The sequence below is a fragment of the Rattus norvegicus genome, chromosome 8 (assembly GCF_021556685.1).
Source record: "Rattus norvegicus strain SHRSP/BbbUtx chromosome 8, alternate assembly SHRSP_T2T, whole genome shotgun sequence".
NCBI classification, from domain to species: Eukaryota; Metazoa; Chordata; class Mammalia; order Rodentia; family Muridae; genus Rattus; species Rattus norvegicus.
This window is the reverse complement of record NC_141541.1, coordinates 25,741,321-25,879,420: the sequence shown is the minus strand read 5'-3', so window position 1 is coordinate 25,879,420 and position 138,100 is coordinate 25,741,321. Positions and strand designations below refer to the sequence as shown.

The following is a 138,100-nucleotide window of genomic DNA, read 5'->3' as shown; positions in this document are numbered from 1 at the left end:
TGGCAGGGGTCTTCCACGGGCCTGGGGCATGCTCGGGCCACAGAGCTACTCTCCTTGCCATCTGAAAGCTTGCCAATTCTTGGCTCCACTGGTTTCTTTTTTTTCCATTGTGACATATTTGTTGCTGAAACCAGGGTGTGTAGCCAACTTTACTACAGGCCAGCTCTGTGTCAGAGTTAAACTGCATTCTTCCGTCCACCAACCATGACCGAACATTCCCTGCCTGATTCACTTATTTCTAGATGGTTCTTTCCACAGGAAGCACCCAAGATTTGTTTGGTTTTCCTTTACAAAGCCTTTAAAGTTTTATTTATTTTTGTGCATGAGTGTTTTGCCTGCATACCGGTGTCCCACACATGTACCCTGCGCCTGAGAGAAACTGAGTTAGAGACAGCCGTGACCTGCCGTCCATTCTTGCAGGTGCTGGCCCTTTAACTTCATCCTTGAGGAGAACAGTCTGTGCTGTCGACTGCAGAGCCAGCTTTCCAGTCCACTGTATGTGTATGTGTGTGTGCTGCCCGTGTTTCTATGATGGTGTTGGGGGTCCTAACTGTGGCTTGTTGAAGGTAGGGCAGAGTTTCTTTTCTTTATGATAAGGTCCCTCTGTGTAGCTCTGATTATCTTGGAACTCACATGTGTTATGCAGACCAGGCTGTCCCGAACTCAAAGAGATGCAGCTGCCGCTGCTTCCCCAGCACTGGGAGTAAAAATGTGTGTTATCCCACCTGGCCTAAGATGGCGGCTCTTGCTCAGTGCTGTGTTCTCAGAGCCCACTAGCCGGCTAGGGGCTATCTCCTGCCTCCCTGCTTTCAGTTCTCTTTTTTCTTTTTGTTTTTCTCTTTTGAAGCAGGTTGTATCTTTGTAGCCAGGGCTACCCTAGAACTTACAATCCCAGCCCTCCTAACTCTGCCTTCCAAATTCTGGGATTGCATATATGTATCACTACACCTGCCTCATGGTTTTTATTAGTGATGTAGGCAGTTGTCCAGATCTGACACCAAGTACAGTCCCTTGTTGTGCAGTGCCTTACAGGACAGGTAAGGACCATGCTACCAAGCTGCCTCTGCAGCCTCCAAGGACTCCAGGGTTTCTCTTTGCTTTTGTCTTCCACAAAGGGTCTCATGTAGCCCAGGCTACATTTGTGTCTAGTGACCTTAATTTTTTTAAAGTACTATTGAGACGGGCCCAACTGGGTTTTATAGTACAGTGTTTACTAGGTCTGCTTACACAGAAGCTCCGTGGTCTGAGCCAGTGGACACAGCAGTGACTAAGAGGCGCTATCTTTCTGGGCATGGTGGTGCACACCTTTAGTCCTAGTGCTTGTGGTACTATGGGTTGAACTCAGGTTCCCAGGCTGGCTGACAGTTAGATCGCCCAGCACCCGTAAGCCATGTATGGTGGTATGCACTCATGCTGCCAGAACCGGGGAGTTGAGAGCAGGACGATCAGAAATTCAAAATCTGTTTCTGATTACATAATGATTTTGAGGTCAGCATGGGTTACTTGAATTTAAAAAAAAAAAGCGACAAGAAAGAACCCACGCATAGTGATACCAGCCTAAATCCAGCACCCAGGAAACAGAGGCAGAAAGATGGCTCCAAGTTTGAGACCAGCCTTTTCTACATTGTAGGTTCAAAACTAAAAGAAAAAAAGTATGGACCCTGTGCACTGAGGTCTATGCACTGCTGAAGTCTTCTTGTTAACTTCCTGTCTGGACCATTAGTACCTAAGCTGAGCTGGAAAATGTATAACACACACACACACACACACACACACACACACACACACACATGCACACTCTAGAGAATGCAGGCTCCTTCCCACCTCCAAGCTGTCTCAATACTAACAACCAAGTTATCTGCCTATTCTGTCAGGATTTCGGGTGGGCACATTTGAGACACAGCTGTACAGCGAGACTCCTCTCCAGCTTCTGGATCTCGGTATCCCTGGTCCTAATCCTAAGGCCTCCTATCAACCCTGGACCTGTGAAATATGAACCACATGCTTCTGTCTCCTGCCTCCTTGCTGTCCCTGCTGCCAACCTTCCTCCCACAGCGTAGCTACCATGACATCCCTCCTTGCTGGTCTGCTGTCTGTTGTCAGGTAAGATTGCTCTCCTTGGGGGTTGGGGATTTCGCTCAGCGGTAGAGCACCTGCCTAGCAAGCGCAAGGCCCTGGGTTCGGTCCCCAGCTCCGAAAAAAGAAAACAAAAGAAGATTGCTCTCCTTGGGCAGGACTGGGGCTCTGGGGTTGGAGATGGCAGAGCCTCCCACATCCTGCACTCTGGCCACGCACCGAAGAAGTCTTCAGTTCAGATCTGACCGAGGCTCTGCAGGAGAAAGTTCGAGCTCCTTAGCCCCGCCCTCTTTGTGGCATCTGTAACTCACCTTCCTCCTAATGCCTCTGTACTCCCAATATCTACTGTGCATCTTCCCTCAGCCAGAATCATACTTCTGCTCACTCGGCTATCTCCTGCTTAGTCTTCAAAACCTGCCCTCCGTGCTTCCCCTCCTCTTCCAGAACTCCTCCCGGTCAAGTCTTCCCCACCTCACTCCCTCTCATGTTATTTTTGAAACATGGTCTTACTCTACAGCCCTGGCTCTGTGTGGACCACACAGGCCTCAGACGCACAGAGAACTTGCCCCCCAAGTGCTAAGATTAAAGGTACAGGACACAGAGGCAGCTGACTTACCTTTTCTCAGAGGCTGCGTCTGTGTCTGCCTCCTGAGCTGCCCCCAGCCCCTTACAGATCTCTCCCACTGAGCCGAGTCCACTATACAGAGCAGGAACCCTTAAATCCTATACTAGGGGCTGGAGAGATGGCTCAGGTCCTGAGTTCAATTTCCAGCAACCACGTGGTGGCTCACAACCATCTGTAATGGGATCTGAGGGACAGTGTACTCACATACATAAAATAAATTAAAAAAAAAAAAGTCCTATTACTAGGTAAGGCCTCCTGTGGTTGGGTCCTGGGCACCAGAACACCACAGAACTTCTTTTTCTCCAAAAGGGGCAGAAGGCTCTGGTCGCAGCGTCAGCATCCTGTGGTTCCTGTGGTAGGGTCACTCTCGGTGAACAGCAGTGTGGACTGTCAGACACTCAGCCCCTCACCTTGGGCACAACACATCCCTATCATAGAAGCCCATTAGCCCTGGGTTGGGCAGCTTTCTACCTGCACCCTGTGACGAGCAACAGTCAATCCTGTGCTCTGGTGCTCCGGGGCCTCCCAGATGGCCAATAGCGTCACCATTTACAGTGAATGGAGGCAGCTCAACATTGTATGAGGGTCTAGCCTGTGCTGCCAGGATGTGGCCAAGGGTTTCAGGGTGGAGAGATCCTGAATTTATAGGGATGGACGGCTAGAGCACTGACCCACAGCTCAAACCTGGCCTGTGTGAGAGACAGACTGACAGACAAACAGCATTGCAACAGAATTCTTGGGCAGCAGCTGCAATATTAGTTTTCCAGGGGGTAATAAGTTATTTCTCCCCTGGTGAAATGGGCCATTTCAAGCTCATTTCAAGATTAAATATATTAAATGCAGGTTTATTGGGAAGCTGCTGTAGGGCAGGTGAGGAAGTCACCCAGGGAAGAGAAATGGAGGAGGGGAAAAAGAAAGCAAGCTCATGCAGAGAGAGGACAGAGAAAGAAAGAGAAAAGGAGCGGGCTGGAAGAGCACAAAGTCTGGATTATATAGGAGAGACCCTCTGGGGGAAGGGCAGCCCAATCCCTGGGCTGAAAAGTTCAAGATTGGGGGCAGGGTATGCCAGGTAGGGACTGAGGGATGCTGGGAGAACCTGGAGGCCAGCTCTGCTTTGGTGTGTAAAATATGCACCTCAGTCCCTTGTCTGAGACCAAACATCCTAGTCTTTTGTTGATAATGAATGAATGAGTCGTCTTATCATCGATGGCTGCTTCCTGTTACCACGGCGGTATCATTATGGGGGAGGGCAAAAGGCTGGAATGTTGGCCAAGTCGAGGAAGAGCTGGTTGTTTCCCTGCTGTCCACGTTGTGTGAGCATCTGTGGGTAGGAGTGTGCAGGCCCAGTTTGCAGACCCAGTTGAAGCAGTACATGAGGCTGGCCAGGAGCTCCTGTGGGTAACTGTTTTGCCGAGTTTCGTGAGAAAAAATTTTTTTCTTTTCTCTTTTAAAGATTTATTATTTATTATATATAAGTACGCTGTCACTGTCTTCAGACACAAGAGGGCATTGGATCTCATTACAGATGGTTGTGAGTCATGATGTGCTTGCTGGGACTTAAACTCAGGACCTTTTGAAGAGTAGCCAATGTTCTTAACTGCTAAGCCATCTCTTCAGCCCAAAGAACTTTTTTTTAGGAGTATATTTGAAGCTTTTAAGGCCATAGTCTTGTTAGTTGGAGGAGGGGTGGGAGGCTCTCAGGACAGGAAATAGATCCCTCCCTCCGGATTAGGCTAGTGCGGAGGGAAACAGGCCGCTGTTGATTGACAGTACTCATCTGGAGTCCATTTGACCTGTGGGAAGTGGATTTGAGTGGATTCCCTGAAGCTTACCAGAATCTTTTTAGGTTTACAAAAAAGATAAAGCCTTCATAATTTGCATTTACCAACCTCGAAACACCTTCCTAGACCCTCGAAACACTTTCTGAGAAGCTTCCTATCCTCAGACGTTGCAGGGGCCACACAGGCCTGTGTGAGTTTTACATGGACTCTGGGAACTTGGATGGCAAGTGCTTAATAGACTGAGCCATCCCCGCTTGAGGAGTGGTTCTGTTTTCAGGACTGGGAATGGACCCCCTACTCTATCACTGAACTCCACGCCCAGTCCCCAAATGTCTGGTTTTAACAGCTGAAGTCTTCCTCTGCCCCTCATGTTGGTGTCTTGCTTTAGCGACTTCATTTGTTGTTTGGGGGCACAGAGGTCCCTGTGCTCACACACAGCACTGGGAAAACCAGGAAGGCTAAACACAAGCTTTGTATTTTCAAAGAAAAAGATGTATACCCTGTTTTCTGCCCAGCCCTGGGAATGGAGATGGCTAACAACCCGGTGGTCCTTGTGCCATCTGTAGGGCCAGGCCACACAGAGTCCTCCTAAGCTCCCACAGCCAGGACCACAGGAGGCTAATAGCTCAGACTCAGAGGACCTTTTCAATATCGGTGTGTCAGGGATCACAGCCCCCAGGCCCTTGTCATAACACATGCATAGAACATAGGTTCTATCCTTAGAACCTATCTTCACGAAGACGTGACAAGTACTTCGATAAGAATTTCAATGTCATTATATCTCCTTGTCCCCACAGGATTTTGTTATACCAGATAACATTTCCATATTGTACTGTACTTAAATATGCCTAAAATAAACTGCCTGCTGTCAGACTCTGGAAGTTTGAACCAAGACCAGCTCCTGAGTCACGCTGAACTGGGTTTCCGTCTTGCCTCGTGCAGATCATGGCTCGTTACTCTGCCAGCCCTGTTGTTTGCAGAGACCTCTACAGTTTGTGGGTCACCAAGATGACTCAGCAGGTGAAGGTGCTTGCAGCCACACCTGACAACCTAAGTTTGATCTCCAGGATAGATCCCCACAGTGGAAGGAGAGAACTAAATTCTGCAAATTTGCCTCTGGTGTTCATACACACTCCACCCCCACCCACGCATACACAAGGATTAAGTAAATGGACTTATAAAAATTAAAGCTGGTGAGATGGCTCAGCTGTTAAGAGCACTGACTGCTCTTCCAGAGGTCCTGAGTTCAATTCCCAGCAACCACATGGTGGCTCACAACCATCTGTAGTGGGATCCGATGCCTTCTTCTGGTGTGTCTGAATAAAGTGAAAATAAATCTTTAAAAAAAAAATTAAAGCTGTGGGTAGTGGTGCGTCTCCTTAATCTCAGTACTCAGGAGGCAGAGGCAAGTGGATCTCTGTAAATTCAAGGCCAGCCTTATAATTACAGTGGGTCCCAGGCAAGTCAGGGGTAAACAATGAGACCATGCCCCAAAAATAAGATGAGAAAGCCAGGCACGGCTGTACACACCTTAATCTTAACACTCGGGAGGCAGAGGCAGGCGATCTCTGAGTTCAAGGCCAGCCTGGTCTACAGAGTGAGTTCCAGGACTACACAGAGAAAACCTGTCTCAACCCTCCCCCACCCCCAAGAATAATGATATAAATAGGTAAGAGAATAGGGATGGAGAAATGGCTCAGCCATTAAAGATTAGGCTCACAACAAAAAGGCAAGAATAGAAAGATATGGTAGCATTGCCTGTAGATGCTTCTACTGGGGAAGCTGAGGCAGGAGGATTGTTTGAGTCCTGTTATTAAAAGCCAAGCAAGGGGTTGGGGATTTAGCTCAGTGGTAGAGTGCTTGCCTAGGAAGCTCAAGGCCCTGGGTTCGGTCCCCAGCTCCGAAAAAAAGAACCAAAAAAAAAAAAAAAAAAAAAAAAGCCAAGCAAGATCTTATCCCAAGAAATTTGAAGGAAAAGAGGAAAGAACAGCAAACAGCAAGGCACGCTGCTCTGCACAGTGACCAGATGCTCTTGTGAACAATGCAGTACAAAGTGCAACTGCACACCCTCCACGTGTGCATGTCTCATGTCTATGTGCATCTGCGTATGGTCATGTAAATGGTTATGTGGGAGTCTCTATGTTCCAGTGCATGTGTGTTTATGTATCTGTATTTATGAGTGTTCCTGTCAGGATATTTATGTCTGTGAGTTTTCTCTCTGTCTATTCTGCACCCCTCACTCCATTTGTGAGACAGGGTCTTAGGTAGCCCAGGCTGCCGTTGAATTCACTGTATGGAAGGAAGGATGACCTTAGACTGACCTTGGATTACTATCCTCCTACATCCCCATCTCCCCTCCCTCCCACTTTAAATTGCATTGACTTGTGAGATGGTGACATGGCCAGAGGACGGACGCAGTGGGAATCGGCTGTCTCCTTCCTCATGGGGTGTAAGCCTTCCCCGCAGGCAGGCTCAGCAGTGAGCGGCTTTACTTACCAAGCATGCTGTGGGTGCCTCATCCACTCTTTTCAGTTTAGGTGTCTTGCCTGCATGCATGTCTGTGCACCACAGAGGCCATAGAGGGCATCGGTTTCCCCAGAACTGGAGTTACAGACGATTGTGTGCAGCCACAGAAATGTTGGGAGTCATTCCCATGCCCTCTGAAGAGGCCCCCATGCTCTTAGCCATGTCTGTGGCCATGCCTGCCTCTACTTCTTGAGTGCTGGCATGATGATACATCCCATGCCTGGTTTAATAGTTACCTGGATGAAATCCAGCTCTTCATGAGTCCTAAGGAAGCAGTCTACCAAGGGAGCCATATTCTGGGTCTCCTTTTTCGGTTGTTTGAAACAAGAGTAGCCTAGAATGGATGACCCTCTTGCCTCAGCCTCTGATGTGCAAGAAACAACACTAACTCGGGCTCTGTCAGTTCTGCCTGTGGGTCTTCGGGTAAATCACCTCACTTTACTGATCTGTTTTCCTATCTATAAAAGGGAAAAATAATGAGGTTTCATTAGCTGCCTGAAGTTGGTTGATACCTGCACAGTGTATGGAGGGGTGCACAGCAAAGCAAATGTAGTCAAATGTAGTGATGTTTGCTTTTCTCTCTCTCCCTCTTCCTCTCCCTCTCCACACACCCACCCACCCCCATCCCCACCCCCCACTCCAAGGTAGCCCTGGCTCTGTAGAACTCACTTTGTAGACCAGGCTGGCGCTGAACTCATAGAGATCCACCTGCTTCTGCCTGCTGAGTGCTGGGATTAAAGGGCGTGCACCACTTTTGGCCTCTGTTTTGTTTCTTATAGCCATGGATGTTAATACTATAAATGGTCGTCTTTCCTCACTGTGATGTCCTTGAAAACTGATTATCTTTAATCTTAGTGGCTAGCACAGGAACAAAAGGAAATTTCTCCTTTGTCCTCAGAATGTTCCGGGGAATAAGTGGAAAGGGGCTGAGGTTCCAGCTGAGCAGCAGGAGCCCCTGCCTAGAACCCCCCATGAGAGAGGACCTGGGAGCTAGGTCCGTCCCTGCCTAGACTCTCCCAGTGAGAGGCTCGGCCATGGTGTGGGGCTATGCCTGTGACCGCATGTTTTTAAAAAAGGCCCAGTTCACAGTTCTGCAGTTGGCACACCCTGTCTCCTCCTAGTTCTTGTGGTATGGAATCTGGACTTTGTGTTTGCCCTTTGCTGCAGGGTTTCTTCAGGGTATTGAGCTGCCCCACTCCATTCCCCTGGCAGCCCATGGGCAGGAACCTTACACTGCATTACCAGGTTGTGGGATGAGAGCCTTAGAACCACCTCAGCATGGTCCTACTCCCTGGAGAGGAAGAGCTGAACTGACAGCTCACAGAACATGATTCTAGGGACTTCGTAGAGGTCATAGCCATAGTGTTTGTGAAGAGAAAGAACCAACCATTGGGCCAATTTCTCTTTCCATGCACAACTGAACAGAAGTGGGACTGTACCAGAATACCTCAGCCCACTGACATCTTGGAGACTTTTGGTAAAAGAAGGGGCTTGCTTATAGAGGGTGGGTTTGAGCTGAGCCAGGGCAGTAGATATCCAAGATCTCAAGGGCTTTGGGGAAGTCATTGGGCATGGTGGCTCTAGAAGCAAGTGCAGAATGAGTATGATAGTGGAACTGGGGTGGTTTTGTTAGAAGGTCCTTGCCAAGACCCGGCAGGTGTGATATGGATGTGCAGGATGCGGGACAAAAGAACCTGCCCAGAGGAGGAGCCTAGTGGTGGTGGGGGCTCTGGGTAGGAGGGCAATGGTGTTAGGAGGGCCCTGGGTAGGAGGATCTTAGAAAAATTCAATTCTGATTGGGAGGACCCTGTTGGGACTCCCTGCTTCTGTGACTTCTTATCCTCCACATCTCCTAAGCCCCCCACTGTCTTGGAGGTAGGGACATGGAGGCCTTTAAGACTGCTTCCTGGATGGTCTGTTCCTGGCTTCCAAAGCGACTCCAAATGATGCTCAACTATAGTCTAAAGTCACAGGGACTTCCTCAGTACAAAGCCACTGCCGCAGTCAGAGAGAACCAGGAGGATGTTAAACCTGTAACCTGAGCCTCAGATGCGGAAGTAAGGAGGCCTAGGAGAGCCTGAGCGTAAGGAAGACACAGAGCTTCAGAAGCCACAGGTGGGGCCCACGAGGACAGAGACTAGGCTGCACCAAGGGTAGGTGGGCCAGGCCATAATGAAGGTGTGGCTTGAGCCATGGGGGGTCACTGGGTCAACAGTTCCTGAGTTATGTCTTCTCCTTTAGCTTTCCCAGGGCCTGTCCTAAGACTGAGCAGGGCCAACATCACAAAGCTGGCCATGGTCCATGGGTTCCAAGCCTTGGTCATGCTGGACAGTGATCCTGCCCCTTCTCTTAAAAGCTGGTCTGGGTTGGAGTTGGGGATTTAGCTCAGTGGTAGAGCGCTTGCCTAGGAAGCCCAAGGCCCTGGGTTCGGTCCCCAGCTCCGAAAAAAAGAACCAAAAAAAAAAAAAAAAAAAGCTGGTCTGGCTTCAGTTCCATCACAAAAGAGGGACAGTGGGCCTGTCGTGTGCAGCGCCACTCTGGAGGTGGATGGCTGACTGCACAGGAGCACCACTCTCCACCTGCATGTCCTGTGGAGGTGGTGGGTCAGACCTAAAGATCTCATCCCTCTGTCCTGGTCGGGCAGTCTCGACTTTTCCTTGTCTCGATCTCCTTCTGGGGAGTTTGTGAGTGTCCAATCACGTGGTGGCTTTAGAGACTGTTCCAAGACTGATCATGACAAATGTCCCCAGCACTCTGTGTTGCAAAGATAGGACTCCCACTCCAAGTGTCACAGCTCCGAGGCAAAAGTCACCTTGGCTGGCCAAGGAACAGCACAGAATCACACCGTACAACAAACCCCACACAAGAGATTTATTGGAAAATTACAGGAGGGTGGCTGCCTCTGCTCAGGAGAGAAGCAGCAAAGAGCTGAACAGGAGACAGGTTTATAGAAGGCTTCCTGGGAAAGGGGCTTTCGAGGATGTTCTGGGAATCGGTGGGATTTTGTGGCCTCATCTTAGGGCAAGCTCAGCGATTGGTGGGATTCTATGGCCTAATCTTGGACTTTATTTTTTCTCTGTGGGCCAGGGCTTGGTTGACTGGGAAGAAGGTCTGGCTATTCAAATACCAGGGGTTAGGCCCCACCATTTGAGTAGCCAGGGGGCAGGGCCTGGCTACTTGCACCTCGAGAGTTTTACAGTACATCTTGCAGAGCCAGGTCCAGAGCAATGAGCTCTGAAGGCCCAGGATGAGGGCACCAGGCATGGGGTAACTCATTACTTGTCAACCTAAACTACCATGGCACCTATCACTGCCAGGAAACTGGTCCAAGGCAAGGCACAAGAACACCTTGCTACAGTGAGTGACATTCACGGTAAAAGAGGAACCTGCAAGGTCTATAGGGGCAAGTTTAGCAGGAGCCCAGGGCACATATATGCACTTGGGTCTCTCTGTGCCCATCAAGGCCGGGATGGCCAGAATCATCACAGGGCTGTTCATGTCCCTAGGGATGTTGACAACTGCAGTGGCTTCAGTATACATTCTCAGAACGCAGAAAAAGAGTGGCAGCTAGCACCTGTGTCCTCGGGGCATTGTGTTATAATGATACAGTTCAGGGAGAGTTGTCCTGAGATTGGGGAAGATCAAGGTCCAGATTGAGTTGGGGATTGGGCCATATCAAGTTCCAGATCAATAAAACCTTCGAATTCCACCAGGCGTGATAGCTTACACCTTTATTACCAGCACTCTGGAGGCAGAGGCAGGTGGATCTCTGTGAGTTCAAGGCCAGCCTGGTCTACAGAGTAAATTCCAGGACAGACACAGAGAAACCCTGTCTCGGAAAACAAATGTGTGTGTGTGTGTGTGTGTGTGTGTGTGTGTGTGTGTGTGTGTGTGTGTAAAAATGAGCTAGCACTTGCCCATATATTTCTGAAAGTAGCTTTCTGTTGCTAGAGAGATCCATATCTGTCACTATAAACTGCTGATCTTCTTTCCTGATTGTGTCTTTTGCCAGTTCCTTCTCCAGCTCCTGTTTAACCTTTTGCTTCCTGGGCAGTCTATAGTACCCCACCAAGTCTACGGGGAATGAAACTCTGGGGTTGCCATGTTTAGTAGTAGGCCCCTAGTTTGTGTTTTGAAACCGTGTCTTACTATGTAGACTAGACTGCCTAGGCCTTCAGAGCACTGGAAATAACACCAGGTGTTTTTGGTTTGTTTGTTCGGATTTTTGTTTTTCCTTTCTGAATCAGGTTTATCTCAAAGTGAAGTAGGGCATGACTTTGAACTTCTGATCCTGCAGCTTCCATTTCTCAAGTGCTGGAATTGCATGTGTACACCAGCACAGCTAATTTTGTCTGTCGTTTTATTTTTCCTTTTGAGACAGGATCCCTATGAATTTGGCTTACGTAGCTGAAGACGACGTCATAAGATCTGCCTTCACCTCTCAAGGGCTTAGATTAAAGGTGTGTGCGCCTGACAGCTCTTTAGGCGGTGTTAGGAATAGAACGCCTATTCTCATTCCTACCTTGCAAGGCGGTTCCTTGCTGCAACTCCGCCCTTTTACTCAATGGCTCAGAGTCAGAGGAAGGGGGCAACGCTCGCGGCGCTGGGTCCAGCCAATAGGCTGAAGGGGGCCGGGAGAGAGGCGGGGCCTCTACCAACCAATCACTAAGCGCGCCCTCCTTGCCGCTCTATGTCGCTCCGCCCTGAGCTCGCTGGTCCCAGAAGGCGCCGGGTTTCCCAAGATGGCGGCCGACGTGTCCGTTACTCACCGGCCGCCGCTCAGCCCGGAGGCGGAGGCCGAAGCGGAAACTCCCGAGACCGTCGATCGCCGGACACCCGAACAAGAGTTGCCGCCGCTCGATCCGGAAGAGATCCGGAAACGCCTGGAACACACTGAGCGCCAGTTCCGTAACCGCCGCAAGATACTGATCCGAGGCCTCCCGGGGGACGTGACCAACCAGGTATGGGGGGTGGGGGTGAGAGCGTGGCGGGAAATGCCACGGTGCGCGTGCGCGGGGGGGAACAGGGCGGTACCAACGCTCTTGTGCGTGGGGGCTCTCCCCAGTGTCGTATCCTCTCCCAGGGTCATGAGACATTAAGAACGAAGTGGAAAGGGCATGGTCAAGAGGAGGAAAAAAACCCACTTTGAAGTGCGGGCCGACGTTGCTAGGGGCGACCATCCGGCTTGGGAGAGGCCAAATGGTTGAGGGGTGCAGGTAGTTGGAAGAGGCAGGCAGCTGTGGCGCCCCGTGGAAATATGTGTGGGGGGATGTGAATGGATTGATTGAAATAGATTCCAAGCTACCCATGCATATTCAGAAGGTGCTTTCCCTCCTCCGCCTTAGGGAGCTCAAATTTGGAAGTTTCAGAATTAAGAGCATGGCCTTTCTTACCAAACATACATCCACACCTTTTAGAGGTAGACCCGGAAGTTGGAGATGCACCCCTCAAATGCCTACTAAAATTGATTTTGGAAAATGGAGTCTCCTTTGACGTGTGGTTATGTATTCTATGGCACTTCCCTATGGCTAATCTTGTTTCCCGGGAGTGCCCTTCTATTGGGAACCTACATAGAGCAGGGTGTGCAATGCTCTTTGGACCCAAGAAAGTGGTATCCATGTTGCCCTGCCCGATGGTGGTGGGATAGGCCCTTTCTGATTGCTGCTAAGAATCTCTTCTCTCTGGCTCACCCTAGTACCCACTACTATGTAGGCACATGGCTAATGAAGCCCCAGAGGTGTTGGGAGTATGATAAGGGAACGGACCTGGAGTAGACACCTGTATGCACCATCTCCTGCATATCTGGAATTGCCTGCCCAGTCTCCTTCAGATCATACACAGGTCATTTGGTGCAAGGAAGCCAGGCAACTTGCCCTGGAAACCAGCATTCAAAACAGCAGCCCTGTCAACTTGAGGGAGTTTGGGTGGCTGGTGCACCCACATAGTGTAGGATCAATTAAATGAGTGGAGCCCCTGATCAGGCATCCCTGGGTAGCATGCCCTGTGTTGTCCTGACAGTTTCTGTGGTTCACTTCTTACAGCCTCGGTTTGTTTCCTTTTGGAGAAAATGGCTTAGTAATTAGCTGTGAACATGTTTCAACCTCGCATGGGGGAAATCAGACAAGTTAGGCAACCTCCTTGAAGGTATGCAGTTTGAGATGTCGGTGTTCCTATCATGTAATCTACAGTCTCGACACAGGATAGGTTGTAGAAGGGGAGAAGATAGCTGTTACAGAAAAATGGAGCCATTCATTTATGTACCTGTATGGAGGGTCCACCTGTGGGCAGGCTTGTCCAGTCACTCCCTGGCCTCTGATTGTGTCTCTGCAGGAAGTACATGACCTCCTGAGCGACTACGAACTCAAGTACTGTTTCGTGGACAAATACAAAGGGACAGGTTTGTGGGCTGTGGGAGGACAGGGCAGTTATGACAAAGGGACAGGTTTGTGGGCTGTGGGAGGACAGGGCAGTTATGACAAAGGGACAGGTTTGTGGGCTGTGGGAGGACAGGGCAGTTATGACAAAGGGACAGGTTTGTGGGCTGTGGGAGGACAGGGCAGTTATGACAAAGGGACAGGTTTGTGGGCTGTGGGTGGACAGGGCAGTTATGACAATCCCCAATGGTGGCAGGGCCTGGCTCAGCCTCTGTTCTAATTGTGGATCCCGTATTGTCTTAGAGGAAACAGATTCTTTCCTGTCTGTCCATTTATTTTATTTTTTATTTTTATTTTTTTGAGGCAGAGACTCACGTGAAGCTCAGGCTGGCCTTGAATTGCTAGAGATCCCCCTTCCCGCCTTTGCTTCTTGAGTGCTGGGATTAAAGGTGCACACCACCCTTGTCGGTTTATTTCTTCTCTATTTTGTGTGTGTGCATGTAAGCATAGGCAATAAGTGTGGAAGTTAGATTAGAGGACAACGTTCTAAAGTCAGCTTTCCCCTTGTTGAGGCAGGCCCTCTCGTGTTTCTGTCTTACTGTATATTCTAGGCAGTTCTCCCTCTTAGACTATGAGGACTGTGATGACAGCTGAGACAAGGCTGGGGTTGGAACTCAGGTTGTTAGGTATGGTAGAAGATTCCTTTTTCCTTTCTTTGAGACATGGATTGTCACTGTAGCCCAGATTGTCCATGGTATAGCCCAGCTCTTCTAACGCGTGCCAGTCCTTTAGCTGGCATCACTCCTTTCTCTTGTTCTATCTTTATTTGATGTGTATGGGTGTTTTGCCTGAGCACTATTTGCATGTCTGGTGCCCATGGAGGCGCACAGAGGGAACCAGATTTCATGGAACCAGAGTTAAAGAGGTTATAAGCTGCCATGTGGGTGCTGGGAACCAAACCCCATCCTTGCAAAAGCAGCAAGTACTCTTAAGTGCTGAGCTATCGCTCCAGTCCCATTTTTGGTTTTGGACTTTAGGTTTTATTTAAATCAGGTCTCATATAACCCAGACTAGAGTTAAATTTATTGTATAGGTGAGGATGGCCTTTAACATCAAGATATCCTCCTGCTTCCACTTCCAAAGTAGGCTTACAAGACATGTGTCACTGTGCTCAGCTTCCCTACTGTTCTTACCTGTCCCTTTCTAACCCAGGCCCACTGGGCACCCTATTCTGTGGTTATAGGCCGAGGCTGGCACATCTGCCCCTGTATGGCATGGCCAGCCCAATGCCCTTGGGGTAACATTTGGCATCATTGGCTTCCTTCGTGGAGCCATCAGTGAATGTATTTTGGTATGGTGACAGATGTTTAGACCATCTAGAACCTTCTGACAATTAATGTAGAGAGGAGTGTGCCCCTTTAAAGACCTCCCTGGCAGGTTAGGCAGTCATTACAATCCTGACCATTGGAGGCAGAAGGACCACAGGTTGAGGTTGCGGTCTGTGCTTACTCTGTGTGACTGTATAGGAGTGACAATCTTGGATGAAGACTGAGTGTGCCTAACATAGACTGCCTAGAGCACAGCTGCCGAAGGCTGGGAGATGTCTCAGCACTTATCCCAGCAGCTACATGAATGCTGGGCGGACCTGGTAACTCACTTGTAATAGAAGTGTGGGGGAGGGGAAGACAGTCTCCTGAACAAGCTGGGTAGGTAGATTAGCCAAATTAGCAAGCCCTGGTGTTAAATAAGAGACTACCCCTCCTGTACCTGTATGCATACTCACATGTAAACATACATGTATACCTGGTTACCATACTCATACACATGTAAGAAAAAGATAAGAGTCAGGTATCAAAGGCAGACTGAGTACCCAGTGTAGTCATCCCTCTATAGGGCTTGGAGCATACCAAAATCCAAGGATGTTTAAGTCCCTTTTAGACAATAACATGGCAGGGTGCGGTGGCACACAACTTTAATCTCAGCACTTGGGAGGCAGAGACAGCTGGAACTCTGAATCCGAGGCCAGCCTGGTCTCTAAGTCTAGTCCAGGTCAGCCAGAGCTCCACAGAGAAACCCTGTCTGAAAAAACCAAAACCAGCCAAACAAAAACAAAACAAAGCAGGAGGAGGAGAAGTAGAAGACGAAGAAAGATAGGAAGCAAATATCACCCTGGGGCAAGTGAGATAACGGTTCAGTTGGTGAAGCTGTTTTGAAAGTTGTGCTCTGGGGTTGGGGATTTAGCTCAGCGGTAGAGCGCTTGCCTAGGAAGCGCAAGGCCCTGGGTTCGGTCCCCAGCTCCGAGGAAAAAAAAAAAAAAAAGAAAGTTGTGCTCTGACCTTGGAGGTAGAGCATCAGATGAGTGATCCTTGGCTACATAAGGCATTCGAGGACAGTCTGCCTACATGAGACCTTCAAAAAAGGAAGATGGGGGCACTGTGGGGTACAGAACCAGGTCTAAAACAGGAACTGGCTTAGATTGGGTAGGGTAGTCAGGTAAACGGACAGAGCTCAGGCAGGCCATGCCCGGCAGGGGCCAGAAAGCAGTACTGAGTGTTGTGAGGGGAGCTGGGCCACCTGAGGAAGCTCTGAACATGGTTTCCTGGGGCTGTAAGCTGGAATGAGTGACGAGGCTAGAGGGACAGAACGTGGCTCTGGAGACGAGCTACCTGAGTGTTTTGTTGTATTTTTTTAGTGTTTTTGTGTGCACATACATGCATGATGTGCCGTGCATGAATGTAAGTCTGAGGACAACATGAAGGAGTCATTTCTCACATCCCACCATGTCTCTGGAGATTGAACTTAGGTTTTCTCACTTGATTTTGTGACAGGTTGTGTGTGTGTGTGTGTGTGTGTGTGTGTGTGTGTGTGTGTTACTAGAGATTGCATTTAGGGCTTCATGCATGCTAAGAAAGTATTTCTACTGCTGAAATACATCCTTAGTCCTGATTTTTTTTTTTTTTTTTTTAGTTTTGTGGTGCTAAAGATGAACACTTTTTTTTTTGGAGCTGGGGACCAGACCCAGGGCCTTGTGCTTGCTAGGCAAGGGCTCTACCACTGAGCTAAATCCCCAACCCCAAGACGAACACTTTTAACTCCATCCTTGGGCCTCGGTTTGTGTTTTTTTTTTTTTTTTTTCGGAGCTGGGGACCGAACCCAGGGCCTTGCGCTTCCTAGGCAAGCGCTCTACCACTGAGCTAAATCCCCAACCCGTGTTTTTTTTTTTTAGACAGTGTAAGCCACTGTGTACCTAAAGATGGCCTTCAGTTTCTGATACCCCTGATTTAGTCTTGTGTTGAGGTGACAGGCATGTGCCACTGTGCCTGGTATGTCTATAGACAGAACCCAAGGCCTCAGGCATGCTGGGCAAACGCTTTTCCAACTGAGCTCTTCCCAGTCCCAACTCTTGGGTTTTTAGACAGAATTTGACTAGATAACCAGGCTGGCTTTGAACTCTGACCTCCTGCCCCAGACTTGCAAATGTAGGTGCCTATCTGGTCCTGTTGCTTTTCCACCGAAAATGGTGGGTGTGAGGGCTAACCTATTCCCAGTTAAAAGAGTCTAGGGTTTGGGCACTGGAGAAATGGTTGTGAGCACTGACTGTTCTTCCAGCAGTCCTGAGTTCACTTCCCAGCAACCACATGGCAGCTCATGCCTGTCTGCTGCTGTCTTCTGGTGTATAGATACTCATGCAGATAAAGTACTCATACTTTAAAAGATATATCTTTTAGGGGCTGGGGATTTAGCTCAGTGGTAGAGCGCTTACCTAGGAAGCGCAAGGCCCTGGGTTCGGTCCCCAGCTCCGAAAAAAAGAACCAAAAAAAAAAAAAAAGATATATCTTTTAAAAACTAAGAGAGTTTGGGGTTGGAGCTTGAGTGATGGTTCAGAGATTGAGAGCACTGGCTGATCTTGGCAGAGGACTTAGGTTCGATGCCCAGCACCCACACCATGATTGACAACCATCCATAATTCCAGCTCCTGGGCATCTAAATCTGGTCTCCCCAGGCACCAGGCACATGAGTGGTGTGGAGAGAGGTCAGAGGGGGACTGATGGAAATCCAAGACTGCAGCTAACTCACTGGATTGTGCTTCCTAGGAGTAGTTGATGTTCTGCTCCCATACCTGGTTTAGAGGGCCCAGGGTAGGGAGACAAAAGGTCACTCTGACCCCAGGTTCTCTTGTACCCTGCAGCTTTTGTGACCCTGCTGAATGGGGAGCAGGCTGAAGCTGCCATCAACACCTTCCACCAGAGCCGCCTTCGAGAGCGGGAGCTGTCAGTTCAGTTGCAGCCTACTGATGCTCTGCTGTGTGTGGCCAACCTGCCACCTAGTCTGACACAGGCGCAATTTGAAGAGCTGGTGCGGCCCTTTGGCAGCCTGGAGCGCTGCTTCCTAGTGTACAGTGAGCGCACTGGCCACTCTAAAGGCTATGGCTTTGCAGAGTACATGAAGAAAGACTCGGCTGCCAGGGCCAAGTCTGACTTGCTAGGCAAGCCACTGGGCCCACGCACACTGTACGTGCACTGGACAGATGCTGGGCAGCTGACCCCTGCATTGTTGCACTCTCGGTGCCTCTGTGTGGACCACCTGCCACCTGGCTTCAACGATGTGGATGCTCTGCGCCAGGCTCTGTCGGCGGTCTATACCCCCACCTTCTGTCAGGTAGGTCTTGGGTCCTTTAGTGAAGCAGCTGTCAGAGAGCTTTGAACAGGGCTCTTAGGGGAGGCTCTGGGATATGGTGGTTAAGAGCCTAGATGTATTCCAAAGTCCAGAATGCAAATCCTCCTGGCTCATCTGTTGTAGGTAGGGTGGGAATCCTGCTCACACCCTTATCACTCACATACTCATTACATATGCCATGTAGTCCAGGCTAGCCTAGAAACACCATCCTCTTGTCAGGTTGACTGGTAGGTGGCACTCTGCCTGACTCATGTTTGTTATTTTGTCTTTTGAACTTGGCCAGTAACTGAGGACGAGCTTGAATCCTAGATCCTAAGGGCTCTACCTCTCAAGTATTGGGTCATGCTTCGCCATGCTACATTTATGTGGCTTGGGGGTTGGAATTCCCTAGGGCTTCCTGCATTTAGGCAATATACCTCTACCTGCTCAACCCCAGCCCCAGCCCAGTGTCTTGAGCATCTGTGGCCAAATGCAGCATGGAAGAGGCCAGAGTCAGGATGACAGACACTTGGGCCTGGATGGGTGTCAGCCCTCCTTGGTGTCATGGGCAAGTCCCTTTGCCTGCACCTTTCTCTCATCTCCTGTCTTCCACCTCTGTTCTAGACAGGGGCTCCTGTGTAATCATGGCTAGCCAGGAACTCAGAGATCTGCCTGCCTTTACCTCTTGAATGCTAGGATTAAAGATACCACATTACTTAGTCTACATAGGCTAAGTATTAAAGTGTCTTAAAAGAATAACTTTTGTACATGTATTTATTTGTATGCTTCTGTGTGTGTGCATACATACAAGTGTTCACACAATGGTACCTGTATGGTGTTCAGAGGACAACTCTCAGGAGTCATTTCTTCTATAACCATGTGGGTACTGGGGATCAAATTGACTTTGTGAGGCTTAACAGTGTCTTTCCTCCTGAGCCATCTTGCTGCCTTATGAATGATTATTATAAAAGCTTACCCTTCATTCTGTGTTTCAGTGTGTGTATTTTGCTAATGCTGGGAATGCTTCCATTGCCTAGCAAGTGCTTTTCCACAGAGCTACATCCCACCCCTCATTGGGTACTTACTGAGTATGTGTGAGTCCAGCGCTGCAGCATGGAGTGGTGTTCTGGTGCTCTGAACAGATCATGGGCTTGAGAGTCAACAGGTCAAAGTTTGGGGTCTCCAGCTTTCAGTTCAGAGTTCATGTGGTCCCAATCACATTGTGATCCCCTTGCATCTGACGCTGTGGGTTCGTGAGATGGTCACAGCGTGGGGTTCATGGTAGAGTGCCTTCATAGACTGCCAGAGAGGAGCTGGAGTGCCTGAGCTATGGAACACCTGCCTAGCATGTGCACGGCCCTCGGCCATCTTAGCTCCGTTGATAAGGTCAAGCCTGAGGATACAAGTTTGATTCCTGGGCCCTACATGGTAGAAAAAAGAGAACCAACTCTCTCAAGTTGCCCATGGCACATAAACTCACATAAAATAAATAAAATGCAATTTAATTTTCTTAAGTAATAAAGCACTGGGCATATACACACTTTTTTTTTAAGGTTTATTAATTTTATGTATGTGAGTACACTGTTGCTGTCTTCAGACACCAGAAGAGGGTACCAGAACCCATTATAGATGGTTGTGAGCCACCATGTAGTTCCTGGGAATTGAATTCAGGGCCTCTGGAAGAGCAGTCAGTGCTCTTAACTGCTGAGCCATCTCTACAAGCCCCCTCCCCCTTTTTTTCTTTTTTCTTATTATATATTTGGACTGTTTTTGTTTTTGTTTTAAAGACAGGGTCTATCTATATAGCCCTTACTGTCCAAGAATACACACTATAGACCAGGCAGACCCTGAACTCACATGGCTCTGCCTTCTGAGTGCTGGAGTTAAAAGTGAATGTGCCTGCGTGTGTGTGCGCACGTGTGTGCATGTAGCACTACTGACTGTCTGAGACAGGTTAGGCTCCCTACCCCCTGCTTATTGACCTAATTTTTAAAGCTCAAAGCCTCAATTCTTTTTTTTTTTTTAAAGATTTATTTATTATATATAAGTACACTGTAGCTGTCTTCAGAAACACCAGAAGAGGGCATCCGATCTTATTACAGATGGTTGTGAACCACCATGTGGTTGCTGGGATTTGAACTCAGGACCTCTGGGAGAGCAGTCAGTGCTCTTAACCACTGAGCCATCTCAGCAGCCCGCCTCAATTCTTTATATATCTATGCATATATAAATCCTCCCTTCTGTGGAGATTCAGATCTTAGTAGGTATTTATCTTCCCTTTTTTTTTTATATAATTATCAATGCCTCAGTTATTACTGTCTGAGATAGGTTAGGCTGCCTGTCTCCTGTTTATGACCTGTAATTTAAGACCAAAAGCCTAGAAGTACTTATTTATCTATGAATTTAACTTTAAATAAATTGCCTTCTACTTACTGAATAAGCCAATTTCTCAGCTCTAGATTTGTCATGCCAGACAGCGCAATCCCAGAAATCCCATGTAGACCATGTTTGAAGATCCTGAGTGGGGCCTGGAGAGATGACTCAGTGGTTAAGAGCACTGACTGCTCTTCCAGAGGTCCTGAGTTCAAATCCCAGCAACCACATGGTGGCTCACAGCCATCTGTAATGAGATCTGATGCCCTCTTCTGGTGTGTCTGAAGCTACAGTGTACTTATATATAATAAATAAAATTTAAAAAAAGAAGATCCTGAGTATTTGCCCTGGCAAGACTCTTTAAAAGTTTTTATTTTTATTTATTTTTTTTTTTTTTAAGATTTATTTATTTATTATATATAAGTACACTGTAGCTGTCTTCAGATACACCAGAAGAGGGCATCAGATCTCTTTACAGATGGTTGTGAGCCACCATGTGGTTGCTGGGAATTGAACTCATGACCTCTGGAAGAGCAGTCGGGTGCTCTTAACCGCTGAGCCATCTCTCCAGCCCAAAAGTTTTTATTTTTTATTTTTTAATTTAATCTTCTTAAATTCTCCCTTCTTGCCTTTATTTTCTACATTTGAGATCAAAGGCTTGGATTTTTCATTTTATGCATATTTAAGAACATTTAAGAATTACCATTCTGCCTTCTAGCCTTAAGAACAATTACATTAAATGTTATTTTCCCTGTCCTTTGATTATTTGCTTGTAGGAAGTGAAGTAGCTGCATCTACCATCTGACTGACTTTCTGCCTCAAGCAGCCAGCCTGTCTTTGTATAGTAGGGTTCCCAGCATGTCTGAGTGAAGACAGCTAGGATCCTTTTAGAAGAGCCCAGGGTAGTTTTGCAGCTTGTGTGGGAACCTCATGACTTGGCTTGACTTGCTGAGAAACCAATTCTCCCCTCCTCTTAGACTTATATCATTTTGTGTGTGTGTATTCTATGCAAGAATCTTTAAATAATTTTTTTCTATTTTTTAAATTTATTTTTTGTATATGAGTACACTGTAGCTGTCTTCAGACACACCAGAAGAGACCATCAGATCCCATTACAGATGGTTGTGAGCACCATGTGGGTGCTGGGATTTGAACTCAGGACCTTTGGAAGAGCAGTCAGTGCTCTTAACCACTGAGCCATCTCTCCAGCCCAATAATTTTTAATAATGAGATCTTGCCCCACGTGTGGTGCCATCTATAGCAGTGAATTAGTTAAACTGCTTTGGCTCCCAGCAGGTTGCTCCTTTAACCACCCACCAGAACCCTCTGGATTCTCAAATGAAAGACAAAGACAGGCGCGCGCGCGCGCGCGCGCACACACACACACACACACACACACACACACACACACACACACACACACACAGAGTTAATTTGATAAGCCTTGACTAGCTCAAAGGCTAGAATCTTCTCATCCTTCCTGTGGCTAGCAAACACTCCCTGCTGGTATTCCCAGAGTTAACATCCTTTAAAATCTATATTTCATTTCTGCTGCCCCAGACTCAATTGGGGAAGTGGCCATTGGAGCCACTTACTCAAATTCTTACATGGCTGGTTGTTCTTCACCCCTCTCATTCATGGCGATTCTGCCTCTTCCTTTCTTCCCACCTCTCCCACGCCTGGGAATCCTAAAAGTCCTGCCTCTGTCTGTCCTGTCCAGCCATTGGCTGCTGGCATCTTAACTTACCAATCAGAACAAACTGGGGGCATGGTCCCTCAGTGTCTTATGTGTAGTCACTCATGTAAGCAGTTTTGGGGACCAAAATTAACATTATAGTACAAGCAGCATTTGGCCAAACCCACTTCCCGTGTGCCATTGTGCATGGCTGAGATGCTTGCCTTTAAATTCCAGCACAGCAGAAGCAGAGGCAGAAAGTTCTCTTAGTTCCAGCTCAGCTTGTGCTGCATAGTGATCCATGTCTTTAAAAAGGAAGAAAACTGCCTGAGGGCTCCACTTGCCTAGGCTCTTATGCAGGGAAGTTGCTATGGAAACAGATTTAGTTGCTGTCTTCCTGGGCCTAGAGTGGAGCTTGGGGGACGTGCCAGATATTTATGTCAGCTGTTTCTATGCCTGGGTTCTCCCTGGTACTGGGAAAAAAACTTGGGTCCCTCCCCCACTCACTCCCTCCCTTCCTTCCTCCCTCCCTCCCTCCCTCCCTCCCTTCCTTCCTTCCTTCCTTCCTTTCTTCCTCTCTTTTAGAGACATCTCTCTCTCTCTCCATATATATATATAAACCTAGCACTGAAGGTGAAGGTGGGGCGGGAAGCCCTTGGCTTTTTTCCAGCCTCATCCACAAAAATGTTAGCCCGATGTTTCGGGAGAGAGCCTGCCTCAAAGGAATGGAGACTGAACAGAGAACACATCCTCTCTTTCAAATATACCAATTTTTTTTCTTTGAGGCCTAGGTGTGATGGCATATCCCTTTAATCCAGCACCCAGAAGGAAGAGGCTGACAGATTTCTTTGAGTTCAAAACCATGCTGGAGGTCTATGCGTTCTAGGTCAGCTGTCTTCAGACACACCAGAAGAGGGCATCAGATTCCATTACAGATGGTTGTGAGCCACCATGTGGTTGCTGGGATTTGAACTCAGGACCTCTGGAAGAACAGTCAGTGCTCTTAACCACTGAGCCATCTCTCCCCCCCGAGATCCTGTCTTTATAAAGCATTTTAGATACAGTATGGGTAGCATTGGACTAATGTAACTTCCATTCAGTTTCACCCCTGGAACACATCCGCTCTGAGCTTCTAGATGAGGGGTATGGACGCAACAGACCACTGGGCTGCTGTGGAGGAGGCTGTGACTTTAGTATCTCTTTACTACATAAATGTGGAAGTCATGGTGCCAGTAACAGCAGCCTTGAATAGCCAGCCTGTGGGTCCTGGACACCAGGCAAGCCTGGGTGCACCCTTCCAAATCAGCCCCTTGCCACAGTATCTGTGGCCCAAGAGGTGTTCAGGGCAGCTCTGCAGCCACCTCTTTCCTCCTGATGGTTCTGGTAGTCCCTGTCAGAGTTTGTTCCCAGTGTGTCAGCACAAATAATCATATAATAGCTACAGGTGAGATGTGTCCTTTCTCAGCCCCCTGGCTAGCCATGTGGCCTTGTGCAAACTGACCTAGGGCCTCCTATAGTCACTGCACAGATTTAGTGACCAGTTAATGGTCACAAGCCTGGGGACAGTGAGTGGCAAGGAGTGACTGTTGGTGTTTGGGGTCAGTGTCTGTTTTCTGTGGTTACTTCCCTGGTGCTCATGAGTGAATCTCCCACAGCTGGCAAGTGGCCAGGATGGGCAGCTAAAGGGCTTCGCGGTACTGGAGTACGAGACAGCAGAGATGGCAGAGGCAGCACAACAGCGGGCAGATGGCCTGGCCCTGGGTGGCAGCCACCTACGTGTGTCTTTCTGTGCTCCAGGTCCCCCAGGCCGCAGCATGTTGGCGGCACTCATTGCTGCCCAGGCCACGGTGAGTAGGGGCACCCCTTGAACACCAATGTCTCCCCTTTGTGGCCTTTGCTCTGAGTCACCCTCTGGCCTCTTCCTCAGGCTCTCAATCGAGGCAAGGGACTCCTGCCTGAGCCAAATATCCTGCAGCTATTGAACAACCTGGGCCCATCTGCCTCCCTCCAGCTGCTCCTCAACCCCCTGCTGCATGGAGGTGCCAGTGGCAAGCAGGGTAAGACAGACGTGCATGGGTATCATGCAGAAGCCTCTCCTCCTATGTTTGGTGGCTGTGGTATGAGGATGGAAGTCCCAAAAAGGAGCAGAGCTTCCAACAGGCAGCACCCACCCTTCCCTGCCTGGACCCTTGAGGACCATCTATCATGTTGAGAACTTGGGGTTGTGCTGGGTGCTGGTTATCACCAAGCATCCATGTCTCGTTCCAGGCCTCCTGGGTGCGCCCCCTGCCATGCCGCTGCTCAGTGGGCCTGCCCTGTCTACTGCACTGCTGCAGCTAGCCCTGCAGAGCCAGAACCAGAGCCAGAGCCAGAGCCAGAAGGTAACAGCCTCAAGTTGGGGGCAACCCCACCAGGCTCCTTTTCTAGCCTACCCCTTAAGTCAGAAGTCACATTCCCCTCTGCTCTGGAGAGATGCCTGGCCCTGGCGGTCAGGGCATGCATATTCCATTCCTGAAGTGAATATGACTAAGAAAACCCAACCAACCTTGCACAGCTGGGTGTAGTTACCCTTGGTCAGCGTTGTTGTCTGCTGAGCAAGGGTGCTAAGGACTATCTTTGGGTATGGGTGGTAGAAATTGTGGAGTGACAACTCTGACATGCTCAGTATTTCCTGTATGTCCCCAGTGGGTAGGACACAACGGCCTGGCATGCTGGAGCCCATGGGCCACATGAGTATCTAATGGGCGGGGGTGGGGTCAAGCACTGGAGGGCTCGGCTCCCTGTGTGTGTCTGCCTGTGATTAAGTTTTGAGTCGGTGATGCTGGGCATTGTGACTGCCAGAACTCTGGGTGTCCCGTGTCTACTTCCCAGGTCATATTGTCCCTGCCCCCAGCTGACTGTGCTCTGTTCTAGAAGCCTGGGATCCTGGGAGACTCACCTCTGGGTACCCTCCAGGCCGGGGCCCAACCTTCCAACTCTCTCCTAGGAGAGCTGTCTGCAGGTAAAGTCAGACCCCGCCACTCCACTCTCTAGAGAATACTGTCCCTTTCCCCTGCCCCAGTGAATACTAACATGTGACCTTAGCCAGGTAACCTACTCTGCCTGGGTTGTCCAGTCTGTTGCTTTGGTGCTTACCTTGTGGGGCAGCTGGCAGTGTCTTTGAAAGCTGGCACTCAAAGAGACCCCGAGTCATGAACTGCCTCTAGGGTGCACAGGGTTCTTGTCCCTCTTTCAGAACCATGGGTAGAGTGGCCCTTCAGGTCTGGACCCTTAGCTGACACCTTCCTTCTCTCTTTAGGGGGGGGCCTGGCCCCGGAACTGCCGCCCCGCCGAGGGAAGCCACAACCCTTACTACCACCATTGCTGGGCCCCTCTGGGGGTGACCGGGAGCCCATGGGTCTGGGTCCCCCAGCATCCCAGCTCACTCCACCCCCAGCCCCTATGGGGCTCCGAGGCTCCAGTCTTAGAGGCCTCCCGAAGGACAGTGGGCCCCTGCCAACGCCCCCTGGGGTAAGGTGCTACCCTGCTTCCAGCCTCCCCTACCTTTGAGATCTCTTTTGCCCGGGTCCCTAGCAAAACCAACCCTCCTGTTACAGGTCTCACTGCTGGGGGAACCCCCAAAGGACTACCGCATCCCCCTCAACCCCTACCTGAATCTACACAGCCTGCTTCCATCCAGTAACCTAGCAGGCAAGGAGACCCGGGGCTGGGGAGGCTCTGGGAGAGGCCGCCGCCCAGCGGAGCCCCCCTTGCCTAGCCCTGCAGTTCCTGGTGGAGGCAATGCTAGCAACAATGGCAGCAAAGCCTTCCCAATGAAGCCCCGCCTGCTCAGCCCCATCGCCAGCAACCGCCTGCCCCCTGAGCCAGGGCTGCCCGACAGCTACAGCTTTGATTACCCCACAGTGAGTACTGGGCTGCCTTGTATTCTGCCTATCTTAAGGGTGGCCCTTTACACCTGAAGAGCAGTCCATCTGCAAACCATGCAATGTGAGCTTTCTTGTCCAAACATCCAAAATGGGAAATATATCTGATGCGATCAGTCAGTCACAGGCATGAGACCTAAGTCTCACTCTGAGTCCACATAATATGTATAAAGCCAGAAGGGCTGGAGTGCTTGTAACCGCAGTTCTGAAGTGGCAGAGACAGGAAGTCATTCTAGTCTCGTAGGTGGACTCTAGGCCAGGGAAGAGGTCTATTTCAACTGGGTTTGATGGCAAGGCAGGGAGATTGCTATGCAGTTTGAGGCCAGCCTGGTCTACATAGCAAGTTCCAGGGAAACTACAGTTTTATAGTGAGACTTTGTCCCATAAAGGGTGGACAGGGCTGGAACAATCAATGGTTCATCATCTGCATCCTCAGAGCCCAGTGTAAAAGCTGGGCAGGTGTGGCCGTTTTCCTGTAATCCCAGTGAGGATGAAGTGGGATAATGAGCTAGACTCATGCAACTGACAAGCTCCGAGTGCTTCAATGCATAAGATCCTGTATGCCATCTTTTGTCTTCCATACTTACATCTGTACACACAGATACACTGGCCAAAAACTATAGAAAAATATGTGGACAGCTCCTGAGGAACAGGACCCAGCGTCATATTCTGGCTTCTATTCACACACACAGAGTCTCACACAGTCATACACCTCTGTACATACAGTCTCACACATATACATGCACACACAGTCATACACCTCTGTACATACAGTCTCACACATATACATGCACACACATCCATGACAGAGGCAGGTGGTGCAGCCCTGAGCTGGATCCAGAGACTTAGACTTAGACTGTGTGACTGCACAGGTGGGACGTACCACATTTGACCTTTGTGTGGTGAGTCACTCCACACACTGTCAGCCAGCAGTGGGGCCAGCACTGGGAGGTGGAAGCAGGAGGATCAGAAGTTCAAAACTGGCCCTAGCTCCATGAGACCCTCAAAAGCAAAAGCAAATGAAAATAAAGGAGTGGCCGAAGAGCTCCCCAGCTGCCGATGGTGCTGGCCTTCACATCTGGAAACCGAAGTTCTGTTCCTGGTCCCACGGTAGAGGGACCTGCTTCCTTCCCCACGTCGTCCTCTCAGCTGCACACTTGGTCTATTCCACCATGGTACACATAGGCACAAAAGTGTCATTAACATGTTACAGTGAAGGAGACCTCTCTGCCCACATGCCTCTCTATGGAATATTCCACAGTCCAGGGCACCAGGAGTCAGAAACACTCCTGAGTCCAGGGACTTCTATTAAAGGTGGCTGTATTTTCTCTAGTGTCAAGTGGGCAGTCAAGAGCTTGTGACTGATACTTTCCTTCCTTCCTTGAGTCTCCTGTCCATCTTTATCTCAGACTTTAGTCCATGCTGGCTTTTTATTTGGTTTTGGAGGTTTATAAGACAAGAACTCATGTAGCCCAGGCTGGCCTAACTCAATGTGTAGCAGAGATGACTTTGTCTTATCCTGTATCTGCCACCTGAATGCTGACATCTCAGAACTTCTCCATCACACCCAGTTTACATGGTGCTGAGGACGGAAACCAGGCTTCATGCATCCTAGCTGGGCAAGTGCTTTGCCCAAGTCCAAATCATGCCTTCTCCGTTGAGAAAGGGCTTAGCATCCTGTCTGTCCATCTCTTCCCGTTTTGAGCACAATACACAGTCACTTCACAGCATCGCTGGGGTCCAGGCACACCTGTCCCTTGGACAGAGCACACATCTGCTCTGGCTTCAGCTGGGCCATCCCATTGAAGCCCCCACAGGCCCAAGTATGGGTCGTGAATCCCTAGTGTTAACTGGTGTAGAACTGGCCCAGGATAAGGTTGGCCAACACCAACCCTCTCCCCCCATATTTCTACTCCTTTAATTTAGGATGTGGGACCTAGACGGCTCTTCTCCCACCCTCGGGAATCAAACTTAGGGGCTCATGGCCCCAGCCGACACAAGGTAAGAAACAAGTGCCCTGTGTTTTGCAGCGTACAGTATTGGCAGCGTAATAAAGTGGATGTAGCAGTCAGCACTAACTGTAACAAGAAGTGCTGTCCGTCCGTAACTCAACTCCACAAATGAGGCAATCTTCCTATGTAATCCAAGTCAAACTTCTAGACTGAAGCATTTCTTTATCACCCTTCAATGGGGCAGTAAGTGGTTCCCTGGGAGCTCACCAGGGACTCACCCCATGGCCTCACACAGGTGACCAGTCATCTCTTGACGTGAAGATCACTGGGTTCAGAGCATGGTGTCTCCCTGAGCCACTCAGCTCTTTTGGTCCAGCTTGAATTTGTTACCGTGGTTGTGGGCCCCAGAAGATAAACATGGACAAGAAGAGTCATGGTGGGAAGGGTTCCAACCGTGATTTACCTCACTCAGCTGAACCTTTCTCTGCAGATGTCCCCCCCACCTAGCAGCTTCAGTGAGCCTCGCAGTGGTGGAGGCAGTGGGGGACCCCTCTCTCATTTCTATTCTGGCTCACCCACCTCCTACTTCACCAGTGGCCTACAGGCTGGCCTCAAGCAGAGCCACCTGAACAAGGTGAGTCTGCCCTACAGGAACTGGTCTCCAGGGACCATTGGGATGCTGGGCCCTGTGTATCTATATATGTCCCCGTTGCCTTGTCATCCAAGGGGCCTCAGCCACAGCTCCATTGGTGGCAGGGCTCAATCTTGCTCATGCTGCTGTGTAAGGGCCCCTCTGGTTCCCACTGTTCAGCTTCCCTTCATCTCATTGGTCTAAAGGTGGTCTTGGCTCCAGATGACAGATGAGAAACAGTTGTTTTACCCCCAAGCCTTATAGTTCTGAGTTGCAGGCACAAGGCTAGATGGCCCAAGGGTAACCTGCACCCACGTCTTTGACTCCCTAGGCTGTCGGTTCCTCCCCAATGGGCTCCAGTGAAGGGCTCCTGGGCCTGGGCCCAGGGCCCAATGGTCACAGTCACCTGCTGAAGGTACGGGCAAGAGGTGGGGGTGCTGGGCAGCCCTGGCCCTGGGAAGCCACTGACTCGGCCTTCCCTGCTGTCTGTCTCCAGACCCCACTGGGTGGCCAGAAACGCAGTTTTTCCCACCTGCTGCCCTCACCTGAGCCCAGCCCAGAAGGCAGCTACGTGGGCCAGCACTCCCAGGGCCTTGGTGGCCACTACGCGGACTCCTACCTGAAGCGGAAGAGGATTTTCTAAGGGGTCAGCGCCAGAGATGCTCCAAGGGCCTGCACCAAGTTGCTTTTGGGTTCTTTCTGGTATTTGTGTTTTGTGGGATTTTATTTTTATTATTTTTTTTATGTCCTTTCTTTGGGTAATAGAGAAATCTCTGCAAAAGACTTTGGTGACCAACCAGCTGGAGCTCAAGGAATGTGGGGTATCTGGGGGCCATACCATTACCTGTGGGCTTGCTCCTGGAACCAAACCCTGCAGCCTTAAGAGAGAGGGGCCTGGCCTGCTCTCTTTCCCTCCCCAGCTCCTGGCCTTCTGTGTTGGCTCTCCAGGCCTCCTCTCCTGCCTCATCACTCCTGTGTTCTGGCCTTTTGAGTGCCTTTGGAGGTGTCCCTGACCTGTGAGGATCAGAGACAGTCCCCGTTTTTAAACTTCGACAATTAACTTTGATTTCCTTTTCTAATTTTTATTATTTTTTAAAACAACCAGGATGATGACCACATCCACTCCCCTATCCCTCCAGAAAGCCCCAACTTGATTTCTTCAGGGTCTGGCCTTCCCTGGGCCTCTGTTCCAACAGCTTAACCCCATTCTCTTCCCAGTCATCTGCTGCAGGTATAGCTGTGTCATGCCCCTGCCTGCCTACTCCGGCCAGTACCCTAAGCCCCAGGATCTCCAGCCCCTGCCTTCTGATGCCTTAAAGTTGGGCCACAGGTCCTGCTGGGTCAGAGCCTCTCAGATGCGGAGCTCCAAAAGCTCAGCTCAGGACCAAAGAGCTCTGGCCTAGGGTTCATCCTTTCTCCAGGGTGTCTGCCCTCTGGACAGAAGGCCAAAGCCTTGGTCTTGGCAAACCACCCCTTTTGCCCTAAGCTTGGGTGCAGAGACCAGTATTTTCTGCTGGCTTCAACAGTGTCCCCTGCTGTCTGTGAAAGGTGACCATTGTACCCAGGCCACTGGACCTCTACCATGTTCCTTCAAACCCAGATCATCACCATCCCCAGGCTGGATCACTGGAGCAGGTCTCCTCTCTGCCCATCTGAGGGGACCTAGGGACTCTGCCCCTGGCCAGCTGAGCCACCACCAGCCTCCCTCCTCAAACCTGATGAACCAAACTCACTCCAGTAGGGGGCATTCCCTCCCCTTTCCCCCTTCCTGCCCTCCCCTGCTCCCTGACCTTTGCTGAATTAAAGTTTGTAAGTAAACGGTTTTAAGAAAAAAACATCAGAGCTGGCTGGTTCTTGTTATAAACCATGGGCCCAGCAAAATAGCTCAGTATTCTGGTACAGGACTTGACACTAATCCTGACAACCTGAGTTAGCCCTCTGGCCCAAAAGGCGGAAGGAGAACTGACTTCCACAAGTTGTCCTCTGACCTACAAACATGGCACAGATGTGCTCACACACAATCCCTAAAATCTAAATTGGGCTTGGAGGCCAGCCTGATCTACATTTAGTCTATATAGAGACCCAGTCTGAAACAATTTAAATCTTGGGCATGGTTGCACATAACCCTTAATTCCGGCAGAGGCTTTCAGAGTTAAAGGCCAAATGAAGGAATCCTGTCTAATTATTAAAGGACTCGGAGGTTGGTCCCAATTGCTGCTCTTACAGAGAACAGAGTTTAGTTAGTTCCCAGCCCCCACACTACCCTTTAACTCTTCTGGGCTCCACAAGGCACGTACTTGGTGCTCATACGTACATATAAGCAGAACATATACAATGAGGCCTAAGGGGGAAAAGAATCCAACCAGGGGGCGAGGCCGGAAGTTCAGCTGGATCAAGTACGTGACCTCACACGGCGATCAAACGCTGCGATTAGAGTAGCGGCGACGCGCCGGGGATACTCGGTCTTCCGGTCACGTGGCCTATCATGGCCGCCTCCATGGCCCGTGGCGTGAGCGCCCGGGTCTTGTTACGGGCGGCCGGGGGATCTTGGGGACCCAGGGCCGGGCACGCGGCAGTAACATCTAGGACGTTCGGGTCTACAGGTACATAGAGCTGGGCTGGGCCGTGGCGGGCAGTGCGGCCGCAGCCGCTCACCCACTCGTGTGTTTACAGGCGAGCGGCGTGCTGGCGAGGACGAGGCGGACAGCCCGGAGCTGCCCCGGGATGTGTGAGTGCCCGCCGTGCCACGCCCTGCCCCGCCCTGCCACCTAGCCACAGGCCGGCCTCGGGCTCAGCACCTGCACCGTTTGTCCCCAGGGTCAACGTGGTGTTCGTGGACCGCTCTGGCAAGCGGATCCCGGTGAGGGGCAGAGTCGGGGACAATGTTCTTCATCTGGCCCAGCGTCACGGGGTGGACCTGGAAGGTAGGTCATATGAAACTAGGGAGACCTTGGCATTCTTTTTGTTTTTTTTGAGACAAGGTTTCATATAGCTCAGGCTGACCTCGAACTTAAGTATCTGTGGGTGACTTTGAACTTCTGACCCTTCTGCCTCCACCGCCCGAGAGCTGGTGTGCAGTACCACAATGCGATATTTTTGTTTAAGTGGGGTATGGGTGGGTCAGGGCTCACTCTGAATCAGGCGGTCCAGGAACTTTTAAGTATGTAATCCCGGTTAGCCTTCAACACATTACAGTGAACCTACTGCCTCCACTTCCTGAGTCCTGAGACCACAGGCATGTGCTATCATACTACTGTATAGATGGGGTGGGAAGGACTGAGTCCATGTTATTCAGGCTGTTCTGAAACCAGCTAGGTAACCAGACTAGGCTCAAACGCACTATAGTGATCCCCCTGCCTCCACCTCTTTAGTGCAAAAAAGATTAAGACAGTCTCTGTGACTTACCTCTAAAACCACTGGCTGATCTACTCCTCAGCGTTCTCAGTTCTGGGAATACAGGTTGTCTTTCTTGTTTCACCATCTTTGAGTTAAAGCCGAAGCAATAGTGGAACTGGAAAGGTCACCAGTGCTAAAGACTGCAGATGGCTTGTGAGAAGACCTGTGTTCTCTTCCTACCACCGACTCTATGCCAGGCAGTTCACAGCCTTCTGCCATGTACATTCCCTCACCTGGTCCCCATGGGCACTGCATTCTCATGCACAGTCCACACAGAAACATATATAAACACTGGAAATCTTTCCTTAAAATAATACTAAAATAAAATTGGGTTTTCGAGCAGCCCTTACCAAGCTTTTACTACAGGCTCCTGGAGTCTGTTCTTTTGAGCTTGTGGATTCGTGATGTTGACCCTTCCATTCTCTAGTCCACCACTGAGCACCTTTTGGGGAGAAGTATGGAGGCAGGATCTCTGTCTCCAGGGCTGGGTCACAGATGTGCAGCTGGACCCTCACTGCTCTTGCTCTCTTCAGGCATCAAAGCTCAGTCCCAGCCTAGGACCTCTGTGCTTGTTCTCTGTCAGAAGTGTTTCCCCAACAAATGCTTGGCTCTTTCTCATTCTGCAGACTTGACAGTGTGGCATCCTTTCACCCAGCTTAAGCCCGTGCCCGTCTGTCTGGGTATTTAGTGGCCTCAGAGCTTGGTCTGTGTTTGCTCTCTGACGTCTCTCCCACAGTGAGCCTCATTCATACCAGCTGTAACTCCCAAGCCTCTGTAAGCAGGTCTGAGGTCAGTGTGTGTTGAGTGCCTATCCCTTGGGACAGCTTCAGGAATAGAGGAGGCAGTAATTCCACCTTGCAGAGAAGGGAGCTGTGCACCATGTTGTGGTAAGCAGGGTGCAGAAGCAAGAGTAGTGTGTGTGGCAAAACCTGATTTCAGACATGAATCAGGTCATTAGTCATCTCATGTCGCTCCTGTGTGAGTTCTGCTGAGTGTTTTCCTTATTGGATTTATTTAGTGCGTGTGTGCCTCTGTAGAGATGAATGGACAACTTGAGGGAGTCGGTTCACTCCTTCCATGTTATTTTCCTAGGGATTGAACTCGGGCTACTGGGCTTGGCGGTAACTGCTTTACCCAATGAGTGCACTCCAGGCCAACCAGCGACTTGTAACAAGGCCCTGTTCAGATTCATACCCAGCCTGGATAATTTAGCAAGAGTCCCTATCTCAAAAATTATGACAAATTATGAAAAAAATTGCCCCTCCCCCCAAATGATGAGAGTCCCTGTGTGAATACTATCTACTGTGTGTACCAAAGTGACAGGTCCTCTGTCATATCAGAATGGCCATTTTGAGCCTACCAGGAACCATACGCCCAAGAATAAACACAGTTAGGTTTTCGTTGGCAGACCAGTTGGGAGGGACGGTGCTGAGTTAATGGGATAGGAGGCCTGAGGAATCTAGGTGGCAGAGGTGGCCAGGCATGGTGGTGCACACTTTTCATGCCAGCACTTGGGAGGAGAGGCTGGTAGATGTCTGTGAGTTTGAGGCCAGCCTGGTGTCTGTCTACATAGCAAATTCCAGGACAGCATACAGAGTGATTCTCTTTCTCAAAATAAACCCCAAACCACTAAAAATCACTAGAGAGGTTAGGGGGTGGATGAGTGTTTCTGTTCCCAAGTCTAGCAGACGCTGTGCAGAACAGAATTTGTAACAGTTCAGAAGCAAACCATCCATGTCTCTGGTGCCTCACCAACTCTGTGAACTCTGAGCCGGTTTCTCCGAGCCTTCTGTTTCTTTTGTTTGGTGGATTGCTGAGAGAATGAACGTATTTAATGCTTGGTAGAGAGCAGAGTACATCAACAGCCAGCCAAGATAAAAGGTGGCTATAGATTACCTGCACGAGCTCCGTGGCAGACAGGGCCCTCCCTTGGCCCCAGGCACTTCAGAAGCCGAGTGTCAGGAGACCTGCCTGAGCCTAAGACCACCCTGGGCAACATAGACCTCGTTTAAACAAAGAGAACAACTAAAACCCAGTGGCCCAGGCCTGTAGTCCTAGTAACTTGGGAAGCTGAACCAGGAGAGTGGAAAGTTCCTGGTAGGGCTGGCATGGTGGCTCATTGGTTAAAGGGTAGTTGCCACCAGGCCTGATGACCTGACTTCAGTCCTAGAACTGACACTCACAGAGAAACAACACTTCAAGTTGTCCTCCGACCTATCATGTGCACTGTGGTGTGCATATTCCCACCCAGATTCACACACACATAGATGTTTAAAAGCTCTCAAGGGCTGGCCATGGTGGCTCATGCTTTTAGTCCCAGCGCTTGCAGGCAGAGGCTGGCAGATCTCTTGAGTACAAAGCCATCCTGGTCTATGGATGCATTCTAGGACAGGACAGCCAGGAATTTGTAGTGAGACCCTGTCAAAAAGCAAAGCTGTAGATTTCTTTTTAGATTCAAACAGGCCTAGATAATTTACCAAGAGTTTCTGTCTCAAAAACTACAAATCTGGGGGGATGAGATGCCTCAGTGGATAAAGGCACTAATTCCTCCCAGGTCAAGGTGGACCGAGGGTGAGGCTCTACACGCTGCTCTTGGATGTCCACATGCACGCTGTGGCAATCGGGTCCACCCCCCATGCTTGCATACACATACCAAAGTGTTTAGAAAAGGGTTCTAAAGGGCTGAGGGAGTGACTTAGTGCCCAACACCTGTTTGTTCAAGTCTCTAGAAGCAATCCCTACACCCTTTTAAAGAGTTACAGGGTGAAGCCAGTGCTGGGGCATACCTTTGATCCCAGCACTCTAGAGGCAGAGGCAGGGGGATCTCTATGAGACGCCAGCATGGGCTACACAGTGAGTTCCAGGACAGCCAGGGCTACAAGATAAAGAAACCCTGTCTCAAAAATCCGGATGGATGGATGGATGGATGGATGGATGGATGGATGGATGGATGGATGGATGGATGGGTGGGTAAATGAATGGGTGGATAGATGAAAATTTAAAAAGTTACGTGGTGATAAATGCCACAAAACAAGTGGAGAGGAAACTCGGGCAAACAGTTGAGTTGAAGCCTTGAATGAATGCAGCTAAGCAAAGTAGAGAACGTTCTAGGCCATGGGTACAGGAGCGTAGAGGCTCTGAGGTGGAAATGAAGTTAATGTAGTGAGAGTCCATGTGGGACCAGGCATAATAGTTCACGGTTGTCATCCTACCATCGGGAGGTTGAGATAGAAGAATCAATTCAAGGTCATCCTTGACTCCATGGTGAATTTAAAACTAGTCTGGGCTACATCAGACTGTCCTAAATGAAAGCCTAGAGACAACTTAGAAACAGTTGGTTATGAGACAGATACTGCTATGGAGCTGAGGTGGAGGTTACTCCTCAGTAAGGCTCTGCTTTTCCCGTCCTGTCCCCAGGGGCCTGCGAAGCGTCCCTGGCCTGTTCCACCTGCCACGTGTATGTGAGTGAGGCCCACTTGGATCTCCTACCACCTCCTGAGGAGAGGTGAGTGAGCAGCTCCCAGCTAGACTGTGTCCAAGGCTCTTCTGTCCACCTCCAGCTCCCTCAGTTTGCCCTGTCCCTGACTCTGTCCTTTGTCCCAGGGAGGACGACATGTTGGACATGGCTCCACTGCTCCAGGAGAACTCGAGACTGGGCTGCCAGATTGTGCTAACCCCTGAGCTGGAAGGAGCTGAGTTTGCGCTACCCAAGATCACCAGAAACTTCTATGTGGATGGTCACATCCCCAAGCCCCATTGACATGAGGCCACTGGACCAACCAAAGTCATGGAACTGAAAAGAAAAGCCATGCTTCCTACCCCAGAGTACGGATTGCCCAGGAAAGAGAAGTTGGACCCACAGTGTGAGACCAGAGCTGCCACTGGGGGACAGCCGGTGTCTGAGCCCTGAGGGGGATGGGTCTGGGAGAATCGAACTATAAATTAAGGATGGACTCAAACCAGAGCTGCAATAAAAAGTCACACACACCTCCGACATGTTTTGTGTCCTTGTGGGGGGTGCCTGTCTGTTCTGCTCTGAGTGCCCGCACCCCTGTGACAGTGTCCGGGACACCCTTATTGCTGGGGATGCCCACGCATGGCCAGGCCCCGCCCCGGCTGCAGAGAAGGGATCCACAGCGCCCTTTGACCTTCAAGGCTATGCTGTGTGATAGAAGATAGCTAGCAAAGAGGGATATCCAGAGAGGGCTTCCTGATCATGAGCCACACAGCTGAGGTTCCTGGCAGCCATGGCAAAAAGTGCTCCCAGATGCAAACAGCGCCCCCACGTGACCTGCGCCGCCCGGCTCCGCCCAGGTGGCGCCCATCGTCATCACCCTCGCCTCTCTCTCATCCTCGGGTTTATCCCTGGGGGAGGGGGGCTGAGAGGGGCGGGGCAGAGAGATTCCACAGCTGGGCCCACAGTGGGCATGGAGGCGGCACAAGCTCGAGACCTGACGCGCCCGCAGGAACTTCTGGCGCCACCTTGTCTGGACACCGAGTCACTCCGGAAGAGTCGACCCCCCGCGCTGGAGCCTGGAGCCCTGAGATGCCTCACTCCCAATGGCAGGTGCGTGGTGCGAGACTCTTCCACCGCCCATCCCAGCTAATGCCTCACCAGGCTTGGAGGTGGAGGGGTCACGATCCCGGCTTCTGAGCCTACCCGATAGTTAGTTACGGGGACGGAACAAGTCTCAGCCCCGAAACACTGAAGGGGACAGGTGATTTCCATCCCACCCACCCTGCTGTGGCTGTATGGCCCAAGGAAGTGCCACTGAGGGATCATTCGTGGGGTGATGAGGGTAACCTACTGAAAAAACAACAGTTCATGGGGTGATTGGCTAATGGTTGCTACAGACAGCAGCCTAACTTAGGCAGATTGTGTAGGGTGGGACCCTGCTTTGTTCGTGGTGGGGTTTGGCTGCTGGAGAGCCGATAGCCAGCCACAGGGGAATCGGTGTCCGCTAACAATTATTTTGCAACTTTTAAACCTAATAACCCAAGAATGTGGCCCCAGGTGGAGCGTAGGGTTACCAAAGAAGAGGCACCAACGGAGTGGCGCTCCACACCCCTCCTTGCCTATCAAATCCAAGCCCCCAGGAAAGGGGTGGCCACGCCTTACCGCTTCTTATCCCCAGGTCTCTGTGGCCTGCATGCCAGGACTCGGTCAGCACGGCACTGCCTTTCCTCCAAGAGAAAGAAAAGGGGCTGCCGGGTTCCCCTTCGCCAGCCACCCAGGTCTTGGGGTCGTGCTGGGAGCTGATGGTCATAGGGATGTCAGACCACCTAAGTATGGCCAGGAATCCCAAGAGCACGCAGTGCCCTAACCTGGAAACTTCCAGTGCTACTTCTCCTGCCTCACTCCAGAGAAGACCACGGAAGCAGCTGAACCCTCGAATGGGCATTGAGAAGGTGGACCCCAGGTTCAAGGGGGTAACTCTGGAGTTCCAGATCCAGCCGGATTCTAGCCTCCAGATTGTACCCACCTACAGGTAGGGACTCTCAGCCATGATAATGTATGTCGATGTGTAACAACAGTACACTCAGACCAGGGCTGGTCGTAGACCCCTGTCATCCAAGCTACTTGGGAGACTGAGGAAGGAGATGGAAAGTTCAAAGCCAACCTAAACTCAAGGCCAACTTGTGCAATTAACAGAGTAAAATAGCTGGGAGACTGGTGTAAAGGGGCATGATGGGGAAAAGCATAGTCAAAGCTAGCCTGGCTAAATAGGTATTCCCTGTTAAACAAAAATCCACCTCAGGCCTGGAGAGATGGCTCAGTAACAAAGAGTGCTTACTTCTTGGGCTGGAGAGATGACTGAGTGGATAAGAGCACTGGCCGCTCTTCCAGATGACCAAGGTTTAATTCCCAGCATCCACATGGCAGCTCACGACTGTTACTCCAGTTCCGTGTCTTCTGACACCCTCCACACACACACACACACACACACACACACACACACATGCAGGCACAACCCAATGGACATGAAAAATAAAGACAAATCATAAAAAAAAAAAAAAAAAAAAAAAAAAACCACTTCTCTCACAGTTAGGGGAGCTTGGTTCTGTTCCTAGTACCCCCCTGCAGCTCCTGTCCTACTGGGCCCTGCCTCCCCGCGTTCCGGCACACATTCAGTCCACATAAACTCATGCAAGCAGGCAAACATAACACAAATAAATACAAATAATTTCTAAAATAACCTTTAGTCCCAGCACTCGGGAGGCAGGCACAGGCAGATCTCTAAATCTGAGGCCATCAAAACCAAGATGATGATGATGATGATGATGATGATGATGGTGATGGTGGTGGTGGTGATGGTGATGGTGGTGATGATAATCTTTACAAACAAAAGCCTACCCCCAAGTCCAAAAGCTTGTAATCCCAACACCCAGGACAATAAAGTTGGAGGAACCTGAGTTTGAAGCTGGCTACCCTGGGCTGAAGATCTGTCTCAGAAATACATATCTATAGGCAAGTGAGGTGGCTCAGTGGGTAAAGGTGCTTGCGGCTAAGCCCGATGTCCTGAGTTCCATCCGTTGGACCAAGGTGGGGGAAGGAGAGAAGTGACTCCCAAAATTTGTCTTCTGCCCTCCACTCACATATACATTGACACACACTGTGGTGCACAGATATTCACATAGATGTTATGAGGACTTTGAAAGTGCTTTTGTTTGTGTTTGCTCAGAGCACATCCTCATGAAAACATTTTATATTTTATTTTTTTATTTATTTAAACTTTTTGGAGAAAGGTTTTTCTCTGTGTGGCCCTGGCTGTCCTGGAACTCACTCCGTAGACCAGCCTGGCCTTGAACTCAGAGATTCACCTGCTTCTGCCTCCCAAGTGCTGGGATGAGAGGCATGCACCATCATCACCCAGCCAAATATTTTATTTATTTATTTATTATATTTATTTATTTAGGGAGCATATATGTGCGCACATATAGGTGTGTGGACAACAACTTAGCGTTCTCTCCTTCAGTCACGTGGGTTCCAAAGGTCAAACTGACGTGATCAGACACAGGAGGCTAGGCAGTAAATACCTCACCCACTGAGCCACCACAAAGGCCCTGGTTGCGATTCCTGTAATGTTACTGTTTTTTTTCAAACAGGAGTTCATGTAGCCCGGGTTGGCCTTGAACTTCTAATGGTGCTGCTGCCACCTCCCTACCTCCCTCGTGCTGTGGTACCTGTGTGTGCCACCACATCCTTTTTGTTCTTTAACTCTTTGAGACAAGGTCTCATGTAGACTAGGCTAGAATTTCTCCGTACTGTATCCTCCGCCTCTTGAGACTGGAATTGCAGGAGTGTAATATACCAGACTAAATACGATGTTAATTATTCCGTGGCTATTCGTAGGGTATGAAGTCAGGACTTTAAGGTATCAGATACCTCGTGAGGGGTGCCTGTCAGCCTTGATGATGAATTTGGGCTGTGCCCCTGTGGGGAGAACTCTTGCATAGCATTCATTCCCGAAGCTCCTGGGTTCTAGTCCCAGCTCTGCATAAGTCAACCTGCAGTGGCACAAGGAGCATGGCTGTAGTCAGCGTTTTCCAGGTGGGACCAGACGGGACAGAGACTCTGGGCCAGTAGGGAGTGCAAGCCAGGCTGGGCTCCATGAGGTCCTGCTGTTTCCAGCCAGGAATGATGCCACACACCTGCAATCCCAGCATAGCATTCCAGGCCAGCCTGGGCTATAGAGACCCTGTCTCAATAGCAAGGAAAACAAGAAACAGTGCAGGCCTGTGGTCTCAACCACACTAGAGGCTAAGGAAAACCTCGTCTCAAAATAAAAAGTAAAAAAAGAATTTAATGATTTTTATTTTTCCTGTGACAGTGTTGCTTTACTTTTAAATTTATTCTCGTGATTTAATGTATCTATAAATAAGTGTATAGAATTTTTTTTTATTTAAAAAATGTAGAGAGAGGGCTGGAACCAGCTCAGTGGTGACATTTGCTGGGGCACATGAGGACCTGGGAAGTATTGTTTTAAGGCCTACCTTACAGATCCCCAACACTACGTCTTGTCCTTTTTGCAGCTTGCCTGGCAGAAGTTGTTCACAGAAGCTCCCCACAAGCCCTTCCAAGGCCCTTGCCAGCCCAGGGAGCACCGAGGCCCTTGGTGAGGCTCCCACTTTCACATCCTCTCCATGTCTCTCCTTCAGCCCAGTTCCTCATTTAGACCGGCTCAAAGGAGCCCCCCTCCAGGACTGAGTCAGCCCACCCCCAGCTTCCTCCTCACTGGTGCCACCTGACTCACCATCTGTCTCAGTTCCTAGCTCTCCCCCTGCCTTCTATCTGACAACACCCAGACTACTAAAGCCTTAACAGAACCTCTACCGCTACCAAATTCTCAGCCCTCCGTGGGCCTCTGGAATTGACTTCTGGCCTTTGACCCTGTGCCTTTTGACTTCTGACCCTCCAGGGCCCAGACGGTGTGCTTCTTGTAGGACCCAGAGGACTCCACTCTGGAGAGATGCTGAAGATGGGACCCCCCTCTGCAATGCCTGTGGCATCAGGTCCTCAATCTGGAGGTGTTGGGGGTGGGGCAGTCAATCTGGGCTCAGCTGGTGGGAGAACTAGGGAAAGAAAAACAGCCACCTTTTAAGGAAAATAGTTTCCTCCTGGTGGTTTCTAGTTCCCCTCTGCATCCTAAATGGTGGTTTCTCATGCCCTACTCCCTCACTCCCACCTCCAGGTACAAGAAATATGGCACCCGTTGTTCCAGTTGCTGGCTGGTCCCAAGGAAAAGCATCCAGCCCAGAAGGCTGTGTGGCAGGTGTGGGGTGTCCCAGGACCCCCACCTAGGCCCAACTCAGGAACTGTAAGCCCTTCTTTATCTGGCCAAGTCAGTTTGTCTCAGTTTCTCTAGGGGGAACAACGGGTAGAGAGAGCACTTTGGAAGTTGGCAGGGATCCCAGTGGGAGAGTCAGGCCTCAGGCCCAGAGTCCCACCTGTGGGGTCACCCACCTGCTGGCTCCCCCTTCTCCACTTAGTCCTGGATGAACCCCAAATAAAAGGAAATCGTTTCAGAAATGATTACTTTTAACTGTTTTACTATAGAGCTTCTTTCACGTGTATTTGTGTGTGTGTGTGTGTGTGTGTGTGTGCGCGCGCGCGTGCTTTATGCATGCGTGTGTCCTAGTGTAGTTTCAGAAGACAGAGGACAGCTTTCAGGTTGGTTCTTACTGTCCAGAGCCATGTGGGTTCCAGGAATTGGGGTGATCAGATTTGGCCACTGGCAGAGCTTTACAACCCACCTAGGCAGTGTTCATTATGGCAGTAACACTGTGCTAGAGGCCGGGCTACTCAGCTCTGGATCCCACCCTGTGTATCTCTGCATACTTCCCCCAGCTTGGGAGCATAATGGGTGTTTCCACTTTTGGGTGGTAAAAACACGAACTATATACAGTCGGTATATACTGTAGCACAGAATAAGTGACTTTTTAAATTTTTTTTAAAAAAAATTTTCTCTTAACCATTTTTTTTCTTTTTCTTTTTCTTTTTTCCGGAGCTGGGGACCGAACCCAGGGCCTTGCATTTGCTACGCAAGCGCTCTACCACTGAGCTAAATCCCCAACCCTCTTAACCATTTTTTAATTGGATATTTTATTTATTTACCTTTCAAATGTTATCCCCTTTCCCAGTTTCCCCTCTGCAAACCCCCATCCCATCCCCTCTCCCCCTGCTTCTATGAGGGCGCTCCCACCCACCCTCTCCCACCTCACTGCCCTGGCATTCCTCTACACTGGGACATTAAGCCTTCACAGGACCAAGAGCCTCCCCTCCCATTGATGCCCGATAAGGCCCCTCCAGCTCCTTCAGTCCTTTCCCTAACTCCTCCATTGGGGTCCCTGTGATCAGTCCAATGGTTGCCTGTGAGCCTCTGCATGTGTATTGGTCTGGTCCTGTTCTGGCAGAGCCTCTCAGGAGACAGCTATATCAGGCTCCTGTCAGCAAGCACTTCTTGTCATCAGCAATAGAGTCTGGGTTAGAATGAGTGACATTTTAAAGGGGCACAGGGTGGCTGGGGAGAGATGGCTCTCTAGGGAGCACTGGCTGCTCTTCCAGCAGCTCTGCGATTGGTAGCTCTCATTTCCATGACAGCTCACAACTCTCACCCCAGTTCTAGAGGTCAGGGGCCGTCCTCTGGGTTCTCAGGACATCAGCACACACGCAGTGCACACATATTCATACATGCAGAGTACCCAGATACATACACATACAAAAAGGCTTAAGTTTAAAAAACCTTTTTTAAAAATGAGCCAGCAAGGGGCTGGGGATTTAGCTCAGTGGTAGAGCGCTTACCTAGGAAGCGCAAGGCCCTGGGTTTGGTCCCCAGCTCCGAAAAAAGGAACCCCCAAAAAAAAAAATGAGCCAGCAAGATGACTCAAGTAGGGCTGGAGAGATGCTCAGCGGTTCAGAGCACTGATTGTTCTTCCAGAGGTCCTGAGTTCAATTCCCAGCAACCACATGGTGGCTCACAACCATCTGGGATCCAATGTCCTCTTCTGGTGTGTCTAACAGATAAAGTGTGCTCATATACATAAATTAAATTAAAAAAAAATGACTCAGCTTGTAAAGGCATTTATCATACAAGCCAGACAAATCTCGCCACCAGGGGGTTGGGGATTTAGCTCAGTGGTAGAGCGCTTGCCTAGGAAGCGCAAGGCCCTGGGTTCAGTCCCCAGCTCCGAAAAAAAAGAACCAAAAAAAAAAAAAAAAAAAAAATCTTGCCGCCAGGTGAGTAGTCATGGAACCCACATATACATTGTATTTGCATGAGGCACTGACATCCAAGCCACCCGCAGCCACAGAGCTGGGAAAGTGAAGGTCAAAGGACTGCAAACCAGAGATTGGCCTCAATACTTTGCTTTGCTTTGCTTTTCTAAGACAGGGCTTTGTGTGGCCCAGACTGGCTTTGAATTTACTATATAAGTCAGGTTGACCTTAAGTCCTGATCCTCCTGCCTCAACCTCCCCAGTGCTAAAATTGTAGCTATGCACCCCCACTCCTAGCTACTTTGATATTTTAATTGTGTGTGTGTGTGTGTGTGTGTGTGTGTGTGTGTGTGTGTGTGTGTGTGTGTAAGTGCAGACCACAGCATGCCTGTGTAGGTCAGAAGGAGGACACAGTGGGATGAATCAGCTGTCGCCCTCCACCGTGTGCTCCTAGGTTAGGCCATTAGGTAGGGCCTTTATGCCCTGAATCATCTTGCTCGCCCTCCACCTTATTTTTTGAGACAGATCTTCTCCCTGAACACAGAGCTTTCCACTTTAACCTTGACCATTCAGGAAGCAAAAGGATCTGCCTGTCTGGCCTTCCCTGGGCCGAGGTTACAGACAAGTAGCCTCCCATGCCCATCTTTTTAGATTTATTTTTTGTTTATTTAAATGTTTTTTTATTAATTTTTATGTGAGTACACCGTAGCTGTCTTCATGCACACCAGAAGAGGGCACCAGATCCCATTACAGATGGTTGTGAGCCACCATGTGGTTGTTGGGATTTGAACTCAGGACCTCTGGAAGAGCAGTCAGTGTTCTTAACCGCTGAGCCATCTCTCCAGCCCCCATCTTTTTAGTTTTCAAGTGAGATTCTTTTTCGCCCCCTCCGAGCTGAGAACTGAACCCAGGAACTTGTGTTTGCTAGGCAAGTGCTCTACCACTGAACTAAATCTCCCACCCCACCCCATTTTTTAAAAGATTTATTTATTTATTTATTCACTTATTTATTTAATGTATGTGAGTACACTGTAGCTGTCTTGAGACACAAAGAAGAGGGCATCAGATCCCCATTACAGATGATTGTGAGTCACCATGTGTTGCTGGGAATTGAACTCAGGACCTAACCACTGAGTCATCTCTCCCCCTCTCAAGTCAGATTCTTAAACTAGGGATGTTGGCATGGACTCAAGTCCCCCAGCAGAAAGAACAGACTCCCACATTGTGCGCTGACCTCCACATGTCACAGTTCCCCCTACACACACACACACACACACACACAAACACACACACACACACACACCACACCACACACACACACACACACACTCTCACACTCAGGAGAAGAAGTCATTGAAGAAGATCCCCCAACACTGGCATCCAGCTCCCATACAGGTATGCAATATGAAGACAGGGCAGGTGACACACCGTTAGTCCTAGTGCTCAGGAGGCAGAGGCAGGTGGATCTCTGTGAATTCTAGGCTAGCCTGGTCTACACAGTAAGATCCAGACCAAGCAGTGCTGTGTCAAAACTAAAGTGAACACAAGCCTGCAGAGAAGAAGATGGCCCTGGGGTGCACAGGCCACTGGTGTCTGGTGGTGCACACATGCAATCCCAGCACTGGGGAGGCTGAGGCAGGTTTAAGTTCAGGAGTTGGTTTGAGACAAACTTGGTCAACACAGCAAGATTATGTTAAGAGTGGAAAGCAAGAAACAGAAGAAGGAAGAGTTAGAAAATGGAGGGGAGCTGGAGAGATGGCTCAGCGGTTAAGAGCACTGGCTACTCTTCCAGAGGTCCTGAGTTCAAATCCTAGCAACCACATGGTGGCTCACAACCGTCTGTAATGGAATCTGACTCCAGGACTTTTCAGATGTCCTATGTAGACAATGCCCCTGAAATCTCAGCCAACTCGAGCAAGAGTCTCAGCAGAGGACCTTCAGAAATTTCAGAAGTTGACCTTCAGTCCTAGTGCCAAGCTGCTATCTCTGGAGGGGTAGGTCTTAAGCCTAGGCCAGCAGGGGAAGGATCCTGCAGGGGATTAAAGGGATTTCCCCAGGCAGAAAGAGGTCCAGACAATGTTGTCAGTGCAGAGAGAGCTGAGGGCAAAATTGAAACTTACTGGCTTGAAAGGAAACTTAGAAGCCCTTGGTCCTCAGGGATGTCTTAGTGAGGGTTTATTGCTCTGAAGAGACAACTCCTCTTCAAACTGCCACATTGAACTCCCTGGCTCCCACAGGTCAGTAACCATATCATAATGCAGAAATGTATTCAGTCCAACTTCAAAGGTTGCCATCCTTTTACCAGTTTCAACCCAAAGTCTCAGGCTGGAGAAGATGGCTCAGTGGTTAGGAGCTCTGACTTCTCTTCCAGAGGTCCTGAGTTCAAATCCCAGCAACCACATGGCTCATAGCCATCTATAATAGGATCCGATGTCCTCTTCTGGAGTGTCTGAAGACAACTCATATATATAAAAGAAATACAAATTCTTTTTAAGATTTATTTATTCATTATATATAAGCACAGTGTCACTGTCTTCAGACACACCAGAAGAGGGCATCGGATCCCATTACAGATGGTTGTGAGCCACCATGTGGTTGCTGGGATTTGAACTCAGGACCTCTGGAAGAGCAATCAGTGCTCTTAACCGCTGAGCCATCTCTCCAGCCCAGAAATACAAATTCTTAAAAAAATAAAAGTCCAAAGTCTTATCTGAGATTCCTGACCATCTCAACAGTAATCTATAAAACCAAAAAGGTAGTTCCCACACTTCCAACCAGACATCCATTACCACTCCAAAGGGTAGAAAGGGACTGCAGTGAGGAAACACAGGACCGAAGCAAGACCAAACACCAGCTGGGCAAACTCCTAATTCTGCGTCTCCATGTCTGACCTCAAAGGGTTCTTCAGATCACCCTGACTGCAGTCAGCTCTGTTGAGAGCACGCTGCTCTCTCTAGGGCTGGTTCTGCTCCCCTAGCTCTCCTTTTCTCCTCAAACTGTACATTTTGTATTTTTCTTTGCTTAGATTACTCCATTACTGGATCTGCACAAAACTGACCGTGAACACCCACACCGCACACTCAACACCAGGCTGTTTTGAGACAGCCTCTACCTACTCACCCCATATTTCTTCAAATTAGCCTCAGGCAGACTCTTTGGGCAAGGGCAAAAAGCGGCCACATTCTTCAACAAAGTATCACAAGAATGGTCTCTAAGCCACTATTCTCCTCTGAAACTTCTTGAGCAAAACCTCCCACAGTTCAAATCCCCCTCACCACCACTGTCTTCAATGATCCCATTGGGATGGTTCATTAAACCCTGCTTTTCTGGTCCAAAGACCCAAAGTCTTCCATATTCCTCCAAACAAAAACAAGCCCCAGCCTATCACAGCAACGCTCCACTCCTGATACCAGCGTTTGCCTTCATGAGGGTTTTATTTCTGTGATGAGACACCATGACCACAGCAATGCTTAAAGCAAAATAATTGGGGATGGCTTAGAGGTTCAGAGGTTTAGTCCATTATGTCATGAAGCATGGTAGTGCACAGGCAGAAATGATACCAGAGAAGGAGCCAAGAGTTCTGCATCCAGATTGACGGGCAGCAAGAAAAGGGAAACACTGGCTGTACTAGTCAGGGTTCACTAGGATCATAGAAGTTATAGAATGCGTGTGTGTGCCTGTGTGTAAAGGAAATCTGTTGGAATTACTTACAGGCTGCAATTCAGCTACTTCAACAATAGTTAACTGAGAACTGAAATCCCAAAACTCCAGTCCTGCTCAGCCCCACGAGGCTGTCTCAGCTCGTCCTCTGTAGATGCTGGAAGTAGGCTCTGATGCCAGTGAGGGAATGGATGTGCTAGCAAGGCCAGGGAAGCCAGCAAGGAGCAAACGCTTCCTTCTCCCATGTCCTTCCAGCAAAAGTGACCCATATTAAAGTCTGTCTTCCCACCTCAAAGGTCAGGACTACAAGTGAACTCACTTCAAACCAAGCAGAAAATCTCTCACAACTATGCCCTCCATTTCTGCATTGGGGTTCATTCCAGACACAGTCAAATCGACAACCAGGAGTAGCCATCACACTGGGCCAGACTTGAGCATTGGAAACCTCAAAGCCTCCCTCCAGTGACACACTTACTCCAGCAAAGCCACACCTCCTAATAGTCCTACTCGTTGGTGACCCAGCATTCAAACACGTGAGTCTACAGGGTTATTCCTATTCAAACCACCACAAGGGAGATCAAGGTTAAGCTAGAGGCATGCCATTCAAAAGCCTCTTCAAGCTGGGTGTGGTGACTTGACTTGTGCCTTTAGTCCCAGCATTCCGAGGAGGCAGAGGCAGGTGGATTTCTATGCATCTAAGGTCAGCCTGGTCTACAAAGTGAGTTCCAGGACAGCCAGGACTACACAGAGAAACTCTGTCTTGAAAAAACAAAAACTAAATAAACAAAACAAACAAACCCTTTGCCTTCCACACATGTTCATGTGTGCACAAACACACACACACACACACACACACAGAGAGAGAGAGAGAGAGAGAGAGAGAGAGAGAGAGAGAGAGAAGTGATAAAAATTGCATTTAAAGGATTGAAAGAGCTGAAGGAGCTTGCAACCCCGTAAGAACAACAACCAGAGCTTCCAGGGACTAAACCACCACCCAAGGACTATACATGGACAGATCCATGGTTCCAGCTGCATAGGTAGCAGAGGATGGCCTTGTTGATGGGAGGAGAAGCCCTTGGTCCTGCCAAGGCTGGACCTCCCAGTGTAGGGGAATGTCAGGGTGGGGAGGTGGGGAAGGGGGTGGCTGAAGACCCTCACAGAAGAAGAGGAGGGGAATGGGACAGGAGGTTTATGGACAGGAAACCAGGAAAAGGAATAACATTTGAAATGTAAATAAAAAATAGCCAATAAAAAAAAAGAAAAATTGCATTTAAACTTTGGGGTTGGAGAGATGGCTCAGCAGTTAAAGAACACTTACTGTGGTGTTCAGTTCCAATACCACGTCCAGTGGCTCACAACTGCTTGTAACTCCAGCTCCAGGCCCTCTCTGGCCTCCACAGAAACCCATGTTCTCTGGCTGGTATTATGTCAACTTGACACAAGCTACAGTTATCTGAAAAGGAGAAGCTCTACTGAGAAACGCCTCTTTAACATCCAGCTGTAAAGCATTTTCTTAATTAGTGATTGATGGGGGAGGGCCAGGCCCATTGTGGACCGGGCCATTCCTGGGCTGGTGGTTCTTTGTTCTATAAGAAGAAATGCTGAGTAAGCCAATAAGCAGCACCCCTCCATGGCCTCTGCCTCAGCTCCTGCCTCCAGGTTCTAAGCCTGTCTGAGTTCCTCTCCTGACTTCCTTCGGTGATGGACTACGATTGGAAGTGTAAGCTAAATAAACCCTTTCCTCTCCAACCTTTTTCATCATAGCAACAGTAACCATGACTAAGACATACCCACATGTTTGTGCCATATATGTTCGTAGACATATACATATAAACAAAAATAAAATCTTGAAACAAAAAAAAATATTCTAATTCAGTTGAAATGCTTCGCTTTAAGACCAGAGTTCTGGGTAGCCTGCACTCAAGGGTGCCTCGGGCGAGTATGGCTCTAGGTTCAGCCACACAAATACTTAGAAGCCGCTATAGCTCTGGTCCAAGGGATGAGAGTGCTGCTCACACCAGTGTCAGAGTTTGGTGTGGTCCAGTGGATGCTGGTTAGACAGCATGCACACACAAGGACCACAGCATCACAGAGCTTTTCCCAGAGTCAAAGGGAAGTGCAGTGTGAACCAGGGCAGTGTGAGGCAAAGACAGACTCCATGTGAGGAGTCTCTGAAGGGGCCCTGTGGGAAGCTGGGCAGGGAAGGGAAGGCTGCAGTCCAGCCCCTCAGGATGATGGTCAATGCCAAGAGCATGGAGTGCATGTCTGCCAAGAAGAGCTGCAGGCACCAGTGCAGATCACGACGGCCGTGAACTGTAAGATTCCCTGACTCTGCCTCCCAAATGCTGGGGTTTGAGGTATGCACCAACTTACTCATATCCTTCTCCCCCTCCTCCTTCCCCTCCTCCCCTCCTCTTCCTCTCCCTTCTTCTTCTCCACCCTCCCCTTCCTCCTTCCCCCTCCTCCTTCCCCCCTCCTCCTCCTCTTTTTCTTTTCTTTTCTTTTTTTTCGGAGCTGGGGGCCGAACCCAGGGCCTTGTGCTTGCTAGGCAAGCACTCTACCACTGACCTAAATCCCCAACCCTGCCTTTATTTTTTGAGACAAAATTTCTCATTGAACTTGGAACTCAATGTCTGGGGAGGCTGCCTGGCCAATGACCTTCAGAATCCTTCTGTCTCTGCCTCCCCAGCGCTGAGGTTACAGGCAGATACATCCATACCTGGCTTTTCTGTGTTGTTAGTAGATCCTTCCTTCCATTCTTCCTTTGAGAGGCGCATTGCCTAGCCCAACAGGCTGGAGAGTGTCCTTTCCAGGAGCCTCGGCTGGTCTAAACCTCTTCCAGGCAGCTGCTCTGGGTCTCAGATCCTTCTTTGCCTGTGGCTCTGCGTTGAGGAGCTTGCAAACCTGGTCAGTTTTAGGAACTCCATGAAGCTAGTTTTACTTTGTTTACTTTCCTTTTAAAGAAGCACAGGATGGAATGTTTCCACCTTGGAGGAAACTGTTGGGCAGTTCTCTACCCCTTTCTCTTACATTCTTTCTGCCCCTCCTTCGGCAATGATCACAGAGCCTTCCTGGGGGTGACTATAGATGCCCACGTTTGGCTAAGAAATAGGCCACCTTGCCAAAGCAGCAGCCCCTTGGTCACAGGAGCCCACCAGGTGTTGTGACTTGAGGCTGGTGACCAGTGGGTGTAAAGACACACGCTTAGAAGGCAGTTTGTCGGGCACATCACACCCATCCAGTAGAACCATACAACCTGCTCTTCCATGGGGACCTATGACCTCCCAAGTCACAAGGTTTTATCCTGGCTTAGAGTACTAAATTCAAACTCCCTCTTGTGGAGTGGGTTTTAAGTCCAATTGGAAAGCTGTTGGTCTCACCCAGGACAGCTGAGCCACTAATGAACAGGCAGGCACATCCTGCCTGGCATGTTGGTGTTTTAGCACACAGGATCCATAGACAAGCATGAATGGTACAGACAATTCTCCGCTAGCAGCCTATGTGGGCCCCTCTGACAGTACAAAAGCCAGGCATCGGCGAGGCAGTTTCCAGTTCAATCCCAGCTTAATTTCTCTACGAGGCATGTATATGCGGTGTCTGCACCATAGGCTCTACTGTCTAGTTCTACCATACAACCAACAGCAGAAGTTCATGAGGCCTTAGGGACTTCCCTGGCCAACAATACACAGGTACAAAGTGTAGGGTAAAGATGTGAACTCACGTCTGAGTTTCAAAACCCGCCAAACCCCACCAATCCCTGTGCTCAAAACCCTATCAATCCCTGAGTTCTAAATCTGCTAATCCTTTGAGGAAGCCTTTCTCTTCAGAACTATTAACACTGTTGCTGTGACTTTCTTTTTTTTTTTTTTTTTGGTTCTTTTTTTCGGAGCTGGGGACCGAACCCAGGGCCTTGCGCTTCCTAGGTAAGCGCTCTACCACTGAGCTAAATCCCCAGCCCCTGTCGCTGTGACTTTCTCTTCTGCCACTTTCAAGCCTCCATCTTCTCCCTTTCCTGGCATGGTGAACCTCCTTTCTCTCCCTTCTGCCTGTCTTGCCTGGGAAACCTACAGGTTCTGCTTCTGTCTCTCTGCCCGACCATTGGCTGCTCACAACTTTATTTACCAATCAAAGCCAACGGTGGGGGGGGGGGGGCAGGGACCCTCAGTATCTTACACGCAGGCGTGCGCTAATTCCCGGGTAATTTTGGGAACCCAATAAAAATACAATCCATAAACCAAGTGCACCACAAGAGGTTGCCAGGGTGCGTGTGTCCTTCCTCTTCCGTGATCTCTCCCAGATAGAAAAGAGATTGGCATCATACACAACCAATCCGTCCACTTTTGTTAAAATGTTTCAATACGGGGTTGGGGATTTAGCTCAGGGGTTGGGGATTTAGCTCAGTGGTAGAGCACTTGCCTAGCAAGCGCAAGGCCCTGGGTTCGGTCCCCAGCTCCGAAAAAAAAAAAAAAAAACAAAAACGTTTCAATACATCACCCAACCTTACAGTCCCACCGTCCATGATATTTACACGACACTCACCAGCAACCTTCTCCCCAAGGAGCATGGGTGAGTCTGAGAACAGCCCAGGGTGCACACAGACTAAATACACCAAACTAATGTTGCCTGCCCTGTTGGAGCTGAGGTGCTCCACAGCTGTGATCCTGATGATCCTGAATGAACAACAGTACCTGGGGAACATTTTAGCTAAAGACTCATCTATAACTTGCCTTAAGGCCTTTCAGCAGGCCAAAGCAACTTCACAGGCTCCCAGAGCCTGAGACCTTCCCAGTTCCTGCTTCAACTGTGGTCAGGAAGGTCACTGGGTCTGGGTCTGCCCAAACCCTTACCAACTCCACTGACCATGTCCAAGGTGCCATCAAGAGGGACACTGTGCTGCTGACTGCCACCGCAGCCCTCAAGCATAGGGACATCAAACCCAGATTGCCTTCCAGCCAGTGTCCTTGCCTTGGCTATGGATAACCTGGGTCGGGGGGCCTCTGCCCATCTACCTCCATTGCCAAGAGACACCCTTAGGTAATCACGATATCAGAGAAATCCGTGTCCTTCCTTGTGGACACTGAGGCTGCCTACACAGTCTTGACAGGGTTTTGAGGATTCGCTCTCCTTGTTCCCCTATTGTTGGGTAGGAGAACAGCCTTACCTAACTCACCAAACTCTACCACTTAGCTATAACTTTAGCAGTATTCACCTTACCCATGCCTTCCTAGTGGTACCACCCTGTCCTGTCCCTAGCTTAGAAGGGACCTCTCTTAATCAAAGTGGGGGCCTCTATTTTCTTTGATTTCTCCAATCTGATTGACCCCGGGCTTGAGGACCTGTTCTCCTCCTTCTCAAATTAACCAAACTTATATACTTTTCTTTAGCAACCTCCCAGGTGCATCTTTGCTATGGGGCACCCTCTATAGCCTACCACACTCCTCCTATTTATCCAACTACACAATCCTTCCATTCATCTGGGGCAAAAGCAAGAAGTTACCTGCTATGATGGCTTGTATTGGCTTGGCCCAGGGTGTGGCTCTATTAGAAGGTGTGGCCTTGTTGGAGTAGGGGTGTCACTGTGGGCGTGGGCTTTAATACTCTTGTCCTAGCTACCTAGAAGCCAGTATTCTGCCAGCAGCCTCCAGATGAAGATGCAGAACTCTCAGCTCCTCCTGCACCATGCCTTGCTGTCATGCTTCCCCTCCATGATGACAATGGACTGAACCTCTGAACCTGTAAGCCAGCCCCAATTAAATGCTGTCCTTAAAAGAGTTGTCTTGGTCATGGTGTCTGTTCACAGTAGTAAACTCCTAAGATACCTGCGCACCTAGTCCTGGTGGTTTTGGAAGGTGTATGTGTGTGTGTGTGTGTGTGTGTGTGTGTGTGTGTGTGTGTGTGTGTGTGTAGATGAGTCTGTGTTTCTGGTGTATCCAATAAGTCTTATGGCAAACAGGGAAGACCAGGCTCAGTTGAATGCATAAATTATGGTGGCTACAACATGTTTTGTTTCTGACGGATCTCCTTTGAGTGTGTGAGCTTTCTAGGTTCTCTGTTGGGTTTGTTTTTCCCTTGCTGCTAGCCAGCAGCCAGGTGCCACCACTAATGTAGTCGGGGGGGGGGGGGGTGCCTTTGATCCCAGCATGCAGGAGGCAGAGGAAGATGGATAGCTGAGTTTGAGGCCAACCTGGTCTACAGAGTTTCAGGACTACACAGAAGAAACCCTTTCTTGAAAAATCAAATTAAAAACAAATAAATTTCTTGTCTTTCAACAGTTTTTTCAACAATAGATCCGAAAAAATTCTCACCAGACTTTATTATTATTATTTATTATGTACACTGTAGCTGTCTTCAGACACACCAGGAGAGGGCATCAAATCCCCATTACAGATGGTTGTGAGCCACCATGTGGTTACTGGGATTTGAACTCAGGACCTCTCAAAGAACAGTCAGTGCTCTTAACCGCTGAACCATCTCTCCAGCCCCTAATCAGACTTTTAATCAGTTGCTATTGCAGGATTACTGGCCCCAACTAGAGAGCCAGAGGCCTGCAACTCCCAACTATGCCCGGATGGTGAAGATCAAGTTTATCCCAAGAACCTCCAATCCACAGAAATTAGTTGAGTGATAATGTCCCAGCTTCCCACCCCCTACTGCTTTTTAGTAACAAACTACAAATTAGGAGTATATGATGTCTTAGTTAGGGTTTTATTGCTGTGAAGAGACACCATGACCAAAGCAACTCTTTTTTTTTTTTGGGGGGGGGTTCTTTTTTTCGGAGCTGGGGCCAAAGCAACTCTTATAAAGAAAAACATTTAATTGGGGCTGGCTTACAGTTTCAGTGGTTCTGTCCATTTTCTTCATGCAGGGAAACATGGCAGGGAGCAGGCAGACGTGGTGTTGGAGGAGCCAAGAGCTCTACACCTTGATAGGCCAGCAGCAAAAGGAGACTGTGTTCCTTGCTGTGGGTAGCATAGGAGACCTAAAGCCACATCCCATAGTGACACACTTCCTCTAACCAGGACACACCCACTCCAACAAAGCCACACCTTCTAATAGTGCCTCTCCCTATGGGCCAAGCTTCAAAAATGGCTCATACCTATTTAAAACACCTCACAGGGTAAAAGGTCCAAGCTTGCTTCTGGGTTTGAAAACACACCAAAGCCATCAATCCTTGAGTTCGAAAACGCACTGTCCAAGTCCCACCAATCCCTGGGCTTGTTCCAAGCTCAGGACTTGAAATCCCACCAATCCCACCCTGGAAATCTCCACCCTGGAAAACTCAGCCCAGTCCACAAGAAACCCTGTCCAAGCCTGTCTCCTGCTCAGCTCTCCACTGCTTCTCATTCCAGCAGAGGCAGTCCCGCTCTTTCCCTTTCCCAATAAACCTTGTGTGTGAGGTTTGTTGTGTGGTGTGACTTTGTGGTCTTTCTTGGCTCCTGGCTGAGGTGGGAGTGGAAGGATACCTTTTGGGGTTGGGGATTTAGCTCAGTGGTAGAGCGCTTGCCTAGCAAACGCAAGGCCCTGGGTTCAGTCCCCAGCTCCGAAAAAAAGAGAAAAAAAAAAATAATAAGAAAGGACACCTTTTCCCTCAGAGCTGTAACAGTGACAGGAAGCCCCTCCCCCAGCACTGGGGTTTCCATTCAGTAGCTTTATGGTCTATGGGAGTGTCCTTTTCCACCCAAGTCAGGTAACTTTGGGATTTCTTTATTTTAATTAACCCAACCCCAGTAGGGTTGCAAGGCAGTTAGTACCGCTGTAACTAGTTGTCTCTCATGACTTTCCAAATCTGCAAAACACTCAGAGGTTAATTAGCTTTTTGTTATTTGTAAAACAAACCTTTTCTGGAGAATCGGCATTTTCCAGAGAATGAACTCGAAATTGGATTAGGCTGCATTTATTGTTGTGGACCTTCTGAGTGCAGGTTCTAGGTTTAATATGGAAGCCTACATGGGGCTGGGGAGATGGCTCAGCGGTTAAGGGCACTGACTGCTCTTCCAGAGGTCCTGAGTTCAATTCCCAGCAACCACATGGTGGCTTACAACCATCAGTAATGGGATCTGATGCCCTCTTCTGGTGTGTCTGAAGACAGCTACAGTGTACTTATATATAATAAATGAATAAATCTTTAGAAAAGAAATATGGAAGCCCACGGTTTGTTTGGTTTTTTTGTTTTTGTTTGTTTGTTTGGTTGGTTGGTTGGTTTTTTTAATGTGTCTAACTCTGTTTAAATGAAGCATTTGACAAAAAAAGGCCTACTGAAAAGGAGCTGGAGGTGCCTCTTATCCCAAGTTTGCGGTTGATGAAGGGATTTTTAAGGCTCAAGGATTTGTAATGCTAGTGTGCGTACACTGTGTAAAACCTAATCCTCTACAGAGGAAAGGCTCAGAATACATGGGCTTCACTAACCCTGTAAAATACAAAATGGTGAGAGGGGCGCTTGCCTCTGAGAAGAGCTTTACTGTTGCTCTTTCCCTTGTGCCAGGCCGCAGGGTTGGAGTTGCTGCTGCTCAGCTGAATGAATTAAATGCATTGGGCTCATTTGGTCCCGAGGTAGCAGGGGCCGGGTGACAGTGCTAAGTCACCCAAGGCAAGGTGACGGTAGTTATCATACTGGGCAGCATAAACAAAGCAGTGTCAGTGATAACCTTGCCTGGAATGGATGTCACACACAGAGTGAACACTGTGGTAGCTGCTATCCAGTTCAAGCCTAGAATCACCATTATCTAAGCTGAAGGATAAGTTACTGCTGTTAACATTCCGCCTAAGCTCCGCCCACCCCACAGTTACCTGGCAAAAGCCAGGTGTACCTGACTCATTCTAGAAGGGGCTGCTTGCCCCTTCCTCGCTCTCTTGCTCTTGCTCTTCTCTTCTTCTTTTTTTTTTTTTTTTGATTTTTTTTTTGATTTTTTTTTTATTAACTTGAGTATTTCTTATATACATTGCTCTTCTCTTCTTGTTCCCGCTCTATCCCCTAGCCTCCTCCCCCTCTCTTCCCACTCCCCTCCCCCACCTCTCATGGCTGGCCTCTACTCCTCTATTCCTCTGCAATCTCTCTCTCTTCCTTTCTCTGCCTCTACTACCCTCTCAACTCCCCTCCCCATCCCCTGAATGAACTCTATTCTATACTATACCATCATGCGGTTGGTTCCTCAGGGCGAGGGGATGCCTCAGCATGGGCCCGCCGAGGCACCCTCTTCCTCACACCTCACCACACATCCACCGAAACACATTCCCTCTCTCTTTATCTTTATATAAACACATTTGGTTCCACGGCTCAGATTTAGAAACTCCGTAGGATCGCATCCCCCACCCCCTACTACTACATGGAGAGTCATCACTCAATAGCCCAAACTTCAGAGAACTTGAAAACCCCCTCCCCCACACTGTTCAGAGTAAATGTACCCTGTGCTCTTTAAGTTTGTCTTTTATGTGGGGTAGCTCTGGGAAAAGAAGTAGGTCTCAGAAGTTGTTTACCTTCTGGGTTTTCAGGGTCCAGATTAGTGTACTTTAATAAAGCCTTTGTGAGACGTTCTAAAAATCAAGATGGGTTTTCCTGGATGACCTCTTGGCGTTTTTCAAAATTCTCTGGTTTTAAGGCTGCCCTGCGAAGACTGGCCAGGAGGCTGGTTATGAATCTCTCTCTGGCTAAAATACCACCTGTGGAATTATAATTCCTCCGGGGAACTTGGTCAGGTACTGCCTCAGATCCGATAAGATATGATCCATGGGTCTCGTCCACATGTATTCAATTGTGAAGTGGAAGTGGTACTTATGTGATTGGGCCAAGCAGGTCCTGGAGGCACAGGCAAGTTACATGATGTTGTGCAAACGCCTGTGGTTTTTACTCTCATCACAGCGTCTGCTGCCAAGTAAGCACGTACAGCTTCATGAGGTATGTGTGCCCTCTGACCCTCTGACTAAGAGAAGACTAGGGCCTTACTAATGGCTCTACGTGTTCTACAAGCAACACCTAGAAGTGGATGGCTTCAGCATTAGAACCCCTTCAAGACACCAGCAAAAGGAAATCTTCACTTCAGCCAGCACTCATGGTCATACATTGTCTGGAAGGATAAGAGGCCATATATGCAATCTTTCACTGATTCATGAGCTGCAGAGACTGGAGTATCTGGAAGCTTAGGGACTTGGAAAGAGCAGGACTAGAAAATTGGTGAGGAAGACATCTGGGGAAGGAGTATGTGGAGAGATCTCTCCAAATGGGCAGAGGATATAAAATTATTACAGGGGAGCATTTGTGTCCATGTAAACACTCATCAAAAGGTGACTTCATCTGAGGAGGCATTCAGTGACCTAGGTTGGATTATTCTGCCCATTCCATGGGCAATCAACCTCTCTCCCAGCCATTCCTGTCATTGCCCACTGGGCCCATGAACAAAGTGGTCATGGTGGCAGAGATGGTTAAGCATGGCTTCCACAACATGGACTTCCCTCCACCATAGCTGACCTGGCCCGGGCTGTTGCTGAGTGCCAGATCTGCCAACAGCAGAGACCAATGCCTAGCCGAAGATATGGTCCCATTTCCCAAGGTGACCAAGCAGTGACCTGCTGGCAGGTTGACTATGTTGGACCACTTCCTCTGTGGAAAAGACGGTGCTTTGTCCCTACTGGAGTAGATATTTGTTCTGGCTATAGACTTGCCTTTCCTGCTTCTGACAAAACTACTGTGCCTGGACTGACAGTGTGTCCACTGTCATGGAATCCTTATAGGATTGCTTCTGATCAAGGAACTCACTTCATAGCCAGAGAAGTGCAGCAGTGGGCCCACGATCATGGAAGCCACTGGTCTTTCCATGTTCCCCACCTTTTGAAGCAGGTGGCTTGATAGAAACTTAGAATGAGGGGTTGGGGATTTAGCTCAGTGGTAGAGCGCTTGCCTAAGAAGCGCAAGGCCCTGGGTTCGGTCCCCAGCTCCGAAAAAAAGAACCAAAAAAAAAAAAAAAAACCAAAAACAAACAAACTTAGAATGGCCTTCAGAAAACACAGTTATACGCATGGTGGCCCATGCTTTATTTCCAACCCCTCGAGGGGGGTGGGAGGAGCAGAAGCAGGCAGATCTGAGAATTCAAGGCCAGCCTGCTCTACGGAGAAAGTTCCAAGATGGCCAGAAAGTTCGGAGACAGTGAAAACCTGTCTTGAAACAAACAACCAAGCAGACAATCCAAACAAGCAAACTAAAGATAAAATGAATTAAAACCCCACAGTTACAGCAGCCTGGAGAGCTGGGGCAGGGTTCTCCAGAAGGTTTCTCCCACAGCCAGGACCTACAGGCCCAGGATTCAGGAGGTAAAAGGAGAATCATTCCATTGAGCGTCACTCCTAGTGACTCAGTAGAAAATGCTTTGCCTCCCACAACTTTAACTTCTGCTGACCTACAAGCTTTGCTTCCATAACGGGGAATCGGGAGCCACAAACATTCCACTGAACTGGAAGCTCAGACTTTCCCCCTGGTCCTTCTGTCTTCTGATGCCCTGAAGCCAACAGGCTAGGAAAGGGATAACAGGGTTAGGAGGGGTGGTTGATCCAGACTACCATGGGGAAATTGGATCACCTCTCCACAGTGGAGGGAAGAGAGGGTATATGTGCAGCAGGAGATCCCCTAGGGCGTCTCTTAGTACTGCCATGTCCTGTGATTTAAGTCAACAGGAACTACAACAGCCTAATCCGGGCAGGATGACAAAGGGCACAGACTTCAGGGATGAAGGTTTGGGTCACTCTTCCAGGAAAAGAGCCAAGACCTGCTGAGGTGCTTGCCAAGGGTGGAGGAAATGCAGAATGGGTAGAGAGGCAGGAAGTTATAGCTAAGACCACTTGACCAATTGAGGAAACGAAGAGTGTAATTGACCTGAGGGTTTCTGTTTGTTGTATTTTGTTAAGAATGCATTTGTAGGGTTGGGGATTTAGCTCAGTGGTAGAGTGCTTGCCTAGCAAGCACAAGGCCCTGGGTTCAGTCCTCAGCTCCGGAAAAAAAAAAAAGAATGCATTTGTACAGATTTTTTTGTTTTCTTTCCAAGATTTATTTTGTAATGTAGCATCAATTAAGAGAATGCAAATGGCTATCATATTTAAGTATGAGATACTGAAAAAAAAAGTCAGGGCTGGAGAGAGATGGCTCAGCGATTAAGAGCACTGGCTGATCTTCTGGAGCCCCGGCTTTAGGGGCCCCGGGTTCGATTCCCAGCAACCACATGGTAGCTCACAGCTGTCTGTAACTCCAGTTCCGGGGGATCTGACAGCCTCACATAGACATGCATGCAAGTAAAACACTCATGCACATGAAATAAAAAATTAATTTTAAAACTGTTCTCCAAAGGATATCGCCACATATTCTAAATGTGTAATGGTTTTGCAGTTGTACAAGGGACAGCTGTCTCCTGTTAGATGTAATTATGACCTGGCTATTGCTTTGGAAGTTAAGCAAGACAAGGAAATAGGATTCTTTGTCAAATCGACAATGGCAACTCTTGGTTGTCAACTTGACTATGTCTGGAATTAGCTAAAATCTAAATGACTGGGCACACCAGTGAGGAATTTCTTTTTCTAGTTAAATCTTTTGAAGTAGGAAGACCCACTTTTTTTTTAAAGAACTACTATTTTTGGAAGTTATTTTGTAATTATATTTATGTGCAGAAAACTTAGTGTACATTAACCCAGTTTAGTGGCGAGTTCTTTAGCCTTTGCCTTTTCCAGCTTGGCAATGCGAGCCACAGACTTAGGACCCAGGATGTTGCCTCCCCAGCAGCGGCGGATCTTGTCATATCTGTCGTTGTAATTGGTCCTGATAGCTCCCACCAGCTTAGCCAGAGCACCCTTGTCTTCTGAGTTAACTGTGTGAAGGCAACAGTGGTGCACGTCTTCCTGTGGACCAGGCACCCCAGCCGGGCCTTTCCCTTGATGATGCAGCAGGGCACCCCCATCTTTCGACAAAGGGCAGGCAGGGAAACCACCAGCTGAATGGGGTCTACATCATGGGCAATCTCCACCAGCTGAGCCTTCTTGTTCTCCACCAAGGTGGTGATTCTATTAACCCCTGCTCGGTGGGCCTTTTCTCAAAGGATTGGCCACCTTTGTGGCCTCCTGTTTCCTGATGACGGCAGGGCCTGGGCTACCTTCTTCCCCTTGGCCTTCTTTTCTTTGGGCATCCTGCTCAGCTGGAGGAGAGAACTTAAGAACTATTTATTTATTTTATGTATGTGAGTACACAGAAGCTGTCTTCAGACACACCAGAAGAGGGCATCTGATCCCATTACAGATGGTTGTGAGCCACCATGTGGTTGCTGGGAATTGAACTCAGGACCTTTGGAAGAGCGGTCAGTGCTCTTAACCACTGAGCCATCTCTCCAGCCCGGAAGACTCACTTTTTTAAAACGTAATTTTTTTTTAAAGATTTATTCATTTATTATATATAAGTACACTGTTGCTGTCTTCAGATACACCAGAAGAGGGCATCTGATCTCTTTACAGATGGTTGTGAGCCACCATGTGGTTGCTGGGAATCGAACTCAGGACCTCTGGAAGAGCATTCGGGGCTCTTAACCACTGAGGCATCTCTCCAGCCCCCTAAATTTTTATAGATTATTTGGGAATTTCACATAATGCACCCCAATCACCTTTACTTCCCAGTCCTCTCAGGTCTACTCCCCACCCCTACTCTTATACCTATCCAAAAGATTTTAAAAAACAAAAAACAAACAAACAAAAAAAACAGTTCAATTTGTGTTGTTGGTATTGTCACTGGGCGTGGTCAGACTCCCAGTAGCTAGCCCGTAAGGAAAAGTGGGGAACCATGATCACCCAGCCCGTAGCCTTCTTCTGTGGAGAGCTGTGCTTCACCACCCTTATCACAATTGTACAGAGCTTTCTTGATTGCTTCCCATCTAGCTTCTGACTTTTTCGGGGTTGGGGGAGGCTGTCACAGAAGCCTTCTATGTTCCTCTTTCTCAACTGAGTCCGCAGCCATCGATACCACTGCAGAATAAGCGTCCTTGTCCTTTAAGGTCAGCGGGAGCACGGGATCTGTCAACAGTACAGACCACGGACATCCACACGGCCTCTGGTGTCAGCACGTGCCACAAGCCTCAGCATGCTCTGAGGTGGCCACAGACTCCAGCATGGTTTCTGGCAGCAGCCCAGCCCGTGGACATCAGCATAGCTTCAGGCAGCAGCACAGACTACAGACATCTGCATGACCTTCAGTGGTGACACCTGTCCCAGACAGCAACATGACCCCCAGCAACAACTGCACCGGGAACCAAGACATGGCCCGCAGCAGCGTGGACCACAAACATCAACATGGCCTCAGAGGGCAGTACAGGCCATGCACATCAACATAACCTCTTGGCAGCAGATCAGACCTCAGGCCTCACACATCCACATGGCTCAACTTCTTTTCACCTTGTGTGCACTGCTTGCTCTGTCCCTCCGTAGCAAAGTGGCATTGGAAACTGCAGTGTCACTTGAATATATATATCCACACTGCTCCACATGCAAATACTCATTGCCACAAGTCGCTGGTCTGCCTCAAGGCCTCTGGTCTCTGAAGCGCCATACCGGACCATTGCCACAACTTCTTCAATCACAGCCATGCTTCAGGTTTGGTGGTAACGACATGCTCTCAGATCTGGTTCTGCAATGCCAGCTCCTCATCAAGGTCCAGCAGCCTGTAGATGGAGTAGGCGTTGGGGTTAGCTGACTTAAAGGGCTGGATGTGGGCCCAGACGGCTGCTGAGTGGGTCTGGCTCCTCTAAGCCCCCTCTATGACAGGCGGAAGACCCACCTTTAGCCTGGGCCATAGCTTCTGCTGACAGGCTCTCTGAGGACATGGGAGCTCTCTTTTTGCTTGCTTGTCCTTCTTATTAGCAAGTCCATTTCTTCTCCGGCATTAGAGCCTACTTCTTCAGGATTCTGACATATACTGACGATTGCAGGAGACATCAGCCTTGTAGACTGAATAACTAGTAGATTCTTGGATCTTCTGGTGTTAGACAGGCATTGTTGGACCATCTAGACCATAGCCTGTGAACCATTCTAATAATCTCCTTTATGTGTGTGTGTGTGTGTGATTATATGTTATATTTAGGTACATATACTCTATATAGACAATATATTATGTGTAAGTATACATACATGCATACATACATGCATATATATGCACATATAAGTTAGTTCTTCTAGAGGACAGGACAAGGCGACGTCCAGTGCTACCGTCCCATAACAAATGGTGGGTTACAAAGATGACCTCAGGGAAGCTCTCCGAAAGTCTGTTGTTCCCTGTCCTCAGCAAGGGTCAGGTGATCAGAGGTTCCCAACCGAGAAGACACTAAAGTCAGACATAAGCAAGCTCTAGTCCAGCATGGACCCTCCGTCCAGTTGTATCAGTGCTTGCTCCATAGATCAAGGTTGGCTACAAAACACAGACAGGAGGCGCTAACTTAGTGCCTGTAACTTAGTCATTCTCTCTGAGACATTAAGTTTCCATATCCTAGAGCTCTTCCCTGGAGCCTCCCTACATTTCTGCACACACGCATGCACTCACACAAACTCAATGAGCCTGACCTGCTCAGACCTACTTAGGGACAAAAGTGAATGTGGCCCTCCTTTCACCCCTGTGTGCCTCCTTGCATCAGACAGGCCCTGGGCTAACACCATGACTGTAGCCTCTGCACTCTCCACACCTAGCTGTTCTGGGAGTTTGTGGCTGGGCAAACCACTTCCGCCTCTAAACATAACCCTTGCTGGAAGGAAATGTGCCCTCCTCAGTCTGGGGGATAGTTCCCTGCCCTGGGACAGGCTTGATCATCCTCACTTGTATCGCGCCTAGTACAGGTGTCTTCTAGGAAAGGTTCACTAGGCTTACAGCCTTCCGGAAACTCCTCAGTACACAGTTTGGCTTCCATGTATTTTTTTTTCCCCTAGGAGCTCCAGTTCTATGGGCATGGTGGCACAGGCCTTTAATCCCAGCACTGGGAAAGCAGAGGCAATTGGATCTCTGTGAGTTCAAGGCCAGTCTACAGAGCAAGTTCCAGGACAGCCAGGGCTACACAGAGAAGCCCTCTCTCAAAAACACCAAGCCAAACCAACCAAGCGACAGAACAAGCCAACAGACACTGCCCTGGACAGCAGGACTTTGTGAGGAAGTGTGAAGTGGCAGATAGGGGTGAAGAGCTGATTCTGAGGTGGGGGAGGGCCCAGCAGAGGCTCACACTCCGCCTGTGCCGTCTTGCTTCTGTCCCTGGCATAACTTCCTGTTCTCATCTTTGCTCATTGAATGTTTGCATCTGAGCAACCAATGAAGGTAGGAGCTGCCTAGACCCAGTTCCCTCGCCAGAGCTGTGTGTTCCTGCTTTTCAGGGAGCAGAAAATGAGGAGGAGGCCCAGCTGTTCTCTCCTGCTGCCTCTGCTCTCAGAGGGTGAGGGGGTGGTGCTGCACTGTGGGGGTTGCAGCCGATCCCCTTGTTTATCTACAGTGAACTGTGAGAGGCAGTGCGGAAAGGCAAGTGTGGGGGGAGTGAGACACCACGGATGGACACAGGAAGGAGAAGGTGTTTACACTGGTGCAGTGGTTCACTCTTCAAGTGGAGGAACGCCAATGCCCCAAAAGCTAGAACCCATTGTCTGTGTGTGTGTGTGTGTGTGTGTGTGTGTGTGTGTTCGTGTGTGTGTGTGTGTGTGTGCATGCACTCGAAAGCCAGAACCTAACCTCAGGTGTACGTCCTTGGCTTTCTCAGGTGTCATCCAAATCGAAGCTTTTTTTTTTTTTTAGTTAATTAAATTGCTTTGAAGGTGTCCGTGCAGTTACAACATTTAATCGAGGCTGGCTTCAGAGGTTCAGTTCATCATCAAGGCGGGAGCATGGCAGTGTTCAGGCAGACATAGTTCAGGAGAGTTTTTTTGTTTTTTTTTTTTTGTTTTGTTTTGTTTTTTTCTTTTTCTTTTTTTCGGAGCTGGGGACCGAACCCAGGGCCTTGCGCTTGCTAGGCAAGCGCTCTACCACTGAGCTAAATCCCCAACCCTAGTTCAGGAGAGTTCTACATCTTCATCCAAAGGCAGAGAGGAAAAGACTGGCTTCCAGGCAGCTAGGACGAGGGTCTTCAAGCCCATGCCCACCGCAACACATTTCCTCCAACAAGGGCACACATCCTAATAATAGTACCACTTTTCAGAGTCAGTTTTCTCTTTCCACCACGGAGGTCCTGGGACTGAGCTTACATCACTGGGTTTGTTGTTAAGCACTTGTCCCAGCATGTCCCCACCAGGATCTCTAGCTATCTGGACCTTGCCAGCAAGGTTAGACTGGCTGTACGGTAAAGTCACAGAGATTTGCTTGTCTGTACTGCCCATGTCTGTGACACCCTTTGTGTTAGGGGCGGGGGGGCATGTGTGAGCTGCTAGGGACATGAGTGTTGCAGCGTGGGTGGTTCGAAGCACACCTCTGTGCCCCATGCTCCTTCCACCCTTCCCCTCTGGTTTCTGGGGACCAACCTGAGGTTGGCAGACTTCAGTGGAAGCACCTTTATCCTCGGAGCTCTGTTTTTACATCAGTGTTGGGGACTGAAGTCAGGTCCTGTGGCAATCACTTTACCAACTGAGCCTCTATAATATTCTGTGGGTTCGCTTTTGGGGTAGAGAGCTCTTATCTCAGACTGGCCCCAACTGAACACTCATCCAAGGATTATTTCCAACTTCTGAGCCTCCCTTCTCCATCAAGAGTGCCAGAAAAACAGGGTTTCTTCATCCAAGAAACCCACAGACTACTAGGAAAGGGGGAAAATGGCTGTGCTCATGCTGGCTAAGGGACCTTGCTCTATTTATAACCAGGCCTGGGAGGACCACCTTTATTCCCACCTTGGAGGGCTAAGAGCAGAGGGCAGCCACTGGGCAGAAGAGGTAAGCTGTAGGGAGGTGTGGTGGTTTGAATATGCTTGGCCCATATTAGGAGGTATGGCCTGATTAGAGGAAGGGTGTCACTGTGGGCATGGGCTTTTTCTTTTTAAAGATTTATTTATGAGTACACCATAGCTGCCTTCAGACACACCAGAAGAGGGCATCTGATCCCCTTATAGATAGTTGTGAGCCACCATGTGGTTGCTGGGAATTGAACTCAGGACCTCTGGAAGAGGAATCAGTGCTGTCAACAACTGAACCATCTCTCCAGCCCAGGCATGGGTTTTAAGACCCTTCTCCTAGCTGCCTGGAAGTCAGTATTCTGCTAGCAGCCTTCAGATGAAGATGTAGAACTCTCAGCTCCTCCTGCACCATGCCTGCCTGGATGCTGGCATGCTCCCACCTTGATGCTAATGGACTGAATCTCTGACCTGTAAGCCAGCTCCAATTAAATGTTGTCCTTGAGAGTTGTCTTGGTCATGTGTCTGTTCACAGCAGTAAAACCAAAACTAAGACAGAAAGGGGAAGAAGCTAGTCTCTGCCCTGCCCACCTGTCCCCCGACTGCAGGAAGCTGTGTAGTACCAGGAGGTCCCACTCCAGCTCCAGGTCTCATGGCACACAGATGGCTTGGAGCATCCTGGAAACATGGGAATCCATAATAATAGGAAAGAGGAAGTGCTTTGAATGAAGAACACTTTTTTTTTCAAAACATGGTTTCTCTGTGTGGTCCTGGCTGTCCTGGAGCTCACGCTATAGTCTAGGCTGGCCTTGAACTCAGAAATCTGCCTGCCTCTGCCTCCTGAGCTACACAGAGAAATCCTGTCTTGAAAAAAAAAAATACAGGCATCTTTATTCCACTGCAGATGATGACCCTTGCTCGCAGCGGATCTGCTGTAGAGCTATGTGTAAATCTTCAGGAGGAAACACACACACACACACACACACACACACACACACACACACACACACACACACCTTCAGACGGATTCAACCCCCATTGCTGCACATTACAGATACCCAGACTCCTTTATAAAAACTTTATTAAGGGAATGGGTAGAAAACGGGGACGACGCCCCTGGAGTTGAATAAATAGAGAGTGAACAATACATACGTCCACCCCTGTGCTTTCGAGGCCCCTGGGGGAGCTGGATACAGGCTCAGGAAGATGTCAGCTGGATGGCGAAAACCTCGCCATCTGCAGGTGACTCGGCAGTGCCGGGGGTCTCTGCTCCGCCTTCTGCACCCGGTGTCCCGCCCGCGCCATTGAGACACACCGCCTCGCCTGAGCTCTCAGCCTCCTGGACGTTGTACTCTCCCTTCTTGCAAGCGGTGGACTGCACGTAGAAGGCCAGGCCGGCCCCTGCGGCCAGCAGCGCCGCGCCCCCTGCCGCACCGCCCACAGCGACCCACAGCCATGGACCTGTAGGCGCAGACCCTCGCCAGCTTGGGCAAACCTCCTGTCTCCCTTGAGCCCTCCATGCCCCTGTCATTGCAGCCCGATGGAAGAAGAGGCCCCAGAAAGGAGTCCTCCTCAGGGGAATCCCAAAATACCAATATACACCCCTCTTTAGCCATGAGATTATAAGCCCTTGACGACCCCCCTCATACCCTCTAATGCCTCAGTTCCTCCCACCCTCCTAAGGAGACAGCTTGGAGGGACCAGCTCAGCCCTTCTCTAGCTCTGGCAGACCCTAGCCCAGGGCAGTCATGAACTGGGCCCAACATCAATATCTCTGACCCCCGTCCGTTCCCCACAGTAACATGTGGAAGAGTGAACTGGATCAAGTGTTTCTTAACTCCTAGCACCCACTCTAGACACACACACACACACACACACACACACACCCGCGTGTGCACCCAGTCTGTCCTAAGAGGTTCTTTCTCCCTTTTGTGTTTGAAACAGGTCTTACAAGGCATAGGCAGACCTTGTACTCTCTCAGGTGCCCGGACAGAAGATGAGCAGCATTGCCCTGGCTTCTGCCCATTCTTGAAGCTTCCACCTCCTTACCCTAATCTGTCCCCACAACCCCACCCAGCAGGCGCTCTTGGCCTCTATATTGGCCCTCTTTGGTCTTGCATACAAAGAGGCAGAGAGGTGGTCAGTCACCCCAAGGCCTAGGTCACTCCTTGGTGCATGTCCCTCGCCCCACCTCTACTCCAGGAGCCCGTCACTCACCGGCCACGCGCACCGTGATGCGCCGTGCGTGGCGCCCATGCGCATTGGTGGCTGCGCACTCATACTCGCCACCATGGCTGCCCATGGCACCCGCCACGCTCAGCGTGCTGTTGTTGCTGGAGAGACCGAGGTTGAGAGCTCCCGGGGGCGCGCGCCAGCTGATCTGGGCTGGAGGCCAGGCCTCTGCACGGCAGGTCAGAGTGAAGTTTCCGCCAGGCCGCACGCTTGGGGGCGAGGCTGCCAGCTCAGCCACCACAGGCCGGTCTGCAAGGACATGAAGATGCTGCTTAGCACGAGGCGTTAATCAAACACCTTAGGAGGCTTGAGACCTTGGGATGGGTGGGCAAAACTGCTGCCTCCCAAGACTCCACCTACCCGCTGTGGAAACAAAAGTGCTTGTTTCTTACTAGGGGTGGGGGGTAGGGTGAAGGGTGGTTGCAGAGAAGTCTCTGAATTTCAATGAGTTTGCATTTGTTTCCCTCTCTCTCTCCCGTGGCTGGGGTAGAGCAGAGAGACAGGGAGCCAGAGGGGTGCTATGCAATCTTGGGAGGGGGGGCCTGTAGCCCCTCTGTAGACCAAGCTGTCCTAGACAGAGAGCAGGTTATCCCGGAACAGAGATCTGCCTGTCTCTGCCTCCCAAAGGTTGAAATTAAAGAGTATTAGGAATAGAATATACATTTTAGTGAGTGCTAATTGAGCACTCTACCCACTGGATCATACATCCCAGGCCTCAAGGCACTTTTCTGGCGGTCTGAGTCGTCTTCATTCAGCGCTGTCCTCACTCACATTCCACACCCACAGTGACGGTCCGTGAATCCGTGCCATGCGCGTTGGTAGCCACACACAGGTAGGTCCCCGCATCCTCTCGGGACACCTGTAGCCTCTCCAGCCTGGCTGCACCTTCCCTGGAACAGCGCACGCGTGGAGAGGGGCGGCCTCTGGCACTGCAGGCCAGCGCAGTAGCCTCGGCTCCTTCCAGCCATGTCTGGTGACTCGGGCAACTGGATTCATCCATCTGTGGCGGTGCTGCAGATCAGCCACCATAAGGAGGGGCATCAGGGAAAGAAAAGATCCTGGGACACCCGGTACTCTCCGCCCACCTGGGCCCCTGCTCACATTCCGCGCTCACGACGACTGTTTTGACTGTGGAGCCATGCCGGTTGGTGGCGTTGCAGAGGTAAATACCCGGTGACAGGTTACCAGGAGTCATAGAGTTTCTGGAACCAGAGTTCGAGGACACCAGGGGCAACACTACCCCTTCGCTTGCACCCTCCGAGCCCACGCACTCCACGCGTGGTTCCGGCTTCCCATCAACTTCACAGGAAAACAGTTTTCCAGATCCTTCTACCCAAGTCCAGTTGCTGGGGCAGCCCAACTCCTCAAAACTGGGACCATCTAGGAAGCAGGGAAATAGGAGTTCACACTGAGGACAGAGGACGCAGGTGTGGACATTTCCGTAGCCACCCCTACTCACATTCCACCGTGACAGCCACATTTTTGGCCGCTGATCCCCTGGCGTTGATGGCTTCGCATCGGTAAGTGCCAGCGTGCTCCCGGGCCACACGCAGGGGCCCTTCCATGACTTCCTCCTTTCCAGAGCGCACACAGCTCACGCTAGGTGGTGGGACCCCGTGTGCCACACAGCTAAGCGATGCCTCTGTCCCCTCCAGCCAAGTAATACGTTCTGGGCAGCCTACACTGTCCAGCGCTGGGGCATCTGGAATGGATTTTGGTTTTGTTTCTTTGCTGGTTTGTTTTGAGACAGGATTTCTCTGTACAGACCAGGCTGGCCCCACATTCACAGAGATCTGCCTGCCTTTGCCTACCGAGTGCTGGGATTAAAGGCATGCACTACCACTGCTCTGAGCCTGCAGGAGACAGCTTCTCACTCCCTCCGGCAGGAGCCATTTTATTTATTTATTTACTCCGTGTGATATGTGGGGGGGGGGTTGGGGGGAGCAGGAAAAGGTGGGCGTTCTCTCTTCCTGCCTTCACATGGGTTCTGGAGATAACTTCAGGCCCCTTTCCTGAGATCTCAGGGTGCTGTTGACCAATTCCCACAAAGCCCCCATTGCAGCTTCCCAGGCACACTCTCTTGGCTGTCTGTTTTTGCCAGACCGTGCCCAGTTACCACCGTTAAGTTTGTAAACACCACACCACTTTCCTTCAGTGTTTTCCCAATCCCTGCTGAACCTAGGCTTCTTTCCTTTCCGTATAGCCAGTCTCCCAGTACACTCCGTGACCTTAAAGGGATAAGCATGCCCACCTCCCCCTACTCACATTCCACAGTCAGGGTCACATCCTTGACCGCCTGGCCTTGCCCATTGATTGCTGTACATCGGTAAGTGCCCGCGAGGGCACGGGTCACTGGACCCAACAGGCCCAGCGCTAGCACCGCCCCACCGTCAGGCCTTGCACAGTGCACGGAGGGCTCAGGGTTTCCACGGGCCTCGCAGTGGAGGGTCTGCTCTGGACCCTCTGGCCACGTCCAGCTCCTGGGACAGTCCAAGTCATCCAGCCGAGGTGCGTCTGCGGGCATGAGGCAGAGGGGATACGATAAGGTTAAAGATGGGGCCGGTAAGAGGGTCCTTGGAATTCACAGAGATAAAGTGAACATCCACTCACACAGAACACGAAGCTCAGAGCTCTGGTTCTTTCTCAGAGTTTCCCCGTCCACATCGAGGGCAGCGTCGCAGAAGAAGCCCCGCTTGTCGTCATTCTTTGTGACATTTAACTGGAGCTCAGCGGGCTGCCCAGGGACCGCAGCTGGAATTCCCTCCAAGGTGACAAGGGCTCGGGCCCCTGCCCAGCAGCTTACGGTCACCATCTTTCCCTCGGGGGCTTCTGGCTCACTTAAAGTCAGAAGAGGAGCCGGGAAGCCTGGGGACAGAGAATTGGGTGGGGTTCACTCCCCACTCAGGGAACTCAACCCAATCTATTAATTTCCAACTTCTATCTGCTCCTGCCCTGGAACTCTCCCGCCCGGCTTGTTCTGGTGTGGAGGTCCCGCCCACTTTATAGGCTCCGCCTTTGTGAGACTCTGGCCCCAGCCCCAGCCCCAGCCCCAGCCCCAGTCTGAGCTATTGAAGGTCTTGTTGGATTCCCCTTACTGTAGACAGTCAGGTTTTCCTGGGTCTCCCTGCTTTCGCCCCCGAGGGTCACGATGCACATCAGCTGTTTGGTGCCTTCCTGTTCTTCACTTGCTGTAGCTGTGGCAGTGGCCACAAGGCTCTCCCCGTCGAGGGTCACATTAGGATGAAGCCTCTGATCTCCCAGAGAGAGGTAAACCCCGGCTTCTGGGGCAGGAAACAGTCCATCCAAAGTGCAAGTCACCGGCCTTTCTGAGCCCACTTCTAAGAATCGTGGGGCAATAAGGCTCGGGGAAAGTGGAGGCATGGCTGAGGAAGACAAAGAACAGAGCTTGAATTTACGAACTAAACATTCAGTGTTGATCAACCAATTTGCATGCATTGTCTGGTTTCACCCTAAAGATACAGAGGAGCGGGCGAGATGGCTCCCCAAGCATAGGCGCTTGTAACTAACAAAGCCTGAGGAGCTAATACCACCCCTAGGACCCACAGGATGGAAGGGCAGAACGCCTCCTTATTCTTTAACTTCCATACAAGCACTGCGGCATGTGCATAAAGGCACGTACACACACTCTCTTTTTCTCTCAACGAGTAAATACATAAAGGAAAAAGCTCACAGGAGAAAGTACTTAAGCTAGTACTTGTGTTGAAGTAAGGGCTAGCTGCTAGACTTTTGGGGGATTTAACTATGCAGCCCTCGTTATGTAGACGAGCTAGACTTTTAATTCACAAGAGATCCGCCTTAGTTCTGCTTGGGCTGGGACTTAGGGCCTACGCCACCATGCCACCACGCCTGGCTGCCCTAAACTTCTTAAAATCTGTCAGTTAGGGTCCACACTCACCAAACGTGCGGAGCTGTCTGGGGGCTGAGCTGTTTGCAAACAGTCCCAAGCCGTGTGGCCGCAGGTCAAGCTCCGCGAGGCATGAGAAATTGGCCCTGTGATCCTCTCTGCGCGCCAGGACCGTGGCGGTGAGCATCGCACCCCGAGCTCGGGGTGGCTCGCCTACGAAACTTCGGCGAATCAGCTCCTGGCCGCCTCGCAGCAAGGTCAATGTGAGGCTCGCTCGGGGTCCTGCCCCCGGGACCCTGCAGCTCAAGGTGAAGTTCTCACCTACAGGCTGCCAAGGAGGCAGAGGCACTAGCTCTACCCGATCCGGTCGCTCTGCAAGGGACCAAAAACTCCGCTCTAGCCAGCTGTAGTACTTTCAGAACAAGCAGGAGGATCAGAGGGCGGGTGGGAGGAGCTTGAGGGGGAGGTCCAGAGACCCAAGGGGCGTGCCCACCCTGAACTCACGGAAAGTTCGGATGAGCCCACGCGCTTGGAGTGTGCGGCGCGCGCAGCGGAAGAAGCAGACCGGCTGGGTTTCAGGCTCTCGGATGTCCACCAGCTGTCGAGCCAGCCAGCGCAGACCCCTCTGGGTCCCGTTTCGGCGTAGCGAGGTCTCCAGGCCACCGCGCTCCGGCCTCGGACAGTTAGTGCTGCAGTTGAGCCACAGCGAGCCCCCGCGCTCCACGAGCGCCACGCGGGGCTGAAGGTCCGCCCAGAAAGGTTCTAGCGCGACCGCTGCCCGGGAAAACGCGGGCTCAGCCTAGGGACCCCATCTCTGAAATCTTAGCGGCCCCCATATCCCAAACCAGGGGTGTCCATAAGGACCAGGAAAGACCTCCGCCAAGAAATAGCACGGGAGTCCCGCATCCCACTCAAGATTCGGGACTGACGCGCTATTAGAGGGTTGTCTCTGGAAGCCTTGCTCTTTACTGACAGAGATGGGGAAACTCGGTGCGGGGATGGGGGTCTCAGATGCACACATCAATAGTGAGGAGGAGACTCCAGTTGGAGGGGGGATGGGGAACCAAATCACTCTTAAGACTCTGACAGATCGTCAGGAAATGGGGGAGAGACACAGAGGCTTGGGGCAAAAGCAAAGTGGAAATGAGACTGAGTCAAAGGCTTAAAGGAGATTGTCCCCAAACTTGAGTAACTTGGACAAAAAGCCACAACGCTGAACTCCGGGAAAGAACCGCGGAGAAAGCCCTAGAAAGCCGGTTTCCAGGGCTCCAGGTGGAGGGGGAATAGAGCCTCTGAGTTATGACAGTTGAGGAGATGGGGTCTTTGAGGATCATGAATAGGGATGATGCCAGTCTGTGAACCATAGGGCATGACAGAGCAGGAGAGGACAGGAGAGCCACAGTGTCTCCTGAGACAGGTTAGGTGCAAAACCCCGAGTCCAGAAAAGGTGCTGGGTTCAGATCTGAAAGATTGAGGTGTGTTGGGGTGGAGGAAGGACGGGGAGAAGCCCCGAGCTCCAGGTGGTGACAGAAGCGTGGGAAGCTAGAAGAGGGCGGAGCCTGGAGGGGGACACCCGGGCCGCCCTCTCTGGTCCTTCAATTCCGCCCCCGCCTTATCCACCTGGCTCCACGGGCGGGCTCTTCTTACCTGAGATGCCTAGGATCCCCAGGCCCAGGGCAGCCCAGAGGCCGAGGAGCGTTCGGCGCAGCCCTGGTGAAGGCCCCGGCATTGCCGCCGCTGCCAGGGAGGGGAGAGCGCAGAAGGCGAGGGGAGCGCGAGTGATGGAGAGCTGGGCTGGGAGGACCGCGCAGCGCAGCGGGTGGAGTGTGGGGGTGGCAGAATTGCGCCCAGGGATTGGTTTAAACGTTGGTAACTTGGTTTCCAAGGAGGGGGCGGTGACAGAGGCGGTGATCGGGGGCGAGCTGACTGGAGGCGAGCGCGCACTGGGCTGCTCCCGGCTTTAGTGCAAGCGAGCTAGACAGGCAAAAGCGGTCCCCCCTTGGGGGAGGGGTCTACGTAGAGGTCGGTCTGATGGTCTAAAGCCTTCTGGGGGCGACCACGCTCTCCCGCGTCATCTCTGGCGAAGAAGGGGAGGGATGCTGAGAGGCCCTGCCCAAACACCCACCACCCTAGGTATACAGTCTGAGATAATACGCTAGGTCTCCAAGCCACGCCCATCCTCAGCCCCTCCCACCAGCGCCCCCTGAGCAAGGGTGGATGGTGGGGTTGCTTCTATTAGCTTGAGGAGTGGTAGTATGCAGTAAAGGTGGTTCTAAGAGGAGAATGTGAGGATGCCTTCCTTAACTGATGTTCCGCTTTGACCTCCAGCAGGCTGAGTATGGGAACCACGCCTCTAAGACCTCCTCCGCGCACGCGGCGAAGGAAGAGGGGATCAAGTGCCAGCGAGACTCGGACACGTGTGCGTGTGCGCAGCGTTCGCAGGCGTCTAAATTAGAGTCGACTCAGGCACCCGATCTTTATTTACCCAGAGTGCAGCGGGAATGTGTCTACAATGCTGTTGTGAGCCTATTCTCTCAGCAGAGCATCTGCGCGCTCCTGAGAGCGCCGCCTCCTCTGCTGGGTAACCAGTGCGAAATTCTGCAATTCAAGTTGGATCAAAAGATCAACAGGGGACACTTTTGACCTCGCATCTGACCTCAATCTTTGACACCCCTCTCCACATGCATACCTGATTCGGAGACAACAGACACGATACCAGGATGCAAGTCTGTGACAGCTCACGTGGCTTGAGCAATCATCTCTAACTTGTTGCTATGCTAGATTTCCTATCTGGGTATCTGCTTCCTCTACTACTTGGAGAGGGCCCCGCCCACTCGAGTATGTTCTCCACCCCGCCTCATTCCCCCAATTAATGGTAACCCTGGGGAACCAGGTCTAGCTCCACCCGCTGGCCTCCGCTAGTAAGGCACAGGATCTGTAGTGGAAAAGGAGGTGCGAGAAGGGAAACTTAGCCTCCAATCAGAGCTCCGGCCTCTATCAGCGGAGCCAATCAGGAAAAGCCATATCCAGAGTCAGCCCTCTCCTAAGCGAGGGCCGAAGGGGAGGTCAATTTAGTCTTTCTGCCCGCCACAGATAAGACTAACAAAACACTACACAGAGGAACTCGGGTTCTAGGACCCCATACCGGCCTTGAAGGAGAAACTTCAGGTGCCTTGAGACATACGGTTCCTCCAGTACCGGGGTTTTAAAACTGTACTACTTACTCCCAATCTACAAATCTTCACCCCCTACATAAGGAATTTGAAAAAAGTAGGGTCCCCTAAAAAGGAAACTACTTCCTCCAAGAACGGTAAGGCAGAGACTGAGGAGGAAGACTTTATTGTTCCAACAAGAGTGTCAGAATTCATTACTCTGGGGTTCTTTCCCTCTCCCTCTTGTCAGGCATCGAAAACCGATCTATAATTGAGTCTGCACGGCCAGGTACTTGCGCACGTAGACAGCCCCCACAGCCAGGAAGATCCCCACCAGGGTTGCGATGGAGATAGAGGCCAAGGATATGGAGGCTGGGCTTAAAGCTGTGGGCAGGAGTGACAATAAGGAATGAGGAGGTCTGAGGACCGCCAAGCGTGGAGCCCACGCCTGGTCTGCAGGCCCTCTTGGAGTGGCAACATCCCCTCTCCCCCACCAATTCCCTGGGGATGCAGGGTGCCTCACCGAGGACCGTCAGCATAACAGGTGCTGAGCTGCTGCGCACCACTAGCCCGTCGAGATTGAGGCGCGCGTGGCAGGTGAGTGGTTGCCAGAGGTCGTTGAGTCCGGCCCGCATCACGTAGGTCAACGTGACATTAGCCAAATCTGAGCCGGTGAAGCGCTGCAGACTTTCATGATAAACCACCCGGCCACCTTTCCTCAGGCTCACCACCAAGAACCCCACTGGGAACACGTGTGTCACATAGCATCTCAGAGTGTACTTGTGGCCCACTAGGACTGGAGGCTCCAAGATCACACTTCTGGGCCGTTCTAAAGCAAGAGGGATAAGGCCCACAGGCACCCCCTAAAGCAATTGCCAACTACCCGCTTCCTCCACCCCTCTCCCCTCACCCCAGCCCGGCCTGAGTCCCGGTCTCCCTCACTGAAAGCAGTGATCCTGGCGGTGGCCTCTCGGGTTTCTCCTGCGCAAGTGACGACGCAGCGCACCTTGGAATTCCAGGCCCTCACATCCAGTAGCTGGTAAGATACCCAGCCGGATCCATTGACTATCTTTCCCTGCCGCAGTTGAGTGCGCAGGCTGGAATGCACCGGCAGGGGGCAGTTGTGGCTGCAGTTAAGCCACACTGAGCCCCCGGGAGGCACAGCCTCCAGCTCCGGACTAAGACGCACCAAGAAAGGTACTGAGGTCACGGAAGGTGCGGGAGGGCTTTGCATCCACTCATGCTGGGAGCTTCCACCTCTCAAATAGGCAGCCACCAGCAAAAGCGAAAGGAGCAGAAGGGCAGACTCCATGGCACAAAGCCCGCGCTGAAGTGTGGGCGGAACGCCAGGGAGCTTAGACTGGACAGGAGAGATAAGAAGGCACCCTGGCCACGCCCCAAAATGGGCCCCTGGCAGCCCTGAGGAAGATACCTGCCTTCCCTCCCATCAGACCCTACAATTAACCAAAAGCCATTGCTCAGTTCTGAACCTGCTCTTTAGTTTTTACTTAAGCCCTAAGAGGTCATTAATTTTTTTTTTTTAATAAAATAAAATGACGGTTAATGGTGGCATGTGCCTTTAATCCCAGCACTCCCAGGCAGGCAGATGTGAGTTCAAGACCATCCTGATCTACGCAGGGAAACCCTGTCTTGAAAAACAAACACATCTAAAATAGATTTTACTAGGTGTAGGAGTGGCTTAGTCGTTTAATCCCAGCATTCAGGAGACAGGCTAGCCATCTCTGTGAGGTCAAGGGCAGCCCATTTCACACAGCACGTTTCAGGGAAGCTAGGGCTACATAGAGAGCCTTTCTCAAAAGACAAAAACGAAAGGGGGAAATAAAAACAACCTGGTCCACAGACTCAGGGTTAGGTTAACAGGAAACCCTTTGAGGAAGGATGGGAGTCAGGAATACTTAGGGCTTTGGCAAACTGATGGGATGACTGTACTCAAACTCACAAGACACTCAGGCCCACATAAAACTTTATTGATTCAAAGGAAAGGCTTCTGCGCTGGGAGGGGTGCCTACCCTCCCACAACAGCTTGCAGGACCCTTCTAAGTGGTTGGAACATTTTCTCCCAGGCATTCTCTTTGAGGTGGAGCCGGGTGGAGGCATGCAGGGATTGACCATAATTTCACGGGCATGAGACTCCATTGTTGAGCTGCTAAAGGTGAGCGTCCATATTTAGGCATGGTGGTTGACATTGGGAACAAAGGTAGGAATGTATGTAGGTGGGGAGGTGGTCACCCATGCTGGTGCTGGGAGACTCCAGGCTGTGGGAGGAGGCAGGGGTCCCAGAGAGGTCTACGAGCAGAGGGCCACTGCTCGTCCACATAGTATTTATATGACTCGTGAAAGAAATCAGCTCTTTTGAGGAAAGCACCCTGACCTGTGGAGAAGCCCAAACCCGTATGATCTTTCCCCAGACTCTGTTGTGCCCCTTCACCAGGGTCTAGGCAATAACTTACATGTTAACCTGCTCACTCCTCTAGTGTCTGTACAGGGTACTCAATAAATAACTGTCAGAACTCTGAATTAATAAATACATCAACAAGAGTTGGGGACAGTGTCCCAGCTTTCCCATGTCAGAGGAAGCATGGTGTTCCTTTTCTTCTCTTGCTTGTGTCTACCGGATATCACACCTTCCTAAGGTAGGGGGCCCCTCAGCAGGGGTAATAGAGAAGGAAGTCAGCCTTTCTTGGCTGCAGGCCCACCAGGCTGTAGGTGTGTCCAGGTCACGAGTTCACAGTCTTGCCCCTCCGAGTCCTCTTAGGCCTGAGGCTACAAGTATGCATCCCCAGGCCACTGTCCTGTCCTGTGACAGCCAGAGGAGGTGGGTGAGGGGTAAATGCTGTCCATTGATCTGTTCAAGAGCAGCGGGGCCCAGGCAGGTGTCCTGTCCAGTGGGCTCAGGGAGGCGGGGCTTGTACCTTGAGTTTTAGGGCCTCCTCCTGAGCCTTCTGTAACTTGTATATCCTGATCTTCCTCTGGCGGTAATAGGTGTAAATGGACGCCACGATCACGAAGCCCGCAATGATCAGTACCAACACACCAACAATTATGACCCAGGTATTCTGATCATGGTCTGTGTGGTAGAGACAGAAGGGAATGGTGAGAGTTGAGGCCCTGGCACCTAGCCCACCCCTCTCCCTGCCCTATATTCTGGGATACTCACACAGCACTGTCAGGTGCACGTCCCTGGTGATACTCCCACGGGAGCTAAAGGCACGGCACTTGTAGGTACCATTCATCTCCCGTTTGACAGACTTCACCATCCCGATAGGCAGCGGGACACCATCTGCTTTCCGGCTGCAGGTCAGATTAGGGGCTGGATTCCCCTGGGGCTGGCATGTAAGAGTCTGCTGAGACCCCTCTTGCCAGGTCCAGTTCCCCAAGCAGTCCTTCTTGTCCAGGTGAGGACCATCTGGAGAATAGTGTAAGAGACAGAGATCAGGGAAAGCTCAGAGGGCACATGGGGCATTAGGGGGATGGCTATCACTGTCCTGAAGTCCTACTCACATAGCACATGGAGTTCCAAGGTCTGGTTTTTAAACAGGGACTTCCCATCCACCTCCAAGGCCGCAGAGCAAAAGAAGCGTCGTTTGTGATCCTCCGGGCTGGCATTCAGTGTGAATTGGATCTGTGAGGTGGGTGGCCTGGGGGAAGTACCCTGTGAGGTGGGTGGCCTGGGGGAAGTACTGTTCAGAAGCACCACCTGTGCCCCACCGTGGGCTTCACACTTCACAGTTACTTGGTCCCCTTCTGAGACCTCCGGCTGGCTCAGGGTCAGGATGGGAGCTGAAAAGTCTGGGGGCGGGACACACCGTGAGCTCCGCCCAATGCAAGCCCTGCCCTTGACCACCCAGCCTCAAGTATGGATGGACCCCTAGTCTCAGCCCCAATCTCCAGTATTGGCCATCCAGGAACTGGGACTAGCTGAAACTAGGCCTTTAGAAAGGTCTGGTCCCACACATTTTGAAACAAGGTCTCACTGTGTTGCCCTGGCTGGCTCAGAACTCATAAGGACCCTGCCTACCTCTGCCACCCCTGTGCTGGGATTAAAGGAGTGCTAAGTCTCCCTGCAGTTAGTTCTTCTATCTCTTGAAAGTGCCACGACTGGTGTGCCCCTGGTGGCAGTTCTTACTCCTGAATGGGCTACCAAGTTAGGCCACGCCCCTGAAAGGCCCACCTATGGTGTCAGTCCCACCCTTGTCAGTCCTACCTCTTTAGAACCTCCCCTCCCCCCACCCCCTATTGGTGTCAGTCAGGTCTCAAAATCACTTTCTTTAGACTAAGCTTCGCCCCTTCTTACTGTAGATTCTCAAGGTCTTCTCCATCTCCAGGGTCTGGTCCGCCAGCTCCAAAACACAGCGCAGCTGCAGGGTTCTGTCCAACTTCTCAGTCACCTCCACTGAGGCAGTGGCTGACACAAAATCTCTGCTGTTTGTGCTCTCCAGGGTCAGCATCTGGCCTCCCATCTCCAGGTATATCTGAGCTTCAGAGGCAGGAAACAGGCCTTCCAGGGAACACAAGAACTTCTGCTGGGTGCCCACCTCCAGGAGGTCAGGGGTGTCGAGCTTCAGGACCCTAGTCGGAAGATCTTGGGAGAGAAGACAGGCATGAGCAAATGGACTTCCGAGGTCTGTCTCTTTCTTTCTCTTTCTTTCTTTCTTTCTTTCTTTCTTTCTTTCTTTCTTTCCTTCTTTCTTTCTTTCTTAGATTTATTTATGTTATTTATATGAGTACACTTTGCTGTCTTCAGACACACCAGAAGAGGGCATCAGATCCCATTACTGATGGTTGTAAGCCACCATGTGGTTGCTGGGAATTGAACTCAGGACCTCTGGAAGAGCAGTCAGTGCTCTTAACCACTGAGCCATCTCTCCAGCCCTCCCCAGGTTTTTTAACACCAACTGCCCAGCCACCTCCAGAGCCACAGAACAAAAGAAGTGTGGTTCGTAACCCTCAGGGCTGGCATTCAGTGTGAATTGGACCTGTGGGGTCTACTCACAACCCCCCTTTTTCTTTCTTTTTATTCATTTATTTTCTGTGTATATGTGTGACTCACTTGTGGAAGTCAGAGAACAACTTTCAGGAGTCAGTTTCTCCTTTGGGAGTTGGAAACTGAACTCAAGTCATCAAGCTTGGATGCAAGCTCCTTCCTTTACCCACTAAGCTATCCTCTCCCCCGTTGCCGAGGTCAGCTTCCTCCCAAGAACCCACTTGCTCTCTGTGCAGGAATAGGGCCTCACCGAAAGTCCGGAGCTGCCTGACCTCGGAGACATTCTTGAACAGTGACAGCCCTTGTGGCCTGAGGTCCAGTTCTGTGAAGCATGAGAAATTGGCTCCGTGGTCGCCTCTGCTGGCCAGCACCGTGAATGTGATCTCCTTGGGGTCCCCATCCACTGCCTGGCGGCTCAGTGTCTCATTCCCACGGAGCAGCACTACTGAGAGCTGTGTCCGCGGTGCTCCGCCTTCCACCAGGCAGCGCAGGATGAGGTTCTTGCCCACCTGCTGCCAGGCGGGCAGAGGATCCAGCTCCACTCGCTCTGGGAACGCTGCAGGGAAACAGAGTTGGGGGATCCTGTGAGCTGGACTGCTGTAGACAGACCCACACCTGCCTAAAGACTTCAGTCTCCCCCAAACACACCCCACCACCTAAGCAGCCAGGAATGCAGAGAGCTTTGGGGAGAGGTAGGGAGGAGGTCAGGAGTGTTTGCACGACAGCGATACCTGAAAGGTGGAAATACACTCCAAAGTCTATCATTAGGAAACCGCAAATAATGTATCCGGTGTGCTAAAGGTTGACGGGGTGGTGGCCCAGCTTTGGAAGACCTGCCTAACGGACAGGAGGCCCTGGGTTACATCCCCAGTCCCAGGAATAAAATTAAATTAGATTAGAATGGGCCAGTGAGATGGCTCGGTGGGTAAACGTGCTTGCCACATAACCTGAGTGCCCAAATTCAATCCCTGGATCCCAGGCTGGGCAGTGGTGGCACAGGTTCTTTTTTTTCGGAGCTGGGGACTGAACCCAGGGCCTTGTGCTTCCTAGGCAAGCACTCTACCACTGAGCTAAATCCCCAACCCCGGTGGCACAGGTTCTTAATCCTAGCACTTGGGAGGCAGAGGCAGGTGGATCTCTGGGAATTCGAAGCCAGCCTGGTCTACAGAGTGAGTTCCAGGACAGCCAGGGCTACACAGAGAAATCCTGTCTGGGAAAACAGACGATCGATCCCTGCATCCCAAGTAAAGTTGGGCAAAGAGAATAACTCCAGAGTGGTCCTCTGGCCTCCATATGTTCACCTGGCACACCCGGGTCTGCACTCGCACATCATACACACACGATAAACATAACGAATGAGCTGGGTGTGGTGGTGTGCACCTTTAGTCCCAGCATTCGGGAGGCAGATCTCTGAGTTCGAGGTCTACAGAGTAGCTTGGTCTACAGAGTAGCCCTAACCAGGACAGTCAGGGCTACACCAGTGAGACCCCGTTTCTCTAAAAAAATAAGATATTAATTAATTAATTAATTAATTAATTAATAAAAGCCAAGAATGGCGGTACAGCCCGTAAGCCCACCCAAAGCAGGCGAAACCCAAGTCTGAGGCTAGCCGAGACTAAGTGAATTGAGGTGTGAGAAATCAAGCCACGCTTGTGTGAAAACTTTCTATAAGACTAATCAATTAAACCTTCAGGACAACAAAGAGTTAGGGTGTGCGGATCTAGGGCACACACAATTCTGTGTGCTTGTGAGATAGTAGTTACTAAGCTTCAGTGGTAAAAATCCCTGTGTAGAATCCCACACTGAGGGGCCGAGCCGAGTGGCGTGGCTCAGTAGTGGAAGCCCAGGGCAATTGTAAAGCCTTGGCTTCCCTTCTCTTTTCAGCCCCTGTCTTCCTTCCTTTCCTTTATTTTCCCTTTTCTTCCCTGTTTTGTTTGGGGTTTCTGTTGTTTGTTTTCGTTTTCTGCCTTTTGAGGCAGGCCCTTACATACTATAGTGAGCTTGGCCTCAAACCTGAGTCTATCCTGCCTTGGCCTACCCCAGAGCTGTGATTACGAGACCAGCACCGCATCCAGCACAGAGTCTTCCATTAGGCAAAGTGGCAAATTAGGTAATATATGTCTTTAATCTCAACGCTCAGGAGGCATAGGCAGGCAGATCTCTGTGAGCTGAAGGCCAGCCTTGTCTCCACATCAAGCTACTTAGTATCAAAAAAAAAAAAAAGTCAGAGACTACAATTCTACAAATACAATATACAGTGGCCCTCGCCCCCCGCACCCCCCTGTTTAATCTCAGCACTTGGGAGGCAGAGGAAGGGGTAATTCTGTGAGTTGGAGGCTGGCCTGTTCTACAGAGTTCTAGCTCCCCTAGGGATACATAGTGAGAATCCAGTCTTAAAAACAGACAAACCAAAGGTCAAGATTGTCCTCAGCCTGCACTATGTCAGACACAATTTCAAGAAGGGGTGGATTGAGAAATGGTTCAGAAGGTAAAGGTGTTTAACACCCACGCCTGATGACCTGAGTTAAATCTAGGGACCCATATGGTGGAAGAGAAAATAGTTCCCAAAAGTTGACCTCTAAGGGCTGGTCTGGTGGTTTAGTGGGCAAGGGCACTAACAGGTCTTAACGGTGGAACTAACCCCCTACACGGTAGCTTCTGGCGCCCCCTTCTGGCCACCTCAGACACAGGGCACTACTTACAGGCAAAACATCCATGTACATAAAATAAAAACAAATTATTTTGTAAATCTTAACCTCTGAGCCAGGCAATGGTGGCACATACCTTTAGTCCCAGCCCATGGGAAGCATAGGTAGTTAGGTCTCTTTGAGTTCCAGTCTAGCCTGGTCTACAAAGCAAGTTCCAGGGCAATCAGTCCATAGTGTAAAACCAGGGGCAGAGCCTGCTCAGTCGTATTAAAACACTGGCACACGGGGAGAGGTGGTATTTGGCCTCCTTGACACTGAACTTCAGTCTCTCACCAAATCCTGGTTTCTCCATTCTTCAAATATTTGTCTGCCCCTCCCATCTTGGATGCTACAATCACAGGCAGCAAGCTTGGGCAGGCTTCTGCTGGATCTGACTGCTGCCAGCTTCCAGTAATCCAGTAATGCTGTACAGACCCCAGGACCACTCCCACACCCGCCAGGCTCCCTGGCTCCCCAGGGAGAGAAGTCTTGACAGCAGCCTCGCTGACACCCATGTGCTCACACCAAGCAGGGTGGTCGTTTCCTGCTCTGCCCTATTCCAGGTTGTTTCTTCTGCCTGGTACCCCCACCAAGTCCTGCTCCACCCACCCCAAGGCTGACCTGGAATTCATTATGTAGACCAGGCTAGTCTTGAATTCTGCCTCCCTCCCAAGTATTGGAATCAAAGGCATGCGACCACCACACCAAGCTGTCAGGCTGAGGTTCACTGTGTTCACAGTGTAGAAATTAAGTCACAGTTGAACGGCCGGAGTGACAGACAGAAATTCAGCAAAGCCAGAATTCTAGCCCCAGCCTTGGGGTTTCTAAGATCAGGTGCCCTGAGAAAGCTCTTCAGAGGGACTTCCCAAGGCCACAAGGAATGCTTGGGGACTTCCCTCCCTCCAGCGCTGCACTGGCATATCCTCCAAACCACAAGCTAAGCTGAGATTTCCCAAAGGCTTCTGTCCAGCGACCACTAAGATTGATGGCCTTTAGGCTTCCCTGTATCATACCACAGTGTGCTGTGGTCAACAAGTAAACCAAGGTGTCAGAAGCCCAGTGGTCACTCAGTTCCTCAGACACTAACTTCAAAGCCGAAGCCAGCTGGGTATAAACTCTCCCTGGAATTCCCCAATGAGGGGCTGGGGGCATGGTTCAGGGGAAGAGCTCCTTCCTAGGACACCCAGAGAAGTGGGGTGGAGGGACGGCAGTTAGTGCTGGCCTAACGTGTGAGGCCCTTGGTTCCATGTATAGACACGGCCTCCCTCATCCTGCCTGGTCTGCTCACAAATACAGAACCTGTCACAGCACTGCTTCTCAGCATGTTTCCTTTTAAGGTGTAACATTCCTGCAGGTAGGAAGGACTGGCTACATTCTTTTATACAGTTGCATACTATTCCTTGGTATGCCCAAACCAAACTTTGTCTCACCATCTCTTTGGTTCTCTATCTTTGAGTGGTTTGTAAGTGTTTGACCTTCAAATACAGCTGCAGTGTGACTCTTAGGGGTGGAGCTCAATAGCAGAGTGCATACCCGGTCAAGTACAAAGCCCTACGGTCCCATCCTCAGCCCTAAGGAGCAGAGCAGCCATGGTTCCTGACCAGTTCCCTGTGGTAGGGATCCATGCATCAGTGATTTCCAAGACTGGAACGGCAGGGCGCGGGCACATGTGCACGTGCGCACGTGTACACACACACACACACACACACACACACACACACACACACACACACACCATGTAAAGAACTGACATCCAATTCAGGCATAGAAGCACACACCTACAATCTGGGTGCTTGGAGGTGGGTGCCTGAAGAGCAAGATGTCAATGGTGACTTACCTGAAAAAATAAACAGGTGGCTAAGCAGTGACTCAGCCGTTAAGAGCACCGGCTGCTACTGCAAAGGCCCAGGATTGGGTTCCCAGGACCCACATGGTGGCTCACTGGAGTTTCAGGTTTCAATACCCTTTTCTGACCTCCACATGTAGGCACACTCATACATGCAGGCTCGATCATTTTCTCTCTCTCTCTCTCTCTCTCTCTCTCTCTCTCTCTCTCTCTCTCTCTCTCTCTCTCTCTCTCTCTCGTCCCATGTAGTCCAGGCTACCCCGAGTTAGGTATCCAAGGTGACTATGAACTTCTAAGCCCCTTGTTCTTGAGTCCTGGGATGGCAGGTGTTTTTTAAGGGTCAGATCAGAGGCTGGGTCTACAGCTCAGTGGCAGAGCTCTTGCCTTGAAATCACTAAGTCATTGGTTCAATCCCCATGACCAGGTAAACCAGGTACGGGGTATCAACCTATAATCCCAGCACCAGGAAGTACATCAGTTCAAAGCCATTCTCAGCTATGTAGTGTTTGAGTCCAAGGCCAGCCTGGCTACATGAGACACTATCTTTAAACAAACAAATGAACAAAACACTGGGGCTGGAGAGATGGCTCAGCAGTTAGGAGCACTGGCTGCTCTTCCAGAGGACTCAAGTTCAAACACCAGCACCCAGATGGCAGCTCACAACTGTAACTCCAATTCCAGGGGATCTGACATCCTCACACAGACATACATGTAGGTAAAACACCAATGCACATAAAATAAAAAAAATAAAGAAATTATTTTTTTTTCTTTTCTTTTTTTCGGAGCTGGGGACCGAACCCAGGGCCTTGCGCTTGCTAGGCAAGCGCTCTACCACTGAGCTAAATCCCCAACCCAAGAAATTATTTTTTAAAAAGCCCAAACATTAGACACGATTAGTAGTAATAGAGTACAGTTAAACAAAACAAAACAGAACAATCCAGGCATCAAATGGTGGCATTCTGGAATGTTCTAAATTCCTATGGTACACTCTGCTGGCAGAGGTTTAAAGAGATCTCTAAGTGACTGTGGGACTTTCCAAGGCTGCCACGCGGTGCCGGCTGTCATGTCCCCAGTGGGTCTCCCTACTCCCTTCCCCTGGCCCTGTCACTCACAATACACAGTGATGGTGGCAGAAGCCGAGGACTGCGTGGTGCCACAGTTCTCAAAGCACAGTGGTCTGCTGTCTTCCCCAATGTCGCTCAGCTTGAAGAGCTTCCAGTTGTGTCCACTCGATAGTTCGTCTTTCATCCAGTTAGTCTCCAACCCCAGGCCGAGGTTCTCGTCTTCGCAAGAGGAAGAGCAGTTCACCTGCACGGATCCACCCCGAGGCAGGAAGGCTTCTGTGGGATGGATGGATACCTGAGCACCGACAGGCCCTGGAACAAAAGGGGGAGGTGAGACCTTGCAGCCTCGAGCCAGGCAGAATTCTACACCCTGTGCAGGAAGCAATTGTGTCTGAGCACACGGGGTAACAAATTACAGGTGCTGGCTGGGCTCAGTGGGCAGAACTGCCCATCATGCCTGGTTCCACCCTCTCAGCACCCAGACACTGGGCGTGGTGGCACAGGCCGGTAATTCCAGCACTCGGGGGATCGGGGTTGAGTATGATCCTTGGTTACTAACGGAGTCCAAGAGCAGCCTTGGAACCAGGAACCCAGGTCTTCAGGCGCACTAGGCAAGTGCTCTGTCCGCTGAGCCCAGCACCAGCCCAGCCCGGCACCAGCCAGAGTTGTTATGTTTTTTTTTTTTTTTTTCTCGGAGCTGAGGACCGAACCTAGGATCTTGCGCTTGCCAAGCGCTCTACCACTGAGCTAAATCCCCAACCCCGAGGTATTACTTTGTTTTTCCTTTTTTCTTTGTTTTTTTTTTTTTTTTTTTTTTTTGAGGTAGGGTTTCATTATGTAGCCCTGGCTGTCCTGGAACTCACTTCTGTAAACCAGGCTGGTCTCACAGAGATCTGCCTGCCTCTGCCTCCCAAGTGCTGGAATTAAAGGCCTGTGCCTGGGGCTGGAGGGATGGCTCAGTGGTTAAGAGCACTGATCTCTCTTCCTAGAGGTCCTGAGTTCAATTCCCAGAAACCACATGGTGGCTCACAACCATCTGTAACCAGATCTGATGCCCTCTTCTGGTATATCTGAAGATAGCTACAGTGTACTCACATACACTAAATAAATAAATCTTAAAAAAAAAAATGTTTTGGGGGCTGGGGATTTAGCTCAGTGGTAGAGCGCTTACCTAGGAAGCACAAGGCCCTGGGTTCGGTCCCCAGCTCCGAAAAAAAGAACCAAAAAAAAAATGTTTTTTTTTAAAAAAAAGGCCTGTGCCACCACTTGAGTGGTGGCTGCTAATGGTTGCTAGTGAGTTCTGGCTTAGCCAGAACAGAATAGGACATGGCATATATAGTTCTTTGGTGACAGGTTTGAACAGAAATCAGGAGGATGAGAAGGCACTGGCCGAATAGAAAAAAAGAAGCCGATTCCAGACAGAAGGAACAGAGTGCAAAGGTAGGGAATCAGGATGGCAGGAGTTGGAGGGTCAGCAAGAAGAGGAAGAGGGTGAAATGAGAAGACCCTCTGGGTAGTGATGGTCACATTAAAAATGTGTCTCCAATGCCAGATGTGGTGGCACACACCTTTAACCCCAGCACTCAGAAGGCAGGAGAATCGTGAGTTTGAGGCCAGCCTGATCTGTACAGTGATATTTAGCTACGCAATGAGACACTGTTTTGTTTGGTAGGTATTTTTTGGGGTGTGTATCCCTCAGCCCTGGGGGGTGGCTCAGAAGCAGAGCACTTCACTAACTTATCAAAGACCTGAGGCCCACCCCGGCTGGGTGTGAAGGCATGACTGTAAGTGGAGCACTTGGGAGGCTGAAGCAGGAGGGTCCGGAGGTACAGTTTATAGACCTTCATGAGAAACTTCATGGTTTCTCTGTGAAAACATTAAAACAGGGCCAACAAGAGGCTGGGCACCTGCCCTCCGCCCTCAGAGCCCCTGCAGTGTGAGGAGAGAAGCCAGGGCTACACAGAGAAACAAAGCCAACCAAACCAAACCGAAATAAATAAATAAATAAATCAAAAAGGCTGAGCTCAGCTCTCACCCCACCCCTCCAAAGATTCCAGTGCTGTGATTGACAGCCTGGCGGAGGTAATACGGCTGACGACTCTCCGCAATAGCGCTAGAATTATTTGGGCTCCTTCGAGTACCCTAAGGCTAAGAAGTCATCCACCTAGGAGGAATGAATTCTGGGAATCCAGGTCAGGAGCCTCCTGTTAGCTGCTGAGCGAGTTCTGAATCTTCCTCTCAAAGGAGAGCGGCAGGCGCCGCCCTCAGGCAGCAGCAAGGTGGGGAGTCCTAAGCTACCTCACTCAGGCTCCAGGGTACTACACCAACCCTGGAATTCCCCATAGCAGAAACAGCCTGGACTTCCCCAGGGGTGAGGATGAGGAACGGGTGCCTATGGGGGAGGGAACCGGACCTCAAGCCTCAGGCCAGCCCCTCAGACCATTTGTTTTCCACCTTGGCCATCTTCTGACTGCCCCATGACAAGGACTGTGATCACAGTTCCCATTGTACGGACCAGGAGCCCAGGTTCTAAACGCACACGTTTATAGGCGAGTAGTGTGGTCTTGAGTCTGTAACCCGAAGAGGACTAAGAGTTCAAGGCCAGCCTAGGCTAACGTGTCAAGGTTTCAGTCTCAAAACAGGAAAGAAAGGAAGGGAGGGGAAGAGAGAAAGCAAAGAGGTGAATGGAGAGAGGAGGGAAAGAGAGGGAGGGACTGGGAGACGGAGTGGGGGGGAGAGGGAGACGGGCGAGAGAAGGAGAGAGAAGGAGAGGGAGAGGGAAAGAAAGAGGGAAGGAGAGGGAGAGATGGAGGGGGAGAGAGAGGGAGAGACTGAGACTTGTGCTCTGTAGTCCACCCATGGAGTGATGCTACGCGGGATTCGAACTCCAGGCTGTTGGTTTTCAACCCTTGGCTTCCAATCCCGCTTCCCGTTAATAGTTTCAATTCAGGTGATGTTCTGCTGGCCCGGGAGCAGGGATTTTCACTATGCTCTGGGTCCACCCGCAGTTTGGAAACCTGCCCCCCAAAGCGACCCCACCTCGGACTCACCGGGGATCACAACGGCGACCAGGACCAGGAGCAGAGGCAGCATGGGCCTGGCACGGGTTGAAGCCATTGGAGGACCAGGGCAAAGTGCAGGCAGCAGCGGAGCAGGGCACCGGCACTGGGTGCAGGCTGAGACCGCACGCAGCTTTTATAGTCTCGGGCCACGGGGGGCCGAGGGGCGGTGCTGTTGGGGCCACTTTCCCGGAAACCTCGCGCCTCCTCCTCCGGAATGAGGGCTTCGGTATTTCCGGATGGAGACTGTGCCCTGGCCGCGAGGGGTGGTCCTGCCTCGCTGGCCCCTGCGACCCAGGAATTTCCAAACTGAAGTAATGACATGTGGGGGGCGGGGTATATGGTGTCAGAGACCAGAAGGAGAGTCCGGGAGAGAAGGCCCCGGGCCTTCAGGTTAATTGATTAACTAGTACCCCGCGACTAGTCAGGACGGCCATCCCCTCGAAGGGGTACACTGAGGCTCGGCATTTCGGCATTTCGCAGGGATCCGAAATCAAGTCCTGATTCCCCAACTACTGCAAACCTACCAGTTAACTCTTTAGCCCACCAGATAAGCCCGTGCTAAGGATAAGAGTTCCCCGGAATCGTTTGGGGACGCCAACCATTCAGAGGTGTCCCTCTCCCTAGGGCCATGCCCCACCCACTTGACGCTAGAGATTTTCCGAGCAGCGATCCTAGCAAGCCGGGACAGATCCGCCGTGAGAAAGTCCTTCTTGAGAGGCATCGCGCAGTCCTCACGACCCTCCTCCCACTCACGAGTGCTCCCGCCCGCGCGGCCTCGCTTCCCCTTTTCTGCTTTGACTGCTGGGGCGTCTTGATAGCTCCCCAAAAAGGAAGGAAGAAGTCTGGTCCTGTGGCGTGGAGCCCTGCACCGCCCTTTTTCTAGACTGGATGAGAAAGTGAGAACACAGAGGAGGAGAGGCACTTCTCTGAAGAGAGAGACTAGCTCCTAACCCCCTCAGCGCGCCCTCTGGGTCTACTCTCCTCCTCTTTCTTCTCCCTCCTTCCATCTCCGGCTTTCTTTTCCTCCTCTCTCCCCGCCCCTCGCGCTAGTCTCTCCCCTTTCCCCTCTCATCTCTTTCTGCTTCTGTCAGGTGTCAAGTAGCTCAGGGTAGCCTCAAATGCCCGGTAACTGAGGATGACCTTAAGCTCCCGATCCTGACTCATACTCCACCACTCTTGCTTTTCTTTTTTCTTTCTTTCTTTTAAGTGTTAAATACTCTTTATTTGATATCATACATAAACCACAGTAAATGCCTTTCAGTGGTGAGGCAGCATCATTGATGTAGGGAATTCTAATTAAAACAGCATTGTCAAGAATAGTTCCTCCCTGGTGTTTAGCATTGCCTGTCAGAGGCCGGTGAACACACACTGAAGAACAGGTGAGTCTTCTTGTTTCTGAGACAGTGATAGAATTTTCCCAGTGTTTAAATATATTCATATACCCGGCTATATAAATCTAAGTACAAAACCATTCAATAGGTTCGAGGCCACACCCCCATATTTATGGGAAGTAAAACATTACTAATTAAGTTCAGTCGTATCTTGAGAAAGGGAGAGCAGTGATAGCATGTATACAACTGGAAGTGTTACTTTAAAAAGATCATATCCACTTTAGGACAAGTCAGTTTTACTTAGATCTGGGCTGTCCAACAAAAACATTGTTAGTCATTCATGATCTGAATTTGGTGTAGGAATTAAATTATGTTATACACTAAAAGCCATGAGACATTTGTTTCGTAATAAATAAGGCAATGGAATTACTCATGAGTAGCCTTTTTAAGATAAGCTACTAGGTCCGCCCTTTCTCCCGTCTTCTTAATTCCAGAGAAGATCATTTTTGTTCTAGGAATGTAATATTTGGGATTTTCCAAATACTCCATCAGGGTATTCTCTCCTCAGGTGATGCCTTTGTTCTTGTTGGCATCTGTGTAAGAGAATCCAGCAGCCTGGCCTGTCTTCTGCCCAAACAGACCATGGAGGTTTGGTCCAGTCTTATGCTTGCCTCCTTTTTCCACAGTGTGGCACTGGGCACACTTCTGAACAAAAATCTTCCTGCCTTTTTTAACATCACCCATTTTAAATTTGGTCCGGGCTGGTCAACACCACAAACGTTCAGACTCTTAGGCAGACGTCCCTCTCTCTAGCCCACTCTTGCTTTTCTCAGGCAAACTGAGGCAAACCCTGAACAACGATTAGGTAAAGAGAGATCTCAAACTCTAGTCTTCCAAGACCCAGTGGCTTGTTTTCTGTCCCTTGGACGCCAGAGGCTTCCTGTTTTAAGATGCCTATACAGTTGCCGTGGAGACCAGCCCTGGGCCAGGAGGTCGTGCTGCAGATGCGGAAGGGAGAGGTTGAGATGCGCGTGTGCTCTTCCTCCAGAGTCCACAGTTGACCAGGCCACTCCACACCCACGCCTGAAGCCTGGGTATTCCTGAGGAATTTCCACGGGGATGTTTTGATCTTGGGGGAAGGGGCTGGGGAGGGGCACTCAATCTCTACTCCGGTACAACTATGGTGGAGTTTCAGAGAAACCTCAAGGGAATCTGGGAAACCCCACGGAGTGGATTTTTCTCGGCGTGTCAGTGAGATTCTTTTAGTCGCTATTTCACCTGTTTGAGCCTCCATTGCCCTTAAGGTCCTATGTCCCTTAGAGCGTGACTGTTTAAAGCCGAGCCTACTGTGAAGTGGGCACCATCCGCCAAGATCTGAATATGGGAAAATCCTGCAGGGATCATCAATGGAGCAGCGACACAGAACACAAGTGTACTTCAACACAGAAGCTCAGCAGCATACAGCAAGCAGCCTATAAGTGTACTCAGAAGATGGGGCAAGACCAGGTGACTGACTGGGTGATTTAAGGCCAGCTCCACAAAAACCGCCTTCTGGGGTCTGGAGAGGTGGTTCAGCAATTAAGAGCAAGTGCTTGGGCTGGAGAGATGGCTCAGCGGTTAAGAGCACTGACTGCTCTTCCAGAGGTCCTGAGTTCAAATCCCAGCAACCACAGGGTGGCTCACAACCATCTGTAATGGGATCCGGTGCCCTCTTCTGCTATATCTGAAGACCACTACAGTGTAAAATAAATCTTAGTAAAATATTTATTAAAAAAACAAACAAACAAAAAAAAGCAAGTGCTCTTGCAGAGAACCCAGGTTCAATTCCAATCACCCTCCTGGCAGCTCACAACCATCTGTAACTCCAGCTCTAGGGGCCTGATGTTTTCTTCTGGACACACACACAGTCCTGTGACAGGAGAGATGGCTCAGTGGTTGAGTGTGCATACTGCTGTTGCAGAGGACTGAAGTTAAGTTCCCAGCATCCATGCCAGACAGCAGGCATGCATGTGGTACACACACGCAAGCAAGCTAAGTGTTCACATATAAAATAAAATTGATCTTAGACAGTAACTTAACAAGCAACCTTTCTGGGGCTGTAGCTCAGTTAGTAGAGCTCCTGGTTAACAAGCACAAAGCCCAGGAGGAAAGAGGATCTGGAGTTCAAGGTCGCCCTCTGCTACGTGTTGAAGCCTGGGCTATACATAGGGCTTCTCCAAAGAAAAAAAGAAAAAAAAGCCATAAGTTTATTTTATTATTATTATTGTGATTACTACTATAGTAGAAAACTAAAGCCAGGGATAGAAGTTTTTTTTTTTTTCTTTTTTCTTTTTTTTGGAGCTGGGGACAGAACCCAGGGCCTTGCGCTTGCTAGGCAAGTGCTCTACCACTGAGCTAAATCTCCAACCCCAGGAATAGAAGATTTTATGGTTAAAAAGAACTGGTGAGGTGACCATAACTTGGAGGGGCTGGAGAGATGGCCTAGTGTTTAAGAGCAGTTGCTACTCTTCCAGAGGATTCCGACATGTGACACACCACACCTCCCCTCCCATACACACACACTTTTTTTTTTTTTTTAACTAAAAGAAGGTCTAGAGAGAGATGGCTCAGCAGTTAAGAGTAGCTGCTGCAGCCAGACAGTGGTGGCTCATGCCTTTAATGTCAGCACTTGGGAGGCAGAGGCAGGTAGATCTTTAAGTCTGGAGGCTAGCCAAGGCTACACAGAGAAACCCTGTCTTTAAAAAAGAGGGGGGGGGATGGAGGGGGAGATAGATAGAGAGAGAGAGAGAGAAAGAAAGGGATAGAGGGCTGGAGAGATGGCTCAGTGACTAAGTGGAAGAGTGGGCTGCTCTTCCGGAGGACCTGAGTTCAATTCTCAGCACCACACGGAGGCTCACAACTCTAGTCATAGGGAATCTGGTGACGTCTTCTAACCTTCATGAAGACCAGGCACATGGGGCATGCATATGTGTACAAGCAAAATATTCATACACATAAAATCTAACTTTATAATATTTTATTGTGTTAATTGTAATGTTTTATGTGTATGGGTCTTTTACTTGCATGGATGTCTGTGTAGCACATGTGTGTAGTGCCGGTGGAGGCCAGAAGAGGGCATCAGGTCCCCTGAAGTTGCAGTCACAGGCCATTGTGAACCACCATTTCAGTGGTGTGGATGGAACCCTGGGTCCTCCGGAAGAGCATTAAACACTCTTAACTACTGCTCACCACCCCACACCTCTCAGCTCAGGTCCAATGGATTTGGAGTTGCTGCTGCTTCTCCCTCGAGAATGGCAGGGTTCAGGTGTCTTCTTTTCTCAAATAAAATGATTTAACTTAAAATAGAAAGCACTGGGAAGGCAGAGGCAGGCGTTCTCTGTGAGCTTCAGGTCGGCCACAGCTACATAGTGAGACCCTGTCTTTTTTTTTTTTTTTTTAAGATTTATTTATTTACTTATTTAATGTATGTGAGTACACTCTCGCTGTCTTCAGGTACACCAGAAGAGGGCATCAGATCCCATTACAGATGGTTGCGAACCACCATGTGGTTGCTGGGAATTGAACTCAGGACCTTTGGAAGAGCAGTCAGTGCTCTTACCTGCTGAGCCATCTCTCCAGCTCCGAGACCCTGTCTTGAAACAAAACAAACAAAACACCTTAAAAAAAAAAAAAAAAGAATAAGGAAGCATCAGCACATCACATGCCTTTAATCTCAGCATTCAGGAGGCAGACAGACCTCAAGGCTGGCTTGGTCCAAAACAGCAGGGGCTACACAGAGAAGCCCTGCCTCTGAAAGGGGCTTTGGTGGTGGTGGTGGGGATGCTAGAGAGAGAGTGCACCAGTTAAGAGGACTGGTTATTTTTCTAGAAGTCCTGAGTTCAACTCCCAGCAACCACACATGATGGTGCACAACCATCTGTAATGGGATCTGATGCCCTCTTCCGGCATGCAGGGGTATGCGTCTACAGAGCGCTCACACACATACGTTAAAACCAAACAAAGCCTAGAAGCTAACCTGGGATATATGAGAGCCTCCCTGGGTGGTCCTCTGGCTATCTCTCGGACTCGAACCTAATCTCAGGCTGACCCATTGAAGCTGTTGAGGCTTGGGGCTGTTGTCGAGGGCAGTTTCTTGGTAGATCTAGGATCCTGCAAGGGTCATTTGCTGCGCTGGGAGTGGGAGGGTAAGTGGCAGTAGACTGTGGAGCAGCACACTCTAGAGTTACATTCCTTTGCAGTTTCCTCTCCTGCCCCGTGCCTTGGTCTGCAGGAAGGGCATGACTTCCTCCCTGGTGCCAAGTGGTCTCATAAGGATCAAGGGATGCTCTGCTGATCAGAAACTTCCCAGCCTTAGTACGAGACATTACCCTTGGCTTTCTGGAGGGGACATCTTGCAGTTCCCTCCACCAGCCATGGTTTCCCACCCATCCCAACACCCCCTCTTCTCCTTTCTGGAGCCCGAGCCGCCTCAGCTTTTATTTATTTACTTTGAGACAGGCTCTTGGTCTGTAGCCCTGACTGGCCTGGAACTCCCCAGATTCTGCTTCTAACACTGAAGATCTGGGATTGCAGGAATGCACCACCACACCCTGCTTGCATTTCCCCTGCTTTAATGACTTGTAGATGAGCATTCTGCCAGCTGAGCCACATGCCCAGCCACAGCCCCACTGCTTTGAGACAAGGTTTCACGTAGTTCAGGCTAGATTCAGACTTATGACATAGCCCAGGTTGGCCTGATCCTCCTGCCTCAACCTCTCAAGTGCATTCAACACCTTGCCAGGCTACATTCCACTAACTTGAAAGTACCTTCTAGACACAGTGTCACTTTCCCTCCTCCGATTGGCTGAGGGGCTCCAAGGATAGGGTTCTGACTTTTGTGTGTGGTAATGGGTCTCACTGCTTCCTCAAGTTCTAAGGTAGGTGGAACTGCATGTGTGCCTTTAGGCCGGAACTCTCCGGCTTTAGAACCTTTAGCTTCATAAGAGGCACAACAGAGACATGTAGTAACGGCACACCTACAACTCAGCCCAGCAGCTTCTTTGGTGGTTTTCTATGTTGTTGTTGTTGTTGGTGGTGGTGGTGGTGGTGGTGGTTTTTGTAGCCAGGCAGAGTTAGAACACACCTGTAGACCAGGTTGGCCTGAACTCAGACATGTGCCTACCTCTGTCTCCTGAGTGCTGGGATTGAAAACCTGTGCCTGGCTTGTTTCTGAGCAGAGGAAACAAGTTTATTAAGGAATGAGAAAGAACTGCCAAGGACGTGGAGCCCAAGACAGGAACACTTTTGTTTAGTGCTTTTGAGATTGGGTCTGTGGTAGCCCAGCCTGACTTCAAGCTATGTAGCCAAGGGTGACTTTTTCAACCATCCCTCCTGCTTCTGCCTCAAGGGTTGTAATGACAGGTGTGCACCACCATGCCTGCCTGGCCTTACCAAGTAGTCCAGGCTATCCTTAGAATCACAGTCCTCCAGCCTCAACCTCTGTAGCACTGCAGTAGAACACTGCCACTCAGGGCTTCTGTGACTTTTGTTTTTCTAGTTGGAATGTCAACACATCCCAGGGGTATTTTCAGCCAAAAGAGGACTGGCGGCCAGTGGGTGTGTCTGAAGCAACAGAAAGCAGTCCTAGTCAACTTTGGTACTAATTTAGAGACAGAGCTGCCCCTCTCTGGGGACGCCTCAATTTCCCTCATTTTAAAAAATGTTTTTGGGGGCTGGAGAGATGGCTCAGTGGGTAAGGGCACTGACTGCTCTTCCAGAGGTTCTGAGTTCAATTCCCAGCAACCACATGGTGGCTCACAACCATCTGAAATGGGATCTGATGCCCTCTTCTGGTGTGTCTGAAAACAGCTACAGTGTATTCATATACATAAAATAAATAAAAAGATTAAAAAAATGTTTTTGATTTTGAGACAGGGTTTTTCCTGTCTAGTCCTGGCTGTTCTGGAACTCACTCTGTAGACCAGGATGGCCTCAAATTTAGAGATCTATGGCCTCTGCTTCCTGAATGCTGGGGTTAAAGACATGAGCCAACACTACCCAGCTTAAATGACCTATTACCTGTGTGCGTTGGTTTTGCCTGAGTGTATGTCTGTGTGAGGGTGTGTGGCCCCCTGCAACTGGAGTTGAGCTGACGTGTGGTTGCTGAATTGAAGAGTAGCCAGTGCTCTTAGCCGCTGAGCCATCTCTCCAGCATATATATAATGAAAGCCTCGCTTTCCCTGTATAACTCTGTTCATTTTGTGAAAAACCAACACATGTAAAACCAGACACAGCCGTGTGCGCCTGTAATCTCCGTCCTGGGAGAGAACAGCTCCTGCAAAGAAGCCCTCAAGGAGGGGCTGGAGTGCAGCTCACGGTTCAAATGGCTCCATCCAAATGCCACAGCAAGTTTTTTTCATGTAAGCCTTTTTAACTTTTAAGTTAATTATTTCCTGTACCCTGTGAATATACCATGTCTGTGCCCATGTTTGTCTTGATGAGGCCAGAAGAGGGCATCTGGCACTCCTGAACCTGGAGTTGAAGATGGCTGTGAGCTGCCATGTGGCTGCTGGGACTGACTCCAGGTTTCTGGAGAACACAGTCCATCTTCTCTGCCACGCCATCTTTCCAGCTCCCTGATTTTTTTTTAAACTAAGAATGATACAGCTGGGCAGTGGGGCACACCTTTAATCCCAGCACTTGGGTGGATCTCTGAGTTCCAGGTCATCGTGGACTACAAAGGGAGTTCTAGGATAGCCAGGCTACACAGAGAAACCCTGTTTGGAAGAACACACAACACAACCACAACAAAATGAGAACACGGGAGTGGTCTCTTTAAATGGGTTTATTGGTTTTATCCTAGAACACAAGACCTTGGCTCTGATTCTGAGCCTGAAGGAAGCTGTAAGGAGCCTGCCTAGCACCCAGTGGGAGGCCCTCCTGGAGGTGAAAGCACAGGCTTGGCACCGATGCAGGCTCCAACATCTGCCTGAGGAGGGAGAAACTCCTCCTGGCAGTCTGTATTGAAGCAGGCTGTGAGCCCTGGAGGAGAGGCATCAAGAATACCCAGCACTGGATGAACAGCTGACAGGATCCCACAGCAGCAACCAGCTCCATTTCCAAGTCTTGTGAAAAATAGGGTTCATTTTTAATGTGACAAAAGAGATCCCCGGCAGGGATCATTTTGACTCTGTGCAGTTTTTCCCTCCTGGTAACAAGGTCCGACAGACTCCAGGAAACTGATTTTTTTTGGGGATGGCTGGTGTGCTTGCTGACCTGGCCCCCGAGTGGAGCAAGCCCCTAGGTGACCAGGGCAGGGTTAGGGGAAGTCACTGTAGGGCAAGCGGAAGGGGTAGAGTGGTGTGTATCTTGAATCTTGCCAGAGTAGCTTGTCCTCCAGGAAGGCGACGGAAGGCAGGGTGAGGACCAGAGTCTGGTGTTTGAGCATGCTGTACACATTCAGGCCTGGGATGTGAGGGCATGGTCAGGGTGTGACTGCCTGAGCCATCTTATCTGAAGCCTGGGCCCTGGCCCCCTCTGTGGTACACTGTTAGTTCTCAGATCCCACAGCAGTTGCTGAGCAAACTAGCTGACTTCCCATTTGCCCGGGACTGTGACCCCCATGCAGCATTCCACTGAGGACCCAGTAGGTGGATAGACACAGGTATCACTGAGAGACCAGAATCAGCTGGAGTCGGTGGGAGGGGAGGAAAGAGTGGAGGACAGGCAGAGCGGCTCTCACCCCATGCTCATGGCCCCCTCTTCAGGCTGTCTGTGGAACAGACTAACAGATAGGACTGGGATGCTCCTCACTGGGGCAGCTGAAAGCTGCAAGAGTGGCTCTGGGTAGAGCACACGCCTAGCACAACTGAGTGGTAAACTCTTAGACAAGCCAGTGAGCCATGCTGTGACAGGTGCAGGGTTTGAACTGCCCGCCCATGATTAACAGTGGGATCTGGGCCAGTTTGCTCCAGGGTTCTAAGTCATGATGGACCCATCACTCACCAACTGCAGGGATCAGGTTGAAACTGTTGAGCCTGGAGGTGGCTGCCATGACATTCTTGGGCATCTCTTCATGTGTTCTGGAACACATGGAGGGTGAGAGGTGAGCCTGGCAGGACACGGGACTTGGCCCCTTCCCCACCCTGCCCTGTGTCCTCACAAGTCTACAAGGAGCACGGAACTCCCCCAGTGGCGGTACTGGGCCAACTCTGTCAGGTACTGGGGGTCTGCGGTGGGTAGCTCCAGGGAATCCACAATGTGTAGATCATCCTGTGGAGAAAAACAAGACCCTGGGCTCTAGTGCCGAGCCTAGGAACCACAGCCCCCAGCCATGTTCCCTCCCAGCTGTTCTGTACTATACCTGCATCAGCTTCACAGTCAAGGCCACCTTGAGGCCCAGTGCCCGCACTTTCATGGGCAACATGTAGTAGTAACTTGTAGGGCCCCGGGGACCATGGGCTACACCTCCTGCAGGGACAGTGGTGTGTGAGAAGGTGTTGGCCACAGATGGCCTGGGATGTCAGAAATCTGTTTGATGGCTGGCACAGGGTGTTGGAGTGGGTGATGAACAGTAGCCTGGGAGGAGTGGGAGGGGCCAGAAGATCCCACTAGGTACATGAGAAGAGTGGGCAAGGAAAGACTAGATAGGAGGGGTGGAAAGGGACTGTAGACAGGTATGAAGGTAGTCATCCAACTCTAGTACAACAAAGTGAAGCAGAAAAAGTAAGTTCAAGATCAGCCTGGGATATACAGCAAGACCTGGTCTCAAAAGAAAAAAAAACAAACAGGTATCCAAAGGGGAGGTGGGGTTGGGCTGTGGCTCAGTGGGTGGAGTGCTTTCCCAGTGTGCAAAGACAAGTGTGTTTCATCCCAGAGCTGCATAAACCAGGCTGGTGGAGCAGGGCTCTTATGCCCCAGTGGGCTCATACCCCAGGACTCAGGTGGGCAGCTGCAGGGCAAGGGCCAACTCCAACTCCCTCCCCTTTAGACCCACTCACCTCCCCGCCATATGGGAGAGCGGATGCTGCCGTGCCGGGCACGGCCACTGCCTTTCTGCTGCCAGGGCTTGCGGCCACCACCACTCACCTCCGCCCTGGTCTTGGTCTTAGCATAGCTCTGTGGGTACAAAGAGTAGGGCTCAGACTAACGGCAGAGAAGGTTGTGAAGGGGACAGTGCGGAGAACTTAGGGACCAGAGTCCCCCATCTTGAGAAGCAGGGCTCTGCTGCCCAGTGTACAAGGGCTGTCATTTCTGAGGATCAAGGCCTCACTATGTAGCTCGGGCTGACTGAATTTTATTCCCCTCCTCAGCCTCTGCAGGGCGTGGCTGCAGGCACGAGTCATCTCACCTGGTTCCTTGTGGACTCTTGAATGTTCCTGGCTTAGAACTCTGCTCTCACTGACTAAAGGGTAATGGTAGGCTCTGTGAGGTCCTCTCCACATACTGTCCCTATTCATCTCCACTCAGCTGCATTGAGGGCTAGTTAAGTCAAACCCACAGGTAGAACAAGTTAAATGTTCCTTTGGCTGGAGCACGGCTCAGCAGTAGAGCACCTATCTAGAATCTTGTGACATGGCTTGGTATTAAAAATTCCCAAGTGGGATGGTGATGGCTTATTAACAAAGTACTACCCAGACATTGAGGCTCTACTCACTACCCAGTACACCTGCACTCCAGACAGACTGCTCCCAAGGATGCCTGTCCACTCTAACCACTGATGTTCATCCCCTTCTCCTACTAGACTCTGAGTCCTCTGGGGCAGGGATATGGTGGGTTGCAGCTTCCCTACCATAAGACCTACAGTGATGGGTGCTAAACTACGAGCTGAGAAGGGGCCTGCCTCAAATAGGCAGACAAGACTGGAGCGGGGTTGTTTCCAGAGAGCACACTCACAAGCCGCTGAGCCCAGTGGGGAGCTCTGCCATGCTACTCAGGACACTCACGATTCTCTTGAAGTTCCTCTGCCACACGGCAACCTGGTGCAGAATGTCCAGCCTGCAGACAGGGAAGGGAGACCTAAGAGGGGCACCCCAGGTGAAACTCCCACATCTGCATCCCAGGAAAGGAAACCTGGCTCTTCCTTTGGACATCTGGGACCCTCTGTCCTCTACTCTTCCCTGACCACAGGTGACACCACCTCAACTCAAGATGGTCTCTGTACCACGAAGTCCAGCCAGGGTTGGTGGCTGTGCCTATTATTCTGGTACTCAGGAGGCTGAGGCAATAGAGTTGAGAACTAAAGGCCTACTTGTACTTCATGGTAAGACTCCACCTCTAAAAACCAAAGAGTGGTGGAGTTGTGTTCTCTCTCTCTCATTCAATCTCTCTCTCTCTTTCTCTCTCTCTCTCTCTCACTCTCTCTCTCTGAAATGCTCTTGTCTTGGTTGGATCAAGCTCAAAGTACTCAGGAGTGCTAGAGAGATGGTTCAGTGGTTAAGAGTACTTGCTACTCTTGTAGAGGCCCAGGTTCAATTCCTATCATCCAAAACAACCCGCAGCTGGCCTTAACTCCATTTCTGACCCCTTCCAGCTTCTGAGGGCACTGCACACATGTGGTACACAGACACATTCAGGCAAATGCTCGTACACAGAAATACAGGTGGCACTGACTGGGATTAGATGGAGTCAGAGGGACACCTTGGAGCTTCTAGGGGCTCTCCTGCCTTCCCCTCCCATCTCTGTGCACCAGTGCTTTAATTACAGATACACGTACATACCACCATATTGGGCTTTATGTGGGTTCTAAGGTTCAAAATCAGGGAGCCATATTTGTGTGGCAGGTACTTTACTCACTGTGTCTCCCCAGCCCTTTATAATATAGTTTGTCTGATATATCTAAATATTTTGTCACTTCAGTATCCAACACTAACTGTGTTTCAGGTATACAGTGGTCAAATGCTACTAGGGCCTACTGTGTGGGCAGTATGTCCAATAAAAGCAATCCTGTGGGCCAACGAGATGGCTCAGTGGGTAAAGGCACTTGCAGCAAAGCCAGACTTGTGTACACACACATGCATGTATGCACACACGAGCACACATGCACACTCATGCATGCACCATGAAGAGAGAAAAAACAACTCCTCCAAGTTGTCCTTACTGCCACATCTACAAGTCTACCCCCACCTCCAAAAGGCCTGGCATGGTACTGTGCACACCTTTAACCTCAGCACTAGGGAAGCAGACAGGAGGATGCCTGTGAGTTCAAGACCTCCTTGGTTTACAGGAGGAGTCCCAGGACAGCTAGGGGCTACACAGTGAAACCCTGTCTCGAGAGGAAAACAACAACAACAACAACAACAACAAAAACGTGAGTTCCCTTTTGATGAGTATGTGTGTTCCACCTGCAAAAACAAATCTATCTGCGCATCATGTTTGCCTGGTGCCCACGGAGCCAGGAGAGGGCATCAGTTCCTACAGAACTATAGTTACGGATGCTTGTGAGCAGCCATATAGATGCCTAGATCCTGTCTCAGCCTTCCCTGTGCTGGCATGACAAGCACATGTCAACAAGTCTGGCCTTCTAGCTGTCATTTCTGAAAAAACCAACATGTTGACAGTTTTTAGTTACTCTTTAAAAAGAATTATATTCATCTATGTATGTGAATACCCGGTAGCTGTCTTCAGACACACCAGAAGAGGGCATCAGATCCCATTAGAGATGGGTGAGTACCATGTGGTTGCTGGGAATCAAACTCAGGACCTCTGGAAGAGCAGCCAGTTCTCTTAACTGCTGAGCCATCTCTCCAGCCCAGTATTTAGTATTTTTATTTTTATGTATGGTGTCATGTAGTCCAGGCTGGCCTGGGACTCACTATGCAACCTTGACCATTAATTTCTTGATCCTATTTCCACCTCTACAACGATGGGATCAGAGGTGTGGGTCACCATGACCTTTGTATCCTATAGAAGGGAACCCAGGGCAAGGTGAGTGCAGGCAAACCTTCTATGCACATCCACAGCCCTAATATAAAACGTTTCTAGAGAATTTTCTCTGTGGTAGATTAATCTACCTAATTGTCACTCAACTTTCTTGAGGTCTGACAAAATGCGGACTCAAGCACAAGGAAACAAAGCAGGGTGTTTGTATCCTTCGCCCTCCAGCCCTGTATGAGGGAAACTGATCACCTCTTTTGTCATGTGGAGAAACAAGGACAAGGTTCTCCCACTGCACCCCGCACTCACCGGGGCGTCGTTGCAAACACGTCGGGGTGCAACTCCGCCAGGCCGATGCGCTCCTGCTCAAAGCCTCGGAGAGACTCGACCCAGGCTTGCACCGGGCGCCGGGGCGCCGGTATCGGAAGCTCACACTTGCGCAATACAGGGTCTAGGAGACCTGGCCGGGGATGAGAAATGAGGGGTCACGAGTCAGGATCAAAACTCAATACTTTCGGTGCCAACTCAGTGTGTCAAGGTATGATCTCGGCCATTTCACCTGCGCTATCTCCCGGCTCTGAAATCTCGGCTGGCCGCACCGCGTCTTCTGCTAGAGAGCTGATGACCTGGAAAATGACAGGCCGGAGTTAGAGGTGCTCTCGGAAGTTATCAACCTTTGACCTCCGACCTTGACCTCAGCTCGGTTCCCTACCCGGGAGCCATTGGGTCGAAGCCAGGCCCGGGAAGCGGCCTGGAACAACCGCAGCATTTTGAATGAAATCTCGTCACGCAGGAGGTCGCTGCGCCCATGGACGCTCGCGGCGATGACTGATGACGTCGTATGTGCGCCGGCGCACGTCACGAATGCGATTGGCCGCCATCAGCCCCAGGTACCGAAGCCGGAGGCTTTGGATCAGCTCCACGTGACTACCCGAAGCCCCAACACCCGGAGAGCGGGCTCCGGAAGCAAACCAATGAAGATGCTTCACTCCAAGAGACGTGTTTCTACTTTAGCCAATGAACCTGAAGGGTAGATGGAGGGTCCGCCCATACCTGGGCGGTACCTGGCTAATAAGCGTTAATCTTTTGATTTACAGTGGACAGACCTCCTGCTATATACACTCCGTATTTTGCCTACATTTTTCTCTGTGCCTTTCTCTTCATTTACCATTATTGATATGAATTGATTTTTGTCATTTAGAGTCAGGGTCTCACTCCTGACTAGCCTGGAACTCACTATGTACCCCAGGGTGGCCTTGAACTCAGAGAGATCCGCCTGATTCTGCCTCCCCAGTGCTGAAATTAAAGATGTGTGCCGGGTTGGGCCATGGTGGTGCTTGCCTTTAATTCTAGCACTCGGAAGGTAAAGGTGCTACATGGGAATTCGAGGCCAACCTGGTCTACATAGTGACTTCCTGGACATTCAGAATGAGACCCTATCTGGAAAATTAAGGGGTAAAAAAAGGTGTGTGCCATAACATGGGGCTATTCTTCGCTTTTTCAATATATATGCATTTTAATTTTTTACTTTTAAAAAGGATTTTATTTATTTTATACATGTAAGTGTTCTATTTGCATGTATGCCTGCATTCCAAAGAGGGCATCAGATTATATATGGTTGTGAGCCACCATGTGGTTGGTGGGAATTGAACTCAGGCCGTCTAGTTTGGTTGCAAGCCCCCTAACCTGCTGAGCCAGGCTTCTTGTCTACACAAGGCTTCTCTGTGTAGACAAGGCTAACCTTGAGTTCAGAGACTCCCTCTCTCAGCCTCTGGAGTGCTGGGTTGCCAGTTGCATGCACAGCATTGCTTACATGCCCAGGTGAATCTAATTGTATGTTCTTCCCTTCTCCTCTTGGTGTGTGAAGAGGTCTGTCTTGGCTGGCACTGAACTCTGTGTAGTCAAGAGTAACCTTGAACTTCTGATTCTCCCGCCTCCTCCCGAGTCCTGGGATTTTAGGTACGCGCTAGCATGCCGGTTCATTTAGTGCTAAAAGACCAAGAAGTTGGCAGCTTAGGTACTCTACCAGCTGAGCCATCTCTCCAGCCCTCACGGGTTTATTTATTTGTTGAGACAGAACTTCAGCGTGTAACCCTGAAGTCCTCCAGCCTCCTTTTTCCAAATGTGTTTGATTCTTTAAATGGAAGTCCTGAAAGAAAGCTTTCAGTATTTTTTAGGCCTACTTAGATTCTCCAGAGCTGTTTATGTCATTCTGAAACCCTTCCCATTAGCCCTGTGTCCCTCCACTCACATATAATCCAGGATCTTGCCCCCTCACACCTTCCAGGACTCTCCCAGGGCAGGAAAAAAGTCACCTGATAAACAGATCCAGATCACCTCACTAAGAACCTCTCCAAAAATAATCGGAATGATCGAATTTATTGTTTGTCTCTGTTCCACACTTGACCTTTAGGAGGTGCTGTGAGCTTACACCTGGCTCACTTCCATCCACTATGAGGTCTGGCTGGGGACTTGGACACAGAACTGAGCCAACCTCCTTTTCATTGCCTGTATAATGGAAAAATCGTGAGACTTTAGTAATTGAGGAATACAAAGGGTGGATTCCAGGCAGGAGATGAAAATTCATTAGCCAGTATCATGGATTCTAATATTGAAGGAGCCTTGTGGTCAAAGAGGCAGCAGAAGACCAAGGCAGGTGGATCTTGGTGAGTTCAGGCTACCTTGGTCTACATAGTGAGTTCTAGGCCAGTCAGGGCTACACGGTGACATGACACACTGTGGGGCAGACCCTGGAGAATTTGATTACTGGGCTAAATGTATGTAGGTTTTTTTTATTGTTCTTTTTGCATTATCAGCTTATGTATTTTCAGATTTATCTCATGTAGCCCAGGCTAACCTAGAACTCACTCACTATCTAGCAGAGAATGACCACGAACCCTGATCTTCCTGCCTTTGCCTTTCTCGTGCTGGCATGACTGTCTGGTGGAACTATGCCCTGTTTATGTGGCATTGAGGCTGGAGTCCAGGCCGCCCGCTTGTTAGGCAAGCACCCTACCCACTGAGCCCCAGCCCCAGCCTCACTGATATATTTTATGGACATTTCTAGGGTATACTGTTATATTTACTAACTACTAAACGTGAGGTTCTTGGTTCTATGCCCAGCACCACAAAGGAAAGGAGGTATTCTAGCCAACAGTGGACTTTGTATGTGTAGTTGAGCGTGTGCCTGTGTATGCCAAGCTGCACATGTGGAGGTCAGATGACAATATTGGGTGGTTAGCCCTTTTCTTCCACCAGACAGGTTCCAGGGATCAAACTCAGGTTGTTAGACTTGGCAGCAGACACCTTTACCACTGAGCATCTCATTGGCCCCAGAATTCGGTGTTGGGGGGGGGTTGATCTTACTGGTATTTGTTTGTCTGTTTGTCTATTTTTATCCATTCATTCATTTGTATTGGGGGCACACATGTGGGTGTGAAGATCAAAAGACAACTTGGAGAATCCATTCTCTCCTTGTAGGTCTATTTTTTTAAATAATATTTTATTATATGTATATGTGTGCTTTACCTGCATATATGTCTGTGCATCATGTACATGCGGTACGAGAGGAAGTGCCATGTGGGTGCTGGGAATTGAACCCAGGTCCTCTGCAAGAGCAGCCAGTGCTGTTAACCACTGAGCCATCCCTCCAGGACGCTGTCCTAGGTCTTAAAGGCAGATGTGAAACTTGGCTGTTAGCATCTTTACCCGTGGAATCCTCTTGGCAAACTGAATCCATGTTTCTGTATGTGCAACAAATGGGTCTCACTATGTAGCTCTGACTGGCCTGGAACTCACTATGTAGACCAGGCTGGCCTCAGACTTACAGAGATCCACTTGCTTCTGCCTCCTGAGTGCTGGGATTAAAGGTAGGCATCACCATGCCTGTCTGTATCCAGCTTCTATTTTCCTCACCAGTGAGAACATGTGATGTGTGTTTCTGTCTGTCTGGGCACTTACCAATATCACCCACCATGTATAACAACAGGGCTCTATTCTTTTCATGGCTGAATAATATTCCACCAAGCATATGCACTCCTTCCTTTCCCTTTCCTTTCACGGTCTCACTTTGTAAGCTGTGGTCTACTTAGAGACCCTTCTGCCTCTCAGGTGCTGGGATTCTTTCTTTTGTAGAGGGCATCCCTAGTCCTTCTAGTCTTAGTATGTGAGTGGGTATGAGGGAGAACAGGGCACCTATGTACAAAGATTGAAGTGAGTGTCCTGCTCAGTCCTCTCCACCTTAGTTTGTTTCATTTTCTTTTTCTTTTTTAAGGCAATGTTTCTGTCCTGGAACTGCTCTGTAGACCAGGCTGGCCTCGAACCCCCTACTTCTGCCTCCTGAGTGTCGGGATTAAAGGTGTGCACCACTGCCCCTTAGTTTTTGAGACAGGGTCCCTCACTGAATCTGGAGCTCTTGGCTTTAGCCAGGCTGACTGGCCAGTGAATCTGAGGGTCTTCTCTGGGCTTCCCCAGGCTGGCTGGCCCACTTCCCCAATGCCAGAACTACAAACTATAAAGCACTGGGACTGGCTTTTAGCATATGACTGGCCTTAGGGTTTACTGTGCAGACCGGGCTGCCCTCTATTTAAATCAAACAAACAAACAAACAAAACATTTTGTTTAAGAAGCCATGCAGCGGGGCTGGGGACTTAGCTCAGTGGTAGAGCGCTTACCTAGGAAGCGCAAGGCCCTGGGTTCGGTCCCCAGCTCCGAAAAAAAGAACCAAAAAAAAAAAAAAAAGAAGAAGCCATGCAGTATTTTCCCCCTTAAATTTGTTTTATTATGTATACATATATTTTGCCTGAATGTATGCCTGAAGGCCAGAAGAGGGCACCAGATCTCATTATAGATGGCTATGGGTTGCTAGGAATTGAACTCAGGACCTCTGGTTCTTAACCACTGAGCCATCTCTCCAGCCCTAAGGCTGGGGCTCTCAATTGCATTGCTCCTGTATTGCCCTCTGGCCTAACAGAGACTACAGGCCTCTACCACCACACCCTATGCCCACATTTGCTTTCTTTCTTTTTTTAAAAAAGAGCTATTTATTTTAATGTATATGAGTACATCGTAGCTGTCTTCAGACACACCAGAAGAGGGCATCAGATCTCATTATAGATGGTTGTGAGCCACCCTGTGGTTGCTGGGAACTGAACTCAGGACCTCTGGAAGAGTAGTCAGTGCTCTTAACCTCTAAGCCATCTCTCCAGCCCCATTTTCCTTATCCATTCATCTGTCAAAGGACACCTCAGTCAACTCCACCTATTGGCTGGAATAAATATGAAAGGAAGGTAAGGAGAGAGCTCAGCTGGCACAATGCTTGTAGTTGAGTTGGTAGAGTACTTGTGGTTCAGTTGATCTGGTGCGTATAACTTAGTTGGCACAGTGCTTGTAGTTGAGTTGGTAGAGTACTTGTGGTTCAGTTGATCTGGTGCGTATAACTTAGTTGGCACAATGCTTGTAGTTGAGTTGGTAGAGTACTTGTGGTTCAGTTGATCTGGTGCGTATAACTTAGTTGGCACAGTGCTTGTAGTTGAGTTGGTAGAGTACTTGTGGTTCAGTTGATCTGGTGCGTATAACTTAGTTGGCACAGTGCTTGTTTGGTGTTTATCACTCAGTGGTCACAACGCGTTATAGTTCAGTCGCTAGAGTGTTTGCCTAGCAGCATGAAGCTCTGGGTTCAATGCCCAGTCCTGCATTCATTGGGTGTGTTGATACATACTTGTTCATTCAAGAGGCAAAAGGAAGATGACCAGCCTTGGCTACATAGTGAACATAGTGAGTTCCAGGCTAGCTTTGGTCACATGAGACCCTTCCTTTATTTTTATTTTTTTAAGATTTATTCATTTATTATGTATAAGTACACTGTAGCTGTCTTCAGATACACCAGAAGAGGGCACCAGATCTCTTTGCAGATGGTTGTGAGCCACCATGTGGTTGCTGGGAATTGAACTCATGACCTCTGGAAGAGCAGTCGGGTGCTCTTAATCACTGAGCCATCTCTCTCCAGCCCGAGACCCTTCCTTTAAAAAAATATAAATAAGTAACTATCCGGAGATCAGCAAATGCTCAGTGGATGAAGGCCCTTGGTACAAGCCTGACATCCTGAGCTCATCAGAGCTCACATAAACGTGGGAAGAGAAAACCACCCTCACAAAGCTGTCTTTTGAATCCCTTAATATACATGTGCCTCTCTCCCATCACGCACACATGTAATACTGTTAAATGCATTCTAGGATGAACAGTAAAGACAGACAGACGTGGATGTTCAGAGATCTCCTTGACACAGCTAATTAATATTCGTTGCTCGCATACCCAGTGTGGGATAGCAGGGTCATATGTTCATTTTATTTTTAGTGTTTTGAGGAACCTTCCTCCTGTTTTCCATAGAAGCTTTGCTCATTTTCATTTTCCCCAGTGGTGAGTTCCCCTTTCTCTGCGTCCTCAGCAGTCCCCTCACCTCTGGCCTCTTCTCCTATGGCCCCTCTATCTGAGGAGTGATGCCTTCCTCTTGTGGCTCTGATTTGCATCTGAGTGTTCCCTTTCATATACAGTGTTTTCCGGTTTACCCTGTTGTTTTTATTTTTTTTTAATTTTGTTTTAATGTATTTTTAGTTTCTCTGCAAGGCTTTCCTTCTTGTGTAGAGTAGGCCCGTCTCAGATGCATAGAGATCTGCCTGCCTCTGCCTCTTTTTTTTTTTTTTTAAGATTTATTCATTTATTATATATAAGTACACTGTAGCTGTCTTCAGACATACCAAAAGAGGGCATCGGATCTCTTTACAGATGGTTGCAGCCACAATATGGTTGCTGGGAATTGAACTCAGGACCTCTGGAAGAGCAGTCAGTGCTCTTAACCACTGAGCCATCTCACCAGCCCTATATAATTTATTTTTATTTTATGTGTTTTGCCTACCTATAAGTTGTGTGAGGGTGTCAGATCCCGTGGAACTGGAGTTCCATGAGCTGCCATGTTGGTGCCAGGAATTAAACTTGGGTCCTTTGGGAGAGCAGCCAGTGCTCTTAACCTCTGAGTCATCTCTCCAGCCCCTGAAACTCTCTCTGTGAATCAGGCTGTCCTGGAACCCCTGTCTCTACCTCCCAAGTGCTGGGACTAAAGGTGTAAGCCACTACCACCAAGCTCTAAAAATAATTTTTTTTTAAAAAAAGCTTTTTAATGCTTCATTTCATGGAACTTCACTGGTTTCGTCTGTTTCTCCCTCATTCTCCATGTGTATGTAGTTATCCATTTGTCTGTTTGGGCAGGGTCTTATTTAGCTCAGATTGGCCTTGAACTCCAAATTCTCCTGCCTCCACTTCCCTAGTGCTGCGCGTACAGGTGTGCACTAGCATGCCTTGTCCCCACATCTAGTAAAGAACACTGCACAGTACAAAAGGGCCTGCATGAGGTAGTGCCAGCCTAAGGTTTGAGGCCAGCCTGCCACAGTTAATGAGTAGTCTGTCAGCCTGACCTGCAGTGTGAGAGCCTGTCTCGAAAAACAGAAATGAGGGCAGGTAAGATGGCTCAGAGGTACCAGTGCCAGCCGCCAAGCCTGATAACCTATGTTCAATCCCTCAGACTCACATGGTGGAAAGGAAAGAACCAACTCTTGCAGGTTGTCCTCTGTCCTCCACACACGCATGCACTGTGGCAGGCATGTGCGTCCCCAGACATAAACAGTTACAGGGCAGACACAAGGTATAAAGAACAGAAGTTCAGCATGCACAGGTCCTGGCCTAGGGGTCCAGTCCCAGCACTAGTGAGAGAGTTAAAGCTCTGTCTCTTTGACAGTGTGCTCTGGGACTCTACCACAAAGAACCACGGAGTCTCTCCCCAATGGCTGTGGGAAATATCCGTGTGGTTGAGTAGGTTTGAGTGGCTTCAGGTGCATGTGTGTATTTAGAGGGATGCATATGGGGATGTGCCAGAGGTTGAACCCTACTGTCTTCCTTAGTCCCGCTCTCAGCTTACTGATTTATTCCCTCATAAGGAGCCTGGCTGGCACGGAACTCACCACCTAGACCTGGCTGGCCTGGAACTAAGAAATCTTGCCTCTGCTCTCCAGTGCTGGGATTAAGGGCAGGGCACCACAGCTTTCTTCCGGTCCTGTTTATGTGGCAAGCACCTCACCCGTTGTGCCTTCTTCTGCATTCTCTAGTTTGTGAAGAATTAAAGACATTACTACATGGCTCCCAGGTAGGCACTCTATACTCAACATCATGCATGTGCCCATATGAACCTTAGTTTCCTATATTTATTTCTGGATGCAGATATGCAGGCTAGAGCACACATGTGGAGGTCAGAGGTCACCTGTGGGAGTTGGTTCCTTCTACTGTGTGGTTCTCAGGCACATGGCCCAGCTCATCAAGTTTGTGGCAAGCCCTTTCTGCTGTTGTATTTTGAGACAGGTTCTCATGAGGCCTAGGCTGGCCTTGAAAACCTTACCTCATCCTCCTGCCTCTACCTCCTCATTTCTGGGTTCACAGGTTCATTTGGTTGTTGTAGGCTTTTGTTTTTTTGAATTGGGATGAAGTTGATCCAGGTTGGCCTTGAACTCATAGTAATCCTCCTGCCTCAGCTTCCTATACTCCAGAATGACATACTCGTGCCACCACACCCTGTTCCTGGTTGATGTTTCCCAGGTAGATTGGCATGTTTACCTGTGCTGGGGAAATCTTGCTTTTAAGTCCCACAAAGGAATGTCAAGTAGTCATTTAATGACTTACCTGCCACCTGATGTGTCCTGCAGGGAATGGGGGTGAGGGGTCACTGCAGTCTGTGGGCTCTTCAAAGAACTCCTGCCTGGGGACAGGGCTGTGGGAGCCTTCCCTGGGTCATAATTGACAGCTACCTAGTAGGGATCCTACAGAGGACTTCCCTCTCCCTGGCAATGGGGGATGGACCCTAGCTGCTTGAGCTGCATCCCACTGGCTCCAGTCCCAGACCTCCACCCCCGTCCAGAATGAGGACTTTGACCTGAAGATAAAATGTGTGCCTGGCTGAGGGGATAAACACAGCTGTAGAAGACGGAGAGGGGAGAGGGGCTGGGGAGGTGGCCCAGCCAGGAAGAACACGTGTTCTGCTAGATGTGGACTGAACTCAAACACTCAGCACCTAATAGAAAGCTGGGAGTGGTAGCCCATGCCTGTAACCCAAGCACGGCAGTGCAGAGATGAGTGGTCCCTAAGAGCTCCCTGGCAGTTGGCCGAGCAGAAATGGTTCCCTTTCCACACAGTGAGAGAGTTTGTCTCAAGGAAATGGAGCGGAGAAAGCGAGAGAGGAAGGCATTTGATGTTCTTTAATGTTTTATTCTGGCCTCTGCAGGTGGGCACATGGGAGGGTGCATGGGTATGCTCATGTATATATATCAGATACACACACACACACACACACACATGCACACACATACATGCACAGGCATGAACATACACAAACATGCACACATGTACACATATACACACCCATACATACATGCACACACACACACACCATTTAAATAAGTGTATAGAGAGGAATAGAATAAAGCTTGGGACTCTCCTAAAAGGCAAAGGCCATTTTTAAAAAATATTTATTTATTATGTATACATCATACAGCTTTCTGTCTGAATGTGTGCCTAAAGGCCAGAAGATGACCCCAGACCTCATTATAGATGGTTGTGAGCCACCATGTGGTTGCTGGGAATTGAACTCAGGACCTTTGGAAGAGTAGTCAGTGCTCTTTTTTTTTTTTTTTTAATTTTTGTTATTCCTCTCTTTTTTTTTTTTTTTTTTTTGGTTCTTTTTTTCGGAGCTGGGGACTGAACCCAGGGCCCTGCGCTTCCTAGGTAAGCACTCTACCACTGAGCTAAATCCCCAGCCCATGTAGTCAGTGCTCTTAACCACTGAGCCATCTCTCCAGCCCGCAAAGGGCAATTTTAATGGTGGTCCAAGGCCGACTTGCAGAGTCAGTTCTTTCCTCCTACCATGTGAGTTCTGAGACTCTAACTCAGGGCATTCTTTATGGAAAAGCACCTTATGCCTTCTTCACTGCCTCAAGAGTCTGGCTTTCTGTGGTCATTTAGCAAATAATATGTGAATAAATTATTTGGAGCTGTGTATGCATACATCTGTGTTTACTGCACATGTGTGGCCATGAATGTGGTGGTTAGAGACAGTCTAGGATGTCATACTTCAGGCCCCCCATGTTTGAGACACATTTGCTCATTGGCCTGGAGCTTCACCATGTAGGCTACGCATGCAGGCCAGAGAGACCTGCCTGTTGCAGTCTCCCATCATGGAATTATCATGGGATTACAGACATGAGCCACTACACCAATCTTATAGATAGGTATGTGTATGTATGATGTGTGTGTGCATACACAATATACATATACATACACACACACACACACACACACACACACACACACACACACACATATATATATATGTCACATGCATGTCTAATGCCATAGAAGGTCAGAGGTCAGGAGAGGGCATCAGATCACCTGAAACTAGAATATCAAGTGTTTATGAGCCACCTTGTGAGCCAGGACTTGAACCTGGGCCTCCCAAAAGAGCAGCCAAACCCTTTAACTGCTGAGCTATCTCTCCAGCCCCCACACCCGGCATTACATATCGGTTTTAGGGATTCAAACTCAGGTACTCATTTTTTGTGAGGTGCTTAACTGATTAAGCCATCACCTCACCCAAATGAACTTTGACCCAATGGCCTTGAAGGGTTTTGTTGTTGTTGTTTCCCTTTAGTTTTTCAAGACAGCGCTTCTCAATTAAAAGTGTGAGACTCCACTGTCCAGCACACCCCACCCCCCATTCTTCTAGACTCAGTAACAAATCCAGGCCACTTGTTGGCTGGAGACCTCTGAAAAAGTGGTAAGCTTAGAGCTGTGGTTGTTTTGTTTATTGTTATGTGTTTATGCATGGTTGCATGTGCATGGGTACTCGTGTGTTTGGGGTGTGCTGTGGGTGTGTTGTATGTGGTGTGTGTGTGTGTATGTGTGGAATGTGTGGTGTTTGTATGTGTGTGTGTGGTGTGTGTGCATGGTAGGTGTTGTTTGTGGTGTGTGTGTTAGGTGGTGTGTGGTGTATGTGTGGTATGTGTGATGTGGTGTGTGTGTGTGTGTGTGTGTGTGTGTGTGTGTGTGTGTGTGATGCTTGTGGAGATTGATATCCCGGGCTCTTCTACCTTATCCCTAGAGGCAGGGTCTGTCCATCAAAGCCACAGTTCCTTGATATGGTTAGTCTCCCTAGCCAGATTTTTCTGGGGATTCTCAGCTTTCCCAGGTCTCCACTTCACATTTGTGTGGTTCCTGGCCATCCAAACCCAGGTCCTCAGTTCTGCTGGGCAATCGCTTTACCACTGAGCCATTCCCCGGGCTTTCCAACGTAGGAAAAGCCCATTCACAAAGCTACCCCTGCTGAACCCCTTGCTGGCTTCTCTTCTTACACTGAACCTCCCTTACCCTTTCCTTTTGGCAGCCCTGGGCGGTCGGGCCCCGCCTCCTCCCACTCTCTAGCGCCAGCATTCCGTGCTGAAGCCACGCCCACCTCAGCCACCAGCATTTCCACCTTAGTGTTTGCACTGGTCAGGAGTTCTTCCCGCCTGGATCCGTTCCACGCTCAAGCTCCTAATGGCTGGAACCTGGCCAACCTTACTAAAATCCCCTTCCTGCCACAGCTCTCACTGCCATCTCGGCTTAATTTCTCTCGAGGATTTTCATTACATTTTAACCAAGGATGTCTTGGAATATTTTTAGTATTTTTAGTTGATTTTATTTCATTTAGTTTTTTTTTTTTCTTTTTTCTTTTTTTCGGAGCTGGGGACCGAACCCAGGGCCTTGCGCTTACTAGGCAAGCGCTCTACCACTAAGCTAAATCCCCAACCCCTTCATTTAGTTTTAAAATATCAGGTAAGCTTCCTTTTTTTTTTTTTTTTTTTTTGAGACAGTGGCTCTCTATTCCTGGCTGTTCTGGAATTCTCTATGAGAATTCATAACCTGCCTCTGCCTCCTGAGTGCTGGGATTAAAGGTTTGCTTCTGCCTCCTTTGTATTTTTTTTTAAAAAGATTTATTTATTTATTTTATGTGTATGAGTACACTGTAGCTGTCTTCAGACACACCAGATCCCATTTCAGATGGTTGTGAGCCACCATGTGGTTACTGGGAATTGAACTCAGGACCTCTGGAAGAGCAGTCAGTGCTCTTAACCGCTGAGCCGTCTCTCCAGCCCTGTATTATTATTTTTATCTAGTGTATATATGTAGGTGTCATGGTGTTCATATGGAGGTCAGAGACCAATTTGTGGAAACCGATTCTCAGATTGTCAGACTTGGTGGTGTCTTTACCCATTGGGCCATCTTGTTGATCCTGACTTTGTGTGTGTGTGTGTTCCTCTATTGTTCTTTATCTTGGTCTGGTTCTGTTAGGCTTTTATCTTGTGTGTGTGTTCACGGGTGGATGTATATGACAGTACTTGTGTGGACAACCTCCGATGTGTCCTGCTTTCATATGTGTCCTGAGGATCCAAGCCCAAGTCATCAGGCTTGCTAAGTAGACACTTTACCCAGTGAGCCGTTGCCCTGACCCCATCTTACTCTTTTTGACTAAGTCTCTCACTGAACCCGGAGAGCCTGTTTTGGTTAGACCAGCTTGTCAACCAGCCCTGGAGATCCACCTTATTTGCCTGCTAAGCGCTGGGTGACAGGTGTGTACCACCACATGTGGATCAGGTTGGCAGACTTGTGCAGCAAGTCTTTACCCATGGAGCCATCTCTCCACCTTTTTTTTTTTTCTTCTTTTCATACCAACATGAAACTCAGGGCCTTATGAACCCAGGGCGAGTGCTCTTCCAATGAGCACAATTCCCGCCTCACCCTCTCTCCCTTCACACCCTCCCCCAGTCCCACCCATTTTTACTTTTACTAGGTAGCTTAGAACTGCTAATCCTCCTGCCTCAGCCTCTGGAGTGCTGGGATAACTATGTGTGCTGGTATGCCTGGCCTTCTACTGTTTCTTTTTCTTTTTCTTTTCTTTCTGTTTTGTTTTGTATTTTTCTGCCACTTGGGAATATTAGCCTCTCCAAGATGGGGGATTTTGTTTCTTCCAAGACTGAGCCCGATTGGTGGATATGACAGGTCCCTGGCATCCATTAAGTGCTCAGTACAGAATTAGGGTGGTGGTGCCCACCTGTAGCTGGGGGCATGAAGATTGGAGGGTAAGGAATTCCAGGCCAGCCTTGGCTACCTAGTGAGTTTGAAGCCAGCCAGCCTGGGCTCTTGAGACATTGTCTCAAAACCAAAATAAGGACCAGCGACATGTCTCCCAGGGTTAAGGAGCACACTGAGCAATATGGTGGTCTGAGTTTGATCCCTGAGGGATCTTAGAGGGAAGGAGGAGAGAACCAGCTGCTATAAGTTATTCTCTGAGCTCCGGACCTGTGCTGTGGCAGGCACGCAGCAAATAGATAGATAGATAGATAGATAGATAGATAGATAGATAGAAAGAAAGAAATACCGTCAGAAATCAAAGTGTCGCCTAAGAGTAGAATGATGATGATAAAGACTGTGGGTGTGTCTCAGTTGGTAGAGCTCTGGGTTCCATCCTCAGCTCCCAGGAACTGGATATTGTATCACAGTCCTGAGGTCCCAGCACTTGGGCAGCAGAGGCAGGAAGAGCAGGGGTTCCAAGCTAACTTTGGCTATATAGTGATTTTTGTGATCACCCTGGGCTACATGAGACCTTATCTCAAAAATACCATAAATATGGCCAGGTGTGGTAGTGTGCACCTTAAATCCCAGCACTTGGGAACCAGTGGCAGGTGGATCTCTATGAGTTTGAGGGCAGCCTGGTCTACATAGTAGTCCTAGGACAGCTGGGAATAGAATAAAATAAAACCAATGAGTCAATGCCTCTGTAGGTAAATTGCCTGATCCACAAGCAGGACCTGAGTTTGTATCCCCAGAATCCACATAGAAAGCCTGGTTTTCCCAGACATGGTTGGAATCCTCGTGTTGGTAAAGGGTGGGGACAGAAAGACCCTGGGACTCAGTAATCAGCCAGCCTAGCAGAGTGGATTGATAGGTTAAACAGATAAACCAACAGGACATAGTGATAGACAGCCTCAAAGTTTGACCACTTGGGTCCAAGCCTGGTTAGAGGGGAAGTGGGTTAAAGGCAGTTGCAACCAGACCTGACCTGTGGGTGAAAGTCTCAAATGCAGGTGACCTCTGTTCCGATGGTTGTGGAGCTGGAACCTACCTGGTTTCTGAGTGTCCATCTGTACTGGCTGTGGGCATCACAGATTTTAGGGGTCCTAAATCGAAGATGGAGGAACCCTCCCTCCCAACGCCTGGCCTCTCTAAGCTCCCTATATCCCATCCTTTCATTAAAACCAGAGATTAGAGTTGAGACGTTGGGGGAGGTTAGTCACCCGGTGGGAGGTGTGAGTCTGATGGGAGACCATTTCACCTAAAAGCTCCCTTCCCCCACCAATCACAAGGAACACCTGCTGTGGGTTTGTTCAGGGCTCAGTTTGTGGGTAACTTGCCAAACCTGGGGAGAGGCCTCCTGCAGACCCAGGAGTTAGGGGACCTATTTGCATAATCATCTCCACTGGCTACGGTTGTCTGAGCAGCTGGCAAGGCAGAGAGGGGACTTAAAAGGCTCTGCAGTTTTGGGCAGCCAGGTGTCTGCACACAGTCAGACCTAACTGGTTCCAGAAAGTTCTTCTGTGGTACAAGTGCCCACACACCTACACAAATACACACAAGTAAAAATTCTCAAGTGCGTTAACTTTTTTTTGAGACGGGGCCTCGTTGTGTGATTTTGGCTTGTCTGGAACTCACTATGTAGCCAGAGTCCAGCTGCCTCAATCTCCCAAGTGATAGGATTAAGGGGATACACCACCACGTGGTTCCCAACTTCAGCTTTTTCTGCCTTTTGTTTTCTGTTTTGTTTTGTTTTGTTTTTTTTGTTTTTCTTCAATTTTTAAGACAAGGCATGAACTTGAATACTGTATGTAGTTCAGGCTGGATTCAAACTCACGATCCTTCCTCAGCCCCATCAGGGCTGATGTGCGGCTATTCTCAGCTCAGTTGTTTTTATTGGGTAAGGATGGTGGGGATTTACTGGGAACTATGTCTCTGCTTCCTCCGCCGCACCCGCCTCCCTGGGATTGAACACAAAATCCCACCCTTTCCAAGCTCCCAGGGCCAAGATCACATCTGGTGCAGACGTGGCAGCCTCATCTCCACCCGGACTCTCCCCTCCATCCTCTCTTCACTTGAAAATGGGCACCAAGCCCACAGTCGGCTGAGAGAGGCGTCTTCCTTCGGCTCTGTCCGCCAAGACCAACATCTGGAAGGTTTCTCTGGAGCCCCGGGCCTCTCTCCCCAAACCAAGGCTGGGAAGACCAAGCACAGTCTCATCTCCAACCAGTTCCTCCCACCAGAAAACGGAAAGCAGGAGCGCAGTGGAGGCCCACGGATGGAAAACAGACATAGGTCTCATGACTTGAAGGCATTTGTGATATCTGAGCGAGCGTAGGAGGGGACCTGGGAGGCCGAAGGGTTCCCCACCATTTGGTATGTTAGTTACTTTACAAGTCCCAGGGGAAATGCCTGACAAAAGCTTCCTGAGGAAGGAAGGGTATATTTGGCTCCCAGATCAAGGGCATCGTTACCTATGGTGGGTAAGGTATGGTGGCAGGGACTGCGGCAGCCACAATCAGGAAGCAAAGGCAGAGCCAGTGCTCAGCTTGTCTGCTTCTCACCGGATTCAGGATCTCAGCCAAAGGATGGCAGCACTGACGTCTAGTTCCGGTCATAGGCAAGCCCAGAGGTTTGTCTCCTAAGGGATTCTAGGTCTGGTCAAATTGACAAGATTCACCACCAGCTGGGCAGTGGTGATGCACACCTTTAATCCCAGCACAAGGAAGCAGGGGCAGGCCCATCTATTTGTAGTAGTTCAAGGCCAAAGAAGTCTATACAGGTGAAGCTCCATAAGCAAACAACTCAAAGTAGCTTCAGGAAATCCCTTAAACTGACCAGATTCGCTAGGTCAGAGTAAGTAATAAAAACTGTCTAGAGGGGGTTGGGGATTTAGCTCAGTGGCAGAGCGCTTGCCTAGGAAGCACAAGGCCCTGGGTTCCGTCAGGCCCTGGGTTCGGTCCCCAGCTCCGAAAAAAAAGAACCAAAAAAAAAAAAAAAAAAGTGTGGACTCTGGGGTTAGGGATTTAGCTCAGTGGTAGAGCGCTTACCTAGCAAGCACAAGGCCCTGGGTTCGGAAAAAAAGAAAAAACTGTCTAGAAAAGGGTTAGAGCAACTGGACACTTGGGAAAGACATTGTTTAACCTGCTGAGCTGCCTGTAGGCTGTGCAGTGTGCACCAGTCCCAGCTGTGTTGCCACCCATGCTGGGGTGTACCTTGGAGATGCAGCTGTCTTTGAGTCACGTTTGCTCCTGCAAATGCCCCTCCCCCGTATTCCTGTAAGGAACCCCAGTAGAACTCATGGTTCACCAAGGTGACTTGATGGTACTGTATTTTGGTCTGTTGTGGGCTCCCTATCTGGGGTGAGTGAATGTGTATTCTGCTTCTTTCGGGGAACATTTTTACTCAACAACATAGTGAGCTTCAGGGCAAGGATACACAGTAAGACCCTGTCTCTAAATAAATAAATCTATTAGCCATAAAGCTTAGATTATGACGAACATCCCACAGCTAGTTTAACTCCTGCAGTCCTGAATGTTAACCACGACCTTCCACAATCAACTGGAGACAGACAGGAGCCACCAAATGGGACCAAGGTGGGAAGCAAGGCGAGAAGACAGCCAGCTAGCTGGGGATGCCTGGTGGCCCTTCCAATCCAACACCTCGGTGACAGCCACTGTACAAATCACCTGGGACAGGGCGACTTTTTTTTAGGGCCTTGTTCAATTAATGCAAATGCCATTTCATGCAAGAAAGGGGGCTCATTCTGATACATAATCAGGCCCAAGGCCCGGACTCTACATGGAACGGCAGCCTTCTCTTCCTTCTCTTTCTATTATTTTTTAAAAGTTATTTTATTTTATGAGTATCTGCCTGCACGTCTGTATGTGCACTTCGTGTGCGTGGTTCCCACAGAGACCAGAAGACAGCATCAGATTCCCTGAGTTCCAGATGAACCTCAATCTTCTGCAAAATCAGAATTTGTGAGTATGTGTTTGTGCTATGGTGTGTGTTGATGTCAAAGACAGCAGTAAACTTACGGGGTAGTCTGACTTGGCAGCAAACGCCATACCCGCTGAGCCATGTTGATAGCCCCTTCCGGTCTTATTTTTTGAGACAGGATCTCACTACGTAGCTAGACTGGGATCCACCTCACAGTCATCCTCTTCAGCCTTCCAAGCACTGGGATTGCAGAGTGATGCAGTTCTAGGACATAGGGACTTGTCACACACACGCTAAGAGCACGAGTGTGTGTGACTCTGCTAGTTACCCTTCCTCCTCTTCCTCTTCCACTTTTTCTCCCTTCGTGTGGCAGATGAAGCCCAGGAGTTAACACAAGCCAGGCCTTTCTACTTTACAGCCGAGCACAACCCCAGCCCCTCGGTGGGGGGTTCTGCACATAAGTTCTTCTGTTGAGATATTGCCTGTTTCTCTCTTTCCATGAAGTCACTCAGTTTACTGATGGGGACCCTATCCTAGTCACCTCTACAGGTCCCACCTATAGACACCTCAGTAGGACTAAATGTCTACTCTATCCACGACTTCTGTGTGTGTGTGAGCGCATTCGAGCTCACCCCGTGCAGCTGCATGCCTACCACAGCACACACGTGGCTTGGTGGACAGCTTGTGGGAGTCTGCTCTCTCTTCTTTTTGGTTTTGGTGCTGGAACTCCAGTGTCAGGCTTGAGGTAAGTACTTTAACTCTGAGTCATATCACTACCTCAGAATTTTATTTTATTTTGTTTTTTGAGACAGGGTTTCTCTGTGTAGCCCTGGCTATCCTAGATTTGCTCTTTAGACCAGGCTCTCTAACCGGCCTCTGCCTCCTGAGTGTTGGGATTAAAGATGAACACCACCAGGCCCAGCCTGTTTTCCTCATCTATAAAGTGGAGTGATGGCTGAAAACATGAGGGGAAGAGGCTGGGCATGGTGATGGTGGCTCAGGCCTTTAAACCCACCACTGTTGAGAGAGAGGCAGGTGGACCTCTATAAGTTCAAGACCAACCTGGTTTACATAGACAGAGAGAGTTTCCGAAAAGCCTGGGCTACATAGGAAGATCTTGTCTCAAAAAACATTAAAAAGTGGGCTGGAGAGATTTTCAGGGGTTAAAAGCACTGGCTGCTCTCACAGAGGACCAGGGTTTGGTTTTCAGTACCCACGTGGTGGCTCAAAATCACCTCTAATTCCATGTTTTGGGGAAATCCCATACCCTCTCTGACATCCGTGGGCACCAGACATTAAATAGATGCATATATATATAGATATAGATGTAGATATAGATATGCACATTAATATTTATATACAAAACTTAAACACATATTTAACAAACAAACTACCACATAAACAAAAAAGGAGATGGGGTTGGGGATTTAGCTCAGTGGTAGAGCACTTGCCTAGCAAGCGCAAGGCCCTGGGTTCGGTCCCCAGCTCTGAAAAAAAAAAAAAAAAGAAAAAAGGAGATGGGGCAGACATGGCTTCCCACATGGTTCAGTGAACAGTACTTAAACCTCAGGGTTCAATAGTCAGCACCCCATAAAGTAGGCATGGTGCAGCACACCTGTGACCCCAGCACCAGGATGTGACGGCAGAAGAACGACGAGTTGAAGATCATCTTTTTTTTAAAGATTTAGTTATTTTATGTATATGAGTACACAGTCGCTGACTTCAGACACACCAGAAGAGGGCATCGGATCCTATTACAGCTGGTTGTGAGCCACCATGGGGTTGCTGGGATTTGAACTCAGGACTTCTGGAAGAGCAGTCAGTGCTCTTAACCACTGAGCCATCTCTCCAGCCCGAAGGGCATCCTTTGATACATAACAACCTACCTCCTGATATCATTGGTGATCACTTGATTAGTAGAAGCTTCTGGAAGCTCTTCCTGATTTCTATTGCTCCGTCTGAAAAGTCTTCATGGACAGAGCCCTGCTTGCTTCCCTCTCCTTCACCAGGCCCCACCCGAAAGGGCCCTGCTGCCCCTCTGTCCTTAAACTACCGGAAGTTCACTCAAGTCTCTTCCTGGTGACTTGTGTGACACCTTGATTTACCTACAGGCCACATGAAAGGTGGGGGAGGTTACTGGAGGAAGTGTCTGTCTTCCCCTGAGGACATCACCTTTGTCTGAAAGTCTCCTGACAACCAGCCAGATGTGTCTGCAACCTTGACATCACCCCTACCCGATCTAGGCCTCTAGGGAGATAGTAAATTGCTGAGCCAGCTGAGGCTAGCATTTGGGGGAGGACGTGTGTTTTTGTGTGTGTGTGTGTGTGTGTGTGTGTGTGTGTGTGTGTGTATTTCCTCCCTGCTACAGGTTCCGCAGACTATATTTCCGTTCAAATTGTTCTTCCTCCAATGACAGGTCCCAGGGTTTTTGCTTTTGTTTTTTTTGTTTTTTTCTTTTCTTTGCATACCTCTTCCCTTTAGTTAACACCTGGATCCTAGACCCTGTCCGGGTAGCACATCTGCATTGGCAGGGGCTGCCCATGTCCAGGGACATGGAAATATGCATAAGAAGTTGTCATCTGACCTTCATGCATGCCATATGCTGAACTACACATGCCCACATGCACACACACAATGGAAAATAAATACACATTGAAAAGAGAGAGTTTAACTTCTCTTGTTTTGTTTTTTCTAATTTTCATCCTTTCTTTAACAATGTGTATGAACGTTTTGCTCACGTGTATGTCTGTGCACTGCATACATGCCTGGGCCAGCAGAGGCCAGAAAAGGAGATCAAATTCCCTAGAACTGGAATTATAAAGAGTTGTGAGCTTCCAGAAGGTGCTGGGAACTGAACCTGATTCCCTTCTAAGACCAGGAAGTTCTCTTAATCCTACAAGCCATCTTTCTAGACCCCTGTCTTTATTTTCTTGAGGCAGGCAGGGGCTTGTGTAGCCCAGGCTGGTCTGGAATGAGCTGAAGCTAATGGACCTTCAAACATGATAATAATTTTTTTTTTTTTGGTTCTTTTTTTCGGAGCTGGGGATCGAACCCAGGGCCTTGGGCTTCCTAGGCAAGCGCTCTACCACTGAGCTAAATCCCCAGCGAAGCTAATGGACCTTAACTTCTGATTCTTTTGTCTCTCTCTCACACACACACATTCACACACACATTCACATATATATTCACACACACATTCTCACACACACACACCATAAGATACACACACACACACACACACACACACACACACACACACACACCATAAGATCTTACTGTGTATCCCAAGCTGACCTCAAATCCATGATCCTTCTTCCTCTGCCTCCCTGAATGCTGGGGTCTCAGGGATAACATAACACACTCAGCTTGAAACTCTACCAGGGTAAGGATTAAGGTCTAGAGAGCCACTAGATTCTCCCCCCTCAACAGAAGGATTCTAGGCATGGGTTCTCCCACTCAGCCATGTCCCCAGCTCCTTATTGGGAGATCCATACTGTTAGTGTGTGTGTGTGTGTGTGTGTGTGTGTGTGTGTGTGTGTGTGTGTGTGTGTTGAGTGTGGTCCCCTGTCATATATGGCGGACACTCTCTCTCTCAATAGATGCCACGGTCCCTGGCTCTCTCAGTCTTTCCACCCCTTTCTGCTCCCAGAGCTTTCAGGGGGTAGGGATTATACATCGAAAATGCATGGGGGGTTGGGGATTTAGCTCAGTGGTAGAGCGCTTGCCTAGCAAGCGCAAGGCCCTGAGTTTGGTCCCCAGCTCCGGAAGAAAAAAAAAAAAAAAGAAGATGCATGGATTGAAGCTGGGCACCCTGAGGTCAGTTGTTCTCTGCCTTTTGACCAGTTGTGGTTTTCTGTGATGTGCTACACCTGCTATGAAAAGGAACTTTGAAGACAGTGAGAGCTTCTTCGTAGGTGGAAGGATAAATGTTTAGAAAGCAGTTAGGGCTGGATGGCGGGGGCTCACACCAGGCCCTTGATAGGTAGAGGCAGAGGCTTCTTTGAGTTCAAGGCCAGCCTGTTTTACAGAGTAAGTCAGGGCTACACAGAGTGACCAGAGGTGGAGGAGGAAAAGGAGGAAGAGGAAGAAAGCAAGCAGTTAGGAATTACACTATTTTAGGAACATGGTGGTGGCTGGCAGCCATAGGTTCTCCTCTAGAGTCTGAGTCCTCACCAAACACACCAAACAGGTGAGAAGTTAGGTTAGAGTACCAGGCATGAGATCTCTGCTGTCGAGTGATCCTTAAGGCCAACTGGATGGGTATTGGTTATCCCAGGGTAGAAGTGCCACATTGCACCTTGAGGAATAGCTTGCTATCCTGGTCATTGCTGTGTTCCACAGGCTTTACTGCTGGATAGGACTCTGATTGCTTTTCCCTTGGCAGCTTACATACCACCTTCCCATACTGTGAAAAGCCAGTCCTTGGGAGGAAACTTCTAGATCAAGCCTGCTTGATTCCTTCAAGGCCTGTGTCTGAAGTGCATGGTGCAATAGGGACTTACCTTTACCGTCTGGGCAAGCACCAAGGGACATGACAATTGCTTGTATTTGGGGGTTTTGGACTCCCCAGACCAACAACTTGAAGGGAAGTTTTCCACATCTAGGACTGTTTTTTTGTTTTGTTTTTTAGTCTAGTGCTGTGTCTTCATTTAAACCACATACATAGGTACACACAGACACATCCATGCACACATACACACATGTACACACACGTAATTGTAAGTAAACATAAATAGTATGATTCCCTATGTCTCTTCAAATATCCTTAGGAGTGTTTATCTCCTTCCTCCTCCTCCCTGTCCTTCTGTGTTGTCCTCCCTCCCCACCCCCTGGGTAAATCTCCCCAGCCCCTCCTCCTCCCTGTCCTTCTGTGTTGTCCTCCCTCCCTACCCCCTGGGTAAATCTCCCCAGCCCCTCCTCCTCCATGTCCTTCTGTGTTGTCCCCACCCCCTGGGAAATCTCTCCAGCCCCTCCTCCCTGTCCTTCTGTGTTGTCCTCCCTCCCCACCCCCTGGGTAAATCTCCCCCAGCCCTGTTTTTCTTTTTTTTTTTTTTTTTTTTTTCAGCCCTGTTTTTCTTAATCTCATTTCCTTATTGCTTGTTTAATTTTGGGATGTTAAGCACAGAACTCAGGGCCTTTCTTGTCCAAAGTCAGCCTTACCTCAGTTCTTTCCTTGTTAATTAAAGTGTTCTTACCACAGCAAGACCCTGTCTTGAAAATACATAAAATGGTTGGGGATTTAGCTCAGCGGTAGAGCGCTTGCCTAGCGAGCGCAAGGCCCTGGGTTCGGTCCCCAGCTCCGAAAGAAAGAAAAAAAAAAAAAGAAAATACATAAAATGGATATTCAATTTAAAGGAAAATCCATTTGCATGTGAGTGTGTGCTGGTATCCTCCAAGGTCAGAAGAGGCCACAGGGTTCCCTGGAACTAGAGTGGCATGTGGCTATGATCTTCCTGACATAGTTGCTGGGCATTCTTTTCCTTGGCAGCTTACTCCTCTGTGAGTACTCTGAAGCACTGAGCCATCTTTTCAGTTTTAGTACTAGGCTTGGTGGGTTGCTCAATGGAAGAGCACTGGCCTAGCATGTGCAAAAATCCTGGGTTCCATCTCCAGCACTACAGAAAAGCTATTCATTAATGCTCGTTATTAATCATGATTGCCACGAATTTTTTTTTTTTTGGTTCTTTTTTTTTCGGAGCTGGGGACCGAACCCAGGGCCTTGTGCTTCCTAGGCAAGCGCTCTACCACTGAGCTAAATCCCCAACCCCTTGCCACGAATATTTTATAATCGCGTTTTATCTTTTATGGCTTCATAATTTTCATTGTCTTTGTAGTTCTACATTTTTTTACACTCATTTACTTATTTGTGCACCTGTGCATGCCCACAGATGTACCTTGTCGTAGTTGTGGGGGTCAGAGGATGGCTTTTAGCAGTCAGCTCTTTCTTTTAACCACATGGGTCCTGGGCATGGAACTCAGGTTTGGTCACAAGCACCTTTACTCATTGGGTCATCCCGTCAGCCTGTGTTTGTAAAGTCTGGAGTTAGTATACAGAGGTGACCACGTATGTCCTCAGGAGAAGAGGCTCGTTCTCTCCTGGTTTCCGCCCCCAGCTTCCGTAAGTGAGGTGACAAGTGTGGCAAATGTCTGTTGCAATTTCCCTCGCATGGGTTCATAGGCAAATGTGGATGTATTTATACCATCCTTATAAATACTCTGAGAAGCGAGGAGAAACAACGAGTATTAGTTTACAGCTCGCTTTTCCCGATATAGTCCTCTCTGCCAGTTTCACTTCGCTATTTACCCTTTTGTGCACGTGAGGATGGAAACTAGAACCCTGCATGTGCACAGCACACGATGCTCAACTATAGTTATTTGCCTCCCAATAAAAAAACATTTTATTGACTGTTTTGAAAGGTTTATTTTTTCCATTCTATGTGTGTGAATGCATGCATGTGTATGTCGTGTGTGTGTATGTGTGTGTGTGTGTGTGTGTGTGTGTGTGTTTGTGCAAGTGTCCTTGCAAGCCAGAAGAGAGCATCATCGGATTCCTTGGAACTGGAGTTATAGGCAGCTGTGAGCTGCCTCGGGGATGCTGGGAAGTGAATAGGTTCCTCTGCAGGAGTGGCGGTGCTTTTAACAGCTGAGTCATCTTTCCAGCTCCTCCCTGTCTTTCTCTCTTTCCCTTTGTTCCCTTCTCCACTCTCTCTCTCTCTCTCTCTCTCTCTCTCTCTCTCTCTCTCTCTGTAAAGGTCAGAGGACAGTTTGCAGGAATGGCTCTCTCCTTCTACTATGTGGGTCCTGGATCTAGAACTCAGGTCGTCAGGATTGACAGCAAGTGAACAAATGCCTTTACTCTCCTTCAGTTATATAGCCGGCCATTTTTTGGAGACAGGGAATGAAGGTGCCTGGCTTCTAATAGGTTTGGAGCCTAAGATAACCTTGAGCTCTTGGCCCCTCCTCTCTACCTGTTGAGCACTGGGATCACAGGTGACCAAGTCCAGCTTCAGATATTTGGTTTTTTTTTCACACCAACGTTTGGGAGTGGGTTCATGGCTTTACCTGGATCCCAGGCTGCCTTTGATTCTTTAGTTTCATTTGTTGCTGGAATAGAACATGTATGTGCTTGTCAGCAGAGCAAGCCACACAAAGGATTTCCACAGTGCGGACAGAGCCGCCTTCCTCCCATCCTAGCACGAGCTCTCAGTTCCTCTTCCAGGAAGTCGAATACTTTCTTTTTCCTGTGCAGTTGTGGACTCTCCCCACTTAAACATTTACACAGACTCTCGGATCCATGGGGAGAGGAGTACCATGCTGTGCGCTGATCTGCCTCCGGCCTTTAGTGTTTGAAGCATGGAGTGCCTGGATGGCCGATGCGGCAACTCTGTTCCACTTGAACTTTGGTACCTATCTATTTTATTTCGTTTTATCTTATTTTCCAGGCTGGGGACAGAATTCAGGGCATTGCAGGCAGGTGTTCTACCCCTGAGCCACACCCCCAGCCCTTCAGCTGGGGGATTTTAGTCCATTGTTCTACCACTTCCGGTACCCTTAAGCCTTAATCCATCTAGCAAGTCATAAACCTAGAACCTGCTATGTAACAGAAGATGGCTTTGGACTCCAGATCCTCCTGCCTCCACCCACTGAAGTGCAGGAGACAGAACACAGGGCCCTGTGCGGGAGAGGCAAGCACTGTAACGCTGAGCCACTTGCCCCCACAAATAACTCCATGCCGATATCAGGCACAAAATTAAACAAGCCAAGGAAAAACATTCTTTGCTTTCGTGGAGCTTATGGTTGGGCGGGCAATTTACCCTTTTGTTTTGTGTGTTTAATTTTTCTGTTTTGCTTTTAATTACGTGCAACTGTGGGTATGTGCACGTGAGTGCAAGTGCCCTTGAGGCTGAAAGTGTTGGATCCCCCAGGGACTGGACTCATAAGAGGTTGTCAGGTCTGAGGATGCTGGCAAGTTCTGTCCTCGCAAGAGCAGGAAGTGCTCTTGACCATTTGAGCCATTTCTTTGGCACCTTTTAACAATTTACTAATTTTAACTTCATATCTCTGAGTGTGCGCATGCATGCGGGTGTGCACAGGCGTCAGGGCAGCAGTCCTTGGAGGCCACAGGGCAACTTGCAGGAATTGGTGGTTCTCGCTCTCCACCAGGTGGGTCCCAGCAGGGCCTTACCCACTGAGGGCTCAGCAGCCTGTTACTCTTTGTTTTTTAATGCATTTGTTGTGTATGTATCGGTGTGCGCAAGCAGGTGTAGCAATGCCAATGTGTCCTGTGGAGGTCGGAGGCCAACTTTGTTTCCAGGAGCTGAACTCACGTCACGCTTCCAGGCAAGCAAGCACTTTCCCCTCCCTGCCTAGTGGAGCCAGACAGCTGGCCTTCTGTTACTCTAATTTTGGAATTTTTTTCACTCTGACTCGTTTGGAGGGCCAGAGCCAACAGGATCATGTGATCAAGACTGGCCTTGAACTCTAAAACATACCTCCTGCTTCTACTTCACAAGGGCTGGAATTAGATGTCCAAGCCACCATTCCATATTTTTGCAGCGTTGGGGATGCACGCTAGGCAAACACTCAACCGCCTGAATCCACGGCCCCGCCTGTTGTTTTTCAGAAAGGGTCTTGAGCAGGCAGTACTGGCTACGGCTGCTAGGTACATTAAACTCCTGATCTTCCGACCTTCTAGGTGGCAAATGCTGGGATGACAGGCATTTGTGCCACAAACACCCAGTTCGATTTGAGGGTTCTTACCAAGTCAATGAACAGTTCTATTTTGAGGACAGGACATGGCACAATGTAGGAAGTAATTTCTTGTAGAAACACAAAGTAGGTGCTTAATCCTGAATTGCTGAGTCCTCACATAGTAGGTAAGCGTGATTTCCTCCATTTTCAGGTCCCAGGTGTCAGCCTGGAGCTAAGCCAAATGGAAATACAGTTGTTTCAGGACTAGGCCACCTGGGTTAAGAGAGCTGTGACGTCACGCGGCCGTGACATCATGCGACGGCAGTTCTCACGAGTGGGGGCTGGGAGGAGCAGGGCGGGATGGGGGGGGGGCTGGTGCGGACAAAGGGACCATGCTCTTCCCCCTTGCACGCTCTGGCTAACTGGAGGGCCACATCTGGAATTCATTGCAAGTCGCAGCCGGAAAGAGGAGGAGAGTAGGCGGGGCGAGCAGGGAGTTGGGGCCGGAGGCGGCGGCTCTGCCCGCCTCTCTCTTGTCCTGGGTCCCCAACTCCGGGACATAGACCGAGCACAGCCAACAGTCACCAAAGTCAGCCACTGGCTGTCCCGGGGCGCAGACGCCAAGGCCACTCAGGCCAGGGCAGGGACCCTGGCCGGCCTAGCCAGGTGAGCGCGCGGGGCAAAGGGGAGGTTCCGATCTGGGCGGGCCGCGCTCCACTGAGACCCAGGGATCCCAGCTTGGGGGCCTGGCCCGGGGTCAGGCGCTCGTACAGGCGTTGCACGCGCTGCTCCAGGTTCTGCTGCACCGAAGGGACCGATCATCCACCACGCGCCCCTGCCCACCACTCCAGGCAGCTCCCCACTAACTCTGTGGCGCACCCCCAGACTGAGCTCCCCGCCTTCCTTCGGGCAGGAAGTTGGCGCTGTAGAGAAAGGCGGAATCCGACCTCTTTGGGCTGGCGACTTTGCAAGACTGGATGGGGGTTCTGAGGAAGCAGAGTTTGGGGCAGTGAGGTTGTTAGGGAGAGGTGCAGCATCCCTTCTTTCTCCGGCTTGAGTTAGGATGAAAGGTGCTACATAGAAGCCGCGGATGCTCGGAGGTCATGGGCGGGGTCCCTGGCCTAGACCATCGCTCTACCGCCAGTGAGACTAGTTTTTGGGGGGTTTTTTTGTTTTTGTTTTTGTTTTGTTTTGTTTTTTGCCTCAGTTTCCCTTAGTTGCCCCTCTCCTTCAGTCTACCTTTCGGGAGAATCACTTTGTTTCGAAGTAAAGGGATTTGAACTGCAAAGTCCTGGTATCTCCTCTTCTCGTCCTAGCCCAGGGATGGGGCGTAGGAGTGAAGGAAGGCACGCGTGGCGTGGAGTCCGCGTCGTCGCGGGCTACACAGCTTGGAACCTCGCCCCCTTCTACAGCACGGGTTGACTCACCCGGGGATTTCCATCTCCCCCACCCCCGTCCCTATCCTTGTTAGATACCCGAGGCGACACCCGCTGAGCCTACTGTCCCCTGTGGGGCAACGTGGGTGCATCACTGATGGGGGAGGGAATGTAGTTACTGGTAGCTACTCTCTCCTTTGCCCCGGGAATCTAGATGTGGGGGCTCTCTGGTGGGATGCAGAGTGTCGCCTCCCCCTATTGCCTTGTGCAGGATAGGGACATTCTGCGCGCGTGTCGGGGTCTCGGGAGAGAGATGGCGCCGCCCCAGCGCGAGCGAATCTGGATACCACGCATTCCTCGGCCTGATAAGGAGCCCGGAGAGTGCTGCCTGAGCCGGGCGGGTCTTACTGTCGTCGCTATGGAGACGCTCCTGGCTTCGTGTAGTGGTTGGGGAGGGGTGCTGCCAGGGGACTGATGTCCTCATGCTTTGCATGTTAGCCCTCCAATTTGGGGCTCTTTCATTCATTCATCATGGCACGGGAGGCTGAGGGTGAACTTGGTAGCTGGCCTCACACCGTACTGTGGAAAACAAGATAATTTCCGATGATAAAGCCAGATGCTCTGATAGAAATTGGGGCTGGGCTGTGCTGGACAAAACTCTCGGTTCTTTAATCCCAGTGCTCAAGAGGCCGAGTTAAGGGGGCATCTTTGTGAATTCAAGGCCAGCTTGCTATACATGAGTTGTGAGTTTCTGGTCAACCTGGGATACCCAGTAAGGCACTGTCCCCAAAACGAAAACAAATCGAGAAGGTAGTTCCTGAAGGCCTAGACAGTGACGGTCAAATGAAATCCAAAGATAAGATAGTCTGCCAGAAAAGGTGTTTGTGTGTGGGCGGTGTGTGTATGTGTGTGTGTGGGGGTCTGTAGGATATACCAGAGGCAACTATAGCGGGTCTGAAGGCCCTGAGATCCAGATTCAGATGGGTCTTGGGAGGTTAGTGTGGTGTACACTTGCGCCGTAGGGAGCCCTAGGAGAGTGTGGCGGGTGGGGTGAGGATGAATTTCGGAGTTCTGTCAGTTCTCCCCTGCAAGCTTGGTGGGCAGCAGCCATGTAGGAGGGGCTACACCCACACAGCAACCAAAGGGGTGGGGGGAGGCTCCTGCAGGGCTGAGCTTCCCCAGCTGCTTGGGAGGGATGAGTGAGCTCTGGAACTGGGAGGGAGTGGAGGGGAGCCACCAGGCCTTCCTTCAGCCTTCCTCTCCACTAATCTTTAGCTAAGCAGTCATGTCTGGGTCTATCTCTCTTCCTTCACTCCAAACCCTTTCACTTGCTCCTCTTCCTCATATCTTTTCTGCAGTCCTGGGAACCCAGGGCTTCAAAATGATGCAGTGTCTCTAAGCCACACCAAATTCTCTTAATTTTATGTATTTATGGACTGGGTCTCATTGGGTCTCACCAGGTAACTCTAATGCCCTGAAACTCACTACGTAGATCAGGCTGGCCTCAAATTCACAGAGATTTGCATGTCTGTCTCTCAAGTGTGAAGATTAAAAGTGTGCACCCCAACACAGTGCTTTTTTAATACATTTTAAACTTACACTTATTTATTTTGTGGGCATGTATATATGTGTGGGCATGTGTGTTTCATGGCATGGGTGTGTAAGTCAGAAAAAAATCTTTTGCAAGTCATTTCTCTGTGGGGGTAGTGGGGCTGGATCAAGTCTCCAAGCTTGGTGACAAGTCGAGCCATCTCAACATCTCCCAGCCTTCCCATTTAACTTTTACTTGAGTCAGGGTCTCCTTGTGCTACCCAAGCTAACCTCCAACTCATTATGTAGCCTAGGCTGGTTTTGAACTCTCCATCTTCCTCAGCTCCCTGTGTTGCTGGGCTTATAGGTATGAACCAGTCAGGCTCATTTCCAATAGAGCCTAGTCTCTATGACAACTTCCCCTGCCTCTAAAAGGCAATCTGGACCACTGTGTGGAGGTGGGACAGGAGACAACACTTGGAGTTTAGCCAAGTCTTGGAGTCTGAACAAGGGAGGAGGCCAGGCCTCTATCCCCCTGTAGAGTGACTCTTCCTCCAAGGCACCAACCCTTTGGGCTAGCTTCCTCTTTCTGGAAGTCCTTAAACCGCTTAAGCTCCTGTCTTTGGTTAGAAAGGTTCTAGGAGGGAAAATGAGACTGGAGAGAGAGACAGCCTGGACCCCCCTCCCTTACCCCCCAGTTTCCCTTCCTTAGTAGGACAGTGTGCCCGTGTGTATGTTTGGTGTGTGTGTGTTTCTCTGTGTGTCTGTGTTGTGTGTGATACGTATATGTGTCTGTGCATGGGGGTGTGTGTGGTGTGTGTGTGGTATATGTGTGTGGGGTGTGTGGTGTGTATGTTTGGTATGTGTGTGTTTCTCTGTGTGTCTGTGTGTGTATGGTGTGTGTGTTTGTGTGTAAATATATATATGGGGTGTGTGTGTGTGTGTGTGTGTGTGTGTGTGTGTGTGTGTGTGTGTGTATTTTCGGGGGAGGCGCACACAGAGTCTCAGCCTTGGTATAAGCTGTGAGTGTAGCTAGCATTCACTGTTTTCCCCCCCTAGGAAGGCAGACTTTCTGGTTAGTCCCTGGGGTGCCCTGGCGGGGCTAGTCACAGTTATTTCTGCAGGAAATGGCCATAATTCTTTCTCTTCTACCAGACCAGACTGGAGAAGAGGTGGGAGTCTCAGAGGTGGGTGGGTAAGGGACACACCCTGGGCTTCTCACCCACCAGGCTTGGAATTGGAGGAGGGGTTGATTCTCAAATAATGAACCCCAAGAGGGGCCCAGATGATCAGGGCAGCCTGGAGGCGTCTAAGGGAGGGTGACCCGGCGGTCAGGCTGTGGTTCAAACAGCCCCACGGGGACAATCACACAGCTCCTGAAGAGCAGAGCCCAGCAGCTTCCAAAAGGGAAGACTATAGGATTCTTCACAGAGCGCCCCCCCTCCCAGCTGGGCCAATCAGATGCGGAGGATGCACAGAAATGAGCCAATCAGGCTCCTGGCCACTTCGGCTTGAAGACCTGGCTTGGTAAAAAGGCTGTGTGGCCTAGGCCAAGCTGGCCTGGGACCGGCTGCAAGGAGCTGAGGGCATTGGGGCGCCTGGGGCTCTGTCCAGGCTAGGGAAACAAGGAGCCTCTGTGTGAGGATCTGGGTGGGGCAGCTGTCCCCGAGGACACGTACAAGCTCTTCTCTGTTCCCAAAGTAGGACGGATGTCCCCTCGCCCAGGGGGTGGGCAGCAGCTGTCTCTGTAAAACCCCTCAAAGGCTAGGGTGTCCAACCAAGGGGATATCCGGGAAAGGAGATAGTTGGTTGACCCCGGAAGCCCCCCATCATTCTCAGTGTTCACTAGGAACCGGCTCAACCAGCCAGCTTCTGGGACGGCGCTCTTTCTGGGAAACACGTGGCTCTTGTCAGGCCTCTTTCCAAGCCCAGGCTGGGGAGACTTCTTAACATGTGGCCCCTCCCTGTAACCAAGAACTGGAGCATTCTCCTACACTGCTCCAGCCCCTCCGAGATCCCCCTACCCCACTCTAGCTGGCCACGGTGTATTCAGCATCTCATGTTCTCTGCCCACACAGATCCCCTCCCTTCCTCTATCCCTTCCCCGGATCAGCGCAACCTCCCTTGCAAAGGAGGGGTGGGTGACTCAGACTTCTCATGAAAACAAATTTCTAACCTCTCTCCCTCCCTCTCTACACAGACTGCTCCAGGGGGGCCCTTCACAGCTCATATACCCCTTCTCCTGGACCCGCTGCACAGGCTGCTCCATCGGGGCCCCTTCAAGGTTCACGTGACTTTAGCAACTATCCCATCTTCCTAGCCAGGACCTCCCAGACCAGATCACTAGTGACCCTCCTCATTATCTCCATTCCCACCCCCAGACTTCCCCCACACCGGATGTGACAGAGGCTCCGCCATGTTTGTTCCAGGGGCTTGACACATCTGGATTGCATCCTGGCACTGGAGGGGGTGCCAGCGCCCTGCCCACCCCCCAGGGACCCAGTGTCCATGGGTATGGTGGGGGATGAAAAACAGCTGTTAGAGGTTTTTTGTTTTTTTTTGGCTAAGTCAGCATCTTTTCCCAGAAGTTGGAGCGGATGGTAGCCCAGAGCTTGTGTGTGTTGAGAAAGGAGGCACTGAAGACATTAGCTAACACTTGTTGGATATTTCCTCTGCTCTGTGTGTGTGTTGTGTATGTAGGTGCATGTACATGAGTGTGTATACACACGAGTGTGTGTGCCAGAGCACATACTGCTTCTCAAATTCTGTCCCATCTGTGTTTTGTTTTGTTTTTTTTGAGATGGGGGTTTCTCAGTGGCCTGAAACTGTCCAAGAAGATTAGATCGAAAGACCAGTGACCTGGGGATCCTCCGGTCTACTTGCCCAGCGCTGGGGTCACAGATCTGAGCCCTCACCCTTGGCTTTTTTGTTTGTTTGTTGTAGACATTAGTTTCTCTGTGTAGCCTTGGCTGTCTTGGAATTAGCTCTGTAGACCAGTCTGGCCTCGAACTCAGAGATCATTCTGCCCTGCTTCCTTAGTGCTGGAATCAAAAGCATGCGCCACCCCCACCCAGCTCAGTCTAGGCCTTTTTGTGTAAGTGCTGGGGACTAGACTCAGGTTCAGTATTTACAAGGAAAACATTCCACCTACTGGCCCTACTTTTTCTTTTCTTTCTTTCTTCCCTTTTTTAAAAAAATTATTTATTTATTATGTAAGTACACTGCTGCTGTCTTCAGACACACCAGAAGAGGGCATCAGATCCCATTAGAGATGGTTGTGAGCCACCGTGTGGTTGCTGGGATTTGAACTCAGGACCTCTGGAAAAGCAGTCAGTGCTCCTAACCACTGAGCCACCCCTCCAGCCTCCCTCTTTTTCTTTTCTTTTTAAATTTCTTTCCACTGAGTTTCTAGGGAGCCCCGCCTGTCTCAAACTCCCCTGTTACCACTGTTACCCTTATTACACATGGGGATCCAACTCAGGCCAGTGCCTTACTCACTGAGTTGTCTCCCCAGCTCCTGTGCAGCTGTTCCCTTCCTTTCTCCTGGGCCTCCCTCCTTCCCTTTTTAAAGTTTATTGTGTTTATTATTATGGGGGGAGGCATGATGTGTATGTGAGTGTGGGCACACCCTTGCCACTGGCACCCACTGTGGAGGTCAGAGGACAGTTCCAGAGAGTCAGCCCTCTAGCTTTGGGGACTAACTCATGGTGTCAGGCTTGGTACATTTACCCATCCAGCCATCTCTCACACCCCTTCCATCGTCTTTTTCTGCTCTCACTCTTGTCCAGTCACGAACTCCTGGGCAAAAGCTCACAACGCTTTGGGGAGGGGGGTGCTGTGATTGCAGGTACACAGCAGGTTTCACACACCCTTGAGAAAGATTTTCTCATCCTTTAGGAGATATCTTTGTGGCACCCATTGTACAGGTGGGTATGTTGGGGATAAAGAGGCTGAGCCTTGGTTGGGGATTTAGCTCAGTGGTAAAGCGCTTACCTAGGAAGCGCAAGGCCCTGGGTTCGGTCCCCAGCTCCAGAAAAAAAAAAGAACTAAAAAAAAAAAAAAAAGAGGCTGAGCCTTCAGTAGCTCACTCTCTGAGTGTCGGAGATGGAGTGGGAACAGATGAACGATGCCGTGCTGCCAAGGTCTCTGCCCTTCAGGACAGTACAGCTCTGGGAGACTTGGACCTTAGGGCCGTCCTGGTGTCTCCCCAAGTCCTTATCTTTGGGTGTGCCCATGGCCTCAAGCCTTAGACCCAGCCTGGAATCAGGGCAGTGGGTGGTAATGACCAGGGTTTGGTGCTGGTGGTAATAAGAATCTTGCTGACCCAGGTCAGCAGACAGCATGAAGCCTGAGGCTCCTGTGCGTAGGACAGAAGTGACGGGCTGTCCAAACCCTACCCGAGGCTTGTTCTATGGGAAGGCAGGTAGATTTCTAGAAGTCCAGAGAATCTTCTACTTGTTCCTTTTTTTCTGAGACAGGATCTAGCTATGCAGCTTAGGCTGCCTGGAATGTATAGCAACTCTCCTGCCTCTGCCTCCCGAGGCCACCACGATGCCGGGCTATTTTGTTTGGTTTTTGTCTTAATTTTTTTTTTTTTAAGATTTATTTATCTTATGTATATGAGTACACGTTAGTTGTCTTCAGACACACCGGAAGAGGGCATCAGATCTCATTACAGATGGTTGTGAGCCACCCTGTGGTTGCTGGGAATTGAACTCAGGACCTCTGAAAGAACAGTCAGTGCTCTTAACCACTGAGCCATCTCTCCAGCCTTGTGCCTAGCTTTTTTTAAAAAAAAATTTAAATAAATTTTTACTTCTTTAAATAAAAAATTATATCATTTACCCCCTTCCCATTCCTACCTCCAACCCTTCCGCTGCAACCCCCTGTTCTCTCTGAACTTGATGGCCACCATTTCTTTCTCTATATATATTACTAAATATATAAATACAACCTGTTCGGTTTATACAATGTTTCTTGTATGAGTATGATTTCAGGGCTAACCACTTGGTATTGGATTTATTTTTTTCTTTTTCTTTATTTCTTTTTTTTTTTAAGATTTATTTATTTATTCCATGTATGTGAGTACACTGTAACTGTCTTTGGACAGACCAGAAGAGGGCATTGGATCCCATTACAGATGGTTGTGAGCCACCATGTGGTTGCTGGGAATTGAACTCAGGTCCTTTGGAAGAGCAGTCAGTGCTCTTAACCGCTGAGCCGTCTCTCCAGTCCTTTTTTTTTTTTTTTTTTTTTTTTTTTGGCAGACGCCTGACCTCAGACTCATAGAGACCTACTGGCCTACTGGCCTCTGCCTTCCTACTGCTGAGCTTAAAGGCACATTTTGTGTAGCCCAGGCTATCTTCCCCAGCTTCCTTCATTCTATAGCCAAGATGACCATGACCTCAATCCTCCTGCCCCACTTCCTAAGATACGAACTACCATGGCTTATGTATGCTCTCTACCAAGTGAGTTACAGGCCTAGCACTCCGTTTTTTGTTTCTGAGACAGAATCTCACTATGGAGACCTCACGGGTTTAACCCCTCTTTGATCCCAACACTTTGGGAGGCAGCGGCAGGTAGAACACTGCTAGTTCCGGGCCATCTGGAGCTACCCAGGGAGATTCTGTTTTACAACCAAATGAAGCATCAAAAGATAACCACAAAGACAGACTGTTGCTCGGGGCTTACTGGCTGCATACCCTGCCACTTGGTAGCTTGGTGACCTTGAAAAGCTGAGCTGACTTCTCTAAGCTTCTGCTGTCACATGGAGGAATGGTGATGACTGCAGCTTCCCCAGGGTCACTCCCTGAGAACTTGGAGTTAGACCCTGAAGCTCTGTAGTCCAAGTTCACAGTCCCTGCAAAAGCCACAGCTGTGACCTACTGTCCCTTTTCTGTCCCTCTCTCCTCTGCAGTGCTCAGTCCCATGGCCCCGGCCGGCCACTGAGCCCCACCATGGGCGGTTTATACTCAGAGTACCTCAATCCTGAGAAGGTTCAGGAACACTACAATTACACCAAGGAGACGCTGGACATGCAGGAGACGCCCTCCCGCAAGGTGGCCTCCGCCTTCATCATCATTTTATGCTGTGCCATCGTGGTGGAGAACCTTCTGGTGCTAATCGCAGTGGCCAGGAACAGCAAGTTCCACTCAGCCATGTACCTGTTCCTCGGCAACCTGGCAGCCTCCGACCTGCTGGCAGGCGTGGCCTTCGTGGCCAACACCTTGCTCTCCGGACCTGTCACCCTGTCCTTAACTCCCTTGCAGTGGTTTGCCCGAGAGGGTTCAGCCTTCATCACGCTCTCTGCCTCGGTCTTCAGCCTCCTGGCCATTGCCATCGAGAGACAAGTGGCCATCGCCAAGGTCAAGCTCTACGGCAGTGACAAAAGCTGTCGAATGTTGATGCTCATTGGGGCCTCTTGGCTGATATCGCTGATTCTGGGTGGCTTGCCCATCCTGGGCTGGAATTGTCTGGACCATCTGGAGGCTTGCTCCACTGTGCTGCCCCTCTATGCTAAGCACTATGTGCTCTGCGTGGTCACCATCTTCTCTGTCATCTTACTGGCTATCGTGGCCTTGTACGTCCGAATCTACTTCGTAGTCCGCTCAAGCCATGCGGACGTTGCTGGTCCTCAGACGCTGGCCCTGCTCAAGACAGTCACCATCGTACTGGGTGTTTTCATCATCTGCTGGCTGCCGGCTTTTAGCATCCTTCTCTTAGACTCTACCTGTCCCGTCCGGGCCTGTCCTGTCCTCTACAAAGCCCATTATTTCTTTGCCTTCGCCACCCTCAACTCTCTGCTCAACCCTGTCATCTATACATGGCGTAGCCGGGACCTTCGGAGGGAGGTACTGAGGCCCCTGCTGTGCTGGCGGCAGGGGAAGGGAGCAACAGGGCGCAGAGGTGGGAACCCTGGTCACCGACTCCTGCCCCTCCGCAGCTCCAGCTCCCTGGAGAGAGGCTTGCATATGCCTACGTCGCCAACATTTCTGGAGGGCAACACAGTGGTCTGAGGGGAAATGTGAACTGATCTGTAACCAAGCCACAGAGAGAGCTCTGTGGGGAGAGACCAGGTGACCTCATCATGTCCCTCAGTGCCACAGGTCTGGAGGAACTGACCACGGCTCATAGGTCAGGTGGCCAACGGAGGCACTGACTAATCAGATTGTAGTACTGTGACTGTGGGGACCATTAAGGGTCTAGGGGGACAGCAGGCTCGAGTTTAGGGCTAGACATTTGCCACTTGGTACATAGGGTGTCGGCATCCTGTCTGTCCTATCTTCCAGCTTCCCGGTTCCCTTCCTGCCTCCTCCTTTTAAGGGCCTCTCTACATAGCCCCGGCTGGCTAGAGCTTGCTGTGCAGACCAGGCTGACCTGGACCTCCCAGAGATAGATCAACTAACTGTGTCCTGAGTGCTGGGATTTTAAAGCCGTGTGCCCCCACACCCGGCTCCTGCCACCTTCCAGAAGCAATCTTAGGCCACTTGTTGAGGAAACACTCTCCCCAGAGGACCCAAGCCTTCTTCCCTGTCTCTCTGAGGCCTGAATCCACAGCTTCCCCATTTTATCAACTGCTGCTTCTTCCCTTTCCTTCTGTGTTCAGGGGAAACCACTGTGGGGGCAGGGAGGGGTCCTGGGATCCCAGTTTTTATGCTCAGATCTCACTGAGCACTTGCTTTATTGGGGAGCAGAGAGGAATCAGCTGAGGCAGTGTGGGGCAGATGTTGAGGAGAATTTGGGCTTCCTGGTGAGAAAACTCTAGGGGAGGCGTTGGTTATTCCTGGAACCCAGCCTCTCTCCCCACGAACTCTTCACACCCGCAGCCTTGAGCTGGATGCAAAGGCTGCTTTCAATTTGTCTTTGTAGTTTTGTTTTGTTTTGTTTTGTTTTGTTTTTTTAAATTGGGACAGGATCTCACGTACCCCAGGCTGGCCTCCGACTCACTATGTAGCCAAGGCTGGCTTTGGACTTCTGACCCTCCTGCCTCCGCTTCTGGAGTGCAGGTATTACAAGGGTGTACCACCACCACCACCACCACCAACAACAACAACAACAACACCTGTCTTGAAAACTATCATGAATGACATGGTTCACATAGCCTTGGGTGGCCAAGGACATCCCGGATACTCTTATGGCATCTTCCCTTGAAGGACTTTGCTAAATCCTGTGGAGAAGTAGAAAATCCAATACGGTACAAACGGTATTTATGTGTGTCTGTGTATCAGTGTGGGGTCTGTGACCTCCTATCCCAGTGTGGGTGCTGTCTGACCTCTTATGTGCACATCCGTGTCAAGACTGCTAGAGAGATGGACGGGGGTGTGTGTGCTTGTGGGGGTCTAGCCATGATCAGGCCTCCTGGGAATTGCTGAATCATCTCTCCCACACACAGACACACACCTCCGCCTTAAAGAAATGTGTGAAAGAAAAGGCTGAGGAAGGGGAGATTTGGGAGGCAAGGAGCCAGTCGGGAGTGTGTCTCCCCTCATACAGCTTCCCAGATGTCCCCCTTGTGCTGGAAACCCAGAACTGGGCCAATAAACAGTTCAATTTCTCTTGCTTCTGGTGGTTATGGGTTTTGTGTATGTGTGAAAGGGGTGTAAGCAGACTTTACCCCGTTAGTGTCCTGCCAAGGCACCCCAGCCTTTTCCATTTCTCTATCCATCCCCCACTCTTAGCTCTGTCTGAGCTGGAATTGTATGCTGTGGCTTCTGGGAAAAATGGGTCAACCTTGACCTTTTCCCTGGGCCTGTTGGGAGGCTGTCTGGTTTCTCACAGTGACTCATTAGGCCCAGGGCCACCTTGTTTTCCTTCAAAGGTATACCTTAGCAGGTGACTTTCGACTTTTCTCCATTCCAAGACTGTGCACAGTCTGGGGAATTGGAGAGGTGGTCTTAAGGGGATAAGCAGCCCCAGCCACCCCTACAGGGTCACCATTTCCCAAACTTATGGGACCACCATCAATACTTTCTTTTATAAGATTTATTTTAGATTTGTGTGTGCGCTCTCTCTCTCACTCTCTCGCTCTGTATGTGTGTA

At 49.9% G+C, this 138,100-nt stretch overlaps 8 protein-coding genes, 1 long non-coding RNA gene and 1 pseudogene across 13 annotated transcripts; 5 read left to right on the top strand and 5 right to left on the bottom strand.

Moving 5' to 3' along the window:
- Positions 1–371: 371 nt before the first annotated feature.
- On the top strand, positions 372–5,833 carry LOC148003980 (uncharacterized). Of its 3 annotated transcripts, none has more exons than XR_015627544.1 (3): positions 372–495; positions 1,875–2,103; positions 2,235–2,943. It is a non-coding gene; the product is annotated as an uncharacterized LOC148003980 (long non-coding RNA). The 3 variants fall into 3 exon arrangements; XR_015627545.1 differs by lacking the exon at positions 2,235–2,943 and adding an exon at positions 5,280–5,833 and having other exon boundaries at positions 421–566; XR_015627543.1 differs by having other exon boundaries at positions 421–566; positions 2,235–2,911.
- A 5,895-nt stretch (positions 5,834–11,728) lies between these two features.
- Raver1 (ribonucleoprotein, PTB-binding 1) lies at positions 11,729–30,427 on the top strand. Of its 2 annotated transcripts, none has more exons than XM_087560768.1 (13): positions 11,729–11,969; positions 13,339–13,405; positions 17,572–18,041; positions 23,742–23,933; positions 24,014–24,143; positions 24,355–24,467; positions 25,003–25,087; positions 25,385–25,596; positions 25,683–25,988; positions 27,936–28,010; positions 28,452–28,595; positions 28,924–29,007; positions 29,089–30,427. In XM_087560768.1, exons 1-13 carry the CDS (start codon positions 11,751–11,753, stop codon positions 29,233–29,235), a joined length of 2,244 nt encoding a protein of 747 aa, XP_087416894.1. In that variant the 5' UTR covers positions 11,729–11,750; the 3' UTR covers positions 29,236–30,427. The 2 variants fall into 2 exon arrangements, with proteins under 2 accessions (XP_087416894.1, NP_001013961.1); NM_001013939.1 differs by having other exon boundaries at positions 11,735–11,969; positions 25,000–25,087.
- A 626-nt stretch (positions 30,428–31,053) lies between these two features.
- On the top strand, positions 31,054–35,977 carry Fdx2 (ferredoxin 2). 2 transcript variants are annotated; one of them, XR_015626574.1, is made up of 6 exons: positions 31,054–31,195; positions 31,266–31,320; positions 31,410–31,516; positions 32,615–32,777; positions 35,406–35,493; positions 35,592–35,975. XR_015626574.1 is itself a non-coding variant. In NM_001108002.1 (5 exons), the coding sequence occupies exons 1-5, from the start codon at positions 31,078–31,080 to the stop codon at positions 35,746–35,748; spliced, it is 525 nt and encodes a 174-aa protein (NP_001101472.1). In that variant the 5' UTR covers positions 31,061–31,077; the 3' UTR covers positions 35,749–35,977. The 2 variants fall into 2 exon arrangements, 1 of the variants encoding a protein (NP_001101472.1); NM_001108002.1 differs by lacking the exon at positions 32,615–32,777 and having other exon boundaries at positions 31,061–31,195; positions 35,592–35,977.
- A 401-nt stretch (positions 35,978–36,378) lies between these two features.
- Zglp1 (zinc finger, GATA-like protein 1) lies at positions 36,379–41,025 on the top strand. The gene is made up of 5 exons (NM_001430508.1): positions 36,379–36,555; positions 37,124–37,477; positions 40,023–40,105; positions 40,409–40,502; positions 40,682–41,025. The coding sequence occupies exons 1-5, from the start codon at positions 36,416–36,418 to the stop codon at positions 40,809–40,811; spliced, it is 801 nt and encodes a 266-aa protein (NP_001417437.1). The 5' UTR covers positions 36,379–36,415; the 3' UTR covers positions 40,812–41,025.
- Positions 41,026–65,286: 24,261 nt separating this feature from the next.
- On the bottom strand, positions 65,287–72,277 carry Icam5 (intercellular adhesion molecule 5). Its single transcript, NM_001172079.1, has 11 exons — positions 71,967–72,277; positions 70,824–71,093; positions 70,371–70,691; positions 69,550–69,837; positions 69,065–69,319; positions 68,720–68,968; positions 67,914–68,156; positions 67,556–67,834; positions 67,226–67,465; positions 66,440–66,703; positions 65,287–65,683 (listed from the first exon to the last, which is right to left on the bottom strand). Exons 1-11 carry the CDS (start codon positions 72,046–72,048, stop codon positions 65,421–65,423), a joined length of 2,754 nt encoding a protein of 917 aa, NP_001165550.1. The 5' UTR covers positions 72,049–72,277; the 3' UTR covers positions 65,287–65,420.
- Positions 72,278–73,705: 1,428 nt separating this feature from the next.
- Icam4 (intercellular adhesion molecule 4, Landsteiner-Wiener blood group) lies at positions 73,706–74,802 on the bottom strand. The gene is made up of 3 exons (NM_001172077.1): positions 74,414–74,802; positions 73,995–74,300; positions 73,706–73,855 (listed from the first exon to the last, which is right to left on the bottom strand). Exons 1-3 carry the CDS (start codon positions 74,781–74,783, stop codon positions 73,737–73,739), a joined length of 795 nt encoding a protein of 264 aa, NP_001165548.1. The 5' UTR covers positions 74,784–74,802; the 3' UTR covers positions 73,706–73,736.
- A 647-nt stretch (positions 74,803–75,449) lies between these two features.
- Positions 75,450–87,220, bottom strand: Icam1 (intercellular adhesion molecule 1). The gene is made up of 7 exons (NM_012967.1): positions 87,124–87,220; positions 84,122–84,385; positions 78,727–79,032; positions 77,787–78,074; positions 76,994–77,281; positions 76,650–76,898; positions 75,450–76,559 (listed from the first exon to the last, which is right to left on the bottom strand). The coding sequence occupies exons 1-7, from the start codon at positions 87,188–87,190 to the stop codon at positions 76,384–76,386; spliced, it is 1,638 nt and encodes a 545-aa protein (NP_037099.1). The 5' UTR covers positions 87,191–87,220; the 3' UTR covers positions 75,450–76,383.
- Positions 87,221–88,892: 1,672 nt separating this feature from the next.
- Positions 88,893–89,210, bottom strand: LOC108351839 (cytochrome c, somatic pseudogene; annotated as a pseudogene).
- A 6,065-nt stretch (positions 89,211–95,275) lies between these two features.
- Mrpl4 (mitochondrial ribosomal protein L4) lies at positions 95,276–101,286 on the bottom strand. The gene is given in 9 exon segments (NM_001108754.1): positions 95,276–95,909; positions 96,450–96,526; positions 96,607–96,716; positions 96,808–96,914; positions 97,445–97,562; positions 98,390–98,441; positions 100,629–100,779; positions 100,879–100,945; positions 101,032–101,286. Coding segments are annotated over 9 exon segments (885 nt in total). The 5' UTR covers positions 101,089–101,286; the 3' UTR covers positions 95,276–95,763.
- A 25,434-nt stretch (positions 101,287–126,720) lies between these two features.
- On the top strand, positions 126,721–137,620 carry S1pr2 (sphingosine-1-phosphate receptor 2). The gene is given in 2 exon segments (NM_017192.2): positions 126,721–126,821; positions 134,979–137,620. A coding segment is annotated over 1 exon segment (1,059 nt). The 5' UTR covers positions 126,721–126,821; positions 134,979–135,018; the 3' UTR covers positions 136,078–137,620.
- The last annotated feature ends 480 nt before the right edge of the window (positions 137,621–138,100 follow it).

Coding starts and splice junctions, on each gene's coding strand:
- Raver1 (NM_001013939.1), top strand. CDS start 11,751: ATGGCGGCCGACGTGTCCGTTACTCACCGGCCGCCGCTCAGCCCGGAG. Junction 13,406..17,571: donor GGACAAATACAAAGGGACAG/GTTTGTGGGCTG, acceptor TGTACCCTGCAG/CTTTTGTGACCCTGCTGAAT. Junction 28,596..28,923: donor AGCAGAGCCACCTGAACAAG/GTGAGTCTGCCC, acceptor TTGACTCCCTAG/GCTGTCGGTTCCTCCCCAAT.
- Fdx2 (NM_001108002.1), top strand. CDS start 31,078: ATGGCCGCCTCCATGGCCCGTGGCGTGAGCGCCCGGGTCTTGTTACGG. Junction 31,321..31,409: donor CCGGAGCTGCCCCGGGATGT/GTGAGTGCCCGC, acceptor GTTTGTCCCCAG/GGTCAACGTGGTGTTCGTGG. Junction 35,494..35,591: donor CTACCACCTCCTGAGGAGAG/GTGAGTGAGCAG, acceptor CCTTTGTCCCAG/GGAGGACGACATGTTGGACA.
- Zglp1 (NM_001430508.1), top strand. CDS start 36,416: ATGGAGGCGGCACAAGCTCGAGACCTGACGCGCCCGCAGGAACTTCTG. Junction 36,556..37,123: donor TGCCTCACTCCCAATGGCAG/GTGCGTGGTGCG, acceptor TCTTATCCCCAG/GTCTCTGTGGCCTGCATGCC. Junction 40,503..40,681: donor TGCAATGCCTGTGGCATCAG/GTCCTCAATCTG, acceptor TCCCACCTCCAG/GTACAAGAAATATGGCACCC.
- Icam5 (NM_001172079.1), bottom strand. CDS start 72,048: ATGCCGGGGCCTTCACCAGGGCTGCGCCGAACGCTCCTCGGCCTCTGG. Junction 69,320..69,549: donor GGAAAACCTGACTGTCTACA/GTAAGGGGAATC, acceptor CTCTGTCCCCAG/GCTTCCCGGCTCCTCTTCTG. Junction 68,969..69,064: donor CTCTGAGCTTCGTGTTCTGT/GTGAGTGGATGT, acceptor TCATGCCCGCAG/ACGCACCTCGGCTGGATGAC.
- Icam4 (NM_001172077.1), bottom strand. CDS start 74,783: ATGGAGTCTGCCCTTCTGCTCCTTTCGCTTTTGCTGGTGGCTGCCTAT. Junction 74,301..74,413: donor CGCCAGGATCACTGCTTTCA/GTGAGGGAGACC, acceptor CTCTTGCTTTAG/AACGGCCCAGAAGTGTGATC. Junction 73,856..73,994: donor TGTTATGCTGACGGTCCTCG/GTGAGGCACCCT, acceptor TCCTGCCCACAG/CTTTAAGCCCAGCCTCCATA.
- Icam1 (NM_012967.1), bottom strand. CDS start 87,190: ATGGCTTCAACCCGTGCCAGGCCCATGCTGCCTCTGCTCCTGGTCCTG. Junction 84,386..87,123: donor GGTCGCCGTTGTGATCCCCG/GTGAGTCCGAGG, acceptor CTTTTGTTCCAG/GGCCTGTCGGTGCTCAGGTA. Junction 78,075..78,726: donor CAGGCAGCTCCGGACTTTCG/GTGAGGCCCTAT, acceptor TTCTCTCCCAAG/ATCTTCCGACTAGGGTCCTG.